The sequence below is a fragment of the Mobula birostris genome, chromosome 26 (genome assembly GCF_030028105.1).
Source record: "Mobula birostris isolate sMobBir1 chromosome 26, sMobBir1.hap1, whole genome shotgun sequence".
NCBI classification, from domain to species: Eukaryota; Metazoa; Chordata; class Chondrichthyes; order Myliobatiformes; family Myliobatidae; genus Mobula; species Mobula birostris.
In genome coordinates this window covers 13,044,012-13,188,190 of record NC_092395.1, presented here as the reverse complement: position 1 = coordinate 13,188,190, position 144,179 = coordinate 13,044,012, and the positions used below count along the sequence as shown (strand labels likewise).

The following is a 144,179-nucleotide window of genomic DNA, read 5'->3' as shown; positions in this document are numbered from 1 at the left end:
AACCCGGAGAAGTGTGAGGTGGTACACTTTGGAAGGGGAAACTCCAAGGCAGAGTACAAAGTAAATGGCAGGATACTTGGTAGTGTGGAGCAGCAGAGGGATCTGGGGGTACATGTCCACAGATCCCTGAAAGTTGCCTCACAGGTAGATAGGGTAGTTAAGAAAGCTTATGGGGTGTTAGCTTTCATAAGACGAAGGATAGAGTTTAAGAGTCGCGATGTAATGATGCAGCTCTATAAAACTCTGGTTAGGCCACACTTGGAGTACTGTGTCCAGTTCTGGTCGCCTCACTATAGGAAGGATGTGGAAGCATTGGAAAGAGCACAGGGGAGATTTACCAGGTTGCTGCCTGGTTTAGAGAGTATGCATTATGATCAGAGATTAAGGGAGTTAGGGTTTTACTCTTTGGAGAGAAGGAGGATGAGAGGAGATATGATAGAAGTATACAAGATATTAAGAGGAATAGATAGAGTGGATAGCCAGCGCCTCTTCCCCAGGGCACCACAGCTCAATACAAGAGGACATGGCTTTAAGGTAAGGGGTGGGAAGTTCAAGGGGGATATTAGAGGAAGGTTTCTTACTCAGAGAGTGGTTCGTGCGTGGAATGCACTGCCTGAGTCTGTGGTGGAGGCAGATACACTAGTGAAGTTTAAGAGACTACTAGACAGGTATATGGAGGAATCTAAGGTGGGGGGTTATATGGGAGGCAGGGTTTGAGGGTCGGCACAACATTGTGGGCCAAAGGGCCTGTAACTTGCTGTACTATTCTATGTTCTATGTTCTATGTAAATTTCAGGACAGATGCCAGTGATATTAAACCTGGTTCTGATTCTGCTTCATGAATCATTGCAGCTGAGGAAAATGTATTAGGCCCATGCTTCAAGTTGCGTAATGACACTAAAATATAATGTGTTAGAAAATAGTCTGCACCCCTTGCAAATGCTAATTAATAAAAGAATATTTATAACCAGTGTATGTCCATTGGTATACATATAACACAAATTACGGAGAAAAATCTATTACATAATTCCCATCCATCTGGTAGTGCTGCTGCTCATTTAGGTGTCATAAATGTAAACAAGTGCAATGTGGACCCTAGCTAAATCTGATAATGTTTTCTATAACTGCTATTGGATCAGAGGTATTTTGACCTGCTTGACTAACTAATGCGGTAACCCAATCCAATCAAGCAGACGGCTGACTGGCACCAGCCCCTTCAACAATGGAGAAGAGAAGGATCAGAAGGTTTCAGCAGAGCCATTAGCTTAAAGGATGAAAAGAAATGCTTCTACCCTTCTCTAAATCCACCTGCAGTTCCACATATAAATTAATTGTTGGTGCCTGAAGCAGATGCTGCCATTGAGCCAAGTCAAGATGTCACATCAGAGCCAAGCACACAGGTCATCTATCCTCTAATGACCTTGTGCTTCCAGTAGCATCAACACAGACTTTTTTTTCCCTTCAATTCTTACATAACTGAACTCTTACTTCAGTTTTTATTAGAAAATATCATTAACTCTGACAACTCTAAATAGTTTTCTTTAAAAAAAACAAGAAACAACTGGATTGAGTTTCACACTCAATGATCAGAAGGAACAATGAGAGGTTGGGCACAAAGTGAAAATGGGTAATGCAGTGGCTGCTGAGATCAGCAACTCTGTTATTGCAGCAAAGTTTTTCAAAAGCAAAAATGCTTACAATATATTATCTAGACCAGGATTCATTAATTATTTGAGAGTGATCAAAATGAGCATTTTGCCTGAAGACAAACTCAATGTTTCAGGAATAACTTCTTCCCCTCCACCTTCAGATTTCCAAATGGACCATGAACCCTACCTCACTGTTTGCTCTCCTTTTGGACTGCTGAATGATTTATTATATTTCTTATTGTAACTTACAGTAATTTTTGTGTATTACACTGTACTGTTGCCACAAAATATACATTTCATGACATATATTAGTCATAATAAACCTGATTCAAATTCTGTATTTCTTCATGTAAAGTTTTAAATGCTTATTAAACAGATGACATGTGTCAAGAATTAAAACCTGAAGAAGGTTCTCAGCCCAAAATAGCAACTGTTTACTCTTTTCCATAAATGCTGCCTGACCTGCTGAGTTCCTCCAGCATTTGCGTGTAATGCTTTGGATTTCCAGCATTTGCAGACTTCCTTGTGTCAGGAATTATTTGCCTTGTTCACTGCCACTGTTTTCTCATTCTTTCTTGCCTTTGCTCAAGTATTAGCTAAATTCCACTTACACATCTCCTTTGCCCAGAACTATTTTTCAGTACTTAATTAATCTCTTTACCATTTTCTTTCACCTGGTTCCATCACTCCTTTCATAATTTGATCACTTCTGCTCTGTACCTAATCATGCACATTTCTGGTTCTTTCCATCTCTTCCTGTCTATTTTGTGCTATATCTCAATAAGTAAATAAATAAATATTGCCTCTAGCTCCAAATTTGTCTTACCATAAGACATATTGTAGGAGCAGAAATAGGCTATTCAGCCCATTGAATCTGCTCAACCATTCCATCATGGCTTATTTATTATCCCCCCTCAAGCCTATTCTCCTGCCTTCTCCCCATAATCTTTGATGCCCTTACTAATCAAGAATCTATCAACCTCCACTTTAAATAAACCCAATGATTTGGTCTCCACAGCTGTCTGTGGCAATGCTTTCCACAGATTCAACACCCTCTGGCTGAAGAAATTCTTCCTCATCGCTGTTCTAAAGGAACATCCTCCTCTTCAGAGGCTGTGCTCTCTTGTCCTAGACTCCACCACTATAGGAAACATCCTGTCTGTGTCCCCTAACTTTTCCCAGTTATGATTATAGTTCATTGTCCTACAGCATCAACTCTGTTCCTGTCTCCATTGATGCTGACTGACCTGCTGAGTATATTCGACTTTATTTTAGGAATGTGCCAAGGACATTAAATCTGTTTGGTAATATAGCTATTTCATTCAATTTCTCTTTAATTTAATGCTTATCAGTTGTTTCATTTACAGAACATGGTTGCTGGGTATCCTGGGTATCTTTGAAGTAAAACACAACTATATTTAGGGTGAAGGGTCTGTACTGTGCTGCAGTGTTCTACGTTCTACGTTCCATATTTGATCCTCATCAAATGGTTGAAGTGCTATTTGATGTGAAATGTATATGAGATGTGTTTTTACACATTCCTAAAGCTTGGGTAGCAGAGTGGAGATACTTCTCTACCAAGGGAAGTGTAAGATGCTCCTTCCCTCCGCTAGCCTGCAAGTCACCATTGGGCAAGGTGTAGCACCTGCTTAGCTCCCCGATCAGGGTAATATGAAGCCATGGAAACAGGTGGTGGATGGTCATATGAGCAGATGGTGCACATCACAAGTCCTGCTTATGTGACGGGCAGATAATCTCCGAAGAGTATTGATACTGACAGGGCTCACCTGTCTTGTAGAAACACCGCCCAGAAGCAGGCAATGGGAAACCAATTGTGTAGAAAAATTTGCCAAGATCCATCATGGTCATTGAAAGACCATGATTGCCTATGTCATTTGACATGGCACATAATGCACAAAATTAAAGCTTGTGAATATTTCTGAATCCAGAGATGTGTGTGTGTGTTTTTTTTTAGTGGATTTATTGTCTTATTATCTCATACAATACACATACACATAAAATATCATGGCTGTAAAATTCAATGGTTCAATTTAATATCAGATAATGTATACAGTATACAGCCTGAAATTCTTACCCTTTGCAGACATCTACAAAACAGAAGAAAAAACCCCGAGAATGAATGACAGAAAAACATTAGAACCCTCAAACCCCCCTCCCCTTCCAATGCACAAACACAGCAAAGCATCAACACTCCCCCTCCGCCTCTTCCCACCTACCTCAGCAAAAACATCAACCTCCTCCACCACCTACCATGTAAGTAATAGCAAAGCCCCCAAAGAGATCATGAGAATTATTCTGTTTTTTTATATTTTGGTCAACTTTTTTTTCCCACAATTAATTTCTATTTTCACATTTCCAACGGAAGGAATGCTCCTATGGTAGTTACAGCCTCCTACCTCTGGGGGACCTATTGTGTCACAGCTTTTATACCTTGCTGTATGTCCACTGGAATCACAGCATACAAACCTTATAGAGACAACCATTCATTATGGTCATAGGACTTTATGCAGGAAACGTAAAAATATTGAGAGATTATCTGACTTTAAGTACATCAGAATTTTATTTGATTGTCCTAATTCAGTTCTTTCATTACTCAAGCAGACTATACTTCAGAAAATTTAACAATAAATAATATGTAAAAGAAATGAAATTTTTAGTGAAAAATTTATTCAATCATCTTTATAGATGAAAATACAGACCTAAATATTAAAATATGTTGTTTAGATAATGTTGGAGCATATTGTTTATTGACAGGAGCTTGCTTCCATTTGATTAAGTGAATCGTGAAGCTTTATAGGTTTACATTATTGAATTATTTTGTTAACCAAGACTTTTCTTTACATAGTCTCTCTATTTAAAGATGAAGTGCATTTTTGCAAAGCTATTCTCATTCACAGAAAATGATTTGAGCTCATTCATCTAAAATAAAAATCAATCAGGGCTGACATCAGATTTAGCAGGAAGCAGACTGCCTCAGTGTACTTTTATATTGGAGGCTGAGACTGCAGACTGCCCTGCAGCGAATAATTTATCCATTCATTTTGCCATCTGTCTATCCATTATTCATTCATCCATCAATTTGGCCATCCTTCTTCCTGTCCCTCTGTCAGTGGATACATTTAAATATGCTGCTCCAGCTTGCATGATGAAGGGGACAAAAAATGCATAGAATACCTCACACATCAGCATCAGCAATGAGACTGTGACACTTTTTTTAAACATGTTGTTATTTTCCCCATTTGCTGTGCAGTAACACATAAACTTAAACTCTCACAATAGCACAGTGTCAATTCTACTTCTCATTGCTACTATCAGATAGGAGAGACAAGAGCCTGAAGACACACACTCAACATTTCAGGAAGAGTTTCTTCCTCTGCATATCAGATTTCTGAATGGTCCATAAGCCCATGGACACTACCTCACTGTTTTCATTTCTTTAATACATTTATTATTGTAACAATTAGTATTTTTTGTATTGTGCTGTACTGCTGCTGCAAAACAAAAAAAATCATGTCTTTATAGTTTTATGTCTTTTATATTTTGTGTTTTCACCCATTCTTTTTTGTTGCCAGCAGAGCAATTTAATTTTGGCAAAATCTATGAGTTTTTTTTGATGTTCTCGCAGTTTGCACTATTTATTTTTCGGTGTGGGGAGGGGTTTTGAGGGTCTTTTTGCCATTGCGCAATGTAATTTGGGCGATCTGTGGATTTTTTTTGTGCGGGGTTGGTTCAATGTTTTCCTTTGAATGACGTTCATGCTTTACTTTATTTCATGGCTATCTGGAGAAGACGAATCTCAGAGTTGTATACTACATATATACTTCGATAATAAATGCACCTTTGATATGTCAGTGATAATAAGCCTGATCTTAATTCTGATTCTGATTCCTATTCTCAATGAGTGAGATATTAAAGTGTAGGGTGAGCAGCCAGTGATAGGGGTTTATTGTGCACGGAGAGGAATCAAGAGAGGGGCGGAACAAAAGGCACTCCAGGGTCAACAACTGAATGATCAAAAATGAATAAACAGTTTAGTCCTGCTAGATTGTTATTTAGCATCAGCTTTAATATCACCGGCATATGTCGTCTAATTTGCTAACTTAACGCCAGCAGTACAATGCAATACGTGATCAGTATAGAAAGATAAATACAGTATATATATATATATATATATATATATATATATATACACATAAGAAGATGTCTCATTGGCAAAGATTTTCCTGTTGATTACCTTACTGATTACAATGGTAGAATTCTCCTGGAGTTCAGAGATCTCCCTGCTACAACTCTGGTAGAAGATTGCCAGAACTGCAGAGAAATTCAATGTTCAAAGTTCAAAGAAAACTTATTAGCAAAGTACGTATATGTGACCATCTGCTACCCTGGGATTCATTTTCTTGCAGACGTTCACAGTAGAGTGTTTCTCATTAGGGAAACAGATGTGGAGAAGGTTAGTAGTTTTAAATTCCTTGGTGTTAACATATAGAGGATCTGTCCTCGGGACCAGCAGAGAAGAGTCATCATAAAGAAGGTATGACAATGCCCCTACTTTCTAGAAGCTTTTGTATATTTGATGTGTCACCAAAAACTTTGACAGACTTGAAAGTTCAGAGTAAGTTTATTATCAAGGTCTGTATGTGTCATTATATACTACCCTGAGATTCATTTTCTTGCAAGCATTCACAATAGAGTCAATGAAAAACAGCACACAGAAAAGAAGGACAAACAACCAATGTATAAAAGACAACAAACTGCAAATACAAAAAGGGCCAGGCCTTTGAATTGTAATCAGATGCTGTCCTGGGCAACTTTGGTCTAGATATGCCTCTGTCTTTATCATAAAACTGGAAGTTTAGGTTCTTTGGGGTTTCATATCAATGCACATTGCTTAGATTACAAATTGTGGAAAGGCTTCAGCTCCCTGTGAATGGCTCTTGCTCATTAGCAAGCCTTCAACCTGGTATTGCACTGTTAAGGTTTCAACGAGTGCCTATTATTCATCATTCTGTCTTCATGCTGTGACAAAGTAAGACCCTTTTTATTTGTTGTGGATTCTGTATTTAACAGAGTTTCATCAGATGAATAAATATTTGGAGAATAATCATTCTAATTACTCTTTTTTTTTAGGTCTTGGCCTTACTGGATTAGCAGTTCAGCATCTTTTTTATTGCTTGATTATTGATTAGTTTAAAGGAGCTGAGTACTATTTATGCATCCGGCACAATTGGAAGGTCGTGTAATCTGCTGACATCAGGGATATGCACACAGGACCGCCTGAAGTTCGTGTATGTATATAATAGATATGAACAGAAATAAACTGGGTTATGATGCTACCTGTGGTTAACTAGCAGACATTATTTGTGCATGAGTAATGAACTCTTGGCCAAGGTACCATAGAAACAGTGCTGCTGGTGGAACCATACACCAGTGAGAAATTGTTCACTGTTAGGAGAGGAGCAATGAGGGAAAACTGGCAAGCCCAAAAAATATTGTAAAATGTTATATCTCACTCCTAATGTGAGTAACTTTGAAAATCTCCCACCTAAAAATAAATTATAACTTATTATTTACCTCTTGAAGAAACATACATGCTTGAGTGCATTGTCTTTGCTTACTGCTACATTAGATTAAAATATAAAGATAGGCATTCAGCTATCTAAGAACGTTTGAAAGAATCAAACTTTCAGTCCATGAAGTTTGATCGAATATGGACCACCTGCAGTCTATCTTTTGCAATTCAACTGGCAAAATCAAAAATCACAATTTTTTCCCCAGGTGTGGAAATGGCCAACATGAGGGGTCATCACTTTAAGGTGATTGACAGAAAATGTAAGGGAGATGTCAGGGGTACTTTTTTTTACACAGAGAGTGGTGGGTGCATGGAACACCCTGCCAGGGGTGGTGACAGAGGCAGATACATTAAGGGCACTTAAGAAGTGCTTAATCAGAATCAGGTTTAATATCACCAGCATATGTCATTAAATTTGTTAGGTTGGCGCATGGATGATAGATAAATGGAGTGCTATGTAGGAGGAAAGGGTTAGATTGACCTAAGACTAGGTTAAAAAGTCAGCACAACATCATGGCCAAAGGGCCTGTACTGTTCTGTAAGGTTCTATGTTCACAGTCAATGATTGTATAAAAATCAAAAGTTGTCATGATCTCTGCTCATTCAATTAAGACCTTATTTATAGACACAAGAGGTACTGCAGATGCTGGAAATCGAAAGCAATACACACAATATGCCAGGGGAGCTCAGCAGGTCAGGCAACATCTGTGGATGGGAATGAACAGTCAATGTTTTGGGCCGAGACCCTTCATCAGGACTTTATTCAGGCACTTCTTCTTGGACGGGATGGATAACTGATAATGCTTGGAATGCTAACATGGAGATTAGTGACTGGTGGTCTAACAGCTGCAAATGTTTGTTAACAGTCTAAGCCATCCTGGGAAGTGAATGAGCCACATTGCAAGCTACTGAGAAATATTTCAAAAGGAGAATGTGGGTGTCTGTCTCTCTCTTCCAGACATTGCAATAGAAGGGGCACTTAAACTGGAATGTAGTGAGGAAAGAAAAATAAAACACAATTGTTTCCTGACTGACTTATTGCCACATACTGATTAACCCCCAGGGTGCATGAGATATTTCAACAGTGAAACCAATTTGCCGTGAACTTTAATAAACAAAGATAGATGGATTACCTAGTGGGAGAAGAATGCAGATATTGGACATCTGAAATAGTAAGATAAAATGTTGAAAACATATTAGGCATTGGAGGTACTGCAAATGCTGGAAATCTAGAGCAATAAACACAATGTGCTGGAGGAACTCAGCAGGACAGGCAGCATCTATGGAAAAGAATGAACAGTTGATGTTTCAGGCTGAGACCCTTCATCAAGACTGGAAAGGAAGGGGGAAGAGGTCAGAATAAGAAGGTGGGGGGAGGGGAAGAAGTGCAAGGTAGCAGGTGATAGGTGAAACTGGGAGAGGGGGAGGGGTGAAGTAAAGAGCTAGGAAGTTGATTGGTAGAGGAGATAAAGGGCTGGAGAAGGGGGAATCTGAAAGGAGAGGACAGAAGACCATGAAGGAAAGGGAAGGGGAGGAGCACCAGAGGGACGTAATAGGCAGGGAAGGGGATAAGGTGAAAGAGGGAAACAGGAATGGGAAAAGTGGCGGACAATTACCAGAAGTTTGAAAAGTTGATGTTTATGTCATCAGGTTGCAGCCTACCTAGATAGAGTATAAGGTATTGCTCCTCCAATACCCTATGAGGTGTGGCCTCATCATGGGAGTAGAGGAGGCCATAGACTGAGATGTCGGAATGGGAATAGGAAGTAGAATGGAAATGGGTGGCCACTAGGAAACCCCGCTTTTTGTGGGGGACAGAGCGAAGGTGCTCGAAGAAACTGTCTTCCCATCTACATCAGGTCTCAATAATATTGGAAATTGTCAGCAAGTCAGGCAGCACTGTCATTATAATGCCTTATGATTCACACTGGCATTGACCCTAAGCTAAGATTCAATGAGAATGGCTTTCGGCAGAAGCGCACAACAGTAATGCAAATACTTGCTCTCCGTAGGATCATCGAGGAGGTCAAGAAGAACAACCTACCAGCCGTGCTTAATTACATTGATTTTCGCAAAGCTTTTGACTCCATTCCCCGAGGTAAAATGCTGAAGATCCTGAAAGCTTACGGAGTGCCAGACCATCTACTGAGAGCAATAGAGTCCAGCTATACCAAAACCATGGCAAAAGTCGTATTATCAGATGGAGAAACAGCAGTGTTCGAGCTCCTAGCTGGTGTGCTGCAAGGAGACACTCTGGCACCCTACATCTTTATAATCGTCCTTGATTATGCTGTGCGTCAAGCTACCAAAGATCATGACAAGCTTGGTTTTACCATAAAACCAGGACGAACCAAAAGGGTCAGACCAGTTACGCTCACAGATCTCGATTTTGCAGATGACATAGTCCTGCTCTCTGACCAGATGGAGGAAGCACAGCAGCTACTGACATAAGTGGAAATAGAATGCAATAAGGTTGGACTTCACCTAAACGCTAAAAAGACAGAGTACATGGTGTTTAGGTACTCTCAAGACCGTAGAGAATGATACCATTAAGAAAGTCTTTGACTACAAGTACCTCGGGTCAAGAATGATGAGTTCGGAGAAGGACATAAAGATATGGAAGGCGCTGGCGGGGAGGGCTATGAACGACCTGAAGGAAATCTGGAAGTCGAACCTGAGCAGAGGGCTTAAAAAGAGGATTTTCATAGCAGCCAAAGAGTCCATTCTCACGTACGGATGCCAGACGTGGACACTCACCAAGACAATGCAAAAGTCGCTAGATGGTTGCTATACACGAATGTTCCGGATGGCTCTTGATGTGAGTTGGCAACAGCACATGACGAACGCTGAGTTCTATAACAACCTACCGATGCTCTCCACTAAAATCGAGGCGAGAAGACTGCAACTAGCAGGGCACTGTCTACGCCATCCTGAGCTACCTGCCAACCTAGTCATCATATGGGAGCCCAAGCACGGGAGGATGAACCCTGGGCGCCCTCCCAAGACTATGGTCAACACGCTCCTAGAAGACAGCGGCGCAGCTAATGTAGAAGAACTGAACACACTGATGAGGGAGAGGGAGAAGTGCAGAGTCCATTATCGTGTCCGACGCCGGCCCTCTAGGCCTGAGTCGACATAGTAGTAGCAGGCATCACTGCAGTTGTTCAAATAAACTGTGATGGGAAGAATGTTCTTAAATGCAAACAATAGTCTGTATGGCTCAGTCCATCGTGGGTAAAGTCCTCCCAGCCGTTGAGCACATCTATGGTATGTGAAATGTTGTTGGAGGAAAGCAGCATCCATCATCAGGGACTCCCACCCGCCAGCACATGCTCTCTGCTCGCCGCGGCCATCAGGAACAAGATATAGGAGCCTCGGGACCCACACCACCAGGTTCCTACTCTTTGGAGAGAAGGAGGATGAGAGGAAACATGATGGAGGTGTACAAGATATTAAGAGGAATAGATAGAGTGGATAGCCAGCACCTCTTCCTCAGGGCACCACAGCTCAATACAAGAGGATATGGCTTTAAGGTAAAGGGTGGAAAGTTCAAGGGGGATATTAGAGGAAGGTTTTTTTACTCAAGAGAGTGGTGTGCGTGGAATGCACTGCCTGAGTCAGTGGTGGAGGCAGATACACTAGTGAAGTTTAAGAGACTACTAGACAGGAATATGGAGGAATTTAAGGTGGGGGGTTATATGGAAAGCAGGGTTTGAGGGTCAGCACAACATTGTGGGTCGAAGTGCCTGTACTGTGCTGTACTATTTTATGTTCTATATTCATTATGGTTATTATTCTATAGATTTATTAAATATACCTGCAAGAAAATAAATCTCGTGTTTTATATGGTGAGATATATGCACTATAATAATAAATTTACTTTGAACTTTGAAATGCTCCTTCTTTTTCATTAGTCTTTTAAAGATCTTTTACTTGGCTAATAATGGTAAGTCCAGTATCTAACCCAAGCACCGTCTATATCAAGAGACATCCTGATACATTCCAGCCATTCTGGCTGTTACATTTTCCTCTATGAAATGAATGTGTGGTCTTCCAAAGATCCCAAAGATGCATCCCGTGAAAATAAATAACATTATTAATAATGATTCTAAAAATAAGGAATATTTTCATTACTGGGTGGTACAGTAGAGATATGTCACTGATTAGGATCAAGACCATGATCACCTATGTCATATGATACGGTACATACTGAATGAATGATTTATATTGCACAGGGACGGCCTTGAAACAAAAGAGGTAGTGTTTCATTAAGCTTAGGGCCTATTGGCATCACCCATCGAAATAGTAGAGTATTCGGCAGGTATCTCTACAAAACCAATCCAGCTAAGGCAACATTAATCCCACCTCAACTAGGAGGCAGGGCCAGGTGTAATAAATTGAAAAGCTCTGAATCAGAAGATTGTGGACTTAAACCCTTTTGCAAAATCTTTGGGCACAGGAAATCATGGTAACGACTCCAGGTGTTTTGGAGATATCTTTCAGCTGCAGCTTTGAGACACATCTCTCAGAGGGACACAAAAATCTTATCGAAGATGAGACGAGATATCTCTGGTCTTATGGACAATATTTATCTCTCAATATTTTTGAAACAATTTATTGTGTGTGTGTGTGTGTGTGTGCACACGCGCGCGCGCGCAACGTGAGCATTGGCTACCATGATTCCTACATTACAACAATGACTGGACTTTAAAAATACTTGGTTATACAGAACTTTGAGATATTCTGAAAGAATCAGAATCAAGTTTAATATCAATGGCATATTTTGTGAAATTTGTTAACTTTATAGCAGCAGTACAATGAAATACATGAAAAATAAATATAGAGGAAAAATGAGTTACGTAAGTATATAAATCTCTATCAACTTGTTAAGTTTAAATAAATTGTGCAAAAAGCAGAAAAAAAGTGGTGAGGTAGTATTCATGGGTTCAATGTGCATTTGGAAATCAGATGGCAGAGGGGGAAGAAGCTGTTCCTGGATCACTGAGTGTGTGCCCTTAGGCTTCTATACCTCTTTCCTGACACTAACAACGTGGAGAGGGCACGTCTTGGGTGGTGGAGGTCCTTAATGATGGACTTCCTAAGGCACCACTCCTTGAAGATGTCTTGGATACTGTGGAGTTAAACAAACACCGAAACAGTAAAAGTGGTATTTAAAAGCAATTCTTTACTCCAGCTTTTTGATACATTGAGTTTGAAAAGAGAATATTAATCCTATCCTTAAGCAATGGTTAAAAAGTAGGATGACAGTATATAAGAGTTTAAGGATTGATATGTAGTACAATATGGCCTGCATTACAGATATACTAATACTTACAACTATCTAATAACAATGGATTGATTAATGATTAATTATGAAGATGGGAACTGAAATCGAATACGAGAAGCAACGTGAATCCAACGTTTAAAGTTAAGAGAGTGTCTGAGGAGCTGTAGCACATTCTGTTACATTTCCAACAAGCATCTGAGATGTTGAATGTAGCATGTGGAGACCAAAAGAAACAACATTTGCAAACATTGGAAATTCATAGCAAGATGTTAAAAGAAATGAAAGAAATTGGTAATACAATGCCACAGATACGATTGAAGTTGTTAGACTAGGCACATAGATGTAACATTCTCAGTCTCAAAGTGATTTTGCAACAGCAATGTAAGTTTGTACTTCCTCAATATTCAAGATTGTTCAATGCCAATTCCAATACACAAGTGTACAGGAAAACAAAGTAATGCAGCACAAAAATACACACTAAGATAAAGAACATAATAATAAAAAACCCACAATAAATATAACACATAGATGGATTGCATGTCCATAAAGTGACGCTAGGTATATGAGTGTCTGTACATAAGATGACTGATAGGAGGTGATAAAGTAGTGGTGGTTGTAATGCATGGATCTTTCTTTTAGAGCAATGCCCCCCCAGCACTAAGTATTGATCTGTTGTCTGCGCATGCACATTGTTCTCCCTCTCTCTCACTACAATGAGAGTACACCCGTTAAAGCCGTCTCCCGTGAGCATGCCTTTATTTAGTTGATATGTATTTCCACAGAGGCAACAAATTGGTGACGAGTACGAACCTGAATGTTAGAAAATACCACAAACTGCACCGACAGTTATGGGACGAAACAGCGAGAGTTAAGTAGCACGAGTAAGCTGTCACGGACACTAACAAAGGAATGTGTGAGTAACAGTGAAAGATGTGTTGAATTTAAAGTGAAAATAACATGGCGACGGCTTCAGTCAGGGAAGTTGACAAATTTGATAGGGTTAGATATCGAGAGGGTGGAACTGTATTGTAATGCAAACAACATTGAGGAACAAAAGGAAGCCCCCCCCCCACACATTTTTTAGCTTAATGAACCCAAGAATGTACATTCTCTTATGCAAATTAGTAACCACTGCAAAGCCAGCCAGCAAGATGTTCAAAGAAATTGTTACAATTTTACAAAATCACTCGAGCCCTAAGCCGTTGGTAATTGCTGAGAGATTTAGATTTTACAAAAGGAACAAGTCAAAAGATGAAAGCTTTCTGAATACAATGCAGAACTGTGCAAACTTTCCCAGTACCGTGATTTTAGAGATGGACTTTCTTATGCATTAAGGGGCAGGCTTGTATGTGGCATGCATAGTCAGAGCACTCAAACAAGCTACTGACAGAAAGAGATCTAACTTTAGAACGGGCATTGACCATTACAATATCATTAGAGACTGCAGCAAAGGTTGCAGCCGAACTACGGAAAAGGAAGTTAGAATGTGAAATGTACATAATGTCCCTGAATGGTGCAAAAAGCCAAAATGTTATCGGAATGGCTAATTCTCCCATGATGCAAAGGACTATAAGCTCAAATAAAAAGTCTGCAGGAAGTGTCACAGACAAGGTCACATAGAGAGAGTGTGCACGGCAGACAAAAGCACAACTGAGTGAAAAGTCTCAAACACAAAACTAATGCATAAAGTTACCAAATGTAAATCAGAATCAGACAACATCGAGTCTGACAAAGGTGTACTGCTATGCCTAGAACTGCTTAGTATAACTGAAACAAATCACAAAATCTTCTGGATCACAATGGATGTATCCAGTGTAAAACTGAAAGTGGAGTTGGATACAGGGTCAGCTTTGTCCACAATTCCAGAGGCTGACTACAGCAGACTGTTTTCTAAGGTACCATTAGAGAAGACCTCAGTGATGCTGAAGGCTTACACAGGCAAAAAAGCGTCTCCTGAAGGCAAACTGCAAGTAAATGTGACATATGGAGGCCAAACACAGCAGTTAGAGCTTTATTATTGAAAAGAGGAGGGCCAGTACTTTTCGGACATGAATGGTTGAGAAAAGCCCAACTAGACTGACACTCAATCAAAGCTCTCAGTGTGACATCAACAGTTAACGGCGGCCCAGAAAGGAGCACTAACCAAAGACTGGCACAGTTACTTAAAGCTAACGAGAAGGTGTTTGAGAAGGGAATTGGTAAACTCAAAGGCATGAAGGGAAGGCCAGAATTGAATGGAATGAAGCAGCAACATCAAGATTTCATAAGGGGCGTCCAGTGCCGTACGCACTACGTCCTAAAGTGGACGCTGAACTGCAGAGCTTGGAGGCATCTGGAATTCTCTCCAAGGTTGAGTGGAGCGATGAAGCCACACCCATTGTCCCAGTGATCAAGACAGGGAAGGCCGGAGCCGTTCGCATGTGGGGGGATTTCAAAGTGAGCATCAACCTGATGCTGCGTACTGTGCACTATCCCCTGCCATGAATAGAAGACGTTTTTGCATCTTTGGCAGGTGGGGAGAGGTTTTCAAAGATTTCAAAGCCTATCTGCAAATGGAGAATGAGGAATCAAGCAGGAAGTTGTTCACAATCAACACTCACAAGGGACTGTTCCAGTATAATCCTCCTGCCTTTGGCATCATATCAGCTCCAGTAATTCGACAAAAAGCAATGGACTAAATGCTCCAAGATATCCCAGGAACACAATGTTATCTTAATGACATCATTGTGACTGGCAAAAATTATGAAGAGCACCTCCAGAACCTTGGTAAAGTGCTTACCAGGCTGAGTAAGTTTGGTCTGCGCACAAAGAGAGAGAAATGCGAGTTCTTCAAAACTGAAATCTCATATTGAGGACATGCCATTGACAAGCATAGTTTACATAAGACACAAGAAAAGATCGAAGCAGTGCTACAGGCACCAAAGCCAGAAAATGTGTCACAACTCAAGTCATACTTGGGCCTTGTAAACTACTACCACCGGTTTCTCCCAAACATCGCTACATTGAATGCACTGTTACAGATAGGAGCAAAGTGGAATGGTCAGAAAAATGTGAAAAAAACACTCAAGGAAACAAATAAACGAATTGCTGAACACCTTCAAGTTCACTAACGAGCGCAGAATTCAACTATGTACGGACCGAGAGGCCCTTAGTCTAGTATGGGAATTCTCTGGTGCATTTACCCTATGTATACCTCTCCTAATTTTGTATACCTTAAACCTTTCAATTGTAACATTTAACAGAAGTTTGGATAGGTAGATGGATGAATGGAATTTGAAGAGATATTGATGGGGTGTAAGTAGATGGGACTAGGAGGAAGATCAGGTTGGCATAGATTAGAAGGGGCAAAGGTCTCGTTTCTGTGCTGTTGTACTCCATAATTCTAAGCCTCTAAAAATTACTCCCCATTTTCCTATGGTCCAATGAGTAAAGTAGCAACCTGGTCAACCTCTCTGCGTGACACAATTTCCCAGTGTAACTTAACAAAGATGTTGCTGGAGCTTACGGACCTGAGTTATAGGAAAAGCCTGAAGAGCTTAGGACTTTATTCCCTGCAGCATAGGAGAATGAGGGAAAATTTGATAGAGATTTACAAGAGATAGGGTAAATACAAGCAGGCTTTTTTCCACTGAGGTTCGGTGAGACTAGAACTAGAGGTCATGGGTTAAAGGTGAAAGGTGAAATGTTTAAGGGACACATGAAGAAGAGCTCCTTCACTCAGAGGATGGTGCGAGTGTGGAATGATCTGCCGGTGGAAGTGATGGATATGTGTCTGATTTCAAAATTTAAGAGAGGTTTGCACAGATGCTTGGATGGGAAGGTATGGAGGACTATGGTCTAAGTGCAGGTCAATGGGATGAGACAGAATAATAGTTTGGCATGGGCTAGATGGGCCAAAGGGCCTTTTCTGAGCTGCAGTGCTCTATGACTCTATGATTCTAACTTGGAAGGGGATCTGCAGGGGGTAGTATTTCATAGAACCCGCTGTCCTCATCCATCCTGGTGGAAGGCGTGCATTTGGAAGATACGTGTGGTGTAAATTGGCTTGGAAACTATTACACAGTACACAGTACAGCCACTGTCCTCTTACGGTGGAAGAGCAAATGGTTCAGCAATTCTCACCTGACCCAGACGCAACTTCCTCCACAGATCAGGGGCAGTGAGGAATGGACAATAAAATACCAGTGCTGCCAAGTCTGTTGACATGCTAGAAATGAATAAATTTTAAAATAATGACAGGAAAGGCCCAGAGAGAATCAGTATTTATCACAAATCATCACACAGTGCCTGAGCGCCATAAAACTTTTCTCTACAGTATGAGTGACACTCAGATAGATTGGCTGCCTGATTCAACAGAACATTGTAAAATTCAATTTGGAGCTGATGGTCTGCCAGACAGTGTTCCCTGTGCACCAGGCCTGATGTCATTTACTTTTTAAATGAATGGACGCACTATATGTAGAGAGACTGAATATCAGGAGATGGTAAGACATTTATCTTTGAACTGAAAAGCACACACATCAATGAATAAATGCTCAAATGCCAGAAATAGGGCAAAGCATAAATACAAAACAGAATCGGAGTCAGGATTAATATCACCAGCATATGTCGGTGAATTTTGTTAACTTTGCGGCAACAGTATAATGCAATACTGCTGAGGTACAGTCAATATATACACTGTATATTAAATAGCAAAATTAAGTAAATAGTGCAAAAACAGAAATAAAAAAGTAGTGAGGTAGTGTTCATGGGTTCAATAAGAAGGATGGCAGAGGGGAAGAAGCTGTTTCTGAATTGCCTTCAGGCTTCTGTACCTCCTCCCTGATGGTAGCAATGTGAGCAAGGCATGAACTTTTTCTCTTCAAAGACTTGCTGAATATTTGTGAAATAAAAACCAATGTGTTCAATCTTTCTTTCAACAACAGCCCCTCTATACTCAGAATCAGCCTCTCTCTGAACTGCTCCTAATGATAAGGAATTGGTTACTTCAATTAGCGGTCCAAAACTATTCACAGCTCTCTAGATGTGTTCACACTTGTAGCTTGTGAAGCTGCAGTGAAACTTGCCAGCTTTTATTCCGCACCACCCTCCCAAATAAAAGACTATACTGCATTCTGGCTCCTCTCTTACCCTTCTCCCCTTCTCTCCTCTTTACCTGCCCATCACCCCCCTCTGGTGCCTCTTCTCCTTCCCTATCTCCCATGGTCCACTCTGCTGTCCTACCTGATTCCTTCTTTTTCAACCTTTTTCCTCTTCCACCTAGCACCTCCTAGCTTTTTACTTCATCTCCTCTCCCCCACCCACCTACCTTCCACCTCACCTGGCTTCATCTGTCATCTTCAGTTTGTACTCTTTACCCTCCTCTCCCACTCCACCTTCTTATTCTGGATTCTTCCCCTTTCTTTTCCAGTTCTAATGAAGGGTTTCAGCCTGAAGCATTGACTATTACTCTCCATCAGTGCTTCCTGACCTGCTGAGTTCCTCCAGCATTTTGTGTATGTTTCTCTGGATTTGCAGCACCTGCAAAATCTCTTGAGTTTCATTAGCCTTCCAGATTATCTGCTGTACTTCTGAGCTAGGTTACTGTGCTTTATATACAAAGGCATGCTTATTCCTTCATGCAGCTAATTTCTGCAGTATCCCTTCACTTAAATGTTCACCTCCAATTATTATGCTTCCTTACAAAGTGCTGTAGCCCACCCACTTCAAGGTTCAACGTGTTATGTGTTCAAAGATGCTATTCTGCATAGCACTCTTATAATGTGTGATTATTTGACTTACGGTCACCTGCCTGTCAGCTTGAAGCAGTCTGGCCGTTCTCCTCTGACCTCTCTCAGTAACAAGGCATTTTCACCCAGGGAAATGCCACTTACTTGATGTGTTTGTTTTTCTCACACCATGCTCTGTGAGCTGGCAATGCTGCGTGTGAAAATCTTAGAAGATCAGCAGTTTCTGAGATGCTCAAATAACCCCATCTGACACCAACAATCATTCCAAGGACAGTCATTTAGATCACATTTCTTCCTCATTCTCATCTTTGGTTTGAACAACAATTAAGCATTTTGACCATGTCTGCGTCCTTTTATACATTGAATTGCTGCCACATGATTGGCTGATTAGATATTTGCATTAATGAGCAGGTGTACAGGTGTACCCAATAAAATGGCCAGAGTATACTGTAATGCCTGTATAAATGTATAAATTTACTTTGAATTTGGATCCTATTAATGGAAAAGTTGACTAAGAAAAGAACAATCAATGTTGAGTGAATCCTTTTTTTCTGTTAGAAGTTCAAAGAAAATTTATTATTGAAGTGCATATATGTCACCATATACATTCCTGGGATTCATTTCCTTGTGGCCATAATACATCCATAACAGAATAATAACCATAATAGAATAAAATAAAATCTGCTCCAAATTGAGCATTCAACCTGTGTACAAAAGACAACAAACTGTGCAAATACTAAAAGAAAGAAATAATATTAAATAAATAAACAATAAACATCAAGAACATGAGATGAAAAGTCCATGAATATGAGTCTATAGGTTATGGGAACATTTCAGTGACGGGCAAGTAAAGTTGAATAAAGTTACCCCTCTGGTTCAAGAGTCTGATGGTTGAGAGGTAATAACTGTTCCTGAACCCGGTGGTGTGAGTCCTGAAGTTTCTGTACCTTCTTCCTGAAGATAGCAGCAAGAAAAATGCATGACCTGGGTGGTGAGGGTCCATGATGATGGATACTGCTTTTCTGTGATAATGCTTTTTGTAGATGTGCTCAATGGCAGGGTTGGTTTTACCCATGATGGACTCGGTCATATCCATTACCTTTTGTAGGACCTTCTATTCAAGTGTATTGTTTAAATACCAGGCTGTGATGCAGCCTGTCAATATACTCTTCCACCACATGTCTAAAGAAGTGTGTGTCGAAGTTTTACATGTCATGCCAAATCTTTGCAAACTCCCAAGAGGCTTTCTTTATAATTGTATCTACAGATGGGCATGGTAGCTTACAATGCTAGCTGTAAGATCAGGGTTCATTTCCGACTGTATGAGGCTGTATGTTCTCCCTGTAACTTCGTGGCTTTTCCCCAGGTACTCCAGTTTCCTCCAACATTCCAGAGATGTATGGTTAGTGTTAGTATGGTATGGACGTGCCATGCTGACACTGGAAGCATTAGCGACAGCTCAGGGCTGCTCTTAGCAGATCCCGAGTGCGTTGGCCATTGATGCAAACGTGTCATTTCACCATATATTTCCATGTTTCAATCTACGCATGGTAGATAAAGTAAATCTTCATCTTTAATCTTCATTGTAAGAAAGTACACATTTTTGTTTATAATATCAGGAAAGATCTTGTCTGGTAATTTGCAACAATAATTCATAGACATTACTCATTTTGCAAGTAAAACATGCACATTAAAAGAGGACGGAATTGAACCCCAATGTGATATCTCATTCCCTGTGCTTCAGTTGCCAACAATCACTGTTGTATAATGGTAATGTAAGCAGGCAACCAACATGCAGTTACCACCACATCACACTACATCAAAAACCTGCCCTGGATCGAAGAGAGAAAATTAGTAAGAAATGAAACCATTAAGCACCTCCTGATGTATATATATATACATATACAAACTTGTATTAAATAAGTAGTGCAAAATAAGAAGAAAAATAACGAGGTAGTGTTCATCGGTTCTATGTCCGTTTAGAAACCTGATAGCAGTGGGAAAGAAGCAAATCCTGAATTATTGAGGGAGTTCCTTTAGGCTCCTGGACCTCTTCCCTGATTGCAACAATGAGGAAGAGGCATGTCCTGTGTGCGAGGGTTCCTTAATGATGGATGCCACCTTTTCGAGGCATTGATCCTTGAAGGTGACCTGGATGCTGTGTCATCTCTACCTCAACATTAGTAGTATGAAGAGTGGATATCCTGTATGGTGAAGGCCCTTAATAATGGATACTGCATCTAGAAGGTGTCCTCTTTGTCGGAGAGGGTTGTGTCCGTGATGGAACTGGCTGATTCTACAACCCTCTAGAGCCTCCTGCGATCTTCTGCATTGGAGGCTCCATACCAGTCTGTGATGCAACCAATCAGAATGGTGTCCACTGTAGATCTATAGAAATTGGCAAACGTCTTTAATGACACACCAAATCTCCTCAAACTCCTAACAAAGTAGAGCAGCTGGCATGCCATTCTCACGGTTGCATCAATGTGTTATGCCTAGGAGAGATCCTCTGAGATGCTGACAGCCAGGAACTAAGAGGTGAAGTTACAAGAGTTATACAGTGGGGAAACAGGTCTTTCATCCCCACTCATCCATGTTGAGCAAGTTGCCTGCTTGGCTAGTTCTGTAATGCTCCCTGTCAGCCTTGAGACTCGTCCCACCAGGTTTAAGAACAGTAACTACCCCTCAAAGGTTAGGAACAAAGGGGATAACTTCACCTAATGTTCCCACAACCAAAGGACTCACTTTCAGAGATGCTTCATCTCATGTTCTTGATAGTTATTGCTTATTTATTTATATGATTCCTCCAACAGGACCACAACCTTGCCATGGTTTGGAGGCTTGCATGCCTCAATGACCGGGAGAGCTACGTTGACTGGAGTCAGGGCTTTATGCTTTGGTTCCTGGTAGGGTCACCCATGCTAAACAGGTCAAAGGGTAGAGACCAGACTAAGATAGGTCCACCAGTCTTCCAGATTCGGAAGTTCAGCTCAGAGCTAAGAACCAAGACTGGTAAAACAGAGTTGTTGTGGAAACAGCAATGAAGAATCCTCTATATCTGAGCGTGACAGTATCCTGAGTCTCCACCCGGGACCTGTATGACTGACAGTGGTGAAAACCAAGAGGAAGCTGCTGACATGATGAAGGAACCCTGAACACCAACAGAGATGGAGGACCTTCATTGCTGCCCTAAACACCAGTGGTGTAATGGGCAGTAAGTTGTTTATATTATTGTTTCTTCTTTTTGCATTTGTTGTCTTCTGCACTGGCTGAAAGCTAGCCAATAATATTAAGGAGGATACCAAAAGTTTCATCAGATACATAAAATGTAAAAGAGAGGTGAGAGTGGATAATAGACTGCTAGAGAACGATGCTGGAGAGGTAGGTAATGGTGAACAATGAAATAGTGGATGAACTATTTTCTAACAAACCACGTTAGGAAACTGGGGCAGGAGCTGGATGACCTGTGGATCATTCGGGAGAACGAAGAGATTATAGGTAGTAGCTACAGGGAGGTAGTTACACCAAAGGAGCAGAGGACAGGAAATTGGGTCACTGTCAGGCGAGGGAAGGGGAAAGGGCAGGCAGAGCAGGGTTCTCCTGTGGCCATTCCCCTCAACAACAAGTATACCGCATTGGATACTGTTGGGGGGGATGACTTACCTGGGACTAGCTGCAGTAGCCGGATCTCTGGCACTGGGTTTGGCTTTGCAGTGCAGAAGGGAGGGGGGAGAAAGAGGAGAGCGGCAGTGATAGGGGGCTCGATAGTTAGAGGTGCACATAGGAGGTTCTGTGGTCGTGACAGAGAATCCAGGATGGTTGGTTGCCTCCCGGGTGCCAGGGTCAAGGATGTCTCTGAACGATTGCATGACATTCTGAAGTGAGAGGGTGACCAGCCAGATGTCGTGGTGCACATCGGTACCAATGACATAGCAAGGAAGAGTGAGGAGGTCCTGGAGAGTGATTATAGAGAGTTTGGTAGGAAATTGAAAAGCAGGACCTCGAGGGTGGTAATCTCAGGATTGCTACCTGTGCTACGTGCCAGTGAGGGTAGGAATAGGATGCTCTGGAGGATGAACAAGTGGCTGAGGAACTGGTGTAGGGAGCAGGGTTTCAGATTTCAGGATAATTGGGACCTCTTCTGGGGCAGTTGGGACCTGTACAAGAGAGACAGGTTACACTTGAACTACAGGGGGACCAATATCCTTTCAGGGAGGTTTGTTAATGCTATTGGGGGGGCTTTAAACTAGATTTGCAGGGGGATGGGAACCACAGTACCAGAGCTGACAGTGTGGCTGGGGTGAAAATAAATGATGTTAAAAGTTCAAGCAAATCCACTAATAGAAAGGTTGTGAGTGGTGGTAAAAATCTTCTGAGGTGCATATATTTCAATGCTAGGAGTATTGCGGGGAAGGCGGATGAGTTGAGGGCGTGGATTGACACGTGGAATTATGATGTTGTAGCAATTAGTGAAACTTGGCTACAGGAGGGGCAGGACTGGCAGCTAAATATTCCAGGGTTCCGATGTTTCAGATGTGATCGAGGCAGAGGAATGAAAGGTGGGGGAGTGGCATTGCTTGTTAGGGAAAATATTACAGCAGTGCTCAGGCAGGACAGATTAGAGGGCTTGTCTACTGAGTCCTTGTGGGTGGAGCTGAGAACCAGGAAAGGTATGGCCACTTTAGTGGGATTGTATTACAGACCACCCAATAGTCAAAGAGAATTGGAAGTGCAAATCTGCAGAGAGATAGCAGGCAACTGCAGAAAACATAAAGTTGTGGTGGTAGGGGATTTTAATTTTCCATATATTGATTGGGTCTGCCATACTGTTAGGGTTCTAGATGGTTTAGAGTTTGTAAAATGTGTTCAGGAAAGTTTTCTAAATCAATATATAGAGGGACCAACTAGAGGGGATGCAATATTGGATCTCCTGTTAGGAAACGAGTTAGGACAAGTGACAGACGTCTGTGTAGGGGAGCACTTTGGTTCCAGTGATCATAACACCATTAGTTTCAGCTTGATCATGGACAAGGATAGATCTGGTCCTAGGGTTGAGGTTCTTAACTGGAAGAAGGCCAAATTTGAAGAAATGAGAAAGGATCTAAAAAGCGTGGATTGGGACAGGTTGTTCTCCGGCATGGATGTGATCGGTAGGTGGGAAGCCTTCAAAGCAGAAATTTTGAGAGTGCAGAATTTGTATGTTCCTGTCAGGATTAAAGGCAAGGTGAATAGAGATAAGGAACCTTGGTTCTCAAGGGATATTGCAACTCTGATAAAGAAGAACAGGGAGCTGTATGATGTGTATAGGAAGCAGGGAGTAAATAAGGTGCTTGAGGAGTATAAGAAGTGCAAGAAAATACTTAAGAAAGAAATCAGGAGGGCTAAAAGAAGACATGAGGTTGCCTTGGCAGTCAAAGTGGAGGATAATCCAAAGAGCTTTTACAGGTATATTAAGGGATAAAATTGGTTCTCTTGAAGATCAGAGTGGTCGGCTATGTGCGGAACCAAAGGAAATGGGGGAGATCTTAAATAGGTTTTTTGCATCTGTGTTTACTAAGGAAACTGGCATGAAGTCTATGGAATTAAGGGAAACAAGTAGTGAGATCATGGAAACTGTACAGATCGAAAAGGAGGAGGTGCTTGCTGTCTTGAGGAAAATTAAAGTGGATAAATCCCCGGGACCTGACAGGGTGTTCCCTCAGACCTTGAAGGAGACTAGTGTTGAAATTGCAGGGGCCCTGGCTGAAATATTTAAAATGTCGCTGTCTACAGGTGAGGTGCTGGAGGATTGGAAAGTGGCTCATGTTGTTCCGTTGTTTAAAAAAGGATCGAAAAGTAATCCGGGAAATTATAGACCAGTAAGTTTAACGTCGGTAGTAGGTAAGTTATTGGAGAGAGTACTAAGAGACAGAATCTACAAGCATTTGGATAAACTGGGACTTATTAGGGAGAGTCAACATGGTTTTGTGCGTGGTAGGTCATGTTTGACCAATCTATTGGAGTTTTTGGAGGAGGTTACCAGGAAAGTGGATGAAGGGAAGGCAGTGGATATTGTCTACATGGACTTCAGTAAGGCCTTTGACAAGGTCCCGCATGAGAGGTTAGTTAGGAAAATTCAGTTGCTAGGTATACATGGAGAGGTGGTAAATTGGATTAGACATTGGCTCGATGGAAGAAGCCAGAGAGTGGTTGTAGAGAATTGCTTCTCTGAGTGGAGGCCTGTGACCAGTGGTGTGCCATAGGGATCAGTGCTGGGTCCATTGTTATTTGTCATCTATATCAATGATCTGGATGATAATGTGGTAAATTGGATCAGCAAGTTTGCTGATGATACAAAGATTGGAGGTGTAGTAGACAGTGAGGAAGGTTTTCAGAGCCTGCAGAGGGACTTGGACCAGCTGGAAAAATGGGCTAAAAAATGGCAGATGGAGTTTAATACTGACAAGTGTGAGGTATTGCACGTTGGAAAGACAAACCAACGTAGAACATACAAGGTTAATGGTAAGGCACTGAGGAGTGCAGTGGAACAGAGGGATCTGGGAATACAGATACAAAATTCCCTAAAAGTGGCGTCACAGATAGATAGGGTCGTAAAGAGAGCTTTTGGTACATTGGCCTTTATTAATCGAAGTATTGAGTATAAGAGCTGGAATGTTATGATGAGGTTGTATAAGGCATTGGTGAGGCCGAATCTGGAGTATTGTGTTCAGTTTTGGTCACCAAATTACAGGAAGGATATAAATAAGGTTGAAAGAGTGCAGAGAAGGTTTACAAGGATGTTGCCGGGTCTTGAGAAACTCAGTTACAGAGAAAGGTTGAATAGGTTGGGACTTTATTCCCTGGAGCGTAGAAGAATGAGGGGAGATTTGATAGGGGTATATAAAATTATGATGGGTATAGATAGAGTGAATGCAAGCAGGCTTTTTCCACTGAGGCAAGGGGAGAAAAAAACCAGAGGACATGGGTTTAGGGTGAGGGGGGAAAAGTTTAAAGGGAACATTAGGGGGGGTTTCTTCACACAGAGAGTGGTGGGAGTATGGAATGAGCTGTCAGATGAGATGGTAAATGCGGGTTCTTTTTTAACATTTAAGAATAAATTGGACAGATACATGGATGGGAGGTATATGGAGGGATATTGTCCGTGTGCAGGTCAGTGGGACTAGGCAGAAAATGGTTCGGCACAGCCAAGAAGGGCCAAAAGGCCTGTTTCTGTGCTGTAGTTTCTATGGTTTCTATGGTTCTAACTGAGTAAGTATTTTGTATCAGTCTTTGCTATGGAAGACACCAGCAGTATGGTGAAAGTTCCAGGTGTCAGGGGCATGAAGTGTGTGCAGTTACTATAACTGGAGAGAAGGTTCTTGGGAAGCTGAAAGATCTAAAGTTAGATAAGTCACCTGGACCAGATGGTGTACACCCCAGAATTCTGAAAGTGTTGGCTGAAGATATTGTGGAGGCTTTAGTAATGATCCTTCAAAAATCACTAGATTCTGAAGTAGTTCGGGAAGACTGGAAAATTGCAAAGGTCACTGCACTCTTGAAGAAGGGAGAGAGGCAGAAGAAAGGAAACTTCAGGCCAGTTGGTCTGACCTCAGTGGTTGGGAAGATGTTGGAGTTGATTATTTAGGATGAGTTCTCCTTGTAATTGGAGGCACATGATAAAATAGGCCATAGTCAGCATGGTTTCCTCAAGGGAAAATCTTGCCTGACAAATCTGCTGGAATTCTTGAATAAGTAACAAGCAGGATAGTCAAAGGAAAATCAGTTGATGCAGTGTACTTGGATTTTCAGAAGGACTTGATAAGGTGCCACACACAAGGCTGCTTCACAAGTTATAAGCTCATGATATTACAGGGGAGATTCTAGTATGGAATATGTAGCGGCTGATTGGCAAGAGCCAAAGAGTGGGAGTCTTTTCTGACTGGCTGCCAGCGACTAGCACTCGCAGTTGGGACTTGTTCTTTTGACATTGTATGTCAATGATTTGGATAAAGGAATCGATGGCTTTATTCATGGTTGATATGATAGCTGGAGGAACAGGTAGTTTTGAGGAAGTAGAGACACTACAGATGGATTTAGACAGATTAGGAGAATGGGCAAAGAAATGGCAAATGGAATACAGTGTTGGGAAGTATATGGTCATGCACTTTATTAGAAGAAATGAAAGGATGGACTATTTTCTAAATAGAGAGAGAATACAAAAAACTGAGATGCAAAGGGACTTGGGAGTCCTTGTGCAGGATTCCCTAAAGGTCATTTTGCAGGTTGAGTTTGTGGTGAGGAAGACATATGCAATGTTAGCATTCATTTCACAACAACTAGCATATAAAAACAATGATGTAATGTTGAAACTTTATAAAATACTGGTGAGGCCTTACTTGGAGTATTGTGAGCAGTTTTGGGCCCCTCATCTTAGAAAGGATGTGATGAAACTGGAGAGGGTGCAAAGGAGGTTCACAAAAATGATTCCAGGATTGAGTAGCTTGTCATATGAAGAGCGACTGATGGCTCTGGGCCTGTGTTCACTAGAATTCAGAAATATGAGGGGTTTGAAACCTCATTGAAACCTATCGACTGGTGAAAGGCCTTGGTTGAGTGGATGTGGATGTGGAAAGGATTTTCCTATGTTGGGAGAGTCTAAGACCAGAGGACACAGCCTCAGAATAGAGAGGCATCCTTTTAGAACAGTGATGAGGTGGAATTTCTTTAGCCAGAGAGTGGTGAATCTGCAGAATTCATTGCCACAGGCAGCTGTGGAGACCAAATCTTCATGTATGTTTAAGACAGAAGTTGGTAGATTCGTGATTGTTCAGGGCATGGAAGGATATGAGGAGAAGGCAGGAGTTTGGGGCTGAGAAGAGTATTAGATTAGCCATGGTGAAATTGTAGAGCAGACTCAATGGGCCTAATAGCCTAATTCTGGTCCTATATCTTATGGTCTTATGAAAGCCCTGGTTTGGTATTCGTTCATTGATTCTGTTATAGCTACTATTCTATAGATTTGTAGAGTATGCCTACAAGAAATTGAATATCAGCTTGTATATGGTGGCATATATGTACTTTCGTAATAAAATTTACTTTGAACTTTACATAACAATAATAGAAGATCAGCATGGAAAATAGGACAGAAATATTTCTGTGTGCACTGATTTTTTTTAATGTTGCATTATTTGTAGCTGAGCTATTTATCAATGAATGCACCTCTGTTGGGCAGACACCAAGCAATGAGAAAGTGCTTAAAACAAGCTGCATATTAAGGGCCTTGATTATGCATGATTGATTGTTTTAAAATGTTTCCAGCATTCACCAATCAATTGGATGCTTATTCCTGGGAGTTTAAGATGGGCTAATGTCTGATTAATGGCTGCATTGTAATGGCTTATCTCCATCACTTATTTTGATCAGTCAAATGTCCCTCTGCTAGTATTATAGGAAAGTTATTGATTGTTGTGAAGAATAAAGCACTCTTCTGTGGGAGGTTCTTGAGATGGTGGACATCTTGCTTTCACTGTGGTTGTGAGGTGGCTTTTATTTGATTGCCTAATAAACTCTTCTCATATCACAGCCTGGAACAGTGAGCTTCTTTCAAGAATCTGGTGTCAATGATCTAACCGCCCAAACGGCTGACAGGATCTAACCGGGGCCTCAGTAGTGGAGATGTTGGCCTGAGAGTAGACGCTGACATTGATTTGGCTGTCATTCTTGTGTATTTGGAGGATCTGGCAGGCATGGTTCAGGTAGCATTTTTCTACCGCCCCCAAATAGGACATACAGCAGAAACAGGATTAGGCCATTCGGCCCATTGGGTTTGCTCCACCAGTCCATTGTGGCTGATTTATTTTCTCTCTTTACTCCATTCTCTTGCCTTCTCCTTGTAACCTTTGACAGCCTCGCTGATTAAAAGCTTATGAACCCTAAATATACCAAATGACTTGGCCTCCATAGATGTTTGTGGTATTTAATTCCACAGATTCACCACCCTCTGGCTGAAGAAATTCCTCTTCATCTCCATTCTGAAGGGGGCGTCCTTCTATACTGAGGCTGTGCTCCGTGCTGTCTGGTCCTAGACCACCACTCCCACCTTCGCCCTGAGTAGGGAACACCTCCATCTTCACTCTACTTAGGCCTTTTAATATTTGATGGGTTTCATTGAGATCTCCCCCTCATTCTAACATCCAATGAGTACAGGCCCAGAGCCATCAGATGTTCCTCATACGTTAACCCATTTGTTCTTGGGATCATTCTCGTTAACCTCCAGATATAGTTGCTATTAGTTGTCCTGGTCTTAACAGCAGGGGGGGGGGGGGGGCTCACTGATGCCTGACCTGAGGAATTTTGTACTTAGTGTGGGATCTTAATATTTAAATATCCTTTGCTTCAGTCAACCAAAGGGGTGAGGTGGAATATTGAGTTAGTGAAGAGTTACATCGTCAACGTTCACTTTTGCGAAGAGGAGACTTCCGAGATTTGAGAACTGGTCCACATTTTTGGTGAGGTCTCGCCATGAATCTTTATTGTTGTAGGGTAGTCAGGTATAATAGAGACAGGCTGGTAGAGGACCTCTCACATGCAGTAGTTGAGCTTAAGAATTATCTTCTCAAACGCTTGGAAGGAACATGTCAAAAACTTCTTAGAACTTGGCAAGCACTATCTGGGTATTGCACACTGACTACTGAGAACTGGGTAATCTCTGTTCAGAATATAGTCATTTTGGGTTCTTCAGTTATCAATTAATTCCTGACAAATAAACGGATCTCTTTTATTGAATGGTTCAATGCTTCCATTTAATATCAGAGAACGTATACAGTATACAACCTGAAATTCTTACTCTCCACAGACATCCATGAAAACAGAACAGTGCCCAAAGGAATGGGTGACAGTAAAAACATTAGAATGTCAAAGCCCCTTCTCCCCCTCCCCTGCACAAGCAGTAGCAAAGCATCAACCTTCCCCCACTTATTTCAGCAAAAAGCATCAGCACCCTCCATCCACCAAGCAAGCATTGTCAAAGCCCCCAAAGACAGACCATGATCTGTGGTCCAACAAAAACTAATCTGACATGGCACAGACTCTCTCTTTCTCTCCCTAAGAAAGCTGTGTCTCCCGTTTTCCACAGCGAGAGGGGAGACCAATGAAACAAAACAGCTCGCTGATCACGATGTTACAGTCTGCTGCGTCACCTTTATTCCAAGTTCTCTGACTCAAGAATCAGCAGAAAACTCTCCCCTGCCATCGAGAGAAAAAGAGAGAACAGGAGCAATTGCCCGCGTATGAAGGCCTCTGGCAGCCAATCCGCTGTTCGCGATGTTCCGCTTCTCCTGCGGTGCCTCAGTTGGCGGCACTGGCATGGAATCGGTTCGTCCACAGGACTGGAGGTCTTTACTCCAATGGTGCACATCTTCCAGGACACATTGTGGGGATGTTGAAAAATGGTCAGTCAGTAAGCTCCAGGTGTGGGAAACTGCAGTTTGACAGCAGCAGTAAATCAGCAGCTGTTGAATCCCAATTTAGCCAAACCTTTTAAGAAATTCAATAACTTGCCTTTCTAGTTTTTTCCCGTATAGCACAGAGATTTAAATAATGAAGGAAACATTTTTAAAGCATGCAGGGAACTCATCAGCATCCAACTGTGCTTTTGAAGTCACATTGCATTTTCATGTGCCAGAGTGGTTACTGTATTATTCAGCGACAAAGGCTTAACTGACAGATTTAACAATTCCGTGGAAGAGACACCCAGTCGAGAAGAAATAAAAGTTATTGGGGTGACAGGCAGTTATGTTGCTTTCAGTTCTGTCTGTCTAGTGATCAGCTGGTTTGGATTTTGGATAACAGTTGCTCTGGGGCAGTGCTAGGAAATGTTCTCAGGACTTTCAACTCTGGATTTTTTTTTCTGCACAATGAGGTTTACAGAAAGAAGAATAATAAAAATGATCAGCAGAATAGACAGTAAATATTTTTTTGTTAACAAGGGCCAGCAACCAATAGTCTGGAAAATATGCCTATCCATCCCTAACCCTACCACGTTCTGGATTAACAGTTCTGCTGAACTGACTGAAAGTGCAAGTTTGTCATAAGACTTCCACCGTTACATTTTTTCTTTCTGCTTTATAGGGGGCCGGAACAGATCATTGGTTATGTTCAAAAGAAAATTGTACAGATACTTGCAAAGGAAGAAGCAGGGAAGCAGGCTTGACAGCTTTTGCAGATAGTTAGCGTGAGGCAAATAGTTTCTTTTCGCTGTAATAATTCAATTATTCTGCATTTCTACGGAATGTGCTAAAGAAATTCTGAACGCAAAATAATTTGAATTTTTGAAAAAATTTACAATGTTTATGGTAAAATTTCATTCTGTTGTCAATCCTTTTGAAGTTTTGGGTGGGAAATCTCAAGAAAGTTGATCAAATAGCAGTTCACCACATTATCAGCAACTCAGATACAACTATTTTACATTGACTTGGCTCTCGGATAAATTACCTGACAAGGACACATAAAGAGAAGTAGCACACACAAAAGGCTGGAGGAACTCAGCAGATTAGGCAGCATCTAAGGAAAGGAATAAACAGTCAACATTTCAGTCTGAGACCTGAACTGATGAAACAATGACCCAAAACATTGACTGTTTATCACAAAGGCGAGGAAATCTGCAGATGCTGGAAATCCAAGCAACATACACAAAATGCTGAAGGAATTCAGCAGACCAGGCAACATCTATGGAAAAGATTAAACAATCGTCATTTCTGGCCGAGACCCTTCATGAGGACTGGGAAAAAAGATGAGACTGTTTATTCCTCTCCATGGATGCTCCCTTACCTGGAGAGTTTCTCCAGCATTTTATGTGTTTTACACTAGATTTCCAGAAATTTCCCAGTGGCCAACCATTTCGATTCCTATCCCTGTTCCCATTCCGACATGTCAGTCTGTGGGCTCCTCTTCTGCCATGGTGAGGCTACTCCCAGCATAGAGGTGCAACACCTCATATTTAACCTGATGGCATGAACATCAATTTCTCCTTCCAGTAATTTTTCCACCCCCTTTTCTCTTTTCTATTCCCCACTCGAGTCTCTTACCTCTTCTCCTCACCTGCCTATGATCTTCCCCTAGTGCCCCTCCTCCTCCCCTTTCTCCCATGGTCCACTCTCCTCTCCTCTCAGATTCCTTCTTCTCCAGTCCTTTGCCTTTTCCACCTATCACTCCCCAGCTTTTTACTTCATCCCCCTCCCCCACCCACCTAGCTTCACCTTCTTCCTTCCCCCCACCTTTTTATTGTGACATCTTTCCCCTTCCTTTCCAGTCCTGACAAAGTGTTTTGGGCCAAAATGCAGACTGTCTATCCATCTCTACATATGTTGCCTGACCTGCTGAGTTCTCCCAGCATTCTGTGTGTGTTGCTCTGGATTTCCAGTATTTGCAGAATCTCTTTTATTTGCAATCCGTAAAATTTCTTGTGTTAATGAGAAAGGAGGAAAGCGTCAAATGTTACAGGGAGAAGGCAAGAAAATGGAATTGAGAGATAATAAAGCAGACATGATGGAATGGTGGAGCAGACTCGATTAGCCAGATGGCCTAGTTCTGCTCCTATGTCTTATGGTCTTATGCTCTTAACAGGAAATGCTGCTGTTACACATCTCCAGCAGCCTGGCTTTGATCCAGACCTTAGGTGCTGTCTGTGTGGAGTTTGCATGTACTCTCGGTGACTGCACGGTTTTCAACCCATGCCCCAAAGATGTGGCCACTGTAAATCATTGCCAAGTCTAGACCGGCTAAGAGAATCGGGGTAAGGCGCTGGGCATGCAAAGCAAAATGGATGGCAGGGAGCTAAATGAGGGAGTAGAGCGAGGAGATGGCTGGCATACTGGAGGCTCAGCATGGATGGTGTGTGAAATATATAAAATAAATATGAGTGTTTCTCCTGCTTAAAGCATATCTCTTTGAGCAAACCTTTGATCAACTCTTGTGATAACTCTCCATCCATGTTTCCATCAACTGATATTATTATTAATGTTATTATTGGAGGACGCATCTGGACAGGTTGGGTAGTGCGTTGGAGATATGTCTCTTTCAAAGGAGGTGTAAGGCGCTCCTTATCCCTCCGCCAGCATGCAGGTCACCCTTAGGCAAGGTGTGGAACCTGCTTAGCCCCTCGATCAGAGTCACGTGAAACCATGGGAGCAGGTGGTGGATGGTAGTATGAGCAGTTGGTGCATATCACAAGTCCTGGTTATGTGACACTGTCACCAGGCAGACAATTTCTGAAGAATGTAAAGACACTGCTCAGAAAAAGGCAATGGCAAACTACTTCTGCAGAAAAGTTTTCCAAGAACAATCACGGTCACGGAAAGACTGTGATCGCCCACATCATACAACATGGCACATAATGAATGAACATCTGGGCAGACAACTGAATGAGCAGGGCCCAGAGGGCCATGGAATTAATGCAGGCAAGTGAGATTAGTGTTGAGATGTGTTATAACCAGCACAGATTCAGTGAGCTGAAGAGACTGGGTAGCATAGAGATTAACTATGGTATTACAGTACCACCGATCATGTAAGGAGTTTGTACATTCTCCCCGTGACCGCATGGGTTTCCTCCAGGTGCTCTGGTTTCCTCCCACATTCCAAAGATGTGCGGGTTAGTAAGTCACGGACATTCTGTATTGATGCTGGCTGCATGGCAACACTTGTGGACTGCCCCCAGCACATTCATGATGCAAACGATCACTCCATGATGTTTCAATGTTTTGATGTACACGGGACAAATAATGTTAATCTTTAACTCTGTGACTCTATCATAATCCTGCTACCTATTTTGATGCATCATTACAGTAAGGAACTATACTAATATATATTTTTTGTCATTTGATATCAGTTAGAAGTTTCTTAATTGGATGCTTGTTCATTTTCCTGTTTTCAGAATCAGAATTAGGTTTATTATCACTTTCGTACGTCAGGCTCCTGTTCCTCCCCCATGATGGTAGTAACCTGCACGTCACAGTAGCATAGTGGTAAGTGGTACAGCTCAGGGCGTTCTGGAGTTCAATTCCGGTGTCATCTATATGTTCTTCCTGTGGAATCCATGGGTTTTCCCCAGGTGCTCTAGTTTCCTCCCCAGTCCAAAGGCTTGCCCATTCAGTTAAATGGTCATTGTAACTTCTACTGTGATCAGGTTAGGTTCAATCAGGTTTGTTGGGCGTTGCTGGGACAGATTAGCTCAAAGAAATGGAAAGTCCGACTCATGCTGAGAAGGAGGCATGTCCTATTAGTTTTGCAGCTTTACTAGCGTGAGTAATATTGAGTTCAGAATTGTCCAGCTTCAAAGAGAAAGCTTCTCTTTCTTGGTCTGGTTTCAATCCAAGTTTTAGAGCGATGATTGAGGATCTGTCCTGATTGTGCATTTGGCTGAGAGTCACACATTCAAAGTCAGGATGTGGTGAAAAAGGAAAATTAGCTGGAAATCTTGTGGTACCGGAGAGTACAGTCCCATGAGGTGATATCTGAGTTAAAGAGCTTCACATATACACTGGATGGCCACTTTATTAGATATGTCATATACCTAATTAAGAGGCCACTGAGTGTATGTTGGTGGTATTCTGCTGCTTTAGACCATCCACTTCAAGATTCAACATATTATGTGTTCAGAGATGTTCTTCTGCACACTGCTGTTGTAATGCATCGTTATTTGATTTACTATCAGCTGGGACTGTACTCGCTGGAATTTAGAAGAATGAGAGGAAACCTTATAGAAACATATAAAATTATGAAAGGGATAGATAAGATAGAGGCAGGAAAGTTGTTTCCACTGGTAGGTGAGACTAGAACTAGGGGACATAGCCTCAAGATTCAGGGGAGTAGATTTAGGACAGACTTTTCCCAGAGGGTGGTGAATCTGTGGAATTCCCTGCCCAATGATGCAGTGGAGGCTATCTCAGGAAGTATACTTAAGACAAGATTGGATAGTTTTTTGCCTAGTAGGGGAATTAAGGGTTATGGAGAAAAGGCAGGTAGGTGGAGATGAGTCCATGGCCAGATCAGCCATGATCTTATTGAATGGTGGAGCAGGCTCGATAGGCCAGATGGCCTACTCCTGCTCCTATTTCTTATGTTCTTATTATGTTCTTCCTGCTTCCTGTCAGCTTGAACCAGTCTGGCCATTCTCCTCTGACCTCCTTCATTAACAAGGCGTTTTTGCCCACAGAACTGTCATTCACTGGATATTTTCTTTTTGCATCATTCTCTGTAAACTCTAGAGACTGTTCTGTATGAAAATCCCAGGAGCTCAGCTTCCGAGATACTCAAACCACCCCATCTGGCACCAACAGACATTGCACAGTTCAAGTCACTTAGATTACATTTCTTCTCCATTCTGATATTTGAGCTGAACAACGACTGTATCTCTCGACCATGCCTGTATGCTTTTATGAATTGAGTTGCCGCTACACAACTGGCTAATTAGATATTTGTATTAACGAGCAGGTGTACCTAATAAAGTGGCCACTGAGTGTATATCCCTTTCTGAAGAGACTGCTCTCTGGGAGTTCAGGCTTGCTGAAATCCTTCTGTGAGCACAGGAGCCAAGGGATCCACCTTAAAAAAACACTCGTAAGTTCAGTTAAACCTGATCCTTGAAACGAGCTGCATTAAGGCACTTACCTTGGCCAACACACTCAAAGTTATGATAGAAATGTGAATAAATGATTACTGCTGAGACTACATTTGATCCCACAAGCAGTACTTAGCTTCAAGAGGGCAAGAATGCTCGGAGGAACTAGTAATCACTTCTCTTCTTGCCTTCTGGCTCTTTCTACCTCCTACACTGTGAATAACGTATTTTTACAAGCAGGAATTCGAAGGTTAGAATCAAATGCAAATTTGCAGAAAGTCATTATCAATTTACCTCAGCAAATTGGGCATAAAACAGAACTAAATCAATTTGGACTCATTCCAATTGGATGCAAAATGGAAGTGTGCTCCTCAAGGAGATGCTGACTATTTTAACTTTGCCGTTGACAGTTTTGAACATGTCTGTGGCATTAATGTAATGCAGCACAATATCAACTAGCCTGAAGCTCGTCCCATTAGTCGCTGTGGTGCTGGAGGACCTGCTGTGAGCGGTACATTACAAGGTCTTACACATTTACAAGTTGGTGCAATGGTGAACAGATACTGACCAGTAGTGCCGACCAAATGCTTCTTCACTGAGGATTATTACCTTTGACTGTGTGCATTTGTTTTGAATATTCTGAAAATACAAGCAAAGTAAGCATTGGTCGCAGAAAAGGTAAAATTCTTGAAATGGCCAAATATCTCACAAAGATAAAAATCCTTATCTTCCCCATGTGTAATAACCCATTCTGTAGATGTATGAAGCAGATGAAAAGTGCACAGTAGTTGTACTCTGGGCCAATTCAGTCTCCCATTTTAATGCACAAAGTTTCAATATGACTTGTGCATCAGTGCTCCCAGCCTTAAGTGTTCATTTAAAATTGATGCCGAAAGGAAAGCATCTTCCTTTCAGTTGGGACCTTCTTTTTGACAGCTTTTCCTTTTTAAAGCATCTATTTTTATTCCATTTATCACTTCTAGGAGATAGCAGAGTTCCTTTTACAAGGCTTGCTCACATCTTCTTAAAGATGTGCTGTAACCATCATCTACCTCTGCTGATCAGTTTACTGTCGTCTGGTGTTTTGAGAAGAGAACTGGGTATGCCATTGGGACAGATCTATCTGCAGAACGGAGCAGAAAGAAGCCACATAACAAAGGCATCCCGGCAGACAGGTTTATCTGGCTGTTCAAAGCTGAGCTAGCATTTGTCTTTCCTTTCTGTGTCAACAAAGGCAGGCTATCGTGTCTGGCCATGTCCAAAGGCACTTACATGCATATAGTCTGATTCGTAAAATAAATCAGTTGAAGGCAGATGAAACATTACCACAACTTTGATTTAAAAAATAAGCTCTGGACTTTTCTTGCTAGCAGTGCACATTATTTGACTCTTAAACAAACACCATTTGTCTGGCTTAGATTTGGATTTAGGGATACAGCATAGTACAGGCCCTTCCAGCCTAATGAAACCCAAACTACCCATTTACACTCATGTGACCAATTAACCAGCTAACTGGTATGTCGGCGGAATATTAGAGGAAACCAGAGCACCCTGAGGAAACCTACACAGTCATGGAGTGAATGTCTAAGCTCTTTACAAACAGCAATGGAATTGAACCGAGGTTAGTATCACTGTAATAGTGTTATGCTAACCGCTACACTACTGTGCTGCCCTGATCACTGTTATATTGTAATTTGCTATGCAGAATTTGGTTGCCTGAGCAGAATGTCTTGTGTTTATAATTTGGCTGCCTTGCTTTTCACTTAACAATGTTGCCCGAGGGACCTTGTTGATTGTTAAGTATTATGGGATGTTCCCAAGGTTATGATTAGCAGTGAAGGCAACCTCTTTCAGCTCAATGTAGTTAAATAGTCAAAACAACACAGAGAACCCTTGAAACATCAGAATTATATTGTGCATCTAAGAGGTGATTGACCCAAAAGGTTAACAGTCCATCCTCCTCCATGGATGTTGCCTGATCCAATGAATTCCTCCAAAGTTTGGTCATCATCGTCATCATTATGTGCCGTTTCGTATGATCACGACTGTTCTTGGCAAATTTTCCTACAGAAGTGGTTTGCCATTGCCTTCTTTTGGACAGCGTCTTTGCAAGAGGGGTGACCCCAGCCATTATCAATATTCCTCAGAGATTGTCTGCCTGGCGTCAATGGTTGCATAACCAGGACTTGTGATATGCACTAGTTACTCATATAACCATCCATCGCCTGCTCCCATGGCTTCACACGACCCTGATCAGAGGGCTAAGCAGATGCTGCACTTTGCCCAAGGGTGACTTGCAGACTAGTGGAGGGAAGGAGCACCTTAAACCTCTTTTGGTAGAGACGTAACTCCATCCTGCCACCCTAACTGTTTAGTGCAGTGCTTTATTTAATGGATAATGAAGGGACATGGATACTCTTCATATCACAAGAATATATTCCCAGTGGTAGCTCACCCAACAGTGGTTTTGTTGGATTAGAAATTAGAAAATCCAATTCTTGTCAGCCCACTATCAATGATGAGGGCCAAATTACAACAACACCATACCAGCCATGATGAGGGCTCTATGCCACATTTGACCTGAAGGCTCTCACCACAGCCTCAATGTTGTCAGGCCACACCCTTGGCACAGTCTGGATGTCAGGCTATGCAGTCTCTCAGCACTGCTCCAACACTGTCCTTTGACTACTCTAAAGTTGCCTGTTACTGGGGCCTTCCATTGGGTTCATTGTTGGATAATTGAGCCTTCACCATAGTTACATTTATCAACCAATACTTCATTGGCGCATATGAATTCACTACATATGAGTTTGAATCTCACCACAGTTAAATACAGTGAAGGAAATATAACTACAGCTCAGGAATGAAATCTGCTGCCTTTACCTACACTTTGTCATCTGTTGACTCCAGACCATTGCTTGATCTTAACTGCTTTCTGAAGAGGTGTAGGGACCCATTCAGTCTGCAGGAATTAAGTGACGAACAACTGAATCCTGTGAATGAATTTTAGTTTTAATGACGAGGACACACAGACAATGGCGACCTCTTTAAAAGGTCTCTGACACTACCATGCGTTTCCCACAGGAGCTATTGATATTTCCTGACAAACTACCTACCGCCTGTTATGCCGTGAGTGTTTAGGACAGCAAGGAAGGTCATCCATCTCTGGTGGTGTTCAGGGCTTCCTCCATCATGTCTGTAGCTTGGTTTTCACTACTGTCAGTCAAGCAAGTTCCAGGTTGAGACTCAGGATTACCGTCACGCTCAGATGTAGAAGGATTCTTCATTGCTTTTTCTGTAGCAATTTAGTTTTACCAGTCAGGATTGTTAGCCCTGAGAAGAACCCCCGAACCTGGAGGTCTGGCGGACTATTCTTAGTCTGGCCTCTACCCTACGACCTGTTTGGCATGGGTGACCCCTACCAAGAGCCAAGTATAAAGTCCTGACTCCAGCCAGCATAGCGCTCTGGGTCAGTGAGGCACGCAAGCCTCTAAACCCTATGACAAGGTTATGGTCCTCTTGGAAGGTTTACTGACAAGAGAGGGCAAAATGGCTCTGAGGCCCTGATAAACTAACCACTGAGCATAATGTTACCTCCTTCACTTTGGCCTTCCATTTCTAATGACATTTTCCTTGTTCTGTTGAAGCCTTGATTTGAAAGATAAGGAACAGAAGTCAAGGTCCACATAAGCCTTGTCAAAATATCCAGAGCTCACTGCTGCTTATGATTGAATTAAGACCATTTACAAAATGAGAACAAATTTTATTGGAAATCCCCAAGGAGTCACTTGCAAGAACGTAGTCATTGTTAAATATCCTTTCGCCCTCATTCTCTGTAACTACAAATCATGCAGGCTAGTTTTTTTTATTCAAAGGCTCACAATAATTGATGTTAAAGTAATTTTCTTTTAATTGCTAATGTAGTTCATAGTCCAGCTGGTGTAATAAGCATTCATTAAGACAAACAGCCCCAATATAATGCATTATTTATTGCATAAATTGCATTGCTTATTTATTTACACAAATAAATAAAATTAATATATTGGAGAGCTGCAGCCTTGTGACAGAATCATTTGTAGATGTGCACAGGAATGTTATCGTGAGAATGACTTTCTTTGCTGTGGTGAGCCTTGCCTCTTTGCTGATTGAGAATGTCTCTGAGGTCAGCCACAGAGCCCCTGTTTGCTCATAAGTGTCACAGCCATTCACAATGACTATCTATTTTCTTCTTTGTCCTCTCCTGCAGGTTTGGAAAAATAGCTCCTTCAAGCCCTGAGTGTGTGCAGATCTGCCGAGACTTGAAGTTGTCAAGAAGCTGGATTAAGGCAGCCAGACTAGCGGGCTGCCCCCAACACATCCTCGGTTGTGTTGGTTGTTAATGCAAATGATGCATTTAACTGTATTAGTCAATGCAAATGTGATAAATAAATCTGAATCTGAAAGTCATTAAACTGGAGTGCTTCAATTCCACACTTGCACGCAAATACAGTTCTCTCTCACAATGTCAGTACCACTAATACCACAGTTACATAATTTGCCGGTGTAAGTGAGCTGTGTCTTGGAACTGTGCTGGACAATTTGCCATTGTAAGTGAGCTCTGTCCTGGACTTATCCTGGTCAATTTCTCAATGTAGGTGAGTTGTGTCCTGGAAATGTCCTGGACAATTTGTCAGTCTAAGCTGGCTGTGTTCTGGATAATTTGCTAGTGTTAAGTGAGCAAGTCCAGGACATAGCTCACTTACACTGAAGGTCCTTATTTCTTTTGAAATGTGGACCTTCACTACTAATGTTGAATTAAAGTCAGTTATAAAATGATCACATGCTTTTAATGGAAATCCATGGGGAGTCACTTTCAAGAGCATAGTCGTTGGTAAATATTCTTTCTTCCTCATTCTCTGAAACTACAAAGCATGCTGGATTTCTTTTGAAATTAGGACCCTCACTGTTTATAGCAGCTGTATGATATACCTGCCCTCACTAACACAATGCAGGAAATATCACTGCTATTTTGAACACAGCATGCTCCCACAAACAGCAATGTGGTGGTGACCAGATAATCTATTTTAAAGGGTGGGACAGGACCTTGGAGATAACATTACCTGGCCATTGAGTGAATGGGAGCAACTAAATAGTGAGAACATCAACAAAAGAATGTAGGAATTGTAAGTTCAGAGAAGGAAAATATACCCTGCAGGTCATGTTGAACGTGTCCTCATCTCCCAGAGGGAAAGAAATAAACAAACAAATAAAATAAGTCATTATCAAAGATGGATGATTGATACGGACAGAGAAATCAACTATCTGAAATTATAGACATCAGGACTGAGCCTAGAAGGTTGTAGCATGCCCATTTGGAAGATGAGGTGCTCTTCCTCAGGCTTTCTTTGGGATTTACTACAAGAGTGCCGGAGGCCACAGCCAACAACTCAGAGGTAGAAGTGTCAGTCAAATATAACCCTATAAGATCTGTAAGACATAGACACAGAACTAAGCCATTCGGCCCATCCAATCTGCTCTGTCATGGTAATTTATTTTCCCTTACAACTCCATTCTTCTGCCTCCTGCTCATAACTTTTGATTCTCTTACTAATCAAGAATATATCAGTCTCAGCTTTAAATATATCCAATGACTTGGCCTCTACAGTCATCTGTCGTAATGAATTCCACAGATTCACCATCTTCTGGCTGAAGAAATTCCTCCTCATCTCTGTTAATCATAGACATAGTCATATTTTATTGATCCCGGAGGAAATTGGTTTTCGTTACAGTTGCACCATAAATAATTAAATAGTAATAAAACCATAAATAGTTAGATAGTAATATGTAAATATGCCAGGAAATAAGTCCAGGACCAACCTCCAAGGGAGGAGTTGTAAAGTTTGATGGCCGTAGGCAGAAATGACCTCCTATGATGCTCTGTGTTGCATCTTGGTGAAATGAGTCTCTGGCTGAATGTACTCCTGTGCCCAACCAGTACATTACGTAGTGGATGGGAGACATTGTCCAAGATGGCATGCAACTTAGACAGCATCCTCTTTTCAGACACCACGGTGAGAGAGTCCAGTTCCATCCCCACAACATCACTGGCCTTACGAATGGGTTTGTTGATTCTGTTGGTGTCTGCTACCCTCAGCCTGTTGCCCCAGCACACAACAGCAAACATGATCGCACTGGCCACCACAGACTCGTAGAACATCCTCAGCATCGTCCGGCAGATGTTAAAGGACCTCAGTCTCCTCAGGAAATAGAGACGGCTCTGACCCTTCTTATAGACAGCCTCAGTGTTCTTAGACTGCCTCAGTGTTCTATAGTGGTGTCCTTCTTTTCCGAGTCTGTGCCCTTCAGTCCTCGACTCATCCGCCATTAAAAACATCCTCTCACATCTACACTATCTGGTTCTTGACTATCATAGTTCATACTAATTACCTTCTGAGATATCCAAAAAACAGAACAGGCTGGCAGTCATTTTGCATTTTACCAAAGATTATTGGGAATAAGGGGAAATGTTCCCTATGTTGGTGTCATGGCTGTCTGAGGGGGTTGTACAAACCAAGTAGTAACAGAATAGCTTAGCCTTGGATTCAATGAGGCCAAGCCTGCTCGTGTCTCTAAATGTGAGAAACTTAATTGAAATATACTAACAGAAACTTGCATTGTCTTCTTTCTATCTTCAATAAAAGATTATGTAACACATTATTTCAGTGCATTATTGAGTAAGTGTTCGATTTTGTCCAAAGAACAAATTTATTGCAAAATGTTGTCACAGTCAATTTCGAGATCTATGCCTTGAATATCTAACAACTGAGTATTTTGGAATAATGCTCATCAGCGATGACTTGTTTTTCACGCTATGTGCAATTACTTATAAACAGTATTGACTGAGCAAAGAAAACTGTTTTAATGCAGGTCAGGACATTCACTGCTTCTGAATTTTCAATTGTGTGTTTGACAGTCACTCTCTCAAAAAGTGAAAAGTACTTAAAGGAGGAAGAATGTGAGATTGCTTACAATATTTGACTCACATGGCCATTTGGTCCATTGAGTCTATGCTAGCTTCCATGCAACCTCGTCTTCACATGTTGTCTTTTATTAGTCAGGGGATTGAGTTCAATAGTCACGAGGTAATGCTGCAGCTCTGAAAGCCCCAGGTTGGAGTATTGTGCTCATTTCTGGTTGTCTCACTATAAGAAGTAAGAAGAAGATACAACCAGTGTATAATGCGACCGAGGGCGACATCCACCAGATGGCTCATGAAACTTTTTCTGTTACTGTTGGACCCTGTGATCTACATTTTGGTAGTGTGCTTTCAGTCCGATTGAGTGAGCTGATGCTTTACTGTCTCTGAGAGTGTTCCACGAGGCTTGTGGCCTCGAGGCCAAGAAGCCTGGGGAAATGGGCAAGCCCGTGGTCGGCTTCATTTCTCAGTGATCTCGCCAATTAAAGCACTGAGGAAGATTGAAATCATCAAGGAGAGCGCTGAAGGCAAAGCGGGTGCTCAGTGCCATCGACCAGCCTCTTGATCGCTGCTGTCGGAGGAAGGTGTCTGTGTGTGATAGTCTCTCTTTTTCGCAATGCTGTCGGAGGATGATGCCAGAACTCTGGGTCTTGTGCAAGGTTTAATCAAAATTGTTTGTGTATTGGACTCTGTAGTTCACGTTGTGATGTGTTTCTGGTTTCAGATTGCTCCTTTTTTTGGTGCTATTTTGGGTGATTTTGAATGAGGGCAGCCTGCAGATAATGAACACTGAGCTGAACTGAATATGCCTGGACTCTTTCAATTTTATGTTTTATATTTTGTGCTTTTCACTTGTTTTTTTTTATTGCCATTTGCACAATTTGATACTTTTGTGCGTGGGGGTGTTGATATTTTTCTTTGAACAATTCATGGTTTTCTTTGTTTCATGCCTGTCAGTGGGGCAAATGAATCTCAGGGGTCTATACCATTCAAAATTCAAAGTTAAATTTATTATCAGAGTACAAACATATCAGCACATCTAACTCTGAGATTCTCTTTCCTGCAAGCAAATCTATAGAATTTAGGAAATCTATAGAGCAGTAACTGTAAACAGGATCAATGAACAACAAAATGTGCAAATGCACATATAAATAAATAGAAATAAATAACGAGTATGAAATAACATGAAATTAAAAATCATGAAATCACAAGATGAAGAGTCGTCAAAGTGAGAATATCGGTTGTGGGAACACCAGAAATAGAATGAGTATAGTTATCCCCTTATGTTCAAGAGCCTGGTGGTTGAGGGGTAGTAACCGTTCTTGGACCTGGCGGTGCGGGTCCTGAGGTATTTATATCTTCTGCTTGACGGCAGCAGTAAGAAAAGAACATGGTCTGGTTGCTGAGGACCTTTGATGATGGGTGCCACTTTTCTACGGCATCATTTAATGTATATGTGCCCAATGTTCGGGAGGCCTTAACCCGTGATGTACTGGGCAAAATTCACTAACTTTTGTGGGATTTTCTGCTCGAAGGCATTAGTGTTCCCAGACCAGACCGTAATGCAGCCAGTCAATACACTTTCTACACACATCTATAGAAGTTTGCCTAAGTTTTTGAGGACATGCAGAATTTCCACAATCTCCTGAGGAAGTAGAGGCACTGTCCTGCTTTCTCTGCAATTATATTTATATGATGGGTCCAGGACAGGTCCTCTGAGACAGTGACACCCAGGAATTTAAAACTACTGACGCTTTCCACCTCTAAACCTCCAATAAGTTCTGGCTCATGGACCTTTGATTTCCCTCTCCTAAAGTCTACCATCAATTCCTTAGTCTTATTGACAATGAGTGAGAGGTTATTGTTATGACACCACTCAGGTAAATTTTCATTCTCCTTCCCATATGTTGATTCATCACCACCTTTGATACAGCCCACAACAATGGTGTCATCAGCAAGCTTATATATGGTGTTGGAGCCGTATTTAGCCACATAGTCATAGGTGTGTGGGGTGTCAGGGAGGGGTAGCACCTCTGGTGGGGGAACATGTTGCGTCCTTCTCAAGGCGGTTAGTCCACCTTTGGTCCCCACCTGGCACTCAGCTCTCACCTGTGGCTCCCCGTAGCTGTTTGCATGCGACAGCAGCCACACCCCAGGCAACGGCTTCGACACACTGGCTAAACCAGGTGAGGGTAGCCAACAGGTCTCAAACCTTTGGTGAGATAGCGAGTTGTCTATCCCAGCATGTGAAGACAGACTCCGGCGGATTGAGCGGACGAGGCCAATGGAAGGTCCAACATTCAAGAAAACAGCCTCTGCAAGTGTCGTGGAAGGTGTAGAGCAGGACAAGACACAGAAGTAGTCCTGGTCATCCATTGCGCCTAGTCCCATCTCCAGCCGTCTAGACTCTGTCTTGCCACTGGATCCAGATCGGAATTGGGAAGAAAGAGTGAGGCTGACGCTGCGCAACTCTCCTGCAGTTAAATCCAAATCACACACTAGTCTCGACACCACCATAATGGTGTCGAGGTCCTCATCGATGTCGATGATGGACGAACACACATAGGTGTAAAGAGAGTTGAGTATTGGGCTAAGCACACATCCCTGTGGTGCACCTGTGCTGATGGAGATTGTGCAGGAGATGTTTTAGTCAATCCAAACTGACTGGAGTCCATGAGTGGGGGAACCCAGGATCCAATTACACAAGGGGGTATTGAGGCCCAGGTCTTGGAATTTACTGATTAGTTTTCAGGGGATGATGGTATTAAATGCTGAGCTGTAATCGATAAAGAGCATCCTGTTGTATGCATCTTCGCTATCCAGATACTGCATACATACTTTAATAATAAATGTACTTTAAATCTTTTGAGTCTTTAGGAGCTTTAGAGAGGGTACAAAAGAGATTTAGCAGGATGCTGCCTGGACTGGAGGGTATGTCTATTGAGGAAAAACTGAGCAAGCTAGGGCTTTTCTCATTGACGTGAAGGTGGATGTGAGGCAACTTGGTAGGGATGTACATGATGATAAGAAGCATAGATAGGGTGGACAGCCAGAGACTTTTTCCCAGGGTGGCAATGTTTAAAAGGACAAGATATACTTTTAGTGTGATTGGAGGAGATTATGGAGGGGATGTCAGAGGTAGTTTTTTACACAGAGATTGGTAAATGTATGGTATGCGCTGGTAGTGTGAGAGGCAGATATGTTAGTGACATTTAAGGGACTCTTAGACAAGCACATGGATGATAGGGAAATGGAGGGCTATGAAGGAGTAAAAGGTTAGATTAATCTTAGTGTAGGTTTAAAGGTCAGGAGTACAATGTGGCCCAAAGGGTCAGTGCTGTGCTGTACTGTTCTATGTTCTATGCTCATAAGATCCTTCGGGTTCTCCGAGCACTCACCTGCACTGGGAGTGATTAACAGCAGCCAGTTAATCTCCTAAACAGCACATCTCGGGACATTGGAGGAAGTCGGAGTACCAAGGAAGAACAATTTCAGCGAGAATGAGAAAGCCTCACACGCACACACAGTACTGGACTTCAGGGTCGAACCTCGGTCACTGGAGTTACAAGGCAGCAGTTTTAAATGGTGTGTAGCACTTTGCCTTGGCTCTATAGTGGAACATTGTATACAACATTGCAAGTTCTAAAATATTTAGTTGCAATTTGTGTTTTGGTTCAGCCTCCTGAAATAGGAGCTTAACTTGGAGCCCCACTTATGTATTTAGATGTTTGTAGAAGACCTGATGGCACCTCTTTGAAATGGAGAATGAAAGTTCTTCACAGTGGAAAGTGAGAAGAGATTGAGAATTTTGTCTAGGATATGCAGTGCAATTTCTTTTTTCAGGAAAAAGCAGATTTCCAGTCCAAACTACTTCTAAAACTAATCATGAGAAGCACGTTTTATTCTAGACTTCTGAAGTCATCGAATCATACAAGGCAGAAACCTGAAAGTTGGCCCATGGAGTCTGCACCAAGCACCAATTTAACAAACCATGTGCAACTCTCATTTTAATTTTCTATCCATTCTCTTCTACTTTACTCAGATTTGACCACTTCTCTACATACTAGGGGCAAATTACAGAAGCTGATTAACTATCAACCTGCAGTATGTCATTGGGTATGGAAGGAAAGCAGAGTCCTGAGAAGAAACCCAAACAGTCACAGTATAACAGTGACTTGCACCCACCAGTACTGTACCCCAGTGTCATGAAGAGACAGACCTGTACTTGTCTGTGATGCATCACAGTGTTATATAGTCAAACACCTGCTCTCTTCAGGACTGTCTCCCTGTGTGCAGTACTTGCTTGTACTGAAGTTATTTAATGGAGTCAGATCTCTGCCAATCAGAGCATTGTTCTAGAGCTGAGCAAGGTCCTCGATCTGAACTCAGGTCCAGAAGACTGGAACTAGCTCTTTGGTTCAATCCTTAAGTCTCTGATGACCTCTTGGGATACCTCTGAGGATTCTAAATGCTGACTGGGTGCCTCATTTCCTTGCTCATCTGGAGTAGGACAACTCAAAGAGTTATGTCATTGAATCATAAAACACTGAAAGAGGCTGTCCTTGATCCAGGACGACCAAGTTTCCCCCTAAGCTAGACCCATATGCCCATGTTTGGCCAGTATTGCTCTAAACCTTTCCTTTCCTACCTGCTGAAGACTATTAGAATGTTTTTGAGAGATGCGGTTGTATCAATCATTCTATTTCTGTACAAGTTTCAATTGGTCTCTTTAGTCCATGGCTGAGGGCTCTGATTAGTGTGATGAAATCTATATTCAGACTCATAACAATTGTAGTATTTTTCTCTGCATTTCTGCATAACTTCACTTTGGGTTCAGAGTCCTGATATGCTGTACTTACTCAACTAAAAACGAATAAGTTTTCCATTCAACATGCACTGTTAAACTTCAGCAGAATATTCCACATAGGTGGGTGGTTGCTGTTGTGTATTTCATATTTCAGTAAGATTTGAGTACTATTGTATTGCAATTTGATTAAGCATTCTTTGTTGATGACAGAATGCACTGCAGGTAATCTGTAAAACTACATAAAAGGCATACGTCATCATGCCACCACGTAATACACATGTGCCTCACCTAAAGTAAACACAAAGTTAGACTCACATTTTAGACTCTCGCCTTTTCCTTTCAATTATTTCAATGTTCTGGAGTTACAAAACGTAACAATTGCCATCAAAGTCTTCATGTCTAGCTCACTTTGCAGATGAGTTCCCACTATTCTCTAAGGCTTTTTATATTGCAGGAAGTGCTTGAGAAATACTTGTAACTAAACCCACTCCTCATAAAGAACAGGAATTCTGCAGATGCTGGAAATTCAAGCAACACACATAAAAGTTGCTGGTGAACGCAGCAGGCCAGGCAGCATCTCTAGGAAGAGGTGCAGTCGACGTTTCAGGCCGAGACCCTTCACAAACTTAATCCTATGTCAGCAACAGAACAGTAAGAACCATCTCATGCACAATACCTTCTATCTTGTAGTCCTTCCCCTTTCTCCCACCTTCTTATTCTGGCTTCTTCCCCCTTCCTTTCCAGCCCTGATGAAGGCCCTCAGCCTGAAATGTTGACCCATATTCCTCTCCATAGATGCTGCCTGACCTGCTGAGTTCCTTCAGCATTCTGTGTGTGTGTGTTACTCTGGATCTCCAGCATCTGCAGAATATCTAGTGTTTTGTGTTTACTCAACAGCAAACTTCCACACAATTTATTTAGAGATACAATGCGCAACAAGCCTTTCCAGCCCAATGAGTCGTGCTGCCCAGCAACTCACCTATTTAACCCTAGCCTAATCACAGGGCAATTTACAATGACTAATTAACCCCCTAACTTGTACGTCCTTGGACTGTGGGAAGAAAGTGGAGAAGCCAGAGAAACCCCACAGGGAGAATGTACAAATCTTACAAATGGCGCCGGAATCGCATGCCGAACTCCAGGATGCCCTGAGGTGTAATAATGTTGCACTAACAGCTACACTACTGTGGCACCACAAATATTTTTCATTATCCCCTGTTCAAATTAGTTTTTTCACTTTTGCTTCATTTTTTTATTTAGAGATACAGCTTGGTAACAAACTCTTCTGCCCCAATGGGTCCACAATGCCCAATTGCATCCATGTGACTAGTTAACCAACCTACCTGTACACAGGAGGAAACCGGAGCATCCGGAGGAAATCTATGCAACCATGGGAAGAATGCACGAACTCCTTACAGAAAGCAGTGGGAATTGAACCTGGGTCTTTTGCGCTGTATCTCCAAGAGGACCACAGCTTTGTCATAGGGTTTGATGGCTTGCCTGCCTCAATGATCCGGAGAGCTATGTTGGTTGGAGTCAGGAACTTGTACTTCGGCTTTTGTTAGGGTCCCCCATTCCAAACAGGTCAAAGAGTAGAGGCTAAGAGTGGTCCGCTGGTCCTCCAGGTTCGGAGGTTCAGCTCAGGGCTAACAACCCTGACAGATCCAAAAGATTGTTGCGAAAACAACAGTGAAGAATCATTGTTGCCCTAAACTCCAGTGGCATAACGGACAGTAAGTTGGCAGTGTATTGGCATTATGTTAACCACTGCAGTATTGTGCTGTCCCTTCAGTAGGATGTTCCACACTTCTTCAGGAGTTTTGGAGAACATATAATGGTACTGAAGATAATTACAAAGTATTATCACCCACAACAGATGACTACGTAGCAACAAAAGCTGCACTGATTGTATATTTTGCTCTGCCACAGAACTGCTATTTCAGATAATTGTAACCCTTCGAACAAGGCAAGAAACAAAAGAAGCAACTGATCAATATTGCTTCTGAGACAACCTGACGCAAAGTGTGAATTTTCTGATCTTGAGCAAGAGCTGAAATTGCAGATTGAAGGACAGCTATCAAAGTAACTGTCCAAACTGCTTGAATTAACAAGATTGTTGTCACTTTCAGAGAATGGAGTCATTGATGTGAGACCACAGCACACTGCTGTGAAAAGAATCAGAGAAGAAAACAAACACTAGGACAGATGGATCTTTTAAACTGAATTTGTTATAAACTTCGTGCAACTCTAACCACCATTTCAATGATGTCTTTCCAATTTTTGTGACTGAATCCAGTCATTCTCAGTGCTTAGAGCAACATGTGGCTATGTAAGATCTTTGATTTTACCCAGTGGGCACTGCAGAACTGCTCAATCAAGTCAAGTTTACTGTTATATCCACAGGTAAGATGAGATACATGTACGATGAAAGATCTTTAGCAGCATCACAGACACATAGGATCAGACAACATACAGAACATAAACGATACAAAACACTGAAGGAAAAGAGTAATGCAAAACAAAACATTAATGAGGTAAACAAACACAATCAGAATCAGATTTAATATCACTGGCATATGTTGTGAAATTTGTTGTCTTTGCAGCAGCGGTATAATGCAATACATAATAATAGAAAAAACATGAATTACAGTAAATATATATATAATATATAAAATAGTTATATTAAATAAGTAGTGTAAAAATAAAAAGAAAACAGTAGTGAGGTAGTGTTCCTGGCTTCAAATTCCATTCAGTATTAGGATGACTGAGGGGAAGAAGCTGTTCCTGTTTGCAGCTTATTTCGATCCTGTACAGTAGCCAGTCCCTCCCCTCATACCAGATGGTGACGCAGTCTGTAGACTGTAGAAACTTGCAAGTCAAGTCAAACAAAGGCAAGTCCATGGTAGTGCAGGAGATGGGCCACAGTCTTTCTTTGCAGGAATAGGGTTGGGTTGTGTAGATCTGATGGTTGTAAGGAAGTAGCTGTTTCTGAATCAGGCTGTGCAGAACTTCAGACTTCTGTACCTCCAGTCCACGACTCTCTGCAGCATTCCGTGTTCCTGTGCATTGGAATTATCCTACCAGGCCATGACATAATCTGAAGAGGGACAGAAAATCACTTTTCCATTTTCAATACACATTCAGTATTTTAATAAACGTCTGCCATTGCAGCCTTGAATAAACATGAATCCATGAACATTACAAGTTCAAAGTAAATTTGTTATCAAAGTACATATATATCACTAATGAGCCCTGAGATTCATTTTCTTGCAGACATAATAAATCTATAGAATAATAACCATAACAGAATCAGTGATTGACTGCACCAACTTGGACACTCAACCAGTGTGCAAAAGACATCGAACTATAAAAATACGACAAGAAAGAAATAATAGGAAAAGTAAATAAGCAATGAATTTCGAGAACATGAGATGAAGAGTCCTTCAGCCCTCCAAATCTGTTTGACCATTTAGGGATAACATGGCTGATCTACTTTGTGTTCCTGCCTAACCCTGGTATTATTACACCCTCAGGTGTAGAACACAGCAGGTTGCAACGTCCCAATAGGGTTTACAAAAATAGAAAACTATACACACATTAAGTCCATGGTGACTCTTTGCTGGGACAGAGTGGAGATAATTGCCCCTCATATTGGACCTATATTTTCCTCTCTTCATGTATTTTGAGCCACAGAGTCATCTAATAGCAACGCAGGTCCTTTGGTCAATTATGTCCACGCTGGCTCCCCAAGTTCACTCAAGTTTATTATCATGGGTACAAATGCCATGAAGGTGAACTCCTTGCAAGAGCAGTACAATATGTTACAAACATGGCAAATATAAATGGCATAATCTTAAATGAACATAAATTATATTCAACATCCATGAAAAAATAAACAAAAACAAACATAATGGCATTAGTGTCAATTGAGGGGAAGTATGAGGTATAATTGGGATTTTTCAAGTCAGTTCAAGAAGTGGGGAAGAAACTGCTGTTGAATCCTGAGATGTGGGTCTTCAGGCTTTTCTATCTCCTGCCTGATGGTACCATTGAGAAGAGGGATTGGCCCAGATGTGGGAGTCCTTACTGTCGGATGTCTACTTCCTGAAACATTGCCTCCTATAGATGACCTCAATAAGGAGAGCTGTACCTGTAATAGAAGTGGCTGAATCCACCACTCACTAGAGCCTCAAGCACCCATCTATTCCTATTTTTCCTCTCACAACCTTATCAGTTGTATACTCTTTCCCTTCACGTCTCCTGCCACCACTCTACACTACAAGGAATTTTCTATCTGACAGTGGACAGACCTACCAATACAAATTTGGCACCTACGAGGGAAGCAGCCTACACAGAGGAATCCAGTAGAAAGTGAAAACACAACACAGACTGCACCAAGGTCAGGATCAAACCAAGATCTCAGGAGCTGTACAACATCAGTACTAAGTTCTTCACCACTGCCTGATCACAAGAGTGGCAGTCTAGTTTAACTTCAAAGAAGGATCTCAAACATCACAACACTTTTTCAGTTTTCCAAAAAGTTTGCCAAGATTTTGTGCTCAGAGAGTCTTACAACACAGAAAGAGGCATTTCAGCACAACTGGTCCATGTTGACTAAGATGCCCATCTAAATTAGTCCCATTTGTCAGTGATTCACCCATAACCCTCTAAAGCTTTTTTTACTCCATGTAGAGTATTGTGCAAATGATTTAGACATATATGTATAGCTAGTAAATCATAAACACGAGAAAAGCTGCAAATGCTGGAAATCCAAAGCAACACACACAAGTTGCTGGAGGAACTCAGCAGGTCAGGCAGCATCTATGGAAATGAACAAACAGTTAACATTTCAAGCTGAGACCTTCTTCAGGATTGGAAAGGAAAGGGGAAGGTGCCAGAATAAAAAGGTCGGTGGGGGGGCAGGCAAGGAGGATACCGAGAAGGTGATGGGTAAAGCCGGGTGGGGGGGGGGGGTAAAGTGAAAAACTGGAGAGGAACGAATCTTACAGGAGAAGAGATTGGATCATAGGGGAACGGGAAGGAGGAGGGGGATCCTTAAACACGAGCTTATGTTCAACATTAAACACTTAAGCTTTCATGGTGAAGAAGGTTTATTGCATTCTGGTCTTAAGTACAGAATCTGGGATGTGATGTTGCAGTTGTACAAGCAATAAGTGGGGCTGCATTTAGAACATTGTGGTAAGATTTGGACATACTGCTGTAGGAAAGATGGCATTAAGTTGGAATTAGTCTAGAAGGACTTTACAAAGATGTCAGGACTTAAGGGACACAAATGGAGTTAGCTTGAGCAGGTTGGGACTTTACTTAATGGAGCGCAGGTGAATGAGGGGTGATTTAATAGAGATGTATAAAATAATGAGGGGCAAGGTATTTTTATCAAGGTTGGGGAATCAAGAAGTAGCGGACATAGGGTTAAGGTGAGAGGGGAGAACCTGAGGGGCAATGTTTTCACCCACAGTGTGGTTTGTAAATGGAATGAGCTGCCAGTGGAAGTGGTTGTGCTAGATACACTGACAAAATTTAAAAGACACTTGGACAGGGACAGTAACATGGCTAAGTCTTAGGCACGTATATATAGGTAGGGTCCCTAGGACTTTTGCACAGTGTTGTAGTAACATCATGTGTTATACTGTGCCGCTGCTGTAAAACCAAACTAATTTAATGACATGCGTGAGTAATGATAAATCTGATTCTGATATCCAAGTTCAAAATATATTTATTATCAAGGTATGTATATACTATACAATATTGACATTCATCTTCTAACTGGCAGCCACAAAACAAAGACACCCAAAAGAACCCATAAAAAAAGACCGTCAAACACCCAATGTGCAGTGAAAAAAAATGTGCAAACAAATAACTGCGTTCTGAACTGAAGCCCACAAAGAGAGTCTAAGACACAAAGTTCAAAGCAGAGCTGAGTAAACATTGCAGAGCAACGAGCTGAATCAGCCCATCCCTCACCTTGGGCCCTGGCATCATGACCTTTTCAATCTGACCCAGCGCTTAAATCGCCGTCCGAGCGTTGGGTCAGTCGCTTTGATATGATCCCACTTTTTCCAATTTGGCAGGGTGCTTAAATCGATGGAGCCTCGGGTCTTCCTCGCTCTTGGTGATGGGGCCCACTGCTTCGCCTTGCCTTGGTTCTGCTGCACCGAATTGCCTCCAAGTCCAAAGGGAAGTTACAGACTATTGCTTGTGATCATTGTTGACCAGAAAGAGAGTGATTAACAAAGTAACTTGTCATTTTGTTTGTTTCATTGGCCTCCAGTCAGAAGTCACTGATATTCTCCAGAGCCATTTTAAACCAGAATATTGTGGACAGGGAGAGGTAATGGGGCAAGGAGAGGGGAACCATGGGGAAGGGGAAGGGCGTGGGAAGCTCCAGAGAGAAATTCTGAAAAGAGGATGCTGTCTAAGTTGCATGCCATCTTGGTCAATTTCTCCCATCCACTACATAATGTACTGGTTGGGCACAGGAGTACATTCAGCCAGAGACTCATTCCACAGAGACTTTACAACTCCTCCTTTGGAGGGTCAGACACCCTGAGCCAATAGGCTGGTCCTGGACTTATTTCATAATTTACTGGCATAATTTACATATTACTATTTAACTATTTATGGTTCTATTACTATTTATTATTTATGGAGCAACTGTAATGAAAACCAATTTCCCCCGGGATTAATAAAGTATGACTATGACTATTCTATAATGATCAATAAACCAATTGTTTGGAATAAAAGTACCTTACCTGGTTTCTTAGGGCTGGGTGTGCCTGCATATATATATGTTGCTTATTGTAATTTATAGTTTCTTTGTGTATTATACTGTACTGCTGCATTTTCCCTCCCCACTTCTTCTATTCCTCACTGGCCACTTACCTCTTCTCACCTGCCTATCACCTCCCCTTGGGTCACTCTGCTTCGCAGGTGAGACTTGTGTTGTGAAACAGGAAGCAAAGAGTGGGAATTATTGGGACCTTTTCAGAATGGCAGGCAGTGACTAGTGGGGTACAGCAAGGCTCAGTGCTGGGACCCCAGTTGTTTACAATATATATTAATGACTTGGATGAGGGAATTAAATGCAGCATCTCCAAGTTTGCGGATGACACGAAGCTGGGCGGCAGTGTTAGCTGTGAGGAGGATGCTAAGAGGATGCAGGGTGACTTGGATAGGTTAGGTGAGTGGGCAAATTCATGGCAGATGCAATTTAATGTGGATAAATGTGAAGTTATCCACTTTGGTGGCAAAAACAGGAAAATAGATTATTATCTGAATGGTGGCCGATTAGGAAAAGGGGAGGTGCAACGAGACCTGGGTGTCATTATACACCAGTCATTGAAAGTGGGCATGCAGGTACAGCAGGCGGTGATAAAGGCGAATGGTATGCTGGCATTTATAGCAAGAGAATTCGAGTACAGGAGCAGGGAGGTACTACTGCAGTTGTACAAGGCCTTGGTGAGACCACACCTGGAGTATTGTGTGCAGTTTTGGTCCCCTAATCTGAGGAAAGACATTCTTGCCATAGAGGGAGTACAAAGAAGGTTCACCAGATTGATTCCTGGGATGGCAGGACTTTCATATGATGAATGACTGGATCAACTAGGCTTATACTCGTTGGAATTTAGAAGATTGAGGGGGGATCTGATTGAAACGTATAAAATCCTAAAGGGATTGGACAGGCTAGATGCAGGAAGATTGTTCCCGATGTTGGGGAAGTCCAGAACGAGGGGTCACAGTTTGAGGATAAAGGGGAAGCCTTTTAGGACCGAGATTAGGAAAAACTTCTTCACACAGGGAGTGGTGAATCTGTGGAATTCTCTGCCGCAGGAAACAGTTGAGGCCAGTTCATTGGCTATATTTAAGAGGGAGTTAGATATGGCCCTTGTGGCTAAGGGGATCAGGGGGTATGGAGGGAAGGCTGGTACAAGGTTCTGAGTTGGATGATCAGCCATGATCATACTGAATGGCGTGCAGGCTCAAAGGGCCGAATGGCCTACTCCTGCACCTATTTTCTATGTTTCTAGACAGTCTCAGGATCTGGGGCCTCCCACTCTTTTCCCATCTCACGTTCCTCTCTCTTTCCTTTCTGTTTCCTTCTTTTTAGGATGCACATCTTGATCTTGGGGAGGTACATTTAGATCACTGGAGTATTTTCTTATTAATCCTTCTATTGCCTCCTTTACGATCTGATCTCTCCTCTTGGTTTCCTCATCCACAACATCATCTGACAAATCCTGTTTTCATATCCCCATTGACTCCTTTCTTTTTGGCTTTCTGTTCATCCAGCTGATAGACAATTACATTTCCAACAACATTATGTTGCACTTTTTCATAATGCAGTGACTTCCTAGTGACCACCTGAACCTAGTTTGTCTTCTTCACAGGCTTTCTGCTCCTTACACACATGTACTCTTATACCTGCGCACCAGAACTTTGTTCACATTGGACCTTGAACGTAAACATGTACTCAAAAATTAAATAATGCTCCTTGCATGCAGGCCAGCTCCTCAAATGTGTATTGGCTCTAAAATAATAAACCCTGACAGAAAATGCATGAAGTAGAGATGAGTAGACTTACCAGTGCACTAAAAGATTAAGTGTAGTCTGTCAATTAGGAACAATTATTAAACAATCAGGAAATGAAGGCTTCAATGAAACACTGAGAGTGTAGCAAACACTACACATATAATTTCCAATATGATTTATTTTTAAAAGGTTAACTTTATTTATCACACGTGTATCGAAACGTACAGTGAAATTTGTTATTTGAGTCAACGACCAACACATTCTGATGATTGTACAGTACTGGGACAGCCCAGAAGTGCCAACGTAGCATGCCCACAACTTATTAACCCTAACCCGTCCATCTTTGGACTGTGGGAGAACCGAGAGGAAACCCATTTGGTTATGGCGAAAATATAATGCAGTAACATTTGAACTCCTATTGTGGACATTGTAAAGTGTTGCGCTAACCACTATGCTACCCTTCTAGGTTATTTGGTCTTTGCAAATTGTCCCGTGATTAAGTTAGAATTAACCGGGGGAGGGGGGTTGCTGGGTGGTATGGCTTGAAGGGCAGGAATTTCAATAAATTAATGTCTTTTCCTTGAACCATTGCCACCTTGTGGTGGTTTATGTGTCCCTCAGAGCTAATGTTAATAGCCGTGTTGACTTTCTGGTAGAATGACTCCTCGTGTATAAGCTCGAGCTGAGGTTCCAGGCAAAGCTTTGCCCAACTTACTCAAGATCAAGCATATGTATTGTAGGATGCTCAGCTCATTGCAGTTGTATTTGAGGACGGAGCTCAAGTTTAAGCCCAGGGTTTGCTGTCAAGTCTATGAGGTTATTATTTGTGAATCAGCTTCTGTGTTAAAAGACTCGTACACAGGCCTCCAATAGGAGCAGCAATATTTTCCCAGTCCCCAGTCATTAGACAGCATTCTTACTATAAGCCATATTGAATTTCATATAGAAAATCAAATCACAGTTTCTAAAAGGGAAACTGACAGAACAATAGACGTAACTCAAATTCTAGCCCGAAATTCAAAAGCTCAGGTTAATTAATGAAAGATACATTACAAATTTTAGGAATTAAAATTAAATTATAAAGGAAATCATTCCCATTCTTCAAAGAACTGATTGTGGACTTCAGAAAGAGTAAGACGAGGAATCACACACTGGTCCTTATAGAGAGATCTGAAGAGGAAAGAGTGAGCAATTTCAAATTCCTGGGTGTCAGTATCTCTGAAGATTTACTCTGGGTCCAACATATTGATGCGGCTACAAAGAAGGCACGACAGTAGCTATATTTCATTTGGAGTTTGATGAGATTTGGTATGTCAGCAAAGATACTCACAAACTTCTACAGATGTACTGTGAAGAGCTTCCAACTGGCTGCACTGCTGTCTGGTATGAGGGGCTATTGCACAGGATCAAAGTAAGTTGCAAAGAGTTGTAAACTTAGTCAGCTCTATCATGAGCACGAGCCTCCATCGTAGCCAGCACACCTTCAATGAACGATGCCTCTAAAAGGCTGCGTCCATCATTAAGGACCCCCATAACCCGGGTCAAGCCCTGTTCTTATTGCTATCATCAGGAAGGATATACAGAAGCCTGAAGGCACACATTCAATAATTCAGGAACAGTTTCTTCGCCCCTGGTATCCATGAACACTACCTCACTACTCCTTTGTCACATGGTGTGAGCAGAATTATCTGCAGCTTAATGTGAAAAAGACTAAAGAGCTGGTGGTAGACCTGAGGAGAGCTAAGGCACTGGTGACCCTGTTTCCATCCAGGGGGTCAGTGTGGACATGGTGGAGGATTACAAATACCTGGGGATACGAATTGACAATAAACTGGACTGGTCAAAGAACACTGAGGCTGTCTACAAGAAGTGTCAGAGCCGTCTCTATTTCCTGAGGAGACTGAGGTTCTTTAACATCTGCTGGACAATGCTGAGGATGTTCTATGAGTCTGTGGTGGCCAGTGCTATCATGTTTGCTGTTGTGTGCTGGGGCAGCAGGCTGAGGGTAGCAGACACCAACAGAATCAACATACTCATTCGTAAGGCCAATGATGTTGTGGGGATGCAACTGGACTCTCTGACGGTGGTGTCTGAAAAGAGGATGCTGTCCAAGTTGCATGCCATCTTGAACAATGTCTCCCATCCACTATATAATGTACTGGGTGGGCACAGGAGTACATTCAGCCAGAGACTCATTCCACTGAGATGCAACACAGGGCGTCATAGGAAGTCATTCCTGCCTGTAGCCATCAAACTTTACAACTCCTCCCTTGGAGGGTCAGACACCCTGAGCCAGTAGGCTGGTCCTGGACTTATTTCCTGGCATTATTTACACATTACTATCTAACTATTTATGGTTTTATTACTACTTATTATTTATGGTGCAACTGTAACGAAAACCAATTTCCCCCGGGATCAATAAAGTATGATTATGACTATGACTAGGACTATGACTTTTATTTCTATTTTTGCACTACTACTAATTAATTTAACTATTTAATATATATATATACTTACTGTAATTTATAGTTTTTTTCACTATTATTTTGTATTGTATTGTGCTGTAAAGTCAACAAGTTTGACGACATATAGCATGGCGGTGATATTAAACCTGATTTTGATTCTGATTCTAGTCTACTCTTCTTTCTTAACAGGCTCCTTCCTCTCCAACCTTCTATCTTTCCAACTTACCTGGCTTCACCTATCACCTTCTAGCTTCACCTTCCCCTCCCCCCACCTGGCGTCTTCCCCCGGCTTCCTTTCCAGTCCTGTAGAAAGGTCTCCGGACGAAACGTCGACTGTTTAGTCATTTCCATAAATGCTACCTGACCTGCACAGTTCCTACAACATTTTGTGTGTGTTGTTTCATTATAAAGACTTTTTCACATAAACCTTGCAGCAGATTGCCGCCTTCTTATCTGCTTGGCATTGATGATGCTCCCGAGTTTAACAGTTCGACCTGCCAGCACTCAACAACATTGACAGTTTAAATCCAGAAGATTGCCTCATTGATGACGGGGAGCAAATTTTGGAACTAACGTCTGTGCATGCACTCCACATCATCTCAACAAACCTAGCAAAACGAACGCTCAGACAGCAAAATGAAAAACCAGTGTTCCAAAATATGAACAAAGCTGATGTAAAACTGGTTCTAATAAGACCATAAGACATAGTGTAGGAGCAGAATTAGGCCATTCAGCCCATGGAGTCTGCTCCACCATTCCATCATGGCTGATTTATTATCCCTCTCTATCCTATTTTCCTCCCTTTCTCCTGCAACCATTAATATCTTTACTAATCAAGAATTTAACCACTGCTTTGAATATACCAAATAACTTGGCCTCCACAGCTGTCTGCGGCAATGAATTCCACAGATTCACCACAGTCTGACTAAAGAATTTCCTCCCCATCTCTGTTGTAAAGGGACATCATTGTATTATAAGGCTGTGCCCTCTGGTCCTGAACTCCCCACGAAAGCAAATATCCTCTCCACATCCACTCTGTCTCGGCCTTTCAACATTTGATAGGTCTCAATGAGATCTCCCCTCATTCTTTGAAACTCCAGAGAATACAGGTCCAAAGCAATCAGACACACCTCTTACATTAACTTACATTAATCCTTTCATTCCGGGATCATTCTAGTGAGCCTCCTCTGGTCCTTCTCCAATGCTAGCACATCCTTTCTGAAATAAGGGGCCCAAAGCTATTCACAATATTCACAGTCTCACCATGTTTTATAAAGCCTCACCATTACATCCTTGTGTCAAAATAACTTGGTCTACTGTTAGCTTTGAATAAACAGAGAAAAAAAACTCCTCATCATATGCAGGCTGTTGAGAAGAACATAAGAAATAGGAGCAGGAGTAGGCCATCTGGCCTGTCAACCCTGCTCCACCATTCAATAAGATCATGGCTGATCTGGCCATGGACTCTTCTCCACCTACCTCCCTTTTTTCCATAATTGTTAATTCCCCTACTATGCAAAAATCCATCCAACCTTGTTTTAAATATATTTACTGAGGTAGCCTCCACTGCTTCCTTGGGCAGAGATATGAAGTGATCTGATGTAATTTGAATGATTGTTGGTGCCAAACAGGGTGGTTTGAGTACCTCAGAAACTGCTGATTTTCTGGAAATTTCAGGAACAAGTCTCTAGAATTAACAGAGATTGGTGCTAAAAAAAACAAACAGACATCCAGTGAGTAGCATCTCTGTGGGTAAAAAACACCTTGTTAAAGAGAGAGGTCAGAGGAGTATGACCAGACTGGTTCCAGCTGACAGGAAGGCAACAGTAACTCAAACAACCACATGTTACAATGGTAATGGTAGTGTGTAGAAGATTATCTTGAATGTACATCATGTTGACCTTGAAGTGGATGGGCTACAACAGCATGAGCTGCAGCTGCAGAAAGCCATGAATCATGAAACCATGAATCCTGTACCTAATAAAGTGAACAATGAAAGTATTTGCAAGATATTTAGTCGCAAGGAAGGAAGAGATGAACAGGTGGTGGAAATTATTCTCTTGGGCCACTTTTGTCCCTTAACAAGATTATGGCTGACCTGCAACCTCCACATTCCCTTGTTGTATCTTCTCCTCACAAAAGGCAGAGGATATTTTAATCAGGATCATGGGTGTTCTGGACACTTGATGCATAAGTGGCCAATCAAGCAATTACCCGATCAAACAATGGACCATCTCTCAATATCAATTGCTGGACTTGGAGTCATCATTCCATATACCAACCATTCTCTATGTAAGGTAACCCTGGAATAGGCAATTGTCCCATTCTTTAGAGTTGTCTGTAAGCCAATTTTTCATAAACATCTATATTTTATTACTACGTACTTTTACTATAATTCTTTTCTTTCATCAAATATGCACCTTAACATGACTTATATAGCCATGGTGCAACTGTAACAAAAACCAATTTCCCCCGGGATCAATAAAGTATGACTATGACTATGACTATAACTATGATTAATAACTACCATGAAACTTTATTGCTATTATTGGCATTGCCTTGGAACTTGCTTTGAAAATGTATGAGAGAATTTGTACAAAGTTGAACTTCAGTTCATCTGTATCCCAGGGATCTCCTATAGTTTTTTTTCAAGATTCAAGATTCAAGATTCAAAAAACTTTATTGTCATTCTAACCGTACATCAGCTCTGCAGGGCAGAATAAGACAGCATTTCCCAGGAAAAGTGCAATCATAACATAACAAATGCAACACTAAATAATAAACATAACAATAAATAGTAAAACACAACAGCCACATGTCAGTTAAAATCAAGTTAGAAGTGTCCAGTGCAAGTTAAAAGTGTCCAAAGCAGAGTCAGGTAGAGCAGCTATTTAGCAGCCTGACTGCCAAATAGCAATGGCATTCCAGCAGATTTTTGTAATCAGCATTTCTCAAACTTGGTGTAATCTTCCTAAATTATTAACTAACTCACGGGAAGGGATTTCAGCCGAGGCCTCTGGACTTCCAGGTCATTTGCACCACTACTGTATGTTGTTTTATCCTTTGTGCTCTGGAGATAGAGAAAAGGCCAAAGTATGGTCTCTGAATAGTCTGCTTCAGAATGTTGAAGTTAGAGTCACCAGTCTGGAATGCACTCAGAGCCAGAGTCAAACCTTTCATGTGGCACCCCTCCAACTCAGCCCCACTCCATCATAGTGTCTACCTACAATGCCTAAAGAGCCCAAGAAAGCAGGAAACCTTAAGTTATATCAATATGTTGAAGAAGGTGAATGCAATGTCGGCATTCATTTCTAGAGGTATAGAATATAAGAGCAGATATATGATGTTGAGGCTCTATAAGGCACTCGTGAAACCACACTTGGAGTATGATGTGCAGTTTTGGGTTCCTTATTTTAGGAAGGATATACTGACATTGGAGAGGGCTCAGAGAAGACTCATGAGAATGATTCCAGGAATGAAAGGGTTACCGTATGAGGAACGCCTGACAGCTCTTGGGCTGTATTCCCTAGAGTTCAGGAGAATGAGGGGGGATCTCATAGAAACATTCCAAATGTTAAAAGACCTGAGCAGATTAGAAATGGCAAAGTTATTTTCCATGGTAGGCGAATCTAGGACAAGAGGGCATGACTTCAAGATTGAAGGACGTCCATTTAGAAGAGAGATGCGGAGAACTTACTTTAGTCAGAGGGTAGTAAATCTGTGGAATTTGTTGCCACAAGTGGCTGTGGAGGCCAAGTCATTGAGTATATTTAAAGCAGAGATAAATAGGTTCTTGATTAACCAGGGCATCAAAGGATATGCGGAGAAGGCAGGGGAGTGGGGATGACTGGAAGAATTGGATCAGCCCATGATTGAATGGTGGGGCAGACTTGATGGGCCAAATAGCCTACTTCTGCTCCTATATCTTATTGTCTTATGTTCATTGCTCCAGTTCTACGTAGGTATGGTTCCTTAAGGTTGTTATAGCCAAAGGTAGTAATGGAGATAAGTTCCCATTACCAAATAAATGCTCCCTATGGCGTACATCTCAGTTTGCCTCTGACAACCAAGTCCAGCTCATGGTGTTCATGTGTGGCTTAGCTACTAAGCTTGGCAGAACTGTTTCTACTGACAGGAGAAGAGGCAAAGGGGAGTTACTGTTGCCTTAAAACCAGTGATTTCAGACAGGTGGGCCTTGTCAGCCATGGTTGGCAGCTCATCCAGGAGAAAGAAGACTCTGATCTCAAACTTCCACTGCCTTGTAGTTATACCCACACCCGAAGAAAGCTTCAGGAGTAAACTCCCCGAGAAAATATGATTGAATTCATACTGCAATTTGAGAGGGAGAAGCATAACTCACATGTATCAGTATCGCAATGGAATAAAGGGAATTCCAGAAGTGTGAGAGAGGAGCTTGCCCAGGTAGATTGGAAGAGGATACTAATGGGGATGATAGCAGAGCAGAGATGGATGAAGTTTCTGGGAGTAGTTCACAAGGAGCAGGATAGATATGTCCCATAGAAAAAGAAGTTCTCAAATGGCAGGGGTAGGCAACCGTGGCTGACAAGAGAAGTTAAGAATTGCATAAAAGCCAAGGAAAGAGCATATGAGGAAGCAAAAGTGAGTGGGAAGTTGGATGATTGGGAAGCTTTTAAAAGCCAACAAAAGGCAACTAAAAAAGCTATAAGAAGGGAAAAGATGAAATATGCGGGCAAACTAGCCAATAATATCAAACAGGATACTAAAAGTTTTTTCAGTAATATAAGGAGTAAGAGGGAGTTGAGAGTTGATATTGGACCACTGGAAAATGATGCTGGTGAGGTAGTAATGGGGGACAAAGAAATGGCAGATGAACTTCGTAGGTACTTTACATCACTGTGGAAAACATTAGCTGTATGCCAAAGGAAAAAGTGCTAGGCAAGTTCAAAGGTCTTAAAGTGGATAAGTCACTTGGACCAGATGGACTACATCCCAGAGTCCTGAGAAAGGTAGCTGAAGAGATAATAGATGCATTATTCATGATCTTTTAAGAATTACTTGATTCTGGCATGGTCCCGGAGGATTCAAAGATTGCAAATGTCACTCCACTCTTTAAGATGGGAGGAAGGCAAAAGCAAAGGAAATTATAGGCCAGTTAGCCTAACCTCAGTGGTTGGGAAAGTGTTGGAGTCTATTATTAAGGATGTGGTTTTGGGTTACTTGGAGACTAATAATAAAATAGGTCAACGTCAGCACGGTTTCTGTGAAGGGAAATCTTGCCTGACAAACCTGTTAGAGATCTTTGAATAAGTAACAAGATGAGTGGACAAAGAAGAGGCAGTGGATGTCATTTACTTGGATTTTCAGAAGACATTTGATAAAGTGCTGCACATGAGGCTGCTGGCATTATAGGAAAGATTCTGGCGTGGATAGAGGAATGGTTGACAGACAGGAGGCAGTGAGTAGGAATAAAGGGGGCCTTTCTGGTTGACTGCCTGTGACTAGTGGTGTTCTTCTGGGGTCAGTATTGGGACCGCAACTTTTCTGATTGTTTGTCGATGATTTAGGTAATATAATTGATGGCTTTGTGGCAAAGTTTGTAGATAATATGAAGATAGGTGGAGGGGTAGGTACTGCGGAGAGAACAATGCGATTGCAGAGGGCTTAGACAAAATGGAAGAATGGGCAAAACAGTGGGAGATGGAATACAGTGTTGGGAAATGTATGATAATGCATTTTGGTAAAAGGAACAATAGTGTGAACTATTATCTAAATGGGGAGAAGGTTCAAACATCAGAGGCAAAGAGGGACTTCGGAGTCCTTGTGCAAGACTCCCAGAAGATTAATTTACAGGTTGAGTCTGTGTTAAAGAAGGCAAATGCAACGTTGGCATTTATTTCAAGGGTAATCAAATATAAAAGCAAGAGGATAATGCTGAGCCTATATAAGACACTAGTCAGGCTACAGTTGGAGTATTGTCAACAGTTTTGGGCTCCATATCACAAAAAGGACATGTTGTCATTGGAGAGAGTCCGGAGGAGGTTCACGAGGATGATTCCTGGAATGAAGGGATTAATGTATGAGGAACATTTGGCATCCTTGGACCTGTACTCACTGGAATTTAGAATAATGCAATGGGATCTCATTGAAACCTACCGAATGTTGAGAGGACTAGGTAGAGTGGATGTGGAGAGGATGTTTCCAATGGTGGGAACATCCAGAATTAGAGAGCACAGCCTCAGAACTGAAGGGTGATCTTTTAGAACAGAGGTAAGGAGGAATTTAAGACGGAAGTTGATAGTTTCCTGATCTGTCAGGGCATCGAAGGATATGGCGAGAAGGCATGTGTAAGATGTTGAGTGGGATTGGGAATCAGCTATGATGGAGTGGCCGAGCAGACTCAATGGGCTGAATGGCCTAATTCTGCTCCTATGTCTAATGGTCTTATGGAACAATCCAGAGCTGGAGACCCTAAGGCAGTCCTATGTTGAGTTCAATGCTGACTAGTAACTCCTGCAATGCTGCTGGTGCCAAATTCTGTTGGTCTCTGCTGTTCCTTTGGATTCAACAGCTGTCTGGAGATGGGGAGCCTGTTGCTTGGGCAATTGCTTGATCTCCATATTGTACTGCCTGGTTTGTGTGTCACATGGACAGATAGGATGGAATATCCGTGGTCAACCCCGACCAACAGAGGGCTTCATATGTAGATATTAATGTTCTCCCTGACCAGACATACTGCACTTGAAGGTACTTTTCAGACTGAATTTAGCAATGCCTGGGTTTCCTTTCTATTTTCACCACTGTGTTAGGATATTAGTTGAGCTATTCCTCTGTTTAAATTACTTCAACCTCCAGACCTGAGTCACATACACACCACATACTCTTACATATCACTCTCTAGCCTCAACTCTGAAAACCACTGTAATCTTTCCATGGTTTTCAACACTACAGCCTTCATACTGTCACTGCTAACAACAGAACAAATTTATCCTGATCCCTATGGACTCCAGACCTCAGTAGCTAACTTTCACAAGATCTCTCACTTCAGTCTAAAAGTGTCAGCACTCCTAATGACTAATCAGGATTCAATGCCACACTGCAGACTGCGTAAGAATCAGAGTTTTCTGGGTGTCTGTTCATTTTAATCATTTTATTCTGCTCTCAAACAAGTTTTGATCATGATGGCTGAACTGCTTTAATTCCATGATACTTGTTTCAACTCATCATTCCTGTACAGCGGAGATGCAGAATGCAGTTTGGGTAAGTACTTTACAGACACCTTTGCTCAGTCTGCAAGGACATTTCTGAGCTTCCAGGTGCCTGTCACTTGAATTCCCAAACCCTTTCCCACTTCTGACCTCTCTGTCTTTACCCACCAATATCAGTTCAAGGAACAGCTCATCTTCCATCTGTTACCTTGACAACATCGGTCTGCACTCTCCCGCAGACAGTCCCCTGTACTCGTTATCCCACCCCCTTTCAATAGCTCAACACAGTCGACATGACTGTACCGGTATGAGTTCTTGACCAGAAACCCTCAGGTCTTAACCATTCCTTTTACCTTCTCTTGACAGATGTGGTTGTACCTTTCTGTTTTAATTAGTTGACTTTTGTATTTTCTGTCTCTCAACTTTTTTAATCCAAAGTAAACTTTATTCACAATAAAAATGATTTATAAGTGTAAACTGTGCAATGCCATTGCTCTGTTACATTCATAGTCAAAGCATCAAGTAATGTTCAATTACATTTCTTAAAACTAATAGCATTGTTTCCACTCATGTGGTCCCCTGTGGTGGTACACGATTATATTAATACCTCACCCAACTCGGCCCCTCCTTGTCCATTGATAGAAGAAACCTATACTCTGGTCCTTCCCACCGAATCCTTGTGGTGGCTGCACTAAGCTCCAGTTCATCCCGCAGCACATACTCCTGCAGACTGGAATGTGTTTTAAGTAATTGTTATCTTGACAACATAGATCTGCACCCTCCTGAAGACAGCCCCTGTATTCTTCATTTTAACCCCTCTCAATAGCTCAAACATACTCAACATAACAGATCTGATAAGAGTTCTTGACCAGAAACACCAACTCCATTTCTCCCCATACAGATTATTGGTTGACCTGTTGAGTGCTTCCAGCATTTTCTGTTTCTACTTGGATTTCTGCCGTTATTGCTCCAATCACTAATTTGATTGATTTCCTTCAGCATTTTGTATGTGTGTGTGTGTGTGTGTGTGTATATGTGTGTGTGTGTGTGTGTGTGTGTGTGTGTGTGTGTGTGTGTGTGTGCGTGCGCGCGCGCTACTACTAATTTGGATAGTGTCAGTGAAGCGGGCACTCACCCCATCCCTGAGAATATCTGATCAGGATACAGAAGGCCTATCCTGGCAGCCAATAGCATCCTGGGGTTCAATCTTGAGACCATGAGGAACAGCAGGGCCTCAAAGGACATTGTCGTGGAGACACGAGCCCAAACTCTCTAGACAGTTTTAATATCCAGCAAACTCATAGATTTCATATGACCCTCAACCCTGGTGGCTGTCAGGATTTTGAAGTGTTTCTAACATTCAGACACATCATTAAATATTAGAAAAGAACTTAGAAGAAATTACAGAAAATTAAAACAAGGAAGATGAAATTCTTCTGGCTTTCTTTAAATAGATGTTAAACAAAACAGAAAGAGACCTAAGAAAATCACACCTGCTTACCCATTACTAAGACTGAACTTCAAAGTTTTGAAGAATAATGATGGAGAGATTTTGGGACTTCTTTATCTGACTAGATACACATGTCAATGTCCTGCTCTAACCCCTGACAGCCCTCCACACTATCCACAACTCCCCCAACCTTTGTGTCATCAGCAAATTTACTAACCCATCCCTCCACTTCCTCATCAGGTCATTTATAAAAATCATGAAGAGAAGGGGTCCCAGAACAGATCCCTGAGACACATCACTGGTCACCAACCTCCATGCAGAATATGACCTGTCCACAACCACTCTTTGCCTTCTGTGGGCAAGCCAGTTCTGAATCCACAAAGCAAGGTCCCCATGGATCCCATGCCTCCTTACTTTCTCAATAAGCTTAGCATGGAGTACCTTATCAAATGCCTTGCTGAAATGTATATGCACTACGTTTACTGCTGTACCTTCATCAATGTGTTTAGTCACATCCTCAAAAAATTCAATCAGGCTTGTAAGGCACAACCTGCCTTTGACGAAGCCATGCTGACCATTGCTAATCATATTATGCCTCTCCAAATGTTCATAAATCCTGCCTCTCAGCTTATCAACCACTGAAGTAAGACTCACTGGTCTGTAATTTCCTGGGCTATCTGTACTCCCTTTCTTGAACAAGGGAACAACATCTGCAACCCCTCCAATCCTCTGGAACCTCTCCCGTCCCTATTGATGATGCAAAGATCATTTCCAGAGGCTCAACAAGCTCCTCCCTCACCTCCCACAGTAGCTTGGGGTACACCTCATCTGGTCCTGGAGAATTATCCAACTTGATCTTTTCCAAAAGTTCCAGCACATCCTCTTTCTTAATATCTATATGCTCAAGCTTTTCAATCCACTGTAAGTCATCCCTACAATCACCAAGATCCTTTTTCGTAGTGAGTACTGAAGCAAAGTATTCATTAAGTACCACTACTATCTCCTCTGGTTCCATACGTGCTTTTCCACTGTCACACTTGATTGGTCCTATTCTCTTGTTCTTCACATACTTGTCGAATGCCTGGGGTTTTCTTTAATCCTGCTCGCCAAGGTCTTCTTATGGCCCCTTCTGGCTCTCCTAATTTCATTCTTAAACTCCTTCCTGCTAGCCTTATAATCTTCTAGATCTCTATCATTACCTAGTTTGTTGAAACTTTCATAAGCTTTTCTTTTCTTCTTGACTAGATTTTCAATTGCCTTTGTACACCATAGTTCCTGTACCCTACCATCCTTTTCCTGTCTCATTGGAACGTACCTATGAGGAACATCACGCAAATATCCCCGAACATCTGCCACATTTCTGCCATACATTTCCCTGAGAACATCTGTTCCCAATTTATGCTTCCAAGTTCCTGCCTGATAGCTTCATATTTCCCCTTACTCCAATTAAACACTTTCCTAACTTGTCTGTTCCTATCTCTCTCCAATGTTATCTGTTCCTATCTCTATAGTAAAGGAGATAGAATTGAGATCACCATCTCCAAATTGCTCTCCCACTGAGAGACCTGACACCTGACCAGGTTCATTTCCCAATACCAGATCAAGTACAGTCTCTGCTCTTGTAGGCTTATCTACATATTGTGTCTGGAAACCTTCCTGAACATACCTAATAAACTCCACCCCATCTAAACCCCTTACTCTAGGGAGATGCTAATCAATATTCGGAAAATTAAAATCTCCCACCACAACAACCCTGTTATTATTACAACTTTCAGGAATCTGTCTCCCTAACTGCTCCTCGATGTCCCTGTTACTATTGGGTGATTTATAAAAAGCACCCAGTAGAGCTATTGGCCCCTTCCTACTCCTAACTTCCACCCACAGAGACTCCGTAGGCAATCCCTCCATAACCTCCACCTTTTCTGCAGCCGTAACACTATCTCTGATCAACAGTGCCATGTCCCCACCTCTTTTGCCTCCCTCTCTGTCCTTTCTGAAACATCTAAAGCCTGGCACTCAAAGTAACCATTCCTGCCCCTGAGCCATCCAAGTCTCTATAATGGCCACAAAATCATAGCTCCAAGTACTGATTCACGCTCTAAGCTCACCCGCTTTGTTCATAATGTTCCTTGCATTAAAATAGGCACATCTCAAATCATCGATCTGAGCGCGTCCCTTCTTTATCACGTGCCTATCCTCCCTCTCACAGTCTCCAAGCTTTCTCTATTTGTGAGCCAACCGCCCCTTCCTCCCTCTCTTCAGTTCCGTTCTGAACCCCCAGCAATTCTAGTTTAAACTCTCCCCAATAGTCTTTGCAAACCTCCCCACCAGGATATTGGTTCTCCTCGGATTCAAGTGCAACCCATCCTTTTTGTCACGCCTGTCCCAAAAGAGGTCCCGATGATCCAGAAATCTTAATCCCTACCGCCTGCTCCAATCCTTCAGCCACACATTTAGCCTCCACCTCACTCTTCCTATACCCACTGTCGCGTGCCACAGGCAGTAATCCGGAGATTACTACCTTTGAGGTCCTGCTTCTCAACTTCCTTCCTAACTCCCTGTAGTCTATTTTCAGGACCTCCTCCCTTTTCCTACCTATATCGTTGGTACCAATATGTACCACAACCTCTGGCTGTTCACCTTTCCACTTCAGGATATCGTGGACGTGATCAGAAACATCCTGGACCCTGGCACCTGGGAGGCAAACTACCATCCGCATTCCTTTCCTGTGTCCACAGAAGCGCCTGTCTGACCCCCTAACTATAGAGCTAACTATTACTGCTGCCTTCTTCCTTTCCCTACCCTTCTGAGCCACAGGGCCAGACCCCAACAGCACTCAAACAGGAGTACATATTGTTAAGGGGGACAGCCACAGGGGTACTCTATAGTATCTGACTCTTGCCCTTCCTTCTGACTGTTACCCACTTAGCCGTCTCTCAAGGCCCTGGTGTGACTACTTGCCTGTAGCTCCTTTCTATCACCTCCTCACTTTCCCTGACCAGATGAAGGTCATCGAGCTGCATCTCCAGTTCCCTAATCCGGTCCCTAAGGAGCTGCAGCTCAACACACCTGGCACAGATGTGGCCGTCCGGGAGGCTAGGAATCTCCCAGACTTCCCACATCTGACACCCAGTACAGAACACTGGCCTCACAGACTTTGCCTTGCCTCGACCCGTTATCGCCGAAGCCCAAACGAGCCAAAGCCCCACCACTCTGCCTCAGTCACTCCGTCAATGACTGCTCCACTAGGCAGTGTCTCCCTTTTATGCCTGAACCTCCCTGCTGTCTAACTCACAATCGGTATTCCGGTTATAACGGCTGATAGGCCACATACAATGGACACACACTCTCGAAGGTCCCTTTTTATAACCACTGCCGACCTGCGAGAAATCCCCCTCGGTAAAGCTCAGCTGATGCCGCTGATAGACCACGTAAAATGGACAAACACTGGAATCCTCTCGGAGACTGCAGAGTGCTGAAGCATTCTGTTCTTGAACCTGGTAGCTTGGAACCTACAGCTCCTGTACCTCCTTTCTGATAGTTGAAGGGCAATACCTGAGCTACTGAATTAAAAGTAAGGGAACTAAGTGCAATTTAATTGCTGAGGCTTTAAATATACACCATGAGATGTGTCTGATTTGCTGAATACTTATTTGAATAAACGTATTCTTATCTGCATGACCTTTAATCTCTTCTTTTGTTCTTTCTCTTGTGGTTTTGAAGTGTTTCAAACTTCAAAGTTCAAAGTAAATTTATTATCCAAGTATGTATATGTCATCATATACAAAGTTAAGATTCATTTTCTGGCATACTCAATAAATCCTTAATAGAACATAGAACAGCACAGCACAGTACAGGCCCTTTGGCCCACAATGTTGTGCTGACCCTCAAACCCTGCCTCCCATATAACCCCCCACCTTAATTTCCTCCATATACCTGTCTAGTAGTCTCTTAAACTTCACTAGTGTATCTGCCTCCACCACTGACTCAGGCAGTGCATTCCACCCACCAACCACTCCCACACCTTACCTTAAAGCCATGTCCTCTTGTATTCAGCAGTGGTGCCCTGGGGAAGAGGTGCTGGCTATCCACTCTATCTATTCCTCTTATTATCTTGTACACCTCTATCATGTCTCCTCTCATCCTCCTTCTCTCCAAAGAGTAAAGCCCTAGCTCCCTTAATCTCTGAATTAATTGGAATACTAACTGTTCTGCTCGCCGCTCTGCAACGTGTATTCTGCTATCTGCAGAACAGAGGCTGAAGTTGTGGCCTACTTCAGCTGCTCTGGGCTTTCTGCCTGTGAGCTCCACGGCGATTAGATCCACTTTGCGATAAACTGAGGCTGAAACTGTGGGTCTGCTCAGGCTGCTTCGGGCTTTGTGTCAAATAGTATCGCTTGCTTTTATTGTTGAAAGATTTGTGTAATTTTCTCTCTGTCTGTGCATTGGGTGTTTGTTAGTCTTTTTTAACGCGTTGTTTTGGGTTTCTTTTATTGTGGCTGCCTGTAAGGAGACGAATCTCAAGGTTGTCTAATTTATATATACTTTGATAATAAATGTACTTTGAACTTTGAAAATCAATGAAAGAGCACACCAACTTGAGCATTCAACCAGTGTATAAAAAGCAATAAGCTGTACAAATACAAAAAGAAAGAAATAATAATAATAAATAAATAAATAAACAATAAATATTGAGAGCATGGGACAGAGAGCCCTTGAAAGTAATCAGTGTCAGGCTTAGTTGACTTGATTCCATTTCGTGCTTAGTTTTAAAATTTGATGATTAATAACAACCTCAGTCATTTCAAAGCTTTTGACACAGGGTGTGGTGTGCTGAATTACAGATCTTAAGAGACCTTTGAAATGAACTCAACCTTTTACTCATCATCATCACAGGCAAAACTCACCATCTTGTTACTGGAATGCAAATTAAGTTTTGAGATGAAAAGGGTGGCCCCATGTACCTTTATTTCTGTGAAAGATAAGCGCAAGACAGCTTATCTTTAGCAATGAAAATGAAGTTTATTATTTCATTTCAACGTAGACTCTTGTTTATTGAAAAGTCAGTCTAGTCCTGCTATGAAAGGCCTCTCATGGGGAAATACAATGCTAATTTAGGCATTATTTGAACTCAGTTTAGAAAATTAAATTGTGTGTCTGGAAGTAAGTTTGTATCAAAACTTTCATTAAAACAGTCACTGGCAACCTTATTAGGTAGCTGCTGTACCTCATAAAGTGGCCACTGAGTATATGCTCATGGCCTTCTGCTGCTGTAGCCTATCCCCTTCAAGGCTCAATATGTTGTGCATTCAGAGAAGTTCTTCTGCACACCACCGTTGTAACAAGTGGTTATTTGAGTTACTGTTGTTTTCTTCCCAGCTTGAACCAGCCTGCCCATTCTCCTCTGAGCTCTCTCACTAATAAGGTGTTTTCACCCAAAGAAATGCCGCTCGCTGGATTTTTTTCTGTTTTTTTTTGTACCATTCTCTGTGAGCTCTAGAGAATGTTGTGCATGAAAATCCCAGGAGGTCAGCAGTTTCTGAGCTACCTAAACCGCTCCGCCTGGCACCAACAATCATTCCACGGTCAAAATCATAAGAATATAAGATATAGGAGTAGAACTTGACCATTCACCCCATCGAATCTGTTCCACCATTCAATCATGGGCTGATCCAATTCTTCCAGTCATCTCCACTCCCCCTGCCTTCTCCCCATACCCTTTGATGCCCCAGATCACATTTCTTTCCATTTTGATGTTTGGTTTGAAAAACAACTGAACCTCTTGATCATGCCTGCATGCTTTTTTGCATTCAGATGCTGCCGCATGATTGGCTGATTGGATATTTTTTACCAATGAGCATGTACCTAATAAAGTGGCCACTAAGTATAGCATTGTTATGTTATTTCTTTGGTACCTTTTGTTATATACAATATGAGCAGTGTATTTGATATTGTGGTGAAGCCTCACTTGCAGTATTGTGAACAGTTTTGGACCTCTTATGCTAGAAAGGAGGCACTGATTTTGGAGAGGGTTCAAAGGAGGTTCACGAAAATGATTCTGAGATTGGAAGGCTTGTCATATGAGAACCGTTTGATGGCTTAGGGCCTCTACTCACTGGATTTCAGAAGGATGAGGGCTGATCTTATTGAAACCTATCTCATGTTGAAAGGTTGCAACAGAGTGGCTGTGGAGAGGATGTTTCTTACAGTGCGGGAGTCGAAGACCAGAGGACACAGCCTCAGAACAGAGGAACGTCCTTTTAGAATGGAGATGAGGAGAAATTTCTTTAGCCAGAGAGTGGTGAATCTGTGGAATTCATTGTCACAGGCAGCTGTGGGGGCCAAGTGATTGTGTATATTTAAGGCAGAGATTGATAGATTCTTGATTAGTCAAAGCATGAAGGGATATGAGGAGAAGACAGGTGATTGGGGCTGAGAGGAAAAGTGGATGACACGAAGCTGGGTGGCAGTGTTAGCTGTGAGGAGGATGCTAAGAGGATGCAGAGTGACTTGGATAGGTTGGGTGAGTGGGCAAATTCATGGCAGATGCAATTTAATGTGGATAAATGTGAAGTTATCCACTTTGGTGGAAGAAATAGGAAAACAGATTATTATCTGAATGGTGGCCGATTAGGAAAAGGGGAGGTGCAACGAGACCTGGGTGTCATTATACACCAGTCATTGAAAGTGGGCATGCAGGTACAGCAGGCGGTGAAAAAGGCGAATGGTATGCTGGCATTTATAGCGAGAAGATTCCAGTACAGGAGCAGGGAGGTACTACTGCAGTTGTACAAGGCCTTGGTGAGACCACACCTGGAGTATTGTGTGCAGTTTTGGTCCCCTAATCTGAGGAAAGACATCCTTGCCATAGAGAGAGTACAAAGAAGGTTCACCAGATTGATTCCTGGGATGGCAGGACTTTCATATGAAGAAAGACTGGATGAACTGGGCTTGTACTCGTTGGAATTTAGAAGATTGAGGGGGGATCTGATTGAAACGTATAAAATCCTAAAGGGATTGGACAGGCTAGATGCAGGAAGATTGTTCCCGATGTTGGGGAAGTCCAGAACAAGGGGTCACAGTTTGAGGATAAAGGGGAAGCCTTTTAAGACCGAGATTAGGAAAAACTTCTTCACACAGGAAGTGGTGAATCTGTGGAATTCTCTGCCACAGGAAACAGTTGAGGCCAGCTCATTGGCTATATTTAAGAGGGAGTTAGATATGGCCCTTGTAGCTACGGGGGTCAGGGGGTATGGAGGGAAGGCTGGGGCGGGGTTCTGAGTTGGATGATCAGCCATGATCATAATAAATGGTGGTGCAGGCTCGAAGGGCCGAATGGCCTACTCCTGCACCTATTTTCTATGTTTCTATGGATCAGTCATGATGAAATGGTGGAGCAGACTTGATGGGCCAAATGGCCTAATTCTGCTGCTATATTTTATGATGGTTATTCACAGTCCTGTTTAGGAGATTACATGTTTATGCAGCTGCTTTCTAAACACAAGTAGCTGCCACTTGTAAAATCAAAAACAGATTTAAGGAAACTTCCAGCTAACAGTAAAATGTATCAAAAAGAAGAAACACGTGTTAAGATTTTTAAAAAGATGTAAAAATTCCTCTACACTGAGTAAGATCTTACAGATTTATTGCCCAGGGATAATACATCCAGAATATGCCATGAGTGCATTGTTGTTTTCAGAGAAAGACAGACTCAAAATCCAGGAAGAAATGTTGCTTCTGCTGTATTTTACTTTTAATATTTGTGCTCATAATAATAATGTTCTGTGTTACCTTACCCACCATTTTCTTGTTCACAGATGAAGTCACATTTACTACGGAAATTGTCTCATCTAGTTTGGACACCTCTAAAACTTATCAACTCAGAGAATGTTATTTAGAGCAATCTGAGAACAATGATGTTTCTAATTTAAGTATCACTAAATGTCCCTTACGTCTTGGTCATGTGTGAACTAATACATTGGAACCCTTCATCCTTGCCTCTGGCAAGTTGATTATTCCATCCATTTAGACATCCACTCTGACCTCTTTGCAGATGAAATGAACATGGATAGATGGGAAGGAAAAGAATCACTTGCAGGAATGATGAATGACACCCTTACAAAACTGAAAGATTCGAGGCCAGACATTGAAGGCAAATTAATAGACATGGATCCCTCTGCACTTGAAGGAAAGTACAGGCACTGTTACGTCATTGAATGATCCCACTCATAGGAACATAACATTGAAACCATCAGACTAGAGCATTGTGAAAAACACCATTTTTTAATGAAGATTTCTCCATCAGACAGATATGTTATTGTACTTTCCCTTTATGGCCAACAAGTGTATGAACATACTTACTACAAAGATTTTAGACATGTCCATGTCTCCAATTATGCTACTATTCCATTCCATTGTTAAATGTCAAGGTAACATGACAATTTTCTGCATTTCTGGGTTATGTTGCTAAACGGTTCTGTGAAGCCCTTGATCCAGGTTTTTGCAAGGGAAGATGCATTGAAGCAAAAAAGTTTTTGCTTCCTTATCAAATGAAATTGATGTCCAATAAGCTTTTTAGAGATTTTAGTCCCATAGACTGTTGTGTCTACCCAGATTTTGTATTTACCCTTAATTAAACAGTCAGGGTTAGTTCGTGCTGTAGTTCGAATTTAGAGCGAGCATTGGTTCAGAATTATTGGTGTCCTTACGAATTCAATTACATTTCAGAGAGACTTTGACTACGAGTTGAAAATGTGGAAATAAGCCTATAACAAATTTTACTGTTGGAGAACAAATAATAATGCTAAATTTTGGGGTTACACAGATAACATTACTTCCTAAATAGACAATGTTACATATACACACAAGTCTTCAATTATTGCTGTGTATTCAGTCATATGGTGTTACTATCAGCAAGGAGAGAGAGAGAGAGAATGAATGAATCAGTCCAAAGCAAATGTTATGATTTAAAAAGAAGTATTAGAGTAAAACTGCCTGTAGAGCCATGCCTTGACAGTTTTCATTCTCATAGTAGCACTGACATAATCCCTTGCTTCACTTGGAAGTTGTATCACTTCAAATGTTAGGGTGCTAATATGCAGACAGTGGTCCTGGACTTATTTCCTGGCATAATTTACATATTACTATTTAATTATGTATGGTTTTATTACTATTTAATTACTTATGGTGCAACTGCAATGAAAACCAATTTCCCTCAGGATCAATAAAGTATGACTATGACTATGACTAATTATCACTCTTGGGTTTCTTGATCTTGTTACTGGAGATTAGGTGTCACGCGACCCTGCTGCTTTGATCTGGCCCACACCTTTATTAACCTGGTCCAACACCACTTGCCTTGATTTGGATCTTTCTCCTTCTTATGTCTATCTTTAGGTTTAGGCTTATGAGTATACAGCTCTTTGTTTAGGAGCTCTGCGGGTGTAGTTTAGTGGTGACTTGTTTTCTGTGGTCCCAACTTGGGTTTAACTTTCTGGTCCCTTCTTGCTTTCTTGGTACCTCAGCTTTTTTTATTGGCATTTCATGGAACTTTTTTGTGACGAAAGTTGTTCAAACATATCAGAGGATCACTTACTTTTTAAAGTTTATAATGACTCGAAGTATCTTGATGATTTAAGTTATGTTGCATATCTCAAGATAGAAGCACAAGTCCAAGTTTAAGGAATGATTTATGATGGATGCAACAATGATTGTAGACATATGATGTTTGTCAACAATGGGTAAAGAAATTCAGTCAAATTAAAAGAATATTTGTCTATACGTTACAAGAGTCACAGAGCTGACACTATCAGATGAGCAAGACACCTTGTTTCACAAGTTTCCTTTCAAGATTCATACTAATCCCTTAACTGGCTTAAAGTTTTAGCTGAAATAATAGCCAAGACCTTTCTAGTTGGTGTGCATTAAGTTTCCGTATTAACAGATACTGTTTCTAGGTAGATCGGTACTACTTTAAGTTGGGTTGAAGATTTTGATTTTGCAGTCTTCCAATGGACAACTCCCTTAGCCATTGATTTTATTGTTTTTATAGTGCTCTTTTTGTTGAGATGTTGAGACCTGCAAAGCTGGAAGTTTGTCGACTCCTGCTATTTGTATAACGGCTCCACTCCTAAGACTTTGTGAACTCCGGTACCTAACGTACACTACCTCCTCCACTGCCTCATACATGCTTCTTTACCTATTCCTCTGGTCCATCTTCAACCCTGGAAGAGTGAAGAGCAGAGACTGCCCTGATCCAGTGATCCTCGGTCCTCTCCTTATCCCAGTCCTGATCACTAACAATGAGTACAGGTATGCATTTTTCTCACCTCATCTTGGCGGTGGGGTGTTTGTGATGTGTCTGTTGTGAATAATTTGTTTAAATACACAATTCCATGGAAAGATGAGTCAACAAACATTATTTTATACTTACTTATTTGGATGTAGCTTATTTACTTTTTAACACTGGTAACTTTATATATATATAGTTCTTAAGATTTTATAAAGTGTCATTGTAAATGTGTTGTTCATTGCTAATGACATTATACTATCATGGTTTACACTTTGACTTTTAAAACTACCGATCTTGCTGGATGTTGTGTGTTATGTTCAATGGTAAAAGACTTACCAGGAGGAGGAAGATGGCTACTCCTGAGGAATGCTATACCCCTGATAACCGTTTTACCTATTCTGTTGCGATTCTTCAAAAATGGAGATGTAATCCTAGAGCCGAGCCTTTGAGGTCTACAAAGTTTTATATTGTCACAAGGTAGAGCTATTTGAATGTGTTTTACTTATTATTTGGGTATAAGCATTATTTGCATATCTGGCACTCTTACAATGTAGCAACTAGGTCCACTAAGTCTACTAATACTGCTATTTGTGTTACATTTGGTAATAGAACAATTTGTACATTTGGTTGATAGAAGTCCATGCTTTGACAGAACAGACTGGATAGCCCTTTCTCAGTTAAAGTTTTCTGGGAAAACACAAAAGTTCTTAGTTAGGTCCAACCCTTAACAAAGCAAAGGGGGAAGACCTGAACAATTATATACAGAATTCATAATCACAAAAATAGGAAGAAACTTGTGCAGGTGGTATGTTGTTTTTAGAATATTGAGTTATCCAGCATACCAATGAGTATTCACTTCCATGAGAGGGATATAACTGATTTTTAAGTTGTAACAATTTTTTTTTCTGGGAGCTTAGAATTAAAGATATACACAGAATTCTCAACAGGAAAAGTGTACTCTTCCTTACTTTTGTAAATGTTTCATTTCTTATGTATATTATTATATTGTCAAATCAGGAACTGATGGATATAATTTTCTATAATTAAAATAATTAAAATAGGGAAAAGAAGATAGCAATGCACAATCAGTAGCTTGTTTACAAGACTTGTTTTCAGGAAACCTAAGTAAAGTCTAGCATGCATTGAAAGCAATGCAACTACCCTTGTGAATGAGATTAACTACCTTCTGCTTATTGAGAGACATTGCCAGCTGATCTGATAACTAATGGTGATAGCGACAGTGATTTGAACTTGCATCAAGGAAATGGCAAGAACTGTTTGTGAGGAAGAAAATGTTAAAGGTATGTACTTATAATATGGCCATTGATGTGTCGTTGTCACATGTTTATGGAATATTATAATGGTGGCATTCCTTTGAGGTTGGGGAAATATGTGCTGCTGAGATTAAGAAAATTTCACAGGAAATCCTTGCATTGGGAAGTACTCCATTATTGCCTTTGAGCAATTGATCGAAGAGGGTGAAGAGAGCCGTTTCTAGCACTAGTAACTTACTGGAATGATTGGAAGAGTGATGGTCTGTTCCCAAGAAGAGTCTTGGCAGGAGCCTTGATCTAGAAGCTGGGTGAATCTTTGTTTAGCAAGGGGGTGTGTGGTGGATATTCACTGATCTGGGAAAGGTGGTCTCATGTTTGCTATGCTTGCTTTCTAAACACAGGCAGCTGCCACTTGTAAGATGCAAATTAGCGTCCAACTAACAGTTTGTTTAACTTCTGGTGATAAATAGAAGTCAGTCTTCAGTTTTTAAAAATGTAAATGTAAAGCAATAATCAACTTGAAGTTAAAAATGCACTCTTTATACAACAGATTTACAAGCAGATTTTGTATTTTGAAGATGCTCTCTCTATAAAGAGTCACTGCACCTGCCTTATTACTACTCAAGAGAAGAGTATAAGACAATGGTTTGTTTAATTTGGGTTGATTCAAACAGAGAAGCTGACTCTGAAGTTGTTTAGTTCAAGAAAGATTGCAGAACTAGATGGTTAGCATTATTTAGCATATCAATAACTAATGTATTTATAGGTGAGAGATTTATGCACTCAGAAATTAGCTTTACACTATTAATAGTAGCTAGCTAAAATCTATGTCTCCAAAAATTGCTTTGAGACCATTTGTATTAAAAGGATATCTAAGGAAATATCACAGGTCTGTGAAGTCACTCAAGCAGCTAGAAAGGGTGTAAATGTAAAGGGCATTTGTGAATCATCCTTGTGAACCTCCTCTGGACTCTCTTCAATGAGAATACATTCTTCCTGAGATAAAACTATTGAAAAAACGCCAAGTGAGACCTGATTAGAGTCTTGTAAAGCTTCAGCATTATCTCCTTGCTTTTATATTCAATTCCCCTTAACAATGCATTTGCCTTCTCTACCACAGACACAACCTGTGAATTAACCTTCTGGGAGTCTTGAACCTCTGATGTTTGAACCTTCTCCCCATTTAGATAATAGTCCACACTATTGTTCCTCTTACCAAAATGCATTATCATTTATTTCCCAGCGCTGTATTCCACCTGCCATTTCTTTGCCCGTTCTTCCAATTTGTCTAAGTCCTGCTGCAACTGCCTTGCTTCCTAAGCACTACCTACCCCTCCACCTATATTTGAACGGGCTTCACAGATACTCAGAAGATGGTTCCCTTGGTGTGAGAGGCTAGAACTAGAAAATGTAGTCGTAAAGTCAAAAAATTGCCCATTGGGATGAGAAAGAATTTCTATTTTCAGATTCAGATTTATTTATCACATGTACTGTACATCAAATTCTCCTGTGAAATGTGTCAATTGTGTTAAGAACAAAACCACCCAAGGATGTGCTGGGGTCAGTCCGCATGCATCGCCACATATCCTGCCACCAAGACAGCATGTCCACAATGTTCAGAAGAATAACATAAGTAAAAACAATGACAACACCAAAACAAAACGAAACAACAGCGGATAAACAGGCCCCTTTCCTACCTTCACACATACACGCACATTGGGTCTCCAATCTCCAGACAAGCTGCTAGTGATCCTGTGGAATTCTCTTTTCCATAAAGCTGTGGATGCTGAGACCTGGAGACCTGGAGAGTACTGGAGTCCATGATGGATAGTGATTAGAATTGCAGGGTAATGGAATCAGGAAAGCAAAACTGATTTTATTAAATGGTGGGGGAGAGATTAAAGGAGTGTATGATCAATTCCCACCCTTATTGTTTCTGTTCTAATGCTACATGATGTAAGATGTTTCAACACGCCTTTTGTGTGAAGGTGTGGGACTACAGTTGTATGTGAGGACACTATCCCAGTGTCACTTTAGACCTGTGGATACACTATTACAGGATACACCACTATAGACTCTTGCTGCCAGTATTATTCACTTAGCAGGTATGTGTTTAATTGACTGTAAATGATCATCTTTCCATCAGAAGAGAAAGACACACCAGTGCTATTACTATCACGTCAGATAATATCCTGATATTACATCTCATACACTATTGACAGTCTGTCAGCATGTTATACATAGAGTAGGGATTGCTGCAAACACAGCAGCTTTCCCTGATGAGCCTAGCACATTCTGAAGAGAAAGGAATTGAAATCCCAGGAACACTACATACACATCACCTAGTGTCACTTTATCCACATACAATCACTCTATGTTTACAATAGTTACTTGTACATTGTGTTTTGTAAAATTGTTCCAATATTTTTCTTTATTGTGTATGGTTTTTTTGTTCTTTTTGTACTCTTTATGCCGATTGAGTTTTTTTTATGCTGTATCGGGTCCGGAGTCCAATTATTTCATTCTCCTTTACACTCAGTTACTAAAAAAATGACAATAAACAGTCTGAATCTCAAACTTAGAACCTTGATTCTTGATTCTTGAACCTTGAATCTTAAATCTTGAATGCATCAGCCACTCTGACACACAACTGAGCCACAGTCATCATTGCAGATGTACGTAAGCTCAGTCTTCTGGAGTGTGAACCTTCAGGAAGCAACTGGCCCAGACGGCGTCCTTGGTCATGTTCTTAAGTCCTGGGAGGCATGGTAATGTCTGGTTAATGTAGTGCTATATACCACCAGTGATCACAAATGGGGCTTAATTCCTACTGGTGTCTGTAAAGAGTTTGCATTCTCTCCCCGTGACTGTGTCCGCAAGCTCCAGTTTCCTCCCACATTCCAAAGTCGGATGAGTTAGGGCTAGTAAGTTGTGGGCAAGCTATGTTGGTGCCAGATGTGTGGCAATACTTGTGGGATGCCCAAGACCATCCTCAGACTGTGTTGGTTGTTGATGCAGGCAATACATTTCAGGGTATGTTTTGATGTTTTAATCTACATGTGACAAATAAAGCTAAACTTTAAATCTTTAATCAGCTGGTGGGGTTGGTTGTAGACATTTTTAATCTTTTCCCTGTTTTGCTCTGAGATTCCCAATTGGTTTAGCAAAGCCACTATCACTCAATACCTAAGAAAAACAAGGTTATGTGCCTTAACGACTACCACTCAGTGGCTGTCATTCACCGTCATCAGGTGCTTTGAGGGGCTTGTCATAGCATGCATTAACTCCAGCCCCCACCCCCCAGACAGTCTCATCCCACTGCGATTCACTTACCATTGAAACACACCAATGCAAGATGTCATCTCCCTGGCCCTACACTAATCTCTGGAGCACCTGGACAGTAAAGACTCCTATGTGAGATTCTTGTTTATTGGCTACATCTCCACCTTCAATACCATAATCCCAAGCAAAAACTCCTAAGCCTGGGACTCAACACTCCAATTGCAACGGGATACTTGACATCCTGACCAACAAACTACAATCTGTAAGAAGAAGCAAAACCACCTCTGTCATGATTCTGGCAGCCTGTAAGATTGTGGGCTCAGCCTCCTTCTCTATTCCCTGTACACTTCCAACGTTGTGGCCATGTTCTGACCTATTCCATGGCAAGTTTTCAGATGATGTCACCGTAGTGCACCATATTTCAAAGAATGATGAGTCAGAGCATGGGAAGGAAATAGTGAGCCTAGTGACATGGTGTCATGACAACAACCTTTCCCTCAATGTCAAAAAAACAGAAGTGCTGGTTGTTATGTTTTGTAACTCCAAAAACAATCTGAACAAAAAACATGGATATAAGTTGCGGCTTTGTTTTACATTGATGTTGTGGCGCAATGACATATGCCTTTCACGTACTCCTTACATATAAACAAAGAATTCTTAATCAGCAATATGTTTACAATATTACTTAAATGTTACTGAAATATTAAATACTCATATTCCTCCCTGCTTAATTATAAACTCCAACTCAATATAGAAAGCAACTCAACTCAAATGTGTAACAGATTGCTCTCTAGTCATATCTCTCTCTCTCTCTCTCTCTCTCTATATATATATATAAATATCTGCTTCTATCTCCATATCTCTCTCTATCTCTCTATCTCTACCTATCTATCTGTCTATCTATCTATATATATATACATATACACACACATATACATACACACACAGTGTACTATATATTAAAACAACTATATAGACATCCACGGCATAGTCCCCCTTCAGGCTGAAAGATTTAATCACTGTGGAGTAATTACTCTTGTGGAATAACCTCCTTCCCACAAGAGGGGTCACTGGCAGGGAGACAATCTTCACAAACTTGTGGCTGTGAAACAAATCTCAGGTACTGGGCCTCTTCTGTTGTAGGGATTGACTATGTGACTGCAGTATGTGGTACGGACAGCTCTAGACCCCTTTCTTCTCTAACAGTTGACTCTGCTCTCTTCAACTGGTTGATGTGTCATCTCCAGTTGACATCAGACTGAAACTCCACTGTGGTCCAGTGCTGTCCTTAACCTTTCCAAGTACCCCTTTATGGTCACCTCCGTTGTCCCGCACCAGGACTGCATGTCCAGGAGTGAAATATCAAACCTCTTTGTATGAGGAGCCCTCAATTTGTCTCAGCTGTTTGCAAGGTCATTGATCTGCTGATCTATTTATGTAGACCCGAGACAGTGTGGGGTCTTTCCTGGTTTATCTGTGGATCATCTCTGCCATAATAGGGAGACTTTTGCTTTATATTATGGAGAATACCTATGTCAAGAGGAGTGTCCTCTTTTGTAAAATTTTAAGGTATTTCCTTTTCCAAGAGTAAATGGGACAATCTATTGGAATTTCCATGATTAGTTGGCCTTTTGAATTCAATCTTGTATTTGTGTCCTCCAAGAAATAGAGACCATCTCTGCATTTTAGCTGTTGCTGTTAGTGGAATACCCTTCTGTGAATTGAAAATGGACACTAGTGGTTGATGATCAGTAATGAGGGTAAACTTTCTTCTATACAAGTACTGGTTGAAATATTTTACCCCTCCCCCCAAACCAGACTGAAGGCTTCTCTTTTAATCTGGGCATAATTTTCCTTTGCAGTGGGATGGGAACATGATGTAAAGTCCATGGGGCATTTACTTCATTTATTCATAACTTGTGACTTGACTGCATATATCATAAGGTGGGGCATAACAGGCAAGATTCAGCGGATAATGTGGATTATAATATGTGATGTCACCGTTTCCTTTGCCTTTTGGAAAGCCACCTCACATTGCTTTGTCCAGAGAGTGGTGAAAATTTGGAAAGAACTGCCAAAGGAGGTAGTGGATGCAGACATAGCTATGGTGTTTAAAAGATTATAAGAAACATAGGAGCAGAATTAGGTCATTTAGCCCATCGAGCTGACAAGACGGCTTTTTAGAGCAGCTTATGGTTGAGCCTGCTAGAGGATCAGGTATTCTGGATTGGGTGTTGTGCAATGAACCAGAATTGATTAGAAATTTAGGGTAAAAGAACATTTAGGGACAAGTGATCATAATATGACTGGATTCACCCTGAAATTTGAGAAGGAAAAGCTAAAGTCAGATGTATCAGTATTACAGTGGAGTAAAGGGAATTACAGAGGCACGAGAAAGGAGTTGGCCAGAATTGATTGGAAAAGAACACTGGCAGGGATGGTGACAGAGGAGCAATGGCTGGAATTTCTGGAAGCAATTTGGAAGGTACAGGATAGGCACATCACAAAGAGGAAGAAGTATTCTAAATAAAAGATGATACAACCGTAGCTATCAAACAAAGTCAAACCCAAGATAAAAGCCAAAGAGAAGAGCATTTAAAAGAGCAAAAATTAGAGGGATTGGAAAGCTTTTAAAAACCAACAAACAGCAACCAAAAAAGTTATTAAAGATGGAATAGGAAAGTAAGCTAGCCAATGATATTAAAGAAGATACTAAAAGATTCTTCAGATACGTAAAGTGTAAAAGAGAAGCGAGAGTGGATATTGGACCGCTGGAAAATCGATGCTGGAGAGATAACAATGGAGGATAATGACATGGCAGATGAACTGAATAAGTATTCTACATCAGTCTTCCCTGTGGAAGATACTAGCAGTATGATGGAGTTACAGGTGCCAGGGGGCATGAAGTGTGTGAAGTTTTATAACTAGAGAGAAGGTTCTTGGGAAATTGAAAGGACTGAAGGTAGATAAGTCACCTGATTCAGATTATGTACACCCCAGAGTTCTGAAAGGGGTGGTTGAAGAGATCATGGAGGCATTAGTAATGATCTTTCAAGAAACACTAGATTTAGGAATTGTTCTGGAAGACTAGAAAATTGCAAATGTGACTCCACTCTTCAAAATGGGAGAGAGGCAGAAGAAAGGAAACTATAGGCCAGTTAGTTTGACCTCAGTGGTTGGGAAGATGTTAGAGTCGATTATCTAGGATGAGGTCTTAGGGTACTTGGAAGCATTTGATAAATAGGTTGTAGTCAGCATGATTTCCTCAAGGGAAAATTTTGCCTGACAAATCTGTTGGAATTCTTTGAAAATATAACAAGCAGGATAGACAAAGGAGAATTACTTGATGTTGTGTACTTGGATTTTCAGAAGGCCTTTGACAAGGTGCCACACGTGAGGCTGCTTAACAAACTACAAGCTCATGGTATTACAGGAAAGATTCTAGCATGGATAAAGCAATGGCTGATTGGCAGGAGACAAAGAGTGGGAACGAAGGGAGCCTTTTCTGTCTGGCTGCCAGTGACTAGTGGTGTTCCACAGGGGTCTGTGTTGGGACAAGTTCTTCTCACATTATATGTCAATGATTTGGATGATGGAATTGATGGCATTATTGCAAAGTTTGCAGATGATATGAAGGTAGGTGGAGGGGCATGTAGTATTGACAAAATAGAGAGGCTACAGAAGGACTTAGATGAGGAAAACATGCAATGAAACAGGAGATGAAATACAGTGTTGGGAAGTGTATGGTCATGCACTTTGGTAAAAGAAATGAAAGGGTTGACTGTTTTCTAAATGGAGAGAAAATACAAAAAAAAAACTGAGTTGCAAAGGGACTTGGAAATCCTTGTGTAATATTCCTTAAAGGTTAATTTGCAAGTTGAGACTGAGGTGAGGAAAGCAAATGCAATGATAGCATTCATTTCAAGAGGACTAGGATAGAAAAGCCAGGATCTAATGTTGAAATTTTATAAAACTCTGGTGAGACTTCAGTTGGAGTATTATGAGCAGGTTTGGCCCCAAATCTTAGAAATGATGTGCTGAAACTGGAGAGGTTCAAAGGAGCTTCAGGAAAAGGATTCCAGGAGTGAATGGCTTGTCATATGAAGAGCGTTTGCTGGCTCTCGGCCTGTATTCGCTAGAATTCAGAAGAATGAGGGGTGACCTCACTGAAACCTATCGAATGTTGAAATGCCCTGATAGAGTAGATGTGGAGAGGATTTTTCCTATGGTGAAGGAGTCTCAGACCGGAGGGCACAGCCTCAAAATAGAGTGTTGTCCTTTTAGAGAAGAGATTAGGAGGAATTTCTTTTGCCAGAGGGGGGTGAATCTTTGAAATTCATTGCCACCAGCAGCTGTGGAGATGAAGTGTTTATGTAAATTTAAGGCAGAGGTTGATAGATTCTTGACTGGTCAGGGCATGAAGAGATATGTAGAGAGACAGGAGAATGGAGCTTAGAGGATAATTGATGAAATGAAGGAGCAGACTCGATGGGCCAAGTGGCCCCTAATTCTGCTCCTATATCTTATGGTCTTACTGCATGACAGTGTACCTAAGAGAACTGATGGAGTTTCAAAAGAAAAGGATGGTCACACCAAATATTGATTTGATTTAGTTTTTTACTGTTTTCTGCTCTTTATAGTATATTTTGATATTTAGAAACTTGCCGTTTTATTATTTTTGGAAGAATCTTCACTTTACAGAATTTTTTTATATGTGCCTAACACTTTTGTACAGTATTGTTAATAGGTAGCATGCTTGGCAAAGAGCTGGAGGGTGTAAAGGTCAATTTCGGTGCAGTACATTTATATGGAATTGAAAAACTTACTGAGTTAATCAATGACGTTTACGAGACTGGACTAATACCAGAAGAGATGAAAAAATCAGTATTTATCACTCTTCCTAAGAAACCTGGAGCAATAGAATGTGAATAATATAGGATCATAAGTTTAATGAGTCATATCACCAAGATACTTCTAAGAACTTTGATGACGAGAGCTAAAAGTAAGAAACAAGCTGAAATAGGTAAACTCATTTGTGGTTTTGTGAAAGACAAAGGTACAAAAAACACAATATTGATGTTATGGATTCTATCAGAACGAGCTATTCAAGTGCAAAAAGATTTGTTTGTTTTATCGACTACACAAAAGTATTTGATAAAGTGAAGCACAATAAGTTATTTGAAATATTACAGGAAACTCTAGATCTAGATTCGAAAGACCTCCACCTAATCAGAAATCTGTACTGGGAACAAACTGCCGCTGTAAGAATAGATGGAGAAGTGAGTCAGTTTACGAAAATCAAGAGAGGCGTTAGACAAGGGTGTGTTTTCTCCCCTGATTTGTTTAATGTGTACAGTGAAACAATATTACAAAAAATAAGAGACATCTTGGGAATCAAAGTTGGCGGTGAAAACATCAATAATTTCAGATATGCGGATGACACTGTGTTAATTGTAAGTACGGAGGGGGAACTACTTTGTACTTATACTTTATTGTCGCCAAACAATTGGTACAAGAATGTACAATCATCACAGCGATATTTGATTCTGCGCTTCCCACTCCCTGGATTACAAATATTAAATATTAAAAATACTAAAAATAGTAAATATTAAAAAATTAAATTATAAATCATAAATAGAAAATAAAAAATAGAACTACAAAACTTAATTGATATAGTTGTTGAAAAAAGTGCAGAAATGGGTCTATCTATCAATTGCAAAAAGGCAGAATGTATGGTGATATCCAAAAAGAAGGAAAATCCTATCTGCAAGCTGAGAATAAACGGGGAAGGCATAAAACAATTACAAAACTTTTGCTACTTAGGAAGCTGGGTGACATCAGATGGCAGGTATGACATGGACATCAAAAGAAGAATAGGGATGGCGAAAGACACTTTTACGAAAATGAAGAGTATACTGACCAATACTAAACTAGACATGACAACCCGCCTCAGAGTACTGAAATGTTTCGTTTATCCAGTTATGTTATATGGCTCAGAATGTTGGACAATATGAGAGAATGAATTGAAGCAGCAGAGATGTGGATCTTGAGGAGGATGCAAAGAACATCATGGATGAAACAAATATCTAACGAGGTTGTCATGAACAGAGCAAGCACAAAAAGAGAAATAGTGTATGAGATCATGAAAAGGCAACATAACTTCATTGGACATGTGATTAAGAAAGAGAAGTTAGAATGCACGGTAATTATGGGAAAGATTGAAGGGAAGAAAGCAAGAAGAAGGCAAGGACAAATGATAATGGAGACACAGCAGCCAGGGAACTGGAAATGAATACCAATGAATTGATCCACTTGACCCGAAATAGGACTGTGTGCGCCATGGCAGCTAAAGCTCAATCTGGGCATGGCACCTGATGATGATGATGATGATGACATTGATATGATTTTATCCTGGCAGCAAACTCACAACAAAATGGTTTCATACTTCAGACAACCTGATATCCTATGTTAAATCCAGTATTAGCTTCTTAAACTGGAAAAATGAGCCTTTGAAACCAGACAAACAAATAACTCCATTTCTGAATTTCCATTAATGTCAAAAGTATTGACATTTGCCAATTACTGTTCATGAAACTGATCGGAAATTCAGGATATTCTACAGACATGTAATTCAACACACAAAAAAAATCCCTAAAGTTAGTGTCAGTGATTCCTCTCTCCTCCATAGTACTTGCAATCTTCTTGTTAGAAATCAATGGAGATGCCTTGACCTAATATGAATGTAAGTCATTATGAACTAATCAGCATGGATGAAGTTAAGGACCTGAAATTAAAACCCTATTTCTTTTTCCACAGCTGCTGCCTGACCTGCTGACATTTTCTCGAGTTCTGGAGAAGGAATTGTGTTCTACCTCCAGTTATGCTCTGAGTGTTGATCCTTCAAAATGGGTGAGTCAACTGTCCATTTCTCCAGGGCAGGCATCCTCTTATACTTTCTCTCCTTTTAAAACAACAGAGGATGAATTGATGAGCTTCAAAATGGCAGTGTGCCCTGAAGCATGGCAAGGAATGAGGGGCTCTGTGGATTATTACACAGCAATCTGACTTTACTCAAATTCTCCTAAACATTTTTAAAGTATCTTACCAGGAAAGACTGGGTGACAACCGTGAAAAGAGTGGTGACGACTGGAGAGTCAGTGACAGCCCGGAGAGACGGCCACCAGGGCAGAACGGGCTGGCAACCCAATCTGTGTCCTCTGAGAGGAGGACCCCCACAAAAGCTACAAAGAATCCAAGGAAAAGATACCCCCAGGGGTGCCCGAGAGGGGGGGAGGATGAGCACCCCAGTCGGATGGACACAATGACATCAGACCCAGGCAATGAACAAACGACAATGAGGAAGCAGTGTGCATGTGGCAAAATCTGCAAGAACGATCGCGGCTTGAAGGTCCACCAAGCGAGGATGAAGTGTTTGGCGGGAGCAGGAGCAGCACAACGCGCAGGTGTCCAACCTGGTGAGACGAAGGAGGGGCCAGGCCCGGAGTCACCCCATAGTGCCTGGAACCTCCAAGTGTTGCAAACTAATCCCTCTAACATGAAGTCTAACAGGAGGTGGATCAAATAGCCTGCAGCTAACATGACTTCACTGTGGAAGCAGTTTGATGAAGGTGTTAACTAAATTCTGGAGTAAACGGCGAAGGGAGGGGTTGATAGGAAGCTGCAAGCCATGACAACAATTATTATCAGTATCGCAGCTGAACGGTTCGGAGAAGAGGAGAAGGAAGGCTCCAAAACATCCTACTCGAAGAACAAAAGAGCACTGAGGCTTTAGTTAGAGCCTTCAGCATTTTGGGCATCGAGGAAGAGAGGAAGAGGAGAGCCATCCGCAGTACCACCGATGCGGCAGAGAGGGCCTCAAGATGGCTGTGGCTCAAAAGAGGGGAGCCATGGAGTCATAAGTAGCTAGCCATCTGGACACAAGCTGGGCTCTAATCAGCCCCGGCTGGGTCACCTGGAGGAGGTTGTATGATGTTGAAAGACCCAAAACACCCGATGATTCCAGGTACATCACTAAAGATGTGTCCAGAAGCATCAATAGATGTATGTACACAGTTTCAAGATGGAAATAAGAATAACAACATGTTTCATGGCAGCATTAATGACCGAAAGCATATTGGTCTAATCTTGTTTTTTATTTAGAGATACAGCACAGTAACAGACCCTTCCAGCTCACCGAGCCCACAGCACCAAATTGCACCCATGTGACCAATTAGCCTGCTAACCTGTTCGCCTTAGGGATGTGGGAGGGAACCAGAGCACCTAGAGGAATCCCACATAGACACGGGGAGAACAGATTCCTTACAGACAGTGCAAGGAATTGAACCCTGATCTCTGGTGCTGTAAATATTTGCCAAACTAGCTGGCTCTGATAACGCACAATAAATTGGTCTAGTCTAGGAAATGGTTTATTATTATTGTCACGTGTATCGAGATGCAGTGGAACACTTAGCCATCACAACCTCACAACACATGAGGTTTAGTTTATGGCGTCAATTATCTGACACAATGGAGTCTTCAATTAATAGAGTTACAAATCTATGCCCTCAAATTTCAATTTTTTGTTGGCTTAGTTGGCAGATTCCTTCTATTTCTTTTATCCAAGTCTCTAGTGATTTTACATATCTCAATTAATTTGAGCCCCTCCGTTGGTTAGGGCTGATCATGGATGTTGTGTCACAGCTGTGTACATAATATGCAAGCCAGAGAATTACAATATGGAGAGTAAGCTGTTGCCCACACAACAGGCTCCCTCTCTCCACACAGTTGAGGAGTCCAAAGAAACAGCAGAGAGCCATACAGTTTGGCACCAGCAGCTTCGCAGGAGTTGAACAAGGTAGGACTGACTTCAGGACTCCAGCTCTGGAATTTTCCTTGATGTTTACTCCTGAAGCCCTTCTCCATGAGTGGGTGTAGCCGCGAAGCAGTGGAGGTTTGAGATCAGAAACAACAGGAGTTCTGCAGATGCTGGAAATTCAAGCAACACACATCAAAGTTGCTGGTGAACGCAGCAGGCCAGGCAGCATGTCTAGGAAGAGGTACAGTCGACGTTTCAGGCTGAGGCCCTTCGTCAGGACTAACTGAAGGAAGAGCTAGTAAGAGATTTGAAAGTGTGAGGGGGAGGGGGGAGATCCAAAATGATAGGAGAAGACAGGAGGGGGAGGGGTGGAGCCAAGAGCTGGACAGTTGATTGGCAAAAGGGATACGAGAGGATCATGGGACAGGAGGTCCGGGAAGAAAGACGGGGGGGGTGGTGGAACCCAGAGGATGGGCAAGGGGTATATTCAGAGGGACAGAGGGAGAAAAAGGAGAGTGAGAGAAAGAATGTGTGTATAAAAGTAAGTAACAGATGGGGTACGAGGGTGAGGTGGGGCATTAGCGGAAGTTAGAGAAGTAGATGTTCATGCCATCAGGTTGGAGGCTACCCAGACGGAATATAAAGTGTTGTTCCTCCAACCTGAGTGTGGCTTCATCTTTACAGTAGAGGAGGCCGTGGATGGACATGTCAGAATGGGAATGGGATGTGGAATTAAAATGTGTGGCCACTGGGAGATCAGAGTTTTCTTTCTCCTAGATGAGCTGCCAACCACGGCTGACGAACCCTGTCTGCCCAATGTGGCTGGTTTTAAGGCACCAGTAGCCTGCCTTTGTCCCTTCTCCTGTCAGTAGAAGCAGTTCCGCAGGCCCTAGGAACTAAGCCACATGTGAAAGCTGGGAGCTGGACTTGGTTGTCAGAGGCTACTTGAGATGCATGCCATTGGTCGCATGGTACACCTTATACTTTATTGTCGCCAAACAATTGATACTAGAATGTACAATCATCACAGTAATATTTGATTCCACACTTCCCGCTCCCTGGAGTACAAATCGATAGTAAATATTAAAAATTTAAATTATAAATCATAAATAAAAAATAGAAATGGGAAGTAAGGTAGTGCAAAAAAAACCGACAGGCAGGTCCGGATATTTGGAGGGTACGGCCCAGATCCAGGTCATATATGTTTTAGATAGTTGGAGTTTATTCCCACTATCACCCCTGGCTATAATAACCTTAAATATCCTTATCATCTCCTTCAATTAATTCTCCTTATATTCTACTATTTTAAAGAAAATAACTATCACCTATCAAAGTTTTCCAGTCTTGGCAACATCATTGCAACTCACCTCTGCACATTCTCCAATCGACGCAATATTGACTGTTATTTACTTATTGAGATACAGTGTGGAGTAGGCCCTTCTGGCCCTTCAAACCATGCCACAAGTAACCCCCAATTTAATCCTAGCTAATCACAGGACAATTTACCATGACCAATTATACTATCAACTGGTACATCTTTGGATTGTGGGAGGAAACCCACAGGGAGAATCTACAAACTCCTTGCAGACAGCTGTGGGAATTGAACCAAGGTCACTGTTACTGTAAACAATTGTGCTAACCACTTTGCTACTCTGCCATCCCATACCCGATAGTCAGGTTGTGACCTAACAAGCACTGTGTACAATTCTAGTTTAGCCTCCCTTTTCATATATTCTATACCCAGCGAATAAAAAAATATTTTTTTTTACTGAGATAGGACGAGAATAGGCCCACCTTGGCCTTCAGACCACACCATCCAATAATCCCCCAATTTTAATCTCAGCCTAACCACAGGACAATTTATAATAAACATTTGCTTGTTTTACCATTTTATCCACCAGCTTTGCTGTTTGTTTCACCTGTTCAATATTAAAGTAGATGTCCCTCAATCCCTCAGACACCTTTGAGGAAAAGCAATGCCTGCTGCAATAATAATTCATCAAGAAACAATATGTGAAAAAAGGAAATGGGACGGCAGAGTGGAATAGTAGTTAGTATTTCTTCCTTTCATTGCCAGTCACCCAAGTTCGATCCTAACCTCCAATGTTGTCTTCAAAGAGCTTGCATAATTGCCCTGTGATCATGTGGACCATCAGGAAATGCAGAACCTCATCCACAGTTCTAAATTATTAAAGTGCATTTTCTTTTTGCTTATAGGGCATCTGGCCCATCAAATCTTTGGCAGATCCATTTGTCCCATTCCCCTTCTTTCCCAGTATTCCTGCAAATAACCTCCAGTAAGGGGAAAATCACAGTGACCAATTGAGACATCCTTTGGTTATAGTGAGCAGAAGCTGGGCTCCATATCTAAGGAAGGCTGTGCTGAATTTTGAGAGGATCCACATTATGAGGATGACTGCCGAGATGAAAGAGTTAACATATGAGGAGTGGTTGATGGCTTTTGACCTGTACTCACTGAAGTTTAGAGAATGGGCTGGGGTGGTGGTACCCCCTTGAAAGCTTTATTTCTCACAGGTACATCAAAACATACAGTGAAATGCATCAATCAAATCAGTGACGATTATGCAAGTGTCACCACTCTTCCGGTGACAATATAGCATGCCCACAACTCACTAACCCTAACCAGTACATCTTTGGACTGTGGGAGGAAATTGGAATTGTGCTGTGATTTATTACCTTAGATTAATCTTGAGTTGTGTCTTTGACTTCAGTGATTATTGAATTAAGTTCTGTTTGTATGGACATTCTTTCATTGTTACTTTGTGGATTGTAATCAATTACTCCATTGATTATCAAAGAAATCTACATATTAGTAGCCTTGGACATGATTGATCTGGCTGTGAATTCTATTGAATAAAACAAATACAGATACTAATGAGTTTCTCTCTCTAAGAAACAGACTAATTAATCCATATATTTACAATGAAATAAACTATCATCAATAGTGTTTCATTGCCAACAAAATTCATTATCAGTCATTGAAAAGAGTTTTCTTCTTTGATTCTAAGTGGCTGATCTCTTCAATATCAAAGCACTAGATCCTTTTTGATATTATCAATGCCTACTTCCCTGATCCAACTTGTCCATGAGTATATACACCCCACCAAACTTGAACCCAAACTTGAATTCAGCCAATATCTTGTAGGTTTCCAGTTGGGTAGCCAACATCTCACGTAGTAGCCTGGCTATTCGCATCTGAGTCTGTCAGTGAGGTCTTCTTGCCCACTTCTCCTTATGTAACCCTGCTTTAGCCACACCCACGACCCACATAAAGCCCTGTCAGTATTCACAGCTCATTAAGAGTTTAACCTGCAAATTAAGCTATGGACTTCATTCAGCCTGATGCATAAATAGATTATAAACACTGGGAAACTTGTATTTTTTAAAGCCTGCTCCTAAACTTTAACTGGACTATGGGGGTGATGCGGTATTGTAGCAGTTAGCATGAACTCTTTACAGTGACAACAATAGCAGATAAGGCTTTGAATTGCCGATTAGGGTTTAAATCACGCAACCATCTGTATGGAGCTCCTATGTTCTCCATGTGACAGCGTGGTTTATGTCTAGGTGCTCCTGTTTCCTTCCATATTCTAAAGACGCACAGCTTTTTCGGGTATTTGGTCTAACGGGAGTAATTGCGTGATTCAAACTCATTGGGCCGTGCTGTATCTCAATAAAAAATTGGATAGGAAACATTGCGATCAGACGTTTGTTATTTTTCTTAATTTTCAATTCAACATTCAGAAAGAAACAACTAGATTAGTCATTTGCCATTAGCTGAGATATATCAGGAGAAAATTTAGCAACACTGTTTAAGAGGCCGTGAAACTTTCTGCCATATATGTTTTCTTGTATATGCAGGCTGCCCACAACCTTATTCCTTTACTGATGCCTCATCAAAAATCTGCCACACTCCTCCTTTCTCCTCCTACATTGGCAACTGATCTGCAGAGTCAAAGTGAAGGAGACAGATCTAGTTTAGGCTGGTACTGATTTCCATGACAGGGTTTGCGAGCACACAGGTTCCGAAACTGAAAATAAAAGGTTTGCAAATATACAATTGCAGATTTCACCTTGTGGAATGTCTCGGGGCATTTTACACCAAGCTACTTTATGGTGCATTGTTTAAAGTAGAAAAGACAGAAGTTTGCATTTACATAATATTTTCTTCCATCTTGTCCTTCAAACCTGATCAAAGCAGTTATATATATTTATTTATTTGATTTAGCGATACAGCATTGAGCAGGTCCATCTGTCCCAATGAGCCAGACCACTCAATAATCCCTAACCTAACCACAGGATGTCACAATGGGGGCGTTGGGAACGGACCCAAATGCAAGACACAGCCACTGAAGTACAAGGAACAGGACTTGATTAGAGTAGGGACGTGACAGGATACAGACAAGGAGCAGGGACAAGAACGCAGACTTGGGCTAGGACATGGACAAGACACAGGGAAACCGGACAAGGAACTATGAACTAAGAGCCTGAGCTTGAACCCCGAGCCAGAGACTGGACAAGGGCCCAGAACCTGGGTCTTGCCTCGGGCTCGGGCCCCAAAACCAGGCAAGGACATGACATGACTGCAGGACTGGAGGCTGGGGTCTTGAGGCTTGAGGCTTGGAGACAGGCTTGGGGTCTGAGGCTTGAGGCTTGGAGACAGGCTTGGGGACTGAGGCTTGAGGCTTGGAGACAAGCTTTGGGTCTGAGGCTTGATGCTTGGAGACAAGCTTGGGGTTTGAGGCTTGAGGCTTCGAGACAAGCTTGGGGTCTGAGGCTTGAGGCTTGGAGACAAGCTTGGGGTCTCAGGCTTGAGGCTTGGGGTCTGAGCCCTCGAGGCCTGCAGGCTGGGGTCTGGGCCCTCGAGGCTTGGAATGCAGAGGCTGATAACTCGGAGGCTGGAGCTCAGAGATAGACTAGGAACTGCACATCAACATAGAGCTGGGACTTATCCTTAGACAAGCCAGGACTCAACTTTATCTCCACACCAAGGTGGGACAGGTCCATCCGTCGGGTAACGGCAGAACAGCAGGACTTACCCAACAGAAGCAAAGACAAGACAAGACAGATTCCCCCGCAGGGCAACAGTAGAATGGCATGACTTACCCCACAGAGGGAAGGACAAGAAGAGACTAACACCAAAGAACGACAAACAGTTCCATCTTTGCTTCGGGGTTGCTCCAAGTCGCAGTTACGGCCAGCAGCCTAGGCTAGCTATGGAAACAGCTGGATCCCCACCTAGCTTGGAGTGGCTGACAGTCACTCAGCTGGCCCGGGAAATGGCCCAATCCATACAGCAAAGACAGCTCCGACTACCGACAGTAAAGCTCCATGAAGTGATGGTTCTCCAACGCGGCCTAAAGATGGCAAGTGGCCGCACTAGCCTTCCACCAGCAGGTTGCTCCCAGGGGATCTTGACAAGGCAAACCAGCAGCCCACACTCTATGTTCCAAGCTCCAAGATGGGAATCAGGTACCTATGATTAATTCAAACAAAACAAGGGACAGCTGGAAGACCCGGAGTCCTGAGTCCACGGAATGGACCATGAACTTGAATGCGGACTTCACGGACTGGACCATGACACAGGACAATTTACCATGACCAATTATCCTGCTAACCAGTACATCTTTGGATGTTGGGAGAAAACTGGAGCACCAGAAGGAAACCCACATGGTCACACGGAGAATGTACAAATTCCTTACAGACAGAAGCAAAAGAAAATCTGCAGATGCTGGAAATCCAAGCAACACACAAAATGCTGGAGGAACTCAGCAGGTCAGGCCTGATGAGTACCTCCCGCATTTTGTGTGTGTTCTTTACAGACAGAGGTGGGAATTGAACTCCAGTCACTGGTACTGTAAAGTGTTGTGCACTATGCTACAGTGCCACCCCAATACACAATAGGTTGTTAGATTGTGACCTAACAAGCACTGTATACAATTCTAGCATAGTTCCCTTCTCATATATTCTATAACCCAGTTAATAAACAAAAGTAGTGTTTTTTAAAATTGAGATACAGTGTAGAATAGACCCTTCCAGCCCTTCACACCACGCCTCAAAGCAATCCCCCAATTTTAATCCCTGCCTAATCCCAGGACAATTTACAATGATCAATGTTTGATTTGCTTGCTTTACCATTTTATCCACCAGCCTTTGTTTGTTTCACCTATACAATATTAAATTAGATGTACTTCAATCCCTCAAACACCTTTGAGGAAAAGCAATGCCTGTTGCAGTAATCATCCATCAAGAAACAGTATGTGAAAAAGGGAAACGGGAAGGCAGAGCGGAGTAGTAGATGGCATTTCCTTCAATCCCAACCTTCAATGTTGTCTTGATGAAGTTTGCACATTCTCCCTGTGCTCATGTAGACCATTAAGGAATGAAGAACCTCACCCACAATCCCAAATTATTAAAGTGCATTTGCTCTTTACTAATAGTGTATTTGGCCCATTAAACCTTTGGCAGATCAATTTGTCCCATTCCCCTTCCTTTTCTATAATCCTGCAAACTATTCACTCATATACCCTTTGATTCTTTCTGCTATTAGCCTCCAGCAAGGCGAAAATCACAGTGACCAATTGAGACATTCCTGGGTTACAGTGAAGAGAGATAGGCTGTGCTGAATTTGGAGAAGATCCAGATTATGAGGATGATTGCCAAGATGAAAGAGTTAACGTATGGAGAGTGGTTGATGGCTTTCGGCTTGTACTCACTGAAGTTCAGTAGAATGGGGTGGGGGGTGGTGTCCTCCTTGAAAGCTTTATTTGTTAATATGTAGATCGAAACATATATAGTGAAATGCGTCCTTTGAGCCATTCAAATCATATCATCGAGGTTTGTGCTGGGCACCTGGCAAGTGTCACACTCTCCTGGTGAAAATATGCACGCCCACAACTCTAACCCTAACCCTAATCAGTACATCTTTGGAATGTGGGAGGGGACCGGTATTGTGCTCTGATTTATTGTCTTACATTAATCTTGAGTTGGCTCTTTGACTTCAGTGATTATTGAATTAAGTTCTGTTTGCTTGGACATTCTTTGATTATCATTTTGTGGATTGCAATCAATTATTCCATTGATTATTCAAAAAAGTCTACATTCTAGTAGCCTTGGACATGATTAACCTGGCTGTGAGTTGTATTGAATAAGGCAAATCCAGATACTAATGAGTTTCTCTCTCTAAGAAACGTACTAATTAATCAAAATATTTACAACAAAATAAACTATCGTCAATAGTGTTTCATTGCCAACAAAATTCATTATCAGTCATTGAAAAGAGTTTTCTTCTTTGATTCTAAGTAGCTGATATCTACAAAATCAAAGCACTAGATCCTTTTTGATATTATCAACGTTTGGGAATACACAGTCTACTTCCCTGATCCAAATTATCCTTGAGTATATACACCCCAACAAACTTGAACCCAGAATTGAATTCAGCCAATATCTTGTGGGATTCTAGTTGGGTAGCCAGCTGCTGGTATAGCACCCCAGCATCTAAGACTGGTCCCTGATGTCTTCTTGCCCACTTCTTCTCACGTACCTCTGCTTCCGCCACATCCATAACCCACATGAAGCCCTATGAGTATTCACAGCACAGTAAGAGTCGGTCCTGAATATTAATTTATAGATATAATTCAGCCTGATGCATAAATAGATGATAAATACTGATTTTTAAATTATGCACCAAAACTATAAATACACTATGGGGGCAACACGAACAAGAGAAAATCAGCAGATACTGGAAATCTGAGCAACACACACAAAATGCTGGAGGAACTCAGCGAGCCAGGCAGCATCTATGGAAAAAATACAGTCAACGTTTTGGCCCGAAACTTTTTTCCATAGATGCTGCCTGACCTGCTGATTTCCTCCAGCACTTTCTGTGTGTTGATGTAGCAACACAGTTGCGTAGCAGTTAGCGCAATCTCTTTATGGTGCCAACGATCGCTGATCAGGGTTCAAACCCTGCAACTGTCTGTGAGAAGTTTGTAAGTGCTCCAGGTGACCACATGAGTTTCCTCTGGGTACTCTGATTTCCTTCCACATTCCAAAGACATTTAGGGTAGTAGATTAATTGGTCACATGGGTGTAATTGGACAGTGAGGACTTGTTGGGCTAAAAGGGCCTATTACCATGGTGTATCTCTAAAAAAAACCATTTGATGAGAATCATCGCAATCAGACATTTACTATGTATTTTTTTAAAATTTCCTGTTTAATGTACAGAAACATGCAAGTAGATTTGTCTTTTGCCATGGGCAGAGGTATATCAGGAGAAAGATCAGCAACACTGTTGTTGATGCTTGCTGGCGGGGTAGAGATATGTCTCTACCAAAGGAGGTGTGAGGCTCTCCTTCCCTCCACCAGCCTGCTGGTCATTCTTGGCCAAGGTGTGGCACTTGCTTATCTCCCCTGATCAAGGTCACATGACACCATGGGAGCAGTCAGTGGATGGTCGTTTGAGCATCACATGTCCTGGTTACGTGACCACTGACATCAGACGATCTTTGTAGAGCATTGATAATGGCTGGTGTCTCCCTTCTTGTAAAGACACGGCCCAGAAGAATGCAATGACAAACTGCTTTGGCAGAAAAAGTTGCCAAGAACTGTATCCTAATATTAATGTGGTCTGAACTTTTGAAGCCCATATTTTAATCCACACTACCAGTGGTACCGCAGCATATATTTGAAACCGTCACCTTCTCAGGAACAGCAAATCACAAACACAAGAAAGTCTGCAGATGCTGGAAATCCAAAGCACGCACACAAAATGCTGGAGGAGCTCAACAGTTCAGGCAGCAGCTGTTCAAATGATTAAACAGTTGGTGTTTCGTGCCAAGACCCTTCTCCACGACTGGAAAGGAAGGAGGAGGATGCAGGAATAAGAAAAGGTGGGGAGAGGTGTAAGAGAAGGAGGAGAGCTGGAGTGTGAAGCCATTTGGTTAGGAAAGATAAAGGGGTGGAGAGGAACGAATCTGATAGGGGAGGCAAGTGGACCTTAAGTGAAAGGGAAGGAGGAAGGAACCCAAGAGGGAACGGCTTCTTCCCCTCCACCATTACACTTCTGAAAGGACATGAATGCTACTTCACTATTTTTGCTTTCTTTTTTTCCTCTAATATTTAACGTCATTGTTATAAATATTTGTTGTTGTAATTTATAGTGTTTTTATGTATTTCACTGTACTGCTGCAGCAAACAACAAATTTGATGCCATACGCCAGTGATAATAAACCTGATTCTGATTCTAAAATCCCCTTGCTTTGACATGAAAGCGCTAATATAACAAATGTGTCACGCAAAAAATTTGCTTCCTAATCAATGATAAATCAGCAAAGAGTGTTGATTTGCATCTGTAAAGTCAGCACTATATATCAACATGGAAAAAGCACACAGCTAAACCTTTGTGATGCAAAATGCTATTGGCTTCTGACAGCCAAGGTTATCTCCACACCCAATCAAACAAAGAGCAACAATCTAAAATGAACAATAACTTCTACATGTTTAAACGATTTATACCTAGGGATTTCTGAGGTTCAGTGCATCCAGGCACACCCAATCTGCTTTTAATATTTGTTCCCTCTTTAAAATACTCATCATCATCATTATGTACCATGTCGTATGACGTGGGCGATCATGATCTTTATGATTATGATTGTTCTTGGAATTTTTTCTACAGAAGTGGCTTGCCATTGTCTTTTTCTGGGTAGTATCTTTACAAAATGGGTGACCTCAGCCTTTATCAGTACTTTTCTGAGATTCGCAAACAACAGGAATTCTGAAGATGCTGGAAATTCAAGTAACACGCATCAAAGTTGCTGGTGAACGCAGCAGGCCAGGCAGCATCTCTAGGAAGAGGTACAGTCGACGTTTCAGGCCAAGACCCTTCATCAGGACTAACTGAAGGAAGAGTTAGTAAGAGATTTGAAAGTGGGAGGGGGAGGGGGAGATCCAAAATGATAGGAGAAGACAGGAGGGGGAGGGATGGAGCCAAGAGCTGGACAGGTGATTGGCAAAGGGGATATGAGAGGATCATGGGACAGGAGGTCCAGGGAGAAAGACAAGGGGGTGGAAACCCAGAGGATGGGCAAGGGGTATAGCTAGAGGGACAGAGGGATTGTCTGCCTGGCGTCAGTGGTTGTATAACCAGGACTTGTGATATGCACCAGCTGCTCAGACCACCATCCACCACCTTCTCCCATGGCTTCACATGACCCTGATCCAGGGGCTAAGCAGGTGCTACACCTTGCCCAAGGGTTACCTGCAGACAAATGGAAAGAAGGAGTTCCATACACCTCCTTTGGTCGGGACATCTCTCCATCCTGCCACCCAAACAATGAGCAGACAATCAAAAATAAGCATTATGTGTTTAGACTAACTTAATAACTGGGGATTTCAGAAGTTGCAATGCATTCAGGAGCACCTAATTTGCTTTTAATATTTATTCCTGTATTAAAGTACTCATGTTTTCAAACCTAGGTCTCCAGATTTTAATGGTAAAGCTGTGGGCCTGCTCTGAGCTTTGTGTCTGTGCGCTCCACGACAGTTTGCTCCACTGTATGATGAACTGAGGCTGAGGCTGAATCTCCATCTGCTCCTGGCTTTGTGTGTATGGACTCACTTTTGTTCTGAATACCGTTCACTTGCTTTTATTGCTTGCATGATTTTTTTTCTCTCTCTGCACATTGGGTATTTGTTGGTCTTTATTTAAAGGAGTTCTGTTGGGTTCTTTGTTTTGAGGCTGCGAGTATGCAAACAAACCTCAAGGTTCGCATACTTTGATCATAAATGTACTTCGAACTTTGTAAGGTCAACATATATCTATTGTTCAAAGATTAAACTATTTTCTGCGATTAATAACCATAAAGTGAACTTCAGGAAAGGGAAGCTGAGGGAACATGTGCCTCTCTTTACCGATGGGTCAGCAGTGCAAAGGGTGAGAAGTTTCAAGCTGCTGGGTTTCAACATCTTGGAAGATCTATCCTGGGCTCAAAATACTGTATTGACGCATTTACAATGAGGACATGTCAACGTTTACATTTCATTAGGAGCTTGAGGAGATCTGGTATGTCACCAATGACTCCAGAAAATTTCATAAGCTGTTCCATGGAGAACATTCTAACTGGTTGCATCACCATCTGGTATAGAAAGTCCACTACACAGGATGTGAAACAGCTACAAGAGGCCTGTAATCTCAGCCAGCTTCATCATGGGCTCCAGCACAACCACCACCCCTCCCCCAACCCACCCACCACCAACTTTGAGGACATCTTGAAAAGATGTGCCTCAAAAAGAGTCGTCTATCACAAGATGAGCACACTTACAAGGAGTGCTGTTTCTGGAAAGCAGCATCTACCCGCAAGGACCCCCGCCATCCAGGCCATGCTCTCTTCTCATTGCATCCCATTGGGAGCCTCAGATCCCACAGCACCAGTTTCAGGAACAGTGACTACCCCTCAACCATCAGGCTCTTGAACCAGAGGGTATAACTTCACTCACCCCAATACAGAACTGGAACCCCACCCAGTGGACTCACTTTCAAAGACTCTGTCACTCATGTTCTCCATATTATTTATTTATTTATTTATTAATTATTATTATCATGTGGGCACGTGGTCAAGTGGTTAAGGCATTGGACTAGCGACCTGAAGGTCGTGAGTTCGAGCCCCAGCCGAGGGAACGTATTGTGTCCTTGAGCAAGGCACTTAATCACACATTGCTCTGCAACGACACTGGTGCCAAGCTGTATGGGTCCTAATGCCCTTCCCTTGGACAACATCGGTGTCGTGGAGAGAGGAGACTTGCAGCATGGGCAGCTGCTGGTCTTCCATACAACCTTGCCCAGGCCCGCACCCTGGAGAGTGAAGACTTTCCAGGCGCAGATCCATGGTCTCGCAAAACTAACGGATGCCTTTAATTATTATTATGTTTTTTTCCTTTTTGTATCTGCACGGTCTGTTGTTTTTTGCACATTGGTTGTTTGTCTGTCTTTATTGTGTGTGGTTTCTCATTGATTCTACTGTCTTTCTTTGTAGTTGTGTGAATGCACACAAGAAAACGAGTCTCAGGGTAGTATATGGTGATATATATGTATTTCCATAATATGTTTACTTTGAACTTAAGAACCCCCATCCACCAAGACATCACCCAGAACATATTGCATATATAATATAAAATATTAAACTATACTATACTGTACATTACTTACTATATATATATGAACTACTATAATTTATAATATATTTTACGTGTTGCACTGTACTGCCATTGCAAAACAACAAATTTCAGAATGTACATGTGTTATTAAACTTTTTCTGATTCTAGTTTTTCTGTATATTTATCTGCCTTGGACAGCGAACGCAGTCTCAGGAATGAAGGACTGACCAAGAGTAAGTCCGAGCTTTCAGGGGCCTCTCCATCAAAAAAGAAAATAATTGTTACAAAACATTTTTCAGAACAAAAATAAATCAGGTCTGGAGACACTGCCTGCCTAAAGAGCCAGAATCAGCAGCTAAAGTGGGTCAAAATGGAAAATCTCACAACAATGTAGGATATGTTTGACTAAAGAGAATGGGGGTGGAGGGGTGGGATGATGAAATTTAATGGCACCATTGGCTGGTTTGAGGTGTTTTGTTTCTTTACTGTTCTCATTGAAAAAGAAAATGCGTTTCCATGCGAGTCACTCCAATACTTCCCCACATGCTATTGCAGAGGTGGTTTTTTTTGTTTCTTCCCTTTCAATGTAGACATATGTCTGCTTCTAACACCCACTGTCACAGCATGTAAATGGTGCAAATTCTGTCTGTTGTTTAGAATCATAATTCATAACGCCTTTCATTTCCCTTAATGGCTCCCATTATTGCCTTGGTTACTTAACAGATTCCAGCACTTGTAGCCTTTGTGTCACCAATTATCACTCCTCCAGCCTCTGTCTTCACTTTTAACCTCCACTCCCTCTACCTGGCACCAGCTGCCTCTTCCCTGCTCCCAGCCCCCGGTCTGGTTCAAGCTATCATTCACCTCCCTCTGTCTCCCGGCTTCACTCCTACCCCTTTCCCACTTGGCTTCTTCTGCCTCTCATCCTTCAACCCTCTGGAGAATTGAGGACACCTTCCAAAGGTAATGCCTCAGGAAGGCGGCGTTCATTATTGAGAACCTTCACCATCCGGGACATGCCCTCTTCTCACAACTAGCATCGGGGAGGTACAGGAGCCAGAAAATGACCATTAAATGCTTTAGCAACACCTTTGTCTCCTCTGTCATCCGATTTATGAATGGTAAGGCTCCATAGCTTAAAAAAACAGTTGGGAGCCCCTGTGCTAAGTGATGCAAGTGGACTCATATATATTCAATGTGCAGACTATCTCAAGGTTCTTTTAAAACTCTTCAAAGATAGAAACTGAATGCCAAGGCTTGGTGCTCTAAAGCAAAACCTCTTTAGGAACACTTGAATTTATCAGTTAGGACTACAGGCCTAGTGAAAGTCAGATTCCCTGCAGAGATACTTCATAACAGATAACCTTATCTTCCCTCTACATCAGGGTGATAAGACTAGAGAGACGCAAACACGAGAAAATCTGCAGATGATGGAAATTCAAGCAAAACTCACAAAGTGCTGATGGAATGCAGCAGGCCAGGCAGCATCTATAGGCCGAGACCCTTCGTCAGGACTAACTGAAAGAAGAGATAGTAAGAGATTTGAAAGTGGGAGGGGGAGGGGGAGATCCAAAATGATAGGAGAAGACAGGAGGGGGAGGGATGGAGCTAAGAGCTGGAAAGTTGATTGGCAAAAGGGATACGGAGTTGGAGAAGGGGGAGGATCATGGGACAGGAGGCCAAGGGAGATAGAGAAGGGGAGGGGAGCCCAGAGGAAGATGGAGAGAAGGCAATGAGTGATTGTGAGAGGGACAGAGAGAGAAGAAAAAAAGGGGGGAATAAAAATAAATAAGGGATGGGGTAAGAAGGGGAGGAGGGGCATTAACGGAAGTTAGAGAAATCAATGCTCATGCCATCAGGTTGGAAGCTACCCAGACGGAATATAAGGTGTTGTTCCTCCAACCTGAGTGTGGCTTCATCTTGACAGTAGAGGAGGCCATGGATTGACATATCAGAATGGGAATGGGACGTGGAATTAAAATGTGTGGCCACTGGGAGATCCTGCTTTCTCTGGCAGACAGAGCATAGGTGTTCAGCGAAATGCTCTCCCAGTCTGCGTCGGGTCTCACCAATATATAGAAGGCCACACCAGGAGCAGCGGACGCAGTATATCACATCAGTTGACTCACAGGTGAAGTGTCGCCTCACCTGGAAGGACTGTCTGGGGCCCTGAATGGTGGTGAGGGAGGAAGTGTAAGGACATGTGTAGCACTTGTTCCGCTTACAAGGATAAGTGATGGGAGGAAGATCGGCGGGAAGGGATGGGGGCGGGGGCGGACTAAAGAGATATCATTTTTTCTTGGGCATGCATCTACAATCTCATTTTAAAAAAACAGCAATTGTGTTCAATCTGTTACTCTGTTCACTTCCTGTGCTGTTCCTGTGGTCACATTTATTTTCTGCATTTCTGCTAATCTGGCCAAGCTCAAGGCCTTGTCACTGTGGCCCGGCAATCCACAAGTGGTGACTAGGCCTCAGGCGGACTAAAGTTGTGGCCTTGAATCACCCTAATGGACTATCAACAGGTCACCTCTTTGGCCTTTCACCTGCTTTTAAAAACTACATACTTCCTCAGGAGGTCAAAGAAACTTAACATGCCCCCATTGACTCTTTTTACCAATTTTTAATCAACGCACACTACATAGCATTCTCTCTGGATGAGTAACCCCTTGGAGAAGTGAATGGGGAGTGTAATGGAAAAGAGGGACTCAGGAATACAATTGCATAGTTCATTTAAAGTGGTTTCATAGGTAGACAGGGTGGTGAGAATGTGTTTAGCATGCTTTATCAGTCAGGAATTGTGGCGTTATTTTGCAGTTATTGAAACTGCACTCAGACTACTGTGTATAACTTTGGGCACCATTATAGGAAAGATGTAGCTCAACTAAAAAGAGTGCAGACAAGATGTTGCCGGGACTGGATGGCCTAGGGCGAGGTTTTTGTTTCTTGATATGTAGGAGAATGAAGAGGAATCTCATAGGAATGTTTAAAATTAGGAGCAGCATACATATGGTGGATCGTAACAGTTTTTAGGGGAGCCTAAAACTTGGGAACACAGATCTAGAGAGAGAGGGGAAAGATTTTAAAAGAGGCCTGAGGTGGAAACTTTTTCATGCATGGAATGAGCTGCCAGAGGAAGTGACCGAGGCAGGTACAAAAATATCACATGAAGATCGCTTAGACAGGTGCATGGAGGGACAGGGTTTACAGAGAAATGTGGCGAACACTAGAAATTAGAACTAGCTGGGTGGGCACTATGGTTGACAAAAAACAATCGGGCTGAAGTAATGACATTTGTGCTGTATTGCTCTATTTTCCATGTAACCTATTCCTATCAACCCCAGCTAACCACCCCCCCCCCCAAAGATTCTACCACTCACCTACATTGTGGGGAATTTATAACAACCAATCAACCAATTGACCTACTGACTGAGGTCTTCGAGGTGGGGGAGGCAAGAGGAAAACTTGAGGGAACCACATGTGGTCATAACGAGAGTGGGATCTCCACACAGACGTCACCTGAAGATTGGACTGGTACTGGGCTGAGGCAGCTGTAAGGTGCCAGCAGTGCTAGTTGTGAGGTCAACCATTCTCCTAGTAGGTCAGGAATCATGTTGGTCTGACTAGAGGAAGCAAGCTTGTTCCTATAACACTCCTCTCACAACCACAGACTCTGCGCGGGGTCTACGTGCTCTAGCAGGCGGGCTGCGTGAATTGACAATTGCACTCATGAGTACACACCTTCTAGCTAATTACTGTTTCGCTATGGTGGCATTTAACTCCCTTCGTTTGCTCCTGGTCTTGTTGAAACTTGACCAAAAGCACAGCAACATTTATGCTCCCTTCTTACCCTCACCCTTGTCCAGGAAAGAAGACTACCATTTTGACTGATGCGGTAAAGAAGTGGTATTCGTTTAATATTTAGTTATTACTTCCAGCCACAGGCATTTATTTTTCAGTTTGCAAATTTTAGTTAACGGTCCTGTTGACTTAGTGTTTATTGTTTTCTTTTTCCACAACAGTTCACATTAAGGTCAGTGAACTGTCAACCCACTTTAGTGTCTCCACTCTCCCTACTTAGGCCATATCCAAACAGTGACAAAACCACATTTTTTTTAGAACAATTCTGTACTTTTATGATCCCCATAACCGTTGCCATCTTTTGACTTTAATTTTACCTGATCAATGATCCTGGCCTCTGGATTGCATTGAAATAAAATGCAGGAAATACTCAGCAGGTCAGACCACATCTGTGGGAAGAGAAACAACGTCATGTTGATGACTCTTCATCAGAACAGTAACTAGCTTATCACCTGAGATGGAAGCAGAGCGATCGAGAAAGGGAAGGGAAGAGTCAGTGGTGTCCATGTGAAGCTGAGGCAGAATGGAAACTGGCAATCAAAATAATGAAATGATCAAGTTCTGCATGACGACAGGAGGCAGCACCATTCCAGTCACTGGTGTAATGAAAGATGAGCTGAGGGATTGCAACTGGATAGACTGAGAACAACAAAATTCTGGAGGAGCTCAGTGGGTCAGGCAGCATCCGTAGAGAATAGTGAACAGTATTTCAGGCTGAGACCATTCATCAGGACTGTAAAAGAAGGGGGAAGGAGCAAGAGCAAGAAGATGGAGGTAGGCGAAGGAATACAAGCTAGCCACTTATAGGTAAAATCAGGTGAGAGGGAAAGTGGGTTGGTATAGGAGGGGGGAACAAAGCCTCTTGGTGGTTGGTTGCTATACATGAATGCTCCGGATGGCACTTGACGTGAGTTGGCAACAGCACATGCAGAACGTTGAGCTCTATGACGACCTACCGATGCTCACCACTAAAACTGAAGCGAGAAGACTGCAACTAGCAGGACACTGTCTACGCCACCCCGAGCTACCTGCCAGCCTAGACATCATATGGGAGCCCAAGCATGGGAGGATGAACCCTGGGCGCTCTCCCAAGACTATGGTCAACATGCTCAGCAGCGCGGCTAATGTAGATGAACTGAACACACTGAAGAGGGAGAGGGAGAAGTGGAGGGTCCGTCATCGTGCCCGATGCCAGCCCCCAAGGCCCGAGTCGTAGTAGTTGTAGTAGTAGAACAAAGTGAGAAGACTGGAATTGATAGATGGAAGAGGAAAGGGGGTGAAGGAGAATGAATCTGATAGGAAGGGAGAGTGGATCACAGGGGAAAAAGAAGGAGAACGGGCATCGGAGCAAACTGATAAGCGGTAAGGAGAAGACTGAGAAGTCAATTCCACACATCCCAAAAATGACAGCAATAGTCTGAGGTTGTGCAAATGCTACATAGTTGATCTGGAGAAAGTGAATGGAATTGAAGGAGAAGTTGACTAATGTGAGAGCAAGTTTAGTCTGGGGATCAGGGGCTGCAGATTTTGGAATCTGGAGCAACAAACAATCTGCTGAAAGAATCTAGCAGATCCGAGCATCAATGATGGGAGCGGAGCAATTGTTGACATTGTGGGTCAACCCCAGTAGGATTTCCCTCACAGATACTGCTCAACGCATTGTTTTCTTCCCGTTCCTCCACCAACACTCCAATGTGTATGTTGCAGACTAATCAGAGAGTTGGTGAAGGGGAACTGGTTAGACGTCTGCCCGAGGAAGGAGCAGTGGGAATTACTTGTCCACTAATTAAACCACTATGCTCCTATATCCTGAAGTTGGAGAACAGCTAAGTTCAGATCTCCTCATCAATTTGAATGGATAAGGTAGTTTGGTCCACTGCAAGCAGAAACAATCTGGTTGAGTTGTCATTTTCAATTTGATTAGTTACTTATGTATTCCTCACTTGTTGGAGAGGAACATATTAGGCTGGGAGTCAGAAGGCCACAACAGATTCAGCACAGTAAGACAGGATGACCTATTTAGTAAAACGCTGACATCCATATCCACTTCATTGCCATGACAGATGGAAAAAGGACAATGAGTGACATTTATTGCAACAGCCCTAACGAAGGAAAACTGAAACGGAGATACGTTTTGACATTTTGGCACATGATGACTGGAATATTACCCATTGAAATTAGATTCTCTTTCCCTGCTTAATCTATGAAACCTCCTCTGGATTCATGCAATAATTTACTTAAAGGCTGCGGAGGAAGTATTCTGTTACTTCATCTGCACTGTTCGAAGCTTTATAGTGAGACTGGAGAGTGGTTAAAATGCTTTGGCTCTATTTGCAGCTTTATAGAAAGTGTCAAACTAAATTCTCACCAAATAAATGTTCCTTGTGCTGGCAACTGCTGGCAATTCAATTTGAAGTTTGGAATTGCTGAAATATCCCACTGTTTTTTGTCTGGATTATTCCTCATTGTTCTTCCAATGTTTAACTTGTTCCCTCCCATGCTTGCACACATGCAGGTATAAGAAGCAGGAGTGGGTCATTATGATTGTGGCTGATCTTTTACCTCAGCCCCACTTTTCTGCATTTATTCCCACATACTTTGACTCCATTAAGGTCTAGAATTAGGTTTATTATCGCTGGTATATGTCAAGATATAAAATACTATGTAGTGCCATGAAAAAGTACTTAGTCCTCATATATTTTTACATATTATTGTCTGATTTTCTAAATTTAAAATATTGTGGTGCTCCGGGGGGACGTGGTCGACAGTTTGTCCCAGCATTCCTAGCAGCCAGCCCTACTTACTGCTCTTGTTTTACAATGCATTTGTGGAATTATGGTGAGATGTTCAAGTTCATTTATTGTTTCATTTTAGCTCAGGTTACACAATTGTTCGTTCGTGTGTTTGTGGGTCACCCGAATTGTAACCGGAGTGTGTAATAATCACCTCTCCACTCTGTCTGTGACTGAGTTGGTTCTCACCGAGCGATGATGCTCTGTTATTGAGCTTGTCACAAAAGAACCGGCAGTTGAGATAAACGAGCTCTTCTTGTCTTCCATCATGGACCGAATGCTCAACACATTGGTGTCAGGAGTGGGATTAGAAGTTCACAACAAAATTGAAGAGCTACGACATCAGATGGAGTGCCTTAAGATCCAGCGAATAAGTCAAGGGACCAAGTAACGTGCTTCCGCCACACCCCCAAGCCGGGCTCCCAAAGGCAGGACGCCAACCCAGTGGGAGAACCTGGGAACTAAACATCGTGCCTTTCCAGGGAACCCTGATGAGGCGAGTGCACCCAGGTTCCCCAACCAGGGGTATGCGGTCGAGTAGATCACCCACCAGGGAATCCAAGATGCCGCAGCCACAGGAGGACAGGCAATGCAGCACCAACACAGCCAGAGAACGAGGATGACCAACTGGCCTCAGCAATTAACGCCACAAGGTCCACCCTGAAACTCCCCAGATACAATGGTACCAGCCGCCTGGAGTCTTGCCTAGCGCAATTCAAACTTGCCGCATGGCACAATGGGTGAACCTCCACCGAGAATGCTGTCAGCCTAGGCCTGACGTTGGAGGGAGATGCCACGCAAGCCCTCCTCGACCCAACGCTGGCTGAGCAGTGTGTCCGCAGGACTGTCGTCATGGCATTTTGGTCAGAGGCCATAGGAGGAAGTGATGAGGGAAGAACCGGGCAAGAGGCAGCACCATGTGGGAGAAAGCCAGGGGGCATTCATGGCAGATCTCCGCCACTGCACTTGGCATAACTACTGCTTCCTGCAGCCCAGGAAGAGTTTGCCATCCATACCTTTCGAAAGACGCTGACACCGGAGTGCCTCTGGCAGCACGTTAGCCTGACATCATCATCATCGCTGGCCAAGACAGAGAGGGCAGAAGCAATTTTATCCCCCCCCCCCAAGGCGTTCTGGCCTTATCCTGCACGCCGCGAGCCTGGACTTGCGTCACCAAGGTGGAGGAACAAATTAACGAGAAGGAGCTTGTGAGATAGGTCCGCCCTATGCCATGCCAGCCCCATCCTGTGCCACGGAGCGATCTCTGCTACTGATATGGTGAGACAGGCCATGTGGCCCAGAATTGCCCCGTACCAGCACCACGCCATAACCCAGCGCAGCCATCGGGAGACACTGAGCAGGCGGTTTCCAGCAGAAACCCTCCGTTATTCTCTTCAGGTTGGGTGTTAGGGTGAAGAGCAAGGCTTTATGTGGCCTGCATGGTGGAGGGCATCAGATGGGATGTGTTGATAGACATGGGGTCTGTCCGGGTGTCCTCCCCTGCACAGACCAGCCATCCCTGACCAGGCGGACAACGATGGCAGTCCTGCTGGTTATGATCACCGGCGACTGTGCAGCGATGAGGAGGAAGTGGTGGTTGCACATCCCAGTGGAGAGGAACACAATGGAATATGAGGTGTGGCTATCAGACATCCAGGACGTCTGTGTCATTGACCTAGATCTGCTGTCCCGCTGGGTGCCAGTGTGGATGTGCCGGGGACAACACTCAACACTCCAGGAAGCAGACCAAGTGGGTGCCACAGTACAGCACAGCCCACAGTGGCCCAACAAAACACAGATCCAGGGGTAAGGGGTGGTAACAACACTTCAGGTGGCAGCCGGCGGTGAGGTAGACCTCCCCGCCACTGACCACCAGCGGCTGTGCAATGAGCAGGAGAGTGAGTCGATGCTGGCCTTGGTGAGGGGACGGCTGGGCGTGGGACGGCGGCTGGAGTGGGCAGAGGTCTTTGCCCTGAATCCAGAGACCAAAGCCCTATTCACTCAGTGGAAATGCTGGAGGTGCATGACGGGTTGAGGGGGAGAGATGGAGCCAAGATCTGGACAGTTGATTGGCAAAAGGGATATGAGGGGATCATGGGACAGGAGACTTAGGGAGAAAGAAAAGGGGGAGGGGGGGAGAAAAGCCCAGAGGATGGGCAAAGGGTATAGTGAGAGGGACAGAGGGAGAAAAAGGAGAGAGAGAGAAAGAATGTGTGTATATAAATAAATAACGGATGGGATACGAGGGGGAGGTGGAGCATTAACGGAAGTTTGAGAAGTCAATGTTCATGCCATTAGGTTGGCCGCTACCCAGACGGAATATAAGGTGTTGCTCCTCCAACCTGAGTGTGGCTTCATCTTTACAATACAGGAGGCCATGGATAGGCATATCAGAATGGGGATGGGACGTGGAATTAAAATGTGTGGCCACTGGGAGATCCTACTTTCTCTGGCGGACAGAGCGTAGGTGTTCAGCAAAACGATCTCCCAGTCTGTGTCAGGTCTCGCCAATGTATAGAAGGCCACATCGGGAGCACCGGACGCAGTATATCACCCCAGCTGACTCACAGGTGAAGTGTCGCCTCACCTGGAAGGACTGTCTGGGGCCTTGAATGGTGGTGAGGGAGGAAGTGTAAGGGCATGTGTAGCACTTGTTCCGCTTACAAGGATAAGTGCCAGGAGGGAGATCGGTGGGGAAGGATGCGGGGGACGAATGGATAAGGGAGTCGTGTAGGGAGACAGGGGATAGTGACAGGTTCCTCCACACTTTTAGGATTCCTTTTTTTTAATAGTACCTATTTTATTTCATGGTCCATATAGGGCAGGAAAGACAAAAGAGAGTCAATGGATGTTGTTTACTTGGATTTTCAGAAGGCCTTTGGCAATGTGCCACACATTGGGCTGCTAAACAAGGTAGGAGACCATGATACTACAGAGAAGATACTAAAAAAGATTGGATGCCAGAAAGCAAACAGTGGGAATAAATGGGGTCTCTTCCCGTTGGCTGCCAATGACGAGTTGTGCTCCACAAAGGTCATGTTGAGTCTCCTGCTTTTCACATTATAGGTGGTGAAATGAATGACAGAATTAATGAATTTGCGACCAAGTTTGCAGATGATACAAAGATAGGTGGAAGGGTGGGCAGTGTTGAGGAAGCAGGGATTCCATAGAAGGACTTGGACAGATTAGGAGGATGGTTAAAGGAGTAGAAGATGAAGTAGCTTTTGGAAGAGTCATGCACTTTAGTAGAAAGAATTAAGGCAGAGGCCATTTTCTAAATGTGGAGCAAATTCAGAAATCAGAGGTGAAGAAGAATTTGGGAGTACTAGTGCAGGATTCCTTAAAGGTAAACTTGAAGGATGAGTTGGTAGTAAAGAAGGCAAATGCAATTTAGCATTCATTTTGAGAGGACTAGAAAATAAAAGCAAGGATGTATTGTTGAGGTTTTATCAGGCAATAGTCAGACCACATTTGGAGTGCCATCAACAGTTTCTTATCTAATAAAGGATGTGCTGGCATTAGAGAGTGTCCAGAGAAGCTTCACAAGAATGATTATTGGAATGAAAGTAGATGTGGAGAAGACATTTCCAATAGTGTTAGAGTCTAGGACAAGGGGGAACAACACCAGAATTAAAGAATGTCCCTTTAGAATGGAGATGAAGAGGAATTTCTTTAGCCAGTAGGTGGAACTTATTGCCACAGATGTCTATGCATGCCAAATCATTGGATATATTTAAAGTGTAGGTTGATATGTGCCTAATTAGTAAGGACATCAAAGGTTAATGGGAGCAGGCAAGAGAATGGGGCTGAGGAGAAGAATAAATCAGCCATGATTTTGAATAGTGGTTCAGAATTGATAGGCCAAATGCCCTAAATCTAAGCAAATAATACTAAAATATTACAGTAGGTTTATCCTATTGGGAAGAAAATGTGTTCTTAGATTAAGGTTGTGCAAATAACATGTGCATCATTGATCTGTAAACTGCATACATGCACTGTCTAACTGAGTATTTTTGGGCAGTAGGAAATATCCATATCTAAACCTATTCGAATAGAAGCCCAATTTATTAAATCACCTTACATACACTTCTGTTGCCTTGGATATCCGCTTCAATGCAATGGTTAAGTACAGAATAATTCAAGTACTAAGTATGTCTAATCCTGTCTTATATGCACCACCACCCAAACACATTACCTAGCATGGTTTAGAAATAGAATCACTTCTGTGGAACATGCATGGTCTGGTTAAGTATTTAATTTTCTACCTCAGATTGCATTGTTGAATGAATAATTCAATGGTTTGTGGTGGGAAAGTTTTGCAAATTTCATGTTTAATTTGCAGTTGATATCAATCCTGACCTCAAACAAATCTTCATTGTATTTCTTGGCAATTCAGTCGCATATATATATATATATGAGGAATCCATGCTACTGTTCTGCAAAGTATTTGTTCTACATCCCACAATGAGCTGAAAATAATAATCTTCTGTTATTTTGACCCATTTCCCTCTAAATATTGTTTTTAATACGTAAATATTCTCCCTTCGTAAAGGCACTGTCCCAAAAATTCTAATTCAACTGTAATTAAGTACAGATTTTTCAAATTAATTTGTTTATTTTCAGAATGCCAGCATTTGTTGTCCATCCTCAATTGTCCTTGATAAGTGGTGGTGAGACTTAAAAAAAACAGAACAAGAGGGCATATATTGAAGGTAAAAGGGGGATAGGTTTAAAAGGACTGTGAGGGGTTAAGTGTTTTTACTCAGAGTGGTGAATGCTTGAAATGCACTGCCTGGTATGGTGGTAGAGACAAATATGTTAGAGGCTTTTAACAGACGTTTAGATAGGCACTTGATGCCAGGAAGATGGACATTTTGTAGGTAGGAGGAATTGGTGTTTGTGTGTTTTTGCTTTGCTTTTTAGCTTGATCTGCGCACATTGTGGGCCAAATGGCCTGCCCCTGTAGTATTCTGTTTTTTTTTGAAATTACCAATTCTTGATTGGTTAGTTTGAATTGGCAAATCAGAACAAGGCCAATTCAAATTAAATCATGAAGAGACAATTCGGATCCTGCTAACCAGGATCGAGCACTAAGCCCTGCTCATGCCCTGCTCGCTTGCTGGGGGTATATAAGGAGGTGTCTCCAGCAGGGTATCATTTGATTAACTTGTGCCTGAGGAAGGCAGTTGAGTTTACAATGAAATATTGTAATCAGTATCTGTAAGTATGTGACTGTTAAGGCCAAAGGGTAGTGTGGATAGATAAACAAGACAACACACAAGAACTCCAAAGCTGAAATCATAAACAGTAGTGGAACTCCTAAGATTGAGCACTGAGTGTTCAACACGAGGCCCTTTACATGAAGGAATGTGGCAGGCAATAATTGGCAGTCTGAGTCTTAAACGGGCAGTGGCAACTAACTGTGTGCCAGGGAATTGAAGCGCTGAAACTCGGATTCCTAGTGCTGTTTAGTTGGGACCATGACAGTATGGGGATCTTGTGCTGTTATTATCACCACAATCTAACCAAATAAGCCAACTGGCCACATTTGCAGGAAAGAGCAGGTGAATGGAGCTCCCCTTGCATGAACAAGATCGGTCAAACAGCCTTAACCTATGCTGTAATGTTTCTATAATCATTAACACTGTAGAAAGAGCATAGCTTCCAACTAGCCCCATCTTCCCTGTTGTTTGAAGGAGGGCAAGATATTAGATTGCCAAGGTGGTAGACCTGAAGACCTGGGGTGGAGAAGGGGTCAGTCGTGTCGATAATTAGCCAGGGATTTTCTTGGTGAAGCTTCTTCCAGGCCTACTAAAGTTCAAAGTAAATTTGTTATCGAAGTACATATGTCACCCGTGTACAACCATGAGGTTCTTTTTCTTGTGGGCATACTCAATAAATCCAGTAATAATAGAATCAAAGAATGACTGCACCTCTTGGGCGTACAACCAGTGTGGAAAAGACAGCAAGCTATGAAAATACAAAAAGAAAGAAGAAATGATAATAATATGATAATAATAAATAAATAAGTAATGAATATTGAGAACGAGAGGAAGAGTCTTGAAAATTAGTCCGTAAGTTGTGGGAACATTTTAGTGATGGGCAAGTGAAGTTATCCACTTTAGTTCAAGAGCCTGATGGTTGAGAGGTAATAATGATTTCTGAATCTGGTGGTGTGGGTCCAAATTCTATTGTAGCTTCTTCCTGATGGCAGCAGCGACAAGCGATCATGACCTGGGTGGTGGGGGTCTCTGATTATGGAAGTTGCTTTCCTGTGGCAGTGCTCTAAGTAGATGTGTTCAGTGGTGGGGGGGGGGCTTAGCCGTGGGCTGGGCTGGGCTGTATTCATTGCTTTTTGTACGATTTTTCATTCAAGGGCATTGGAGATTTAATTCCAGGCTATGATGCAGCTGGTCAATATCCTCTCCACCACACATGTAGAGAAGTTTGTCAAAGTTTTAGATGGCATGCCAAGTCTTCGCAATCTCCTAAGGCAGCGGTCCCCAACCACTGGGCCGCGAGGAAACAGTATGAGTCAGCTGCACCTTTCTTCATTCCCTGTCACGTACTGTTGAACTTGAACATAGGGTTGCCAACTGTCCCATATATTGGGCTAAATTGGTTTGTCCCGTATTTCCCCTGCTAAGGTAGAGCGTTCCTATGAAACTTCTTGTGCCAAAATGGCGTGAAGCGAAGAAGCAATTACCATTAATTTATATGGGAAAAATTTTTGAGCGTTCCCAGATCCAAAAAATAACCTAACAAAGCATACCAAATAACACATAACACCGAAAATAAATAACACTAACATATAGTAAAAGCAGGACAGATATGATAAATACAAAGCCTATATAAAGTAGAAATAATGTATATGCAGTGTAGTCGGGAAGATGAAGTCAAAACCGATTGGTGGGGGGAAAAGATCGGCACGTACGCACATGCGCACATCACATGCGCACGTCACGCATGCGCACACGGGTGCCTGCGCAAGGCATCATGATCATGGTAGTCTCCTGGGGCAAAGTGTCCTGGGATTTGACTGCTACTTTTGTCCCTTATTTGGGAGTGAGAAAGTTGGCAACCCTAACTGTAAAAGACACGTTAAAGATGAGCTTAAACCTACTTGAACACCCCCCGTCCCCCCACCCCCTCCCCCCCGGTTGGCCGGTCCGCAAGAATATTGACAATATTAAACCGGTCCGCGGTGCAAAAAAGGTTGGAGACCCCTGTCCTAAGGAAGTAGATGTGCTGCTGTGCTTTCTTCGTAATTGCACTTATATGCTGGGCCCAGGACAGGTCCTTTGAAATGATTTTGAACACTGAGGAATTTAAAACTGCTGACCCTCTCCACATCTGATCCCCTGATTAGGACTGGCTCACAGAATAAAGTATATTTTCTCTCAGAAATCACAGACTAGGCAATAAATTACCTTGTATAACCATGGTCCTTTGCTTAATTAATCTTAAGCTTGCTTTCATTTCAAAACCTGAAGGCACAGCTGCCAGTGACAGAGCAATAACATTGCCCAAAATTGGAAGAGTGCACAAAATCAGAGAATTACAATGGTGCTCTATTAGAAGTGCCTGAAGGATCAATCAATTATTACCGGCAACACAAATATTCGGATTGTAAAAGGATGTTTAATGGGTGTTTATTTATTACAAATTAAAACTGTGAAAATTAATCATGTCCATTGCAAAGGCCCTCCTGCATTTCTCAATTTCTAACATATCCATATGATAATCGACTGTTTACACTGCCAGGCTGCTTGTAGCAAGCAGAGGGTGATAAATAATGACAGCCAGCATAACACCAGCTTCCTGCTCACGTGGGTGCGATAAAAATCATAATTTGCAAGGAAGCAGTCCTTGTAATCATGTGGAAATAATCTATAATAGAATAGCATTTCTTTGTTTTTAAGGTCAATGTTCACAGGGGATTAACGCATTGCTGAGTCCATTATTATAAGGGGGATGCAAGTGTCTTAAAATAGTTTCAGAATAAATTGGCTCCATGCAGTAAATTGTCATATCAGATGCCATAAACCAAACGAGTCCCAGTTGTTGAGTATCACCTGCTTTATCAGTGGTGGTCAGGGGTATGAACTACTTTATCTAGAAAGCAAAGCGTGATGGGGATGAGTCATTCTTCCCTCAAGTGAAATGATCTTGCCTCCACACATCAGCCGCAGCCGCCCTTCTATTGCCTCTGCCTCCCATTAATTATTTAACTTTGCCTATGTCTGAGATATTTATAAAGGTCAAGCAATAGGCATGTGAAACCGCTGAACATATGGTGCAATATGAGTCAGTTTGTGGTTTCAGTGGTTGTGGATAGCTGTTATTTCATTAGCTTCCTTTGCACAATGCTCTAGTGAGTCCTTTTGCCTGGATACAGAACAAAGGTGTGAGTTATAATGCTCGTGACTGAGTGATTGTGTGGTCCAATATGTCAAGAAAGAAAGAATTTGCCAGTTACTTTTGTGTCCTGAGGTAAATTGTCTTTCTCTAACAATGCTCTAATAATCACTGCGAGAGTGTGGTTTCCTTTCCATACTGAATGATAACCAACACATACACACAAGAGGTTCTGCAGATGTTGAAAATCCAGAGTAATGTACACAAAATGCTGGAGGCGCTCAGCACGTCAGACAGCATCTATGGGGAGGACTGAACAGTCGACATTTCGGGCTGAAGGCCCAAAACGTCAACTATTTATACCTCTCCATACATGCTGTCTGACCTGCTGAGCAAATCCAGTATTTTGAGTTATCTGATTGCATCACCATCTGGTATGGAGGGCCCATCGCAAAAAAAGCTGCAGAGGACTGCAAACTCAGCCAGCTTCATCATGGGCATTAGCCTCCCCAGCACTGAGGACATCTTCAAAAGACAACACCCAAAAAAGGCAGCATCATTCATTAAGGGGCTCCCCCATCATCCAAGGCATGCCCTCTTCTCATTGTTACCTGCAAGAAGGAGGTACAGGAGCCTGAAGACACATACTCAACATTTTAGGAACATCCTCTTTCTCTTTGCTATCAGATTTCTGGACGGACAATGAACCGATTCATGAACACAGCCTCACTATATTTTTAGTCTCTTTTTTCACTACTTATTTAATTTAATATTTAAAAAATATATATATTGTAATTTATGGTTATTTATGTATGTATTGCAGCGTACTACTGCTGCAAAACAACAAATTTCATGACATCTGCCAGTGATATTAATTTAGTTTTGTTGTGTTTTTTTATTTAGAGACAGAACGTGGATCAGGACCTTACGGGCCAATCAACCGTGCTGACTAGCAGCCCACCTCTTCAGCAGTAGGCTAATCACAGGACAATTTACAATGACCAATTAACCTACCAACCAGTACTCTAAGCACTGTGGAAGGAACTGAACTATCCGGAGGAAACTCACGTGGTCACGGGGAGGACGTACCAGCTCCTTATAGATGGCACAGCAATTGAACTCCGGCGCACCAACCTGTAATAGTGCTGCACTAACCACTACGCAAACATGTTTCTGATTCCGATTCTGCTACCCTAAAGACAATCAACATTCAGTTGTGTCACACAGCAGGAGAAACGTAGATTGTATGCACTCAGAGTCACAGCACTGAACTCACAAAGCAGCCTAAAGCCCAATTCTTTTACTGACTTGCTCAAACTTGAATGAACGTTCATGAAGAAGTCATTCAGAGCCGTGAGGAAATGCACTGGGATATTATAATTTTCATCACCAGTTAGCTACATGTGTTTACTGAGCTGGATCTGACGCAGATTTGTGCTGCTCAGGAGTTCACTCCTCCTCTCCCCACTCAGAACAATTTGTCCTCGTTGAACGTAAATATTTTGAAACATCTGAGTGGGAAAGTGTTAATAAAAGACAGTGAGGCAGTGATGATGTCCAGTTAGTGCTGTGTGAATCATGAGAATGAGATACTGAGTTTCGCTTCCGTTGCTTTCAGTATTTGTACTGGAATAGTTATATTCCTGAGCTGCCATCACTGATTTTCTGCCAGCTCTTCCCTTGTGTAAATCACTGACACAGTGACATCAAAATCCACATGGGGTGATCAAAGTAACACAGAGGTCAAAAAGCTTCTTTTACATTTTATGTTGTGGTTCATTTCTCTTTTCTTTTGATAGCTGAGTGGCATAAACGAAGACATTTGTGTGGTTTGTGATGTAATACACCCATTCTAAGGTGGTCTATGGACACTGCTGATTCCTGCTTACCTTAACAGTTATAGGACACAAAAGTTTTAAAAAGGAATGTTTATTCTAACACCAAGAAACTTTCAACATTATTTCTTGCAGAGCATGATATTTCAAAGTCCTTTGATCACAAGAAATATTGATATAACTATATATAAATACACCACTCTGCCTTGAAGGAAATATATAAACACTTTTTATATCCAGTCATTATAGTTCGGACTGTTTATAGGCTTTCTCAGTTTTTTTATATTCATTCAGAATTTGGTTGCCATCTACATAGCATTCACGCCAGGACCAGTAGACTCGAAAACAGTTGCGTTCCCCAAGCATAAGGCTGACCAACACCTCCACCCAATAACCCACCCCTCCACACCCAATCAGCAATACTTTATCATTTCCTGTCAGTCACCTTATGCACAGACATTCCTGTGCCTAGTGTCACATTATAGACATACAATGGATCTCTGTATATAAGTCATCTTAAGTATTTATATTTACTGTGTTTTTAAAATTATTATTGTATTCCTTATCTTATTGTGTTTTTTTGTGCTGCATCGGATCTACTGTAACAACTATTTTGTTCTCCTTTAGACTTGTGTACTGGAAATGACATTAAACAGACTTGAATCTTGAATCTTGAAATGTGTTTATCGTTGTGTGGCCTCTTCAGCTCAGTACCTACCCCTGATGTTGGATTTGTTTCCGGAGCTGAAAAACTTGCAAACTCACTGTTCTGGACTCTTGTGAAGTGTAGCTGACTGGGTTGGCTTCATGAACATTCCTCATTTTCCATTAATTTGTTGTTTGGTACATCTGAAGTTGAGATCTGTTTGGATCATGGGGTGGGTGGGGGGGGGGAGGAAACCTCATTGAAAACTATTGAATATTGAAAGGCCTAGATAGGGTGGATGTGGAGAGGATGTTGCCTACAGAGGGGAGTCTAGGACCAGAGGGCACAGCCTCAGAATACAATGATGTCCCTTTAGAATAGAAGGAAAATATTTTGCCAGAAGGTGATGAATCTGTGAAATTCATGGCCAGAGACAGCAAGAAAGGCCAGGGATTAGTAAGGGTGTCAAATGTTACAGGGAGAAAGCAGGAAAATAGGGTTAAGTATAAATCAGTCATAATGGAATGGTGGAGCATAATTCTTTTCCTACATCTTATAGTCTTATGGAAATGGGTCCTGATATAAACTATGTGTTCTGTTGGACTTCACACTTCGGCTCCCTCAATGGTCAATGGTTCAATTTAAAGTCCGAGAACGTATACAGTATACAACTTGAAACTCTTACTCTTCACAGATGTCCACGAAACAGAGAAAAAAAAGCCCAAAGAATGAATGACAGAAAATGTTAGAACCCCAACTTCCCCTCCCCTCCCATGCACAGGCAGCAGCAAAAGCATCAGTCCTTCCCCCTCTCCGCTTGCTCCAGCAGATAATGAAAAGCCAGGCTGCTCGGCACATTCTGAAAGTGAAGAACGTCATTTGAGCACAGCCGTAGGTCATGGATTCCAACAGGATCACAGCCACCCTGAAAATGAAAACAAGAAGGCATGAGAAGAGGAGGCTTAAACTGTTTCATGGGAGAAAGGAAAGAAGTCACCCTGGTCTGCAAAGACTTCTGGTGCCATCTTTAGCTCCTCCCACTCAAGAAGATCACTCTTCTGAATCTAGTACTTGTTTAGTGGTTAAACGGGTACAAAGCACTGCCACATGAAAGTAATGTCCAACATGAAGGACCCCACCATCCAGGCTATGCTCTGTTCTCATTACTACCATCAGGCAGAAGGTACAGGGGTCTTAGGAGCCACAGCACCAGGTTCAGAAACAGGTATTATTGGTGGGAGGAGAAGATGGTGCGCAGCTCTCCGGTGAAAAATGATATCATATCTGTTAAATGCCCGTTCGCTGCTGTTGTTACTGTGTGGTCAGGAATCTTTCGGAGAGTAGGCCTTGCCTGTTTTTGGCAACCGAGAAGGAGGTCGAATCGTTCGGACAGAGATGGCGCTCAGTACTCGGTGTCGGAGAGCTGATCAGAGCTCGAAGTTTTCGGATGACTCAGAGTCGGATTGTGGTCGGCATGGCAGGGAGAGTTTTTCTTCCTTCTCCCGTCTGTGTGAGATGTGGGACATTTGAGAAACTTTGGACTTTACTGTGCTCATGGACTTCTTCATCAAGTTATGGTATTGTGCACTGTTGTAACTATATGTTATAATTATGTGGTTTTGTCAGTTTTTTTCAGTCTTGGTCTGTCCTGTGTTTTGTGATATCATACCAGGGGAAATAATGTATCATTTCTTAATGCATGCATTACTAAAAGAGGACTACGTGTCTTCATAATCCTAATCCTACTCTACAACCATCAGGCTTTTGATCCAGTCTGGATAACTTCACTATTCTCAATGTTAAACTGACTCCATAACATATATTTTCACTTGCAAGGACTCTACAATTGTATTATGTACTTTTTTATTTATTATTTGCACAATTTTTCCCCTTTTAGATGTTTGCCAGTGTAACACAGCAAACTGCTGGAGGAACTCAGCAGGTCTGGCAGTATCCATGGAAAGGAATATCCAGTCAATATTTCAGGCCGAGAACAATTCTTTAGGATATGTATGTCAGTCTTTGTTATTTACAATATTTTATAAATTCTATTGCACTTCTTTATTTTCTTTTAAATACCTGCAAGAAAATGAATCTCACGCCATACACCCAATGTGCTGGAGGAACTCTACAGGTCAGGCAGCATCTACGGATGGGAAGTTTCGGGCCAAGACCATTCATCAGGACTGGAAAGAAAGAGGGCAGAAGTCTGAATAAGATGGTGGGGGAGGAGAGGAAGAAGTACAAATTGGCAGGTGATAGGTGAAGCTGGGAGAGGGGGGCGGTTTGACGTAAAGAGCTGGGGAATTGATTGATGGAAGAGATAAAGGACTTGAGAAGCGGGAATCTGATAGATGACAGAGGACCATGGAAGAAAGGGAAGGGGGAGGTGATGGGCAGGTAAGGAGATAAGGTGTGAGAGGTAAACAAGAATGGAAAATGATGGGGGGGGGGGGTGGTTGGTATTTACCGGAAGTTTGAGAAATCGATGTTCATGGTTGGAAGCCAACCAGACAGAATATAGATGTTGTTCCTCCAACTTGAGAGTGGCCTTAACACTTCAGAGCAGTGCCTTTTTACAGTCATACACAGTTATTATAGCTTGTTTCAGCTGCTACCTATTTTACTCTCTCCAACGAGTTATTAAGGTCAATTACTTGCATTGACAGTTCTATTGGTGGAACACCAGTCAAAGAGAGTGCAATCATAGGTTATTTATGCAAAAACTTAACCAATTGATGAATCATCTTGAAACAAGATCAATCTTGTCACAAAGCATTATTGAACACACCCAGCTGTCTCTTTGTTGTCCCATTGGTAGTACAATGATACAATGGAATCTATAGATATTTGATCTCATCACATTGCAATAAACCTTCCCATAAATGCAAAGTGAACAGTGATTCTTTGTTAGACTCTATTTCAGCAAGTAATATTTGCAAATCAAAATTCTGTCTCATCTCTTCAAGGATGGGCTGATGAGTCTGATGTCAGGAATGGGTAAATTCTTGGAAGGTGTTCTAAGAAACAGGAAAGATGTTTAAGTATTTTGATAGATAGAGCCTAATTAGGGATAGTCAACATGACTTTGCTCACGGTAGGCCATGTCTAAGCAATCTTGTAATGTTTTACAAGGAGATTACCAGGAAAGTTAATGAAGGAAAGGCACTCCAGACATTGTCGATATGAACTTTAGCAAGGTCTTTGACAATGTCCTGCATGGGAGGCTGGTCCAGAAGGTTTAGTGCTTGACATTCAAGATGAAGTAGTAAATTGGATTCAACATTAGGTGAAGTCAGAGAGTTGGGGTAGATCGTTGCCTCCCTGACTGGTGGCTGGTGACCAGTGCTGTGCTGCAGAGATCAATGTTGGGTCACTTGATTGTCATCTATATTAATGATTTGGATGATGATATGGTGAACTGGATCAGAAAATTTGTGGAAGATATCAAAATTGGTGGTGTAGTGGACAGCAATGAAGGCTATCAAATTTTGCAGTGGGATCTGGACCAGCTGAAAAATAACCGATGGAATTTAATGCAGACAAGTGTGAGCTGTTGCACTTTCACAAGATGAACCAAGGTAGGAATTACACAGTGAACATTAGGGCACTGAGAAGTGGGGTGGAACAAATTGCTTCTAATATCTGACAATTCTTGTAATGACCATGTCAGAGCATTAGCTTGCATTGTTAAAACTTCCTCCCAATCATTTTCAAATCCTGTTAATCATTCCTTGCCTGTTAGTGTTTGAACATGTTTTGTGATGCCTCCATCGGTCAGGATTGACCATGGATGTTGCATCCTTGTTGTCTAGATATGCAAATCAAGGCAGTGCAACATGGAGAGCAATCTGTTGCCCATGTAGCAAGCTCTACCTCTCCGCACATCTGATGAACCCAGAGGAACAGCAGGGACTGATACAGTTCAGCAGCGTTGCAGGAGTTGCTAGTCAGTGTTGAACTCAACTTAGAGACTCCAGCTACAGATTTTTCCTCGGGGTTTACTCCCGAAGCCTTTACTCGTGAGTGTGTTTAGCTACAAGGCAGCAGAGCTTTGAGATCAGCATTTTCTTTCTCCTAGATGAGCTGCCAACACAGCTGATGAGCCCCATCTGCTTGGAGTGACTGGTTTTAAGGTGTCAGGAACACCCCCTCCTTTGCCCCATCTCCCATCCATAGAAATGGTTCTGCTGGGCTTAATAGCTAAGCCACATGTGAAAGCCAGGGGCCAGACTAGGTGGTCCGAGGCTACTTGAGACGCATGCCTGTGGGGGCATTTAATAGGCAGTGGGAGCTTGTCCCCACTACCACTCCTCGATATAACAACCATATGGAACCAAAACAGGTTTTAAGCTGAGCTTATTAACATCAGATTATCAAAATGATTATCATATATATCCTTATGGAATATTTTGCAACTGTGTCAATATGCAAGCCTGACAAGCTTTTGTAATCAGAACTGTGTTGTCTCGCGTTGCCTAATTTGTTTTGCTTTGTTGTTGTTGCTTGTGCTGTTCTGCTGAACGTTGTGGGCATGATATGTTGGCGATGGAAAGTGTGGCGACACTCAGCACATCCTTGGGTGTGTTGATTGCTAACACAGAGGATATATTTCACTGCATGTTTCGATGTAGATGTGATTAACTTTGATGTATGTGTGATAAATGGTGAGCCACCCCCCCACCCCCGTCGTAACTTGGGGGACAACTTTATTGAGCACCTCCACTCCATCTGCCAAAAACAGAACTTCTCGGTGGCCAAACATTTTATTTCTGACATGTTGGTCCCTGGCCTTCTCTTGTGCCAAAATGAAGTCGCCCTCTGGGCAGAGGAGCAACACCTTATATTTTGTCTGGGTAGCCTCCAACCTGGCATGAAAATTGATTTCTTCTTCTAGTTAAAAAAATATTTTCCTACCTCTCCCCTCTTCTTCTATTTGCCACTTTGGCCTCTTAGCTCTTTGCCCTTGCCTATCACCAACTCCTACCCTTTCGACTGTGGTCTACTCTCTTCTATCAAATTCTTTCCTCTTCAAACCTTTGCCTTTTCTACCCACCTAGCTTCACTTACCATCTTCTAGCTCTCCTCCTTTCCCTCCCCCCACCTTTATATTCTGGCTTCCCCTCCCTTCCTTCTCAGTCTTGAAGAAGGGTCTCGGCCCGAAACGTCAGCTGTTCATTCACTTCCACAAATGCTGCCTGACCTGCTGAGTTCCTCCAGCACGCTGTGTGTGTTGCTTTGGATTTCCTGCATCTCCAGACTTTCTCATGTTTAAAATAAATCTGGATCTGTTGTTGTACAGCACAGTGGCTTTGAGCAAAGCTGCTATTCAAAATAAATTGTCTCATCAGTGCCATTGTCATATTGTGTGGGTTTCTTCTTCAGGAGTGACCCTTTGACTGTGGCACAAAATGAAAGTCTCTGGCATTCTTGATTGCCACCTCCATGGAAGTCACATTCCTAAATACTAAATAAAACACAAGACTTTTGTTGCCTGGCATCATTGAGTAGATGGATCTTTTTTTCTCTCAGACTCCTTTATATTTGAATTCACAATCAAAAAAACCTTCCAGTGTTAGAATACGTTAATGGCTCTTTGATCAGGATGACTCACTTCTCCAGCTTCTTATTGCATGTCCCAGATTTACAGCTTTTCATTATCTCCAGTGGCTGCAGGTTAAAGTTTTCTTTCAAACTCTGAGCTACCTTTGCACATGAGACATCTGTAGCTGATATATTAGTGAGCTCATGATACACTTTGGAAGTGATTTCCATGAGTGATATTGCCTTCTTCCTTTCTCTCCCTCTAGTATTCAAGGCCCGTGCATTTCCAATGCTGTCTTATAGCTCAAAATATTATTAACCTTGAAAAATATCTTCAGGCAGGATGAGAATGATTCACATCCTTTATTATCAACTCTCAGGTTGTGTTTTAGCCACCATTTTCTTTCTTTTGTTGCCAAATTAATGATACTCTGCTTAAGCATTTTTCCCCTGTTCTTCATTGCACATTTATCATGAGGTGCCCAGGCTTAAAGTTCAAAATAAATTTTATTATCAGAGTATATATGTATCACCACATACAACCATGAGAATCTTTTTCCTGCTGGCATATTTATCAAATCTATAGGATAGTAACTCTAGACAGGATCAATGAAAGATCAGGTAGAGCAGAGAAGACAACAAACTGTGCAAATGAAAATATAAACAAATAACAATAAGTAACGAACATGAAAAAAAAACAAGGTAAAGAATCCTTAATGTGAGATTATTTGTTGTGGGAACACCTCAATGGATAAGTGTATTTATCCTCTTTGGTTCAAGAGCCTGATAGTTGAGGGGTAGTAACTGTTCTTGAAGCTGATGGTGCAAGTCCTGAAGCACTTGTAACGTCTACCTGATGGCAGCAGCAAGAAAAGAGCATGGCCTGGGTGGTGAGGGCCTTTGATGATGGCTGTTGCTTCACTATGACAATGTTTCATGTGCAGTAGATGAGCTCACCGGTTGTGTGTGTGTGTGTGTGTGTGTGTGTGTGTGTGTGTGTGTGTGTGTGTGTGTGTGTGTGTGTGTGTGTGTGTGTGTGTGTGTGTGTGTACATACATGTAGATGTTTCTTTGACTGCATTATTTATAGTTAATCCATGTGTACAACTAATACATGAGAAACCGTTACCTGTGGGAAGGGCTGGGATGTCTGGCTGACACAAGTAAGTTGGTGGCTCTCACAAAGTCTGCGAGTTGTCGGTGGGTCTCGGTATACGAGTTAAGTGGGGGCAGGAATAACGAAGTCTGATGGCCCCTAGGTTCATGAATCGGTGAGACCAGAATCCGAGGCCTAGTGTTCGAGGATCAGGGCCTGAAGGTCAAAATGGAAGTCTGGTGGTTGAGGCCTGTTAGCTGGAGCTCCAGGTCTATGAACCCCTGTGAGTCAGGCACCCAATGGCTGTGTGCCTGTGTCCATATCCTAATCCGAGTCCAGATCCAGGTGCGTTGGAGGCTGGTGGCTGAAGAATATGGAATGCTTCAGGGTTAGAGGACTGTGTAAGTACGTGGGTGGGAGGGAGAGAGAGAAACTGTTTTGCTGCTGTCGTTCTGTTGTTGTGTTCTGTGGTGTTTTGCCGAGCATTGTGGGTATGCTATGTTGGCACTGGAATGTGTGTGTGTAAGGAATGTGTTTACCAACTACTCTCTGTCACAGAGAAATATGGATAATGTGTGGGCTGGAGGGATTGGTTTAGTTTGGCATCATGCTGACACAGGCACTGTGGGCTGAAGGGCCTGTTCCTGTGCTGTACTGTTCTATATTCTATGCTTCAGGTTGATAAACATTGAACAGAATTAGCCCCAGTTCATAAACAAGAAAAATTCTGCAGATGCTGGAAAACCAAAGCAACACACACAGAATGCTGGGGAGGAAGGAATCTGACTGGAGAGGAGAGTGGACCACAGGAGAAAGGGAAGGAGGGGGGGATCCGGGGGAGGTGGTGAGCAGGTGAGAAGAGCCAGAGTAAGGAACAGAAGAAGAGGGGATGGGGAGGGATTTTTTTTTTTTAACCAGAAGGAGAAATTGATGTTCATGCCATCAGGTTGGAGGCTACTCAGACAGAATATGAGGTGTTGCTCCCCCTCTCTGAGGGTGGCCTCATCTTGGCACAAGAGAAGGTCATGGACAGACATGTTGGAAAGAGAACGGGAATGAGAATTAAAATGTTTGGCCACAGGGAATTTCCACTTTGGCAGATGGAGTGGAGGAGCTGGCCCCTGTTTCACCCTCAATGCATGCAACCTAATCCTTTGTACATCTTGTTTTATTGTGGATTTTGGGAATCCACGATATTTTGGTTTGCAACAGGGGCAAAGTTGTGGTTCAAGCTAGGAGTGGACTGCAGATAAATTTATTTGTTCTGTTCACTTATTAGTGAAAACCATTGCCATTATTTGCCTAACGGCATACGGGATCACTGAGTTAATGAGCCAAAAGAAGATCAATTTGAATGCTCAGTGAACTTCCTCCAGTGGTTTTGATGAAGATCATATTCAAGTTTTTATTGTAAGATTAAATGTTAGTCAAAATTACAGTGGAAGAAAAATCAGAGTGGATGGCTGATTACATTTACTCAGTGGCTACTTCGTTCATTAACCCAATAAAGTAGGGCTATAACCAGAGGTCATGCGTTAAGGGTGAAATGTGAAAAGTTTAAGAAGAACATGAGAGGAAACTTCTTCACTCTGAGGGTTGTGAGCATGTGGAACGAGCTGCCAGTGCAAGTGGTGCATGTGAAATTGATTTAAACGTTTAAGAGAAGTTTGGATAGGTGCATAGATGGTAGGGGCATGGAAGTGCAGGCCGATGGGAGCAGGCAGTTTAAATGTTTCAGCATGGACTAGGTGGGCCAAAGAACTTGTTTCTGTGCTGCACTTTTCTATGACTTTAACTTTATGAAGTGGCCACAGAGAGTATGTCCGTGGTCTTCTGCTGCTGTAGCCCATCCACTTCAATGTTCAACATGTTGAGGCTTCAGAGATGCTCTACTGCACACCATTGTTGTAACACATTACTCTTGCTTTCCTATCAGCTTGGACTAGTCTGACCATTGTCCTCTGACCTCTCTCATTAACAACACAATTTTGCTCTCAGAACCGCCGCTCACTGGATGCTCTTTTTTTGTGCTTTTCACACCATTCCTGTAAGCTCTAGAGACTGTTGTATAGGAAAATCCCAGTCGTTTCTGAGATACTCAGACCACCCCATCTGGCACCAACAAACATTCCATGGCCAAAGTCACACAGATCAAATTTCTTCCCCATTCTGATATTTGGTCTGAGCAACAGCTGAACCTCTTGACCATGTCTGCAAGCTTTTATTCATTGAGTTGCTGCCACATGATTGGCTGATTAGATATTTGCATTAACAAGCAGATGCACAGTTGTACCTAATAAAGCAGCCACTAAGTATGTATTTAATTTCTAGCTATTAAGTTGAAATGGAACTCTATTGCTTCATGCAATATTGTATTGTTAACAAATGGTAAGAAAAAATATCTCCACAGCACAACGCCTGGCTTAGATGGCCAAGATTATGGCATGCAAGGTAATTTAGGGAACACATAGGTTCAATACCATGTTTATTATTTCTGGCTCTTGTAGCTGGATACCTTTTGTGCTTTCCAGGTTCACACAAGCAACGCCTTGAACCTTTAGCATGGGCGTGACACAGTTGGCTGACTACGGAAAAAAAACTGTCTGTTGCCAAGGAGTCCGATGTGGGAAATGATTTAACCGTTTCCATCTCAAGAAACTAATCTTAAAAGATTGACTTCTGTTTAGAGTAAACATGTCCTCCAGTGCCAGTCATGTGACCTTTCGTGACTGAATACGCACCATATTTACATGTATTGGATAGCCTCTCCTCCACTGATTCTATCTAGAATTCCTGCTGCCTCAAGGACTCCTCCCACCCTGGTCATTCTATTGTTCTCCCCTCTCCCATCGGACTGAAGAAAGAATATAAACCAGCCTCAAGGATAATTTCTATCCCACCTCAATGGCCCTCTCCAATGCTAAGGATGAACATTTGAATTCTTTATAATCATATAGCCATATAATAATTACAGCATGGAAACAGGCCATCTCGGCCCTTCCAGTCTGTGCCGAACTCCTACTCTCACCTAGTCCCACCGACCTGCACTCGGTCCATAACCCTCCATTCCCTTCCTGTCCATATATCTATCCAATTTAACTTTAAATGACAACATCGAACCTGCCTCAACCACTTCTGCTGGAAGCTCGTTCCACACAGCCACCACTCGCTGAGTAAAGAAGTTCCCCCTCATGTTACCTCTAAACTTTTACCCTTTAACTCTCAACTCATGTCCCCTTGTTTGAATCTCCCCCACTCTCAATGGAAAAAGCCTATCCACGTCAACTCTATCTATCCCCCTCATAATTTTAAACACCTCTATCAAGTCCCCTCTCAACCTCCTACGCTCCAAAATCTTCTAATTTGCTTTATCTTCCCAATTTGCTTTGGCTTGGCTCGTGCATTTTATCTGTCTGTTTGCACTGTGGTTTCTTTGTAACTGAAACGCTATATCCTATGTCTCATTTGGTTTTCACACAGTATAGTAGCAGTAGTGTGGTCACTTGAGTCGAGTATGAGGTTCTCCTCAGGGGTTATGGTCTTAATGGAGAAGCCTGTGCGTAACTTTGTTTAACGTGGGGAGCTGATGCATGGGTAGCCACCGCACAGCCCTTGGCAGATTGGGGTCAGGGTCCAGCGAGATGGAATGCAAAATGATTGGGTATCCTTCATTGCTGCAGCGTTCCCCCGTCTTCACTGCCACCGTGATGTGTCATCATCTTCTGCCACCACTGAGGTTTTGGTTGGATTGGTCTTTGTATGGAACCTCTTCCTTGACCTTATTGCCAAGGATGACCCGGCCAGGAACCAAGCTCTAGACGGCACCACTCAGGAAATCATAAGCTTCTCCACCATGACAAGGTGACGATCCTTGAAGGAGACCTCAGTGTAATTATGTAAGGCATGATCTGTGTGGAAGACATACAAAGCTAAAGTTTTTCATTGTTTCACTGTATATATTATTACATTATCCCTTTCCATGCCTTGTGGTGCATCGGGAGGGAGCCTTGCTGTTTTTTTAGCATTTTGCCTGTTTTAATGAGGCCGAACACTGATGGAAAGAAGCCCGCCGGATTCGAACCCAGGACCACTCACCTCGAAGTCTGGTACTGATGCCACCACACCACAAGCTGGCAATCACAGAACACATGACCAATCTCAATAGTAACAGGCAGTAGAGAGTCATCTGCCTCTATCACAAAAGCCTACAAACGTAAGAAATAGTAATTAGCTCATTACATGTGCTCCTCCATTCAAAGTTCAAAGTACATTTATTATCAAAGTAGGTATACTATGTACAACTTTGAGATTGTCATCCTGTAGGCAGCCACAAAACAAAGAAACACAATAAAACCCATTTAAAAAAGCCCACACAACAAAGACAGTCAAACACCCAATGTACAAAAAAAAGAACAAATTGTGCAAACAATTTTTTAAAAAGTAAACAAATAACACACAGAACATGAACCGCAGAGTCTCCGAGTCCACAGCCATGGAGACAGTTCAGCACTGAGGCAAGTGAAGTTAATTCAAAACTCAATGGCTCCTGGATAGTCCAGGAACCCATTCATTACAATCATGGCTAATCATTTACCTCATTAACACATCGCAACACTAAATCCAAAAGTTTTAGTTTTCTTAATATCCAAACATTTATCTGTATGAAAGAGCATGAAGTTTAATGTATCCTTTTATCATTCCTTATTTCATTATTATAATAGAGGTAGCAAACTATTGACAGGTTCGTATTAAAACAAGAGGTGGTGAAATACCACTGTAAGTGACATTATTTAAAGGGCTTTTCAGCTTCACACAAGCAACGCCTTGAACCTTTAACAACATTGCATGGGTGTGACACAGTTGGCTGCCTACAGAAACAAAACTTTCTGAGGAATCCGATGGGAAAAGTGATTTAACCGTTCCCACCTCAAGAAACTTCACTTAAAAGATTAACTTCCATTTAAAGTAGACAGATCTTTTAAACCTCCAGTGCCAGATCTTTTGATTTGAGGCCCACTACTGGGAGGGGTCAACCATGGATGTTGCATCACAGTTTTCTATGTGATTCACAAGCCAGGGCAGCACGATATGGAGAGCAAGCTGTTGCCCATTAGCAGCCTACCCCCTCTCCATGCAGCTGATGAATCCAAAGGAACGGCAGAGACCAATACAGTTTGGCACCAGCAGCATCGCAGGAGTTGCCAGTCAGAGTTGGAACTCAATGTAGGGACTCCAGCTCTGGATATTTGCTTGAGGTTTACTCCCAAAGCCTACCCCATGGATAGCCACAAGGAAGTGGAGGTTTGAGATCAGAGTTTTCCTTCTACTGGATGATCCGCCGTCCACAGCTAACAAGTCCCATCTGCCTAAAGCGACTGGTTTTAAGGTGCCAGTAACCCAACTTTGTCCCTTCTCCTGTCGGTAGAAACGGTTGTGCTTGGTAGCTAAACTACATGTGAAGACCAGGAGCTGGACTTTGTTGCCAGAGACTATTTGTGGAATGTGTTATTGAGAGCACTTAAAAGGTAGTGGGAGCTTATCCCTACTGCCATTCATGGCTATAAAAACCATAGGGAACCTGACTCTGATTACAATCCACACTTCCATGTACTGAAGAGCCTCCTATCTATTCATCTGTCCACACTTCCTGTTGACTCACTATATACACTACCACAGTGTATGAGACAATATCAATAGTAATAGGTGATAGAGAGTCAACTGTTTTGATCAAAAAAGTCTAAGACCATAATAAACAGAACAGCTTCATATACATGCTCCCGCATTCATTACAATCACGGCTAATATTTCCCATAGCAACACACCCCAGTACTAACCCCATTAATTTTGGATTTCTTATTATCCAAATATGGATCTCTTTGAAAGAATATTAATTTTAATGTATCCTTATAACATTCCATATTTCATTATGACAATCGAGCTAAACTATTGAGATGTCATTATTGCCATTAAAGTAGTAAGTGGGTGAAATACCATAATAGTTGAAATTATCTGAAAGGCCATATATTCATGGTCATTGTTTGCCCCAGACTGAAATAAGAGTTTACTAAAGGACCACTTGCATCTTCTTTAACAGTTCCTAAGAGCTCTCGTCAAAGAAGATAACGTAGAGTGAGCTTGAAGAAAAGTTTTATTCCATGTTGACTGGGAACAAAGAAACCTCTAACAAAATCCCAACAGAAAATGCTTTTTCAGTGAACATTACTGCAGGATGCACATGACTGCAAGGCAGAAGGGAAGGATCGTGAAATTAAGGGCCTTCTGGGCATGGATCTGCTGTTTTGTCTAATCATTACCCAAGCCTTTGATAAAGTCCCACATAGGAGATTAGTGGGCAGAATTAGGGCGCATGGTATTGGGGGCAGAGTACTGACATGGATTGAAAATTGACTGGCTGACAGAAAACAAAGAGTAGCGATTAACGGGTCCCTTTCGGAATGGCAGGCGGTGACCAGTGGGGTAGCGCAGGGTTCAGTGCTGGGACCGCAGCTGTTTACAATATATATTAATGACTTAGATGAGGGAATTAAAAGTAACCTTAGCAAATTTGCCGATGACACTAAGCTGGGTGGCAGTGTGAAATGTGAGGAGGATGTTATGAGAATGCAGGGTGACTTGGACAGGCTGGGTAAGTGGGCAGATGCATGGCAGATGCAGTTTAATGTGGATAAATGTGAGGTTATCCACTTTGGTGGTAAGAACAGGAAGGCAGATTATTATCTAAATGGAGTCAAGTTCGGAAAAGGGGAAGCACAACGAGATTTCGGTGTTCTTGTACATCAGTCATTGAAAGCAAGCATGCAAGTACAGCAGGCAGTGAAGAAAGCTAATGGCATACTGGCCTTCATAACAAGGGGAATTGAGTATAGGAACAAAGAGGTCCTTCTGCAGCTGTACAGGACCCTGGTGAGACCACACCTGGAGTACTGTGTGCAGTTTTGGTCTCCAAATTTGAGGAAGGACATTCTTGCTATTGAGGCAGCGTAGGTTCACAAGGTTAATTCCCGGGACGGCGGGACTGTCATATGTCGAAAGATTGGAGTGACTGGGCTTGTATACTCTGGAATTTAGAAGGCTGAGAGGGGATCTTATTAAAACATATAAGATTATTAAGGGATTGGACATGCTGGAGGCAGGAAGCATGTTCCCGCTGATGGGTGAATCCAGAACCAGAGGCCACAGTTTAAGAATAAAGGGTAAGCCATTTAGAACGGAGTTGAGGAAAAACTTTTTCACCCAGACAGTGGTGGATATATGGAATGCTCTGTCCCAGAAGGCTGTGGAGTCCAAGTCTCGGGATGCTTTCAAGAAAGAGATGGATAGAGCTCTTAAAGATAGCAGAATCAAAGGTTATGGGGATAAGGCAGGAACTGGATACTGATTGTGGATGATCAGCCATGATCACAGTGAATGGCAGTGCTAGCTCGATGGGCTGAATGGCCTACTCCTGCACCTATTGTCTATTGTCTATTGTCTAAGCCACTGGGACAAATCAAGCCTCTTCATGTAACACTAGTTAATCCTGGCAAAACCAGCTGGAAATCATAAACACAAGATATTCTGCAGATGCTGGAAATCCAGAGCAACACACGCACAAAATGCTGAAGGAACTCAGCAGGTCAGATAGCATCTATGGCGAGGAAGGAACAAAAGCTCAAAGTTCAAAGTTCAAAATAAATTTATTAACAAAATGCGTCTATGTCACCAATGGCTACCCTGTGATTTGTTTTCTTGCAGGCATTCACAGTAGAGCAAATAAATTCAATAGAGTCAATGAAAAACTACACACAACGACTGACAAACAACCAATTTGCAAAAGAGGACAAAGTGCAAATACAATAAAAAGCAATATATATATAAATATAGTACTGTGCAAAAGTCTTCAGCACCCTAGCTATGTATATGTGCATGTATACTTTTGCAAGGTACTGTATATAAATAGGCAAATAGATAGATAGATAATAATGAGAACATGAGCTGTAGTGTCCTTGGAAGTGAATCCAAAGGTTGTGGAATCAGTTCAGTTTTGAGGTGAGTGAAGTAATCCACCTGGTTCAGGAGCCTGTTGATTGAAGGGTAATAACTGTTCCTGAACCTGGTGGAGTGGGACCTAAAAGGCTCCTGTACCTCCTGCTGGATGGTAGCAGTGAGGAGACAGCATGGCCTGTATGGTAGGGTCCTTGATGATGGATGCTGCTTTCTTGTGGCAGTGCTCCTTGTGGATGTGCTCATTGGTGAGGTTTGTTCCTGCGATGAACAGTCGACATTTTGGGCTGAGATCCTTCTTCAGGTTCAACAACGGCAGGAGCTATTTAACCTTTAAAACTTCTTGGGACTAGGCTTCAAACTGAATAGCATACATTCCACCTCTATTGATTTTTAAACAGCTTACAAATAAAATTGTAATCTTCAAAGCATTAATGTACGTTTGAATGCGCAGAGTTCAGTCACCTTTATCTTAAAGTCACTAAATTAACATTGTGTAGCAATATCAGGTAGACCCATAAAAGTGAGTCAATGGATTCCATCTAAAACTAACTATTGACATAGCTGACACACATCAAAATTAATAGCTTTACTCCACATGATCCAGATATGATAAATTTCCTTCCAGATCAACACAACCTGAAATGGCTCCATTTGTTCCCATCCACAGAATAAATTTATGATCACAAGTGAAATGTCAGCACTGACTGATTGAAAATATATTGCAAAAGTGAATTTACAATATTGAAAAACTTAAGCTGCAACAACATAGCATTGACTGAATAATCAACCAGCATTTCATTTCACTTCCCGGGAGCTGGAGCACTGGTTTTTATTTGTTCTGTATGGTGGGTGTATTGTAGAGCCTCGACCGAAAATCACAGAAAGAGCGAAATCTCATGAATGCTTCTGTCACTGCTGAGTAGAAACGCATGCACACACACACACACACACACACACACACACACACACACATATACACACACACACACACACACACACACACACACACACACACACACACACAGAATTTGGGCTTCATACTAGTTCTTTTCATTTAGAGTGTACCCCTCTCCATTGCCACTTCACTCTGACCCTTGACCCTGAGACAGTCCTCCATGCCAACCTAGATCCCTACTTAAGCTAGACCATTTGCCCACATTTGCCCCATTTCTCCTCCCTCTCTCTCTCTCCCTCTCTCCAACCCTTTCTGAATATATAAACACAAAATAATCTGCAGATGCTGGGGTCAAAGCAACACTCACAACACACTGGAGGAACTCAGCAGGTCAGGCAGCATCCATGGAAAAGATTGGTCGATGGTTCGGGCCGGAACCCTTCCCGGCCACAGTCCTGACGAAGGGTTCCGGCCCGAACCATCGACCAATCTTTTCCACGGATGCTGCCCGACCTGCTGAGTTCCTCCAGTGTGTTGTGAGTGTTGCTTTCTGAATATATGTTTCTCTAAATGTCTTCTAAATGTAATTGAGCAATTGTGACACAACAGTCAGGAACGGAGTGTGCGTGTGTGTATATGAGATCATCTGTGTTAGAGGGATTTTTAGCAATTGAGTTGAAATCACATGGTTCATCTACATTAAATCCCCTCCCAGAGGAGCAGAAATGGTTTTGTTAGCTTTCATCCACAAGGTAAAGGTTTAGTAACATAGGAATAATACAAGTGAATTAAACAGATTGAAAGTAGTTAATGTTCAAATTCTCACTTTAAAGCCAACTAAGTTACAAGATCCACTTATCACACACAAAATGCTGTAGGAACTCAGCAAGCCAAAGAGCATCTATGGAAAAGTCGTTTTGGGTCATGACCCTTCATCAGAACTGGAGAAAAAAGATGAGAAGTTAGAGTAAGAAGATGGGGGGGGGGGTTGTTCAGAGGAAGAAATTCAATTGTCCATTTGTCCCTCCCCACTGACCTCCCTCCTGGCACTTATCCTTGCAAGTAGACAAGTGCTAACCTGCACCTACACTTCCTCCTTCACTACCATTCACGGCCCCAAACAGTCCTTTCAGGTGAAGCGACACTTCACGGGAGTCTGTTGGGGTCATATACTGTGTCCGGTGTTCCTGTATGGCCTCTTGTATATCGATGAGACTAAATGTAGATTGGGAGACCACTTGGCCAAGCACTTATGCTCCGTCCGCCAGAAAAAGTGTGATCTCCCAGCGGCCACTCACTTCAATTCCACTTCCCATTCCCATTCCGCCATGACAGTTAATGGCCTCCTCTACTGCTGCGATTCAGGTTGGAGGAGCAACACCTTACATTCCATCGGGGTAGCCTGATATGGCATGAATATCTTTTTCTCGAACCTTCGGTAATGAGCCCTCGCCTCCTCCACCACTCTCTACTCCCATTTCCTTCTCTCACCTTATATCCTTACCTGCCCATCACTTCCCTTTGGTGCTCTTCCCCATTTCCTTTCTTCCACGGCCTTCTGTCCTCTCCTGTCAGATATCCCCTTCTCCAGCCCTTTATCTCTTTCACCAATCGATTTCTTAGCTCTACTTCACATCTTTCCACCCATCCTGGTTTCACTTGTCCCCTCCCCCACCTCTTACTCTGACTTCTCATCTTTTTTCTCCAGTTCTGAAGAAAGGTCTCATCCTGAAATGTCGGCTGTTCTTTCCACAGATGCTGCTTGGCCGGCTGAGTTCCTCCAACATTTTGTGAGTGTTGCTTGGATTTCCAACATCCGCAGATTTTCTCTTGTTTACAAGACCCATTGTGATGTTTGTGGCACCAAATCGATGTACTATATAATTACATATATACTATATACACAAGCACGTATTAGGGCAGCACAGTAGCACAGCGTTTAGCACAACGCTTTATAATACCAGTGATCTGGGTTCAATTCCCACCGCTGTCTGTAAGGAATTTACAGACTGTGACTGCATGGGTTTCCTCTGGGTGCTCCGGTTTCCTACCACAGACTGAAGACATACTGGTTGGTAGGTTGGACATTGTAAATTGTCTCAGGATTAGGCTGGGATTAAATCGGGGGAGCTGGACAGCGTGGGGCGAAATGCCAGAAGGGCCTATTCCGCGTTGTATCTCAATCATTAAAAATATATATATTTTGATAATTAACTTACTTTGAACTTTGAAGTAAATTTATTATCGAAGTACATATATGACACCATAATTCTAAGCGTGAACTCTTCTTTCATCATGGTTGTCTAGCTTCATTTTGATATCATATAGTGTTCCATAGTCTGAATTATGCACTATGTCTGAATCCAGATTCAAGAACATGCCATGTTCCTTTATAATGTAAAACGAGATCATATCACCCATCATACCTATATTGGCTTACAGAGGAACTCCATTTCCACAAAACCTGGATATGATGAAGTGAAATGGTTGAAAGGGTGAGTCCATGGTTACTATAGTGGTGAGCTGTAGGTGAAGCTATCTGATTGATAAACTATCCTGATGCAGCTTCTTTTATTGGGTTCACCAGCTGTTTTGTCACCAGGAACAAGGAAATATTTAGTCTTCCCCCACCATAAGGAACAGTAAAGTGCACTCCGTCAATAAATCCACCTGTTTGCAAGGGTAAGTCTCAGCTTTGAGCAGGTTAGGACTGTAGTATGAGCCATCAATATTCCAAAGGGGACAAGGTTGGCCAAGGTTAATGAATTAGTCACACTCATTTTTACAAAGGAATTGCGATTATTTGAGTTAGGTGTGGTCAAGCCTTCAAGTTTTGGTTGAATTTATCATGTCACATCAGTTTCTCATGATGGCACGAGGGGTTTTAGGTTAAGAAAGAGATGAGGTTGCTCGGTGGACCAGAATAGTTGTGTTAATACACTGAACGGGTGGCAGAGTGGAGATATGCCTCTACCAAAGGAAGTGCAAGGTGAACCATCATTTCGCTAGCCTGCAGGTCACTGTTGGGCAAGGTGTAGCACCTGCTTAACCACCCTCCCAAGCAGGGTCATGTGAAGCCATGGGAGCAGATGGTGGATGGTCATATGAGCAGCTGAACCACATCACAAGTCCTGGTTATGCGACCGTTGACACCAGGCAGACAATTTCTGAAGAGTATTGATAATGGCTGGGGACACTTGTCTTGTAAAGACACTGCCCAAAAGAAGGCAATGGCCTTCTGTAGAAAACCTTGCCAAGAAAAGTTTGCCATGGTCAGGGAAAGACTATGATCACCTAAGTCATACAACAGAGCACATAACAAACATACCTAGTGGCAAACCTTTCCGGGAACGGTTGAAAGTGGACTAAACATGAAGATGAAAGACTACATAAATTGCTGAAGATATCTGTTTCTAACTTGTAATGATCGGTGTGTGCAAAAATCTTGTGCTGTGCCATTTTTTGCCCAGTGACAACAACATGTACGCACTGAATTTTTAAGTGGAATACACGCAATACACACAGGTGACACCAGTTTCTGTATTGTACATAAATATTTCAGGTAGCTGCACGCTCCTGGCCTCATGAGCTTTCTGTATAGCAGTTTTTACTGTTTCATTAAGCCATTTCACTTTAAATGAAGTAACAGTTCTTTTGTGCTTCACACCCTTTGCAACTTTGGAGTTCAACACAGTGAATCAGTAATTTCTTCAATAAAAGCAGTATAAATAAGCCAGTTCTAAAATCTGCAGACAAATCATTCATGTCTCCACATTGTCAATACCGTCCACATCAGACAATGGGAAAGGAAGTGTGATTGTGTACGATCTTGAAACATACTTAACATGCCAATGAGGTAGAGGGTGACAAACTTTTGTGCACAGTTTAAATTCCTTTGTGCGCTAGTAGCAAAAGATGTATGCGCGTGCATGTGCACACACCTTAAAGGGAATATTGGTCTGGAGTCACATGCCCCATAAAGTCATCGAGGACTGCAACATTGAACCAGGATCTTAAACTCATTGGGTCCAAACTGACCATCAAGCACCTACTAATCATACCCTCAGCCATTTTATCAAAGTAAATTATCAAAGTACATATACGTTACCATATACAACTCTGAGATTCATTTCCTAGTGGGCATACTCAATAAATTTATTGAATAATAAGCATAAAATAATCAATGAAAGTACACCCAACTAAGCTGTGCAACAGAAGTATAGAAGTCAACGAAGTGTGCAAACGCAAAAAGAAGAAATAATAATAAGTAAGTAAATCAACAATAAATATTGAGAACTTGAGATAAAGAGTTCTTGAAAGTGAGTCCATTGGTTGTGGGAACATTTCAATGATAAAGTGTAGTTATCCATTTTGGTTCAAGGGCTTGATGGTTGAGGGGTGGTAAATGTTCCTGAAGCTGGTTGTGTGAGTCCTGAGGTACTTGTACCTTCCCGCATTCCCATCAATTCCTCTTCCTCCACTTATTATTCCCTCGGGGAATAATGGAATATCCAATTAACCTACCAACATAAACACGAGGAATTCTGCAGATGCTGGAAATTCAAGCAACACACACCAAAGTTGCTGATCTGTCTGGGTAGCCTCCAACCTGATGGCATGAACATTGACTTCTCTAACTTCTGCTAATGCCCCACCTCCCCCTCGTACCTCATCCATTATTTATTTATATACACACATTCTTTCTTTCTCTCTCTCTCTCCTTTTTCTCCCTCTGTCCCTCTGACTATACCCCTTGCCCATCCTCTGGGTTTTTTCCCTCCCCTCCCCCTTTTCCTTCTCCCTGGGCCTCCTGTCCCATGATCCACTCATATCCCTTTTGTCAATCACCTGTCCAGCTCTCGGCTCCATCCCTCCCCCTCCTGTCTTCTCCTATCATTTTGGATCTCCCCCTCCCCCTCCCACTTTCAAATCTCTTACTAGCTCTTCCTTCAGTTAGTCCTGATGAAGGGTCTTGGCCCGAAACGTCGACTGTACCTCTTCCTAGAGATGCTGCCTGGCCTGTTGCGTTCACCAGCAACTTTGGTGTGTGTAACCTACCAACATACTTGACTTTAGGTTGCAGGAGAGAAATAGAACACCATGAGGAAATCCATGTGACCACAGGGAGAATGTGTCAGGATTAAAACTGTTTCTCTGAACTGTGAGGCAGCAGATATACTTACTGAACCACTTACTCGACAGACTGGATAAAGATGGCAGAATTCCTTTCTTGAAGAATACTGGGGAGCCAGATAAGTTTCTTACATCAACAGAATGGTCTCATTGTAATGTTCGTGATGCTTGCTTTCCTCCGCACTGCTTTTTCCAGATTTTATTTAATTACGAGAATTTAAATTCCCAACTACTATGGTGGGATTTGAGCTCCTGAATCACTGCCAAGAACTCTGACTGCTGGTCTGCTGGACATTAGTATCCTCGTCTCTTCTCACTCCCACATCATGTGGAATGTTAATCTTGCTCTCCTCTCAAGAAAGTTGTGGGGCACTGTAACAAACACCAAGCAGTTTACAGCTAAAAGATAGTTTTTAAGTATAGCTGGTGTTCTAATAGATGAACTACATGGATCAATTTGTATGCAGTAAATCATGATATACTATCTTTGTTAATTTAAATTAATGTTAATTTATGTTTGTCATGTTTATAAAGTACCAGGCCGCTGCTACAGAAGCTAAGATTTTTGCATTTATACACTGGGTATGTATGCCGATGACAACAAGAAACTTCAGATTCACATTAATTTATCACATGTACATGGAAACATACAGTGAAAAGCTTTGTTTGCATTAACAGCCAACACAGGTTAACAATGTGATGGGGCAGCCCACACATCCCGAAATATTAGGCAGAATCACACAGGACACAGCAAAACAACCCCGATTCTCAACCCACGCATAAAGCGATCCTTCAACCCCAGGACAGGCCACCTTGGGCCTTCAGCAGACTCGTAGATTTGTAGCCATTGGGCTTCGACTCCCCCAGAGGACTCACAGAGACTCGTAGACCCAGGCTTCCACAGCCCTCTGGTCTTCTGATTGACCTTTGGTCTTCGATCTTCCGTATCTACCATGAACAAGTGGCACCAAGTGATGGAAGCAACACACCAAAGATACAAGAGGAACTCAGCAGGCCAGGCAGCATCTACGGAAAAGGGTACTGTCTATGTCTCGGCTCCAAACCTTTTTCTGTGCATGTGTCGCTTGGGTTTTCAGCATCTGCAGATTCTCTCTTGTTACCGAGCGATGGAAAATTGATTTACACTCTTAGAAGACCATTTCACAGAGCAAGAATGGCCAGCTTGGTAAAGGCACTGATGCAAAATTCAAGCGGCTTTTGATTACCCTGCAAAATGTGGAGAGGTGGTTGTGGCTGGAGATCAAAGCCTGTGGAGGTGGGTGCTCAGAGATGGAGCTTTTGGAGAGTGGGTGAACCTGCGGTCAGTAGATTGTGGGGGTGGTGCTGTGGCCGGGGGTTGGGAGGTCTAACGGGAGCAGGCAAACTAAAAATAAACAAATCAATAGGTTAAAAATAAAAACGGAGGATTGTAAACTCAGCCAGCTCCATCACAGGCACAACCCTCCCCGCCAACAAGGACATCTACAGCGAAATTCTTGGGCATATATATATATATCTATCTATATATACACACACACACACACACACACACACATATATACTGTCTGTATAGCTAGGGTGCTTAAGACTTTTGCACAGTACTATATTTGTCAACATGGAGGGAGGTCGAGTTTGTAAATCTGGCAGGAGCAAAGACTGTCGGGAATGGTGAGGGTGGAGTGCCTGGGAGGGGTGTGGGACAGATCGCAGGGATCGAGTGATCGAGTGCCGGGGGGGGGGGGGTGGCACAGATGCAGACACACCAAGCCCTGAGATTCCAGGCCAGGCCACTTGATTGGAAACTATTGGTTTATTGACCATTGCAGAATGTCTCTCGGGTGCTTCCCACTCCCTCGCCTCTCCCGTTCCCTTTTCCTAACCATGATTCCCCTCTCCCTGCCCCCTTCCCACTCTCAGTCTACAACAGACACCCATATCAGAATCAGGTTTATCATCACTCACATATATCATGAAATTTGCAGCAGTACAATGCAGTACTTAAAATGTTCTTGTTCTTGTTGCCATTTATGTGATTTTTTATGCGGGGGTTTGGGAAGTTGATGTTTTTCTTTGAACGGGTTCCATGGTTTTCTCTGTGGGAAAGATGAATCTCAGGATTGTATACTACATACATACTTCGATTAAACAATGTACTTTGATTTCTTTGAAAATCACAACAGTACTATGCAGTCTTAGGCACCCGAGCTATATACATGTGTCTAAGACTCCTGCACAGAAATGCAAACACGAGGAAATCTGCAGAAGCTGGAATTTCAAGCACGTACATCAAAGTTGCTGGTGAACGCAGCAGGCCAGGCAGCATCTCTAGGAAGAGGTACAGTCGACATTTCAGGCCGAGACCCTTCGTCAGGACTGAAATGGTGCCTTAAGAAAGTAATACCCATTATTAAGGACCCCTCACCGCCTAGGACATGTCCTTTCCTTGTTCCTACCATCAGATTGAAGGTACAGGAACATGAAGATCGACACACAATGATTCAGGAACAGTGTTTTCCTCTTCATCACCAGATTTCTGAATGGTCTGTGAACCCATAAATACTACCTCATTATTCCTTGATTTTTCCATTACCTATTTATTTTGTACTTTATTGCAATTTTATTCCCTTGTAGAAAACAACAGGTTTCACGTCATATAAGAGTGGTAGTAAATCTGACTCTGATTCTGAGTGCAGTAGAACAAACAGATCTGGGAATACATTGAAAGTGGCGTCACAGGTAGATAGGGTTGTAAATAAAGATTTGGCACATTGGCTTTCATAAGTCAAAGTATTGATAACAGGAGATAAGATGTAATGCTGAAGTTGTACAAGACATTGGTGAGGCCATATTTGAAGTATTGTGTATAGTTTTGGTAACCTACCTACAGGAAAGATGTAAATAGGATTGGGAGAGTACAGATAAAATTTACAAGGATGTTGTCAGGTCTGGAAAACCTCAGTTATAAGGAAAGATTAAGTAGGTTAGAACTTTACTTCTTGGAATGTAGAAGATTGAGAGGAGATTTGATCGAGGTATATTAAATTATGAGGGATATAGATAGGGTAAATGCAAGCAAGCTTTTTCCACTGAGGTTGGGTGGGGTCATAAGGTAAGTGTGAAAGGTGAAAATTTTAGGGGGAACATAAGGAGACACCTTTTCATCCAGAGGGCCATGAAAATGTGGAATGAACTGCCAGCACAAGTGGTGCATGCAAACTTGATTTCAATGCTTAAGAGAAGTTTGGATAGGTACATGGATGGTAGGGCTATGGTCCTGGTGCACGTTGACGGGGTACATCAGCAAGGGAGATAAGGTTGAGTACAGGGCTATGGTAGGAAACTTTGTCACATGGTGTGAGCAGAATTATCTGCAGCTTAATGTGAAAAAGACTGAGGAGCTGGTGGTAGACCTGAGGAGAGCTAAGGTACCGATGACCCCTGTTTCCATCCAGGGGGTCAGTGTGGACATGGTGGAGGATTACAAATACCTGGGGATACGAATTGACAATAAACTGGACTGGTCAAAGAACACTGAGGCTGTCTACAAGAAGGGTCAGAGCTGTCTCTATTTCCTGAGGAGACTGAGGTCCTTTAACATCTGCCGGACGATGCTGAGGATGTTCTACGAGTCTGTGGTAGCCAGTGCTATCATGTTTGCTGTTGTGTGCTGGGGCAGCAGGCTGAGGGTAGCAGATGCCAACAGAATCAACAAACTCACTCGTAAGGCCAGTGATGTTGTGGGGATGGAACTGGACTCTCTCACCGTGGTGTCTGAAAAGAAGATGCTGTCTAAGTTGCATGCCACCTTGGTCAATGTCTCCCATCCACTACATAATGTACTGGGTGGGCACAGGAGTACATTCAGCCAGAGACTCATTCCACCGAGATGCAGCACAGAGCGTCATAGGA

General features: G+C 42.2%; 2 long non-coding RNA genes across 4 annotated transcripts; one reads left to right on the top strand and one right to left on the bottom strand.

The window, feature by feature from the left end:
• The first annotated feature begins 64,718 nt into the window (after positions 1 to 64,718).
• Positions 64,719 to 119,587, top strand: LOC140188026 (uncharacterized). 2 transcript variants are annotated; one of them, XR_011883210.1, is made up of 4 exons: positions 64,719 to 64,868; positions 76,318 to 76,577; positions 87,930 to 88,022; positions 118,019 to 119,587. It is a non-coding gene; the product is annotated as an uncharacterized lncRNA (long non-coding RNA). The 2 variants fall into 2 exon arrangements; XR_011883211.1 differs by lacking the exon at positions 118,019 to 119,587 and adding an exon at positions 100,428 to 101,679.
• Positions 119,588 to 120,361: 774 nt separating this feature from the next.
• LOC140188025 (uncharacterized) lies at positions 120,362 to 140,520 on the bottom strand. Of its 2 annotated transcripts, none has more exons than XR_011883208.1 (4): positions 140,321 to 140,520; positions 130,331 to 130,440; positions 126,269 to 130,143; positions 120,362 to 120,521 (listed from the first exon to the last, which is right to left on the bottom strand). It is a non-coding gene; the product is annotated as an uncharacterized lncRNA (long non-coding RNA). The 2 variants fall into 2 exon arrangements; XR_011883209.1 differs by having other exon boundaries at positions 140,333 to 140,520.
• Positions 140,521 to 144,179: the final 3,659 nt, after the last annotated feature.